The 144179-nt window shown below is 39.1% G+C and overlaps 3 protein-coding genes across 7 annotated transcripts; 2 read left to right on the top strand and 1 right to left on the bottom strand.

Moving 5' to 3' along the window:
• The first annotated feature begins 6023 nt into the window (after positions 1-6023).
• Positions 6024-30265, top strand: PRKAA1 (protein kinase AMP-activated catalytic subunit alpha 1). Of its 4 annotated transcripts, none has more exons than XM_050913042.1 (9): positions 6024-6168; positions 12874-13015; positions 16060-16153; positions 17884-18028; positions 19759-19846; positions 20704-20928; positions 24337-24823; positions 25202-25328; positions 27708-30265. In XM_050913042.1, exons 1-9 carry the CDS (start codon positions 6039-6041, stop codon positions 27950-27952), a joined length of 1683 nt encoding a protein of 560 aa, XP_050768999.1. In that variant the 5' UTR covers positions 6024-6038; the 3' UTR covers positions 27953-30265. The 4 variants fall into 4 exon arrangements, with proteins under 4 accessions (XP_050768999.1, XP_050769002.1, XP_050769000.1 ...); XM_050913043.1 differs by lacking the exon at positions 6024-6168 and adding an exon at positions 6475-6497; XM_050913045.1 differs by lacking the exons at positions 24337-24823; positions 25202-25328; positions 27708-30265 and having other exon boundaries at positions 6039-6168; positions 20846-20898.
• Positions 30266-32055: 1790 nt separating this feature from the next.
• TTC33 (tetratricopeptide repeat domain 33) lies at positions 32056-79814 on the top strand. 2 transcript variants are annotated; one of them, XM_050913558.1, is made up of 5 exons: positions 32056-32085; positions 32805-33033; positions 59115-59196; positions 69616-69747; positions 79091-79814. In XM_050913558.1, exons 2-5 carry the CDS (start codon positions 32813-32815, stop codon positions 79439-79441), a joined length of 786 nt encoding a protein of 261 aa, XP_050769515.1. In that variant the 5' UTR covers positions 32056-32085; positions 32805-32812; the 3' UTR covers positions 79442-79814. The 2 variants fall into 2 exon arrangements, with proteins under 2 accessions (XP_050769515.1, XP_050769516.1); XM_050913559.1 differs by lacking the exon at positions 32056-32085 and adding an exon at positions 32479-32517.
• A 7297-nt stretch (positions 79815-87111) lies between these two features.
• On the bottom strand, positions 87112-96723 carry PTGER4 (prostaglandin E receptor 4). The gene is made up of 2 exons (XM_050913470.1): positions 95848-96723; positions 87112-87705 (listed from the first exon to the last, which is right to left on the bottom strand). The coding sequence occupies exons 1-2, from the start codon at positions 96676-96678 to the stop codon at positions 87112-87114; spliced, it is 1425 nt and encodes a 474-aa protein (XP_050769427.1). The 5' UTR covers positions 96679-96723.
• Positions 96724-144179: the final 47456 nt, after the last annotated feature.

The following is a 144179-nucleotide window of genomic DNA, read 5'->3' on the forward strand; positions in this document are numbered from 1 at the left end:
TCCTGTTACTGGGCAGTACTGAAAAGAGCCTGGCTTCCTCTTCTTTACACCCTCCCTTCAAGTATTTATATACATTGATAAAGTTTCCCTTGAGACTTTTCTCCAGGCTAAACAGTTGCAGCACTCTCAGCCTCTTCTCATATGAGAGATACTCCAGTCCCTTAAGCGTGTTAGTGTTGCTTTGCTGGACTGTCTCCAATAGCTCCATATCAAGCTTGTACTGGGGATTTTGGATTATTTTATTTTGGATTAAAACATTTGCTCTGGGATGATGCTTTTATGAAAAATCAGCACAATCCAGCACTTTTTCCTTTAATGGTTTCTCTGATGAGCCCATCCAGAGAAACAATAGATTCCTGAATGGGAACAGGGGCAGAGGCAAGTTCAGGACTGTTTCTTACTTTCAGTCATCTGTGGGTCTGAATACTGTTGACAAGATGTGTCAATGGTTAATGCACATTCCTTTGCTAAGATGGTAGTCTTCGTTTGCTTGCCGTGTTTTCCCATAGCCACCGGAGCCCAGAGTGAGTGGAACTCGACAAAAATGTTTATGAAGTCAGAAAAATGAGGCACTAATATCAATATCCAGAGTAGCTGGATGACAGCATCCTTCTGGAAAGGAAAAGTGCCAACTGTAAGAGCTCTAGAGAAATCCAGAGCTTAAGGGAAGTGTTCAGTCACCATCCAGTCCCAGGAAGCTGGATATAGTCACCTTGGCCGCTGGGAGAAATAGGTCAGGCTGAGATAAATCTCTCTACCCATTTCATGATCTGAAAGGAAGGACTTGATGGACCTAACTGAACTTGCAACTAGGTGAAATCAACCATGTTAAGGCTTGTGTAGTGTATAGTAAAGGTAACGTAAAATGAAAATCAGATTCTTTATGCCTTGATGTACAAGATTTTTAGAGACAAAGATCTAACATTAGGCTGAACAATTTTTATCATTGGGCTTCAAAAACTTGCGTAATTTTACAGTTGTTAGCACCCACTAATGTTGGTGTTGTGATTTGTCTGCTTTATCTAGAAAAGCCAATTAGGCGACACAAACATGAATCAAGATATTTAATTAAAGTGCTTGTTTAGGTATTCAAATAGGAAAACCTCAGTCAAACATTTAAATGATGTTAAAGACAATGAGCCAAATTATTTCTTGTCATTCTCTTGTACTTGGTGACAAATCTGGACTTGTTTTGAGTCAAGTAGTACAACAGCGAACTACTCTGTTCTAGCACTTCTCAAGGGAATAGCTGTCAGATATTTAGCTACTTCTTAAAAGTACAAATTCCTTGTTGTTAACAGCTGTTTATTGGTCACCATCACAAGTGCAACATTATTTGGGATTTCTGAAATAGGGCGAGCAACGTGTATCATTCAGTTAAAGCAGTGGAAAAATATAGTTTAAATATGCGTACAAGAATACAGGAAAACAATCGGAAGTACAATACAACTGATGAAAATTGAGAAAGAGAAAATTATTTAAAGTCGTAAACAAAAAATCATTTGAAGTCACAATATCAGGTAAAAAAATCTATTCTTTCCAACTTTCCTTTTTTTGGTAGAAGTTTGTTTAGATATTCTTCAGATATCTTTTTTGCACTTGATTTGGGAGATGAAATAGAAAAATACAAATCAGACACACCCTGTGTCTTGGAGACAGTACCCTTTGCTAAGTACTCTTACAGACGTACTTCAGCTTTACCCTTCTTCTGTACTGGCCTTAACCCAGCCAGCCTACAACAGCCCGTGGGAAAGCAAGAGCAATCACTGGCCAGTTGGTGGGGCCAGATCGAGCCTGAGTATTAGATCACTTTGTTTTGTAAACACAAGCATTTTACAGGAAGATGAAGAGAGAAAAATAAAAGGGGGGGGGGGAAAGCAAAATGCAAACCTAGGTTCCCACCTGACTGTGATAACATACTTTTCCAAAAGATCAATAACGGAAGAAAAAAATGTTAGCGGTGCCAGCTTGTTTGTTGTTTTTACTAACAATAAGCGCTAACATGGGATAAAGCCCATGCACCTTTTGCATGCCTTGTCACATTCGTTACAGACTAGGGCCTATAAAGGTCTGACCTCTCTTTAGAATTCGAAATGTAATTTATCACTGGAGTCCTGTCACCCGCTCAGGTACACTTACAGGAACTATTTTCAGCTATTTTATTGAATAGGAGCATTCTTACTATATATTCCCCATATATCTTAGAAATACTGGTAGACTATTTCAGGCTTTTTGCTGGCTCAGGTAGCTGCAGATGGTCCCAGCTATCACTTGGTTCAAACACATCCTACTGAGCAGTGTTAAACTCTTGGAACTGAACTTTTGTTTTTATTTACATGGTTGGTTTTGTACTTTTGTGACTTCTGCCAACTGTTCCTGGGTTCTCTCTTTTGTGGTTTCTTCTATGGCATGACTGAAGCCTTCTCAGATGTGAATTTACTAACCGACCTTCTACAGAGAACATTTTCAATAAAACAATGCCTGGCCCTGATGCTGATTATTTTTTTGCTGTGGGATATGGGAGGCAGACTGTTGGTGGATAAAATACGCCACAAAGTAAAAAGTTGGAGAGTTTACATTAGCCAATGTCAAATACCTTTTAAGGTTAGCATTTTTAAAGCTAAGGCCTCGTTTTATTTTAGAACTGAAATTCAAGTCATTTAAAAGCCATGTTTGTGGAAGCTAATAACTCTGAACTTGTTCTGTTTTTCCTTAAAAATAACAGATGCCATTTCCATTTAAGCAGAACTGTAGGAAATCACATGGATACAGATGGCTACAAAGTCTGATGCTTGCTCATCTCCCCTCCACGCTCTTTCTGTACCTATGCCGAGGCTGTGGTAGGAACTGATGCATCTGGCAGCAGAAGACAGGAAGTTCTGCTACAGAGAAATCGCCAGATTCGGTACTATCTATTCTTCTCCTCCAATGAGAAAAACAAAAAAAATTGCACAACACCATGATTCGCAAGCCTACTGATGCTGAGCATGAATTGTGATTCAAATTAGAATTTCTGTGGGAATACTTCTCTTTAGATGATGTCCAGAAAGGGCATAATTAACATATCTGAATTCAGAAGTGAGGAATTGAAAAATCTGGCACCTTTACACATTAATGCAGGCTTACTGAGGAACACTAGTACCTGCTTTTCCTGCATTACATACTACCTTCTAACATTAATTTATTACATTTATATTAAAGCTTTATACTGGTCAATTAGTGCAGGCTGAAAGCGTCTCACATTTTCCACTCAAAGATGATTGTCATGAAAATGTTTGAAATTAAAATTCTAAATTACTCAAATAAAAATTATGTATTAGTTTTACTATCCTTATTTTGATTATTACCACTTAAAATGTTATTTTATTTCATTTAACAGGGTAAATATTATAAGTAGTCCCTACATTGCTTACCAGCCTATGTTTTGGCACTGGCTGAACAAATTACTTGGTTTTATCAAATTTAAAAAAAAAAAGGATTCTTTATATTTCCTATGAAATCTTTCAGAATTTTTCTTCCATAGTAATGAACAGATGGGTTTTAATTTTTTACCCCATGTCCTGGTTTCGGCTGGGGTAGAGTTAATTTTCTTCCTAGTAGCTGGTACAGTGCTGTGTTTTGGATTTAGTGTGAGAATACTGTTGATTCTCTACTTAGTTGTTCGCTACTTAGTTGTTGCTAAGTAGCGCTTATCCTAAGTTAACAATTTTCAGTTTCGCATGCTCTGCCAGCAAGCAGGTGTAACGAGAAGCTGGGAGGGAGCATGGCCAGGACAGCTGACCCAAACTAGCCAAAGGGGTATTCCATACCATGGAACATCATGCCCAGTATATAAACGGGGGAGAATTGGCTGGGACGGTCAGATTACCGCTTGGGCATCAGTCAGCGGGGGGTGAGCAACTGCATTGTGCATCACTTGTCTTTTCTTCGGTTTTAGTTCTCTTTTTTTTGTTATATTCCTTTTCATTACAAATGTTATTATTGTTGTAATATCATTATTATTATTAGTTAGTAGCATATTTTATTTTACTTTAGTTATTCAACTGTTCTTATCTCAACCCACGAGTTTTACCTTTTTTTTTTCCCCCTCCTCCCCATCCCACTTGGAGGGGGGAGGGGAGGCGGCTGTGTGGTGCTTAGCTGCTGGCTGGGGTTCAACCATGACACCCCATTAGGGTAGAGGGATGCTTTAAAATATAAAGTTTTTCCATGGACCAGAATTTGTTCTCCAACTTTCTGTTAAATTAATGACTGTAACATAAGTAATACTGAATGCTGTCTGAATTTAGCACCGTTACCAGAAAAAATTGTTTAACTTCCTAATGTCTGCACATTTAAAAATCTTTATATTGTTCCTGCAATATATGTATCTGTTTGCAAACACCTTCAGGGGCTGTGTTTAGGGTAGGCAAGAGAAAGCATTTTAGTTGATATCATTCACTTAGTCTGGAGAACTGGGGAAAGGAGGTGAAGGGATGGGAGCTGCCTGTAAACTTCCTCTTCAGTTGATGATCGCTCCATGCAAAAAGACCCATCCAATTGTCACTCCTTCTCCAGGTTCATCTGTTTCTTTGAAGGCAGGGTTGGAAAGTGATTAAAAAATAATCCAGTTATAGTCAACAATAAAAGAATATGGTGTTTGGTATATAGAAAATACACAATGCATGAATGAAAGGAAGGCTAGTGGCCTAAATGCAATGATGTGAATGAATGAGTTGGCAAGATAAACTGGAGGACAGGTTATCTGGTTAAGGCAGTAGGAGTTAAGAGGGTCCTACTTCTCTTCATATTGCCATAATAGGGTCTGGATTTGGACCAGGGAAGAAGAAGGGAGAAGGGAGAGGAGAACTAACAGATTTAATTTACAAGGTTGATTGGAATACAGAGACTTGACAGGTCTATTTTTTGAGGGTGGCTATGGTTGCTGTATAGGATGCCAATACTCATTTTTTAGTAGAATTGATCTTCTGGCAGCTTACACTCCTGAATTACCATAATGAAGGATTGGACTGGTGTTTGCTTATGTCAGAGCCAGGGAGGGAGGTGGAAGCATGGCTACACCAACTTGCCTCATCTTAAACTGTCACAGACCTTTCTTCACTGCTGAGCACGGGGCGTTTGGAAACACAGTACGTTCCCTGTGCAAACTGGGTTTGCTGGCCATCAGCCGCCTCGGCATCGCTGGCAGAGCCAAGAGTACCAGCGAACAACCGCACGTTGAACGCACCTCAGAACTGCGGTACACAACACGCCGCCTTACTAGCGCCTGCGTGCGGCATTCCTCTGCCGCCCCAGCCAGGGCCGCTGCGGGCTCTCCACAGACAGGCCTCCCAGCACATCGCACAGCACCCCGCGGCTGCGGCAATGCAGACAGCCGCGCGATCTCATTGCAACAGTGCGATTTCTTAATTAAAACTACGTGTGCGTTCCCTGCATCTCCTCACTTTGGCGCCAGGAGGGACAACCCGCGCTGCGGGCAGCGCTTAGCCCCAGCTTCCCGCAGTCCGCGGGCACAGGCCCCGCGGCGATGGCGGTGCCCGCCGGCAACACGGGGGACCTTCAGCTTCCAGGCGGTGCCTCTCCACACCCGCCGGCCGTGCCGCCTCCGACACCGGCGGGCCCAGGCCAAGCCCTCGCACGGCGCCGGCGCTGAGGGGAACCGCCAGCGCCGCTGAGGAGCGAGCGCTGCGCCCGCCTTCCCCCAGCGGTCCCGAAACCCGGGTGAATCTCCTCCGCTCCTCGGGTGGGTGTGTGTAAAAACGGGGCCCGCTCCCGGCCCCGGGCTCCGCTCCGCAGCCTCTGGAGGCTGCTTCTCCCATCCCGCCGCCCCGTCCCGCCCCGCCGGCAGGAGCCGCACCCCCGCGGCGCCGCTGGGCCGCCCCGGCCCTCCCCCCCCCCCGAGCCGCAATGGTTTGTCCTCGGGGAGGGCGGGAAGGCGGTAAGCGCGGAGTTCGCTTCCGGGTTTCGGTGCGGGCGGGCGCCGTGTGCTTGCTCCTCCCCCGCTGGCGGCCCGGCCCGGCCCGGCGCGGGCGGGCACTATGCGCAGACTCGGCCCGTGGCTCAAGATGGCGGCGGCAGATAAACAGAAGCACGAGCACGGGCGGGTGAAGATCGGGCACTACATCCTAGGCGACACGCTCGGCGTCGGCACCTTCGGCAAAGTCAAGGGTGAGCGGCGGGCAGCGGGGCCGCCGCCTGCCCCGCGGAGCGGCACGGCCCAGCCGGGCTGCGGGGAGAGGGGGCAGCGCGCCGGGCGGGCGTGTCGGGCTGAGCAGCGGGGTCTCTCCTGCCGCTGCCGCCTGCTGTCACCTCACGGCGGCCGGTCCGCTGCGGCTGGGCGGCCGCCGAGGCCTGGCCGGAGGCGTGAGGGGGGGGGGGGGCCGGGCGGCCGCCGCCCCAGCCCGGGCTTGGCCCCGCTCCGCCTGCTGAGCTTCGCCGGGGGCGACGCCGGGAAACCTGAGCTGCTGGGCGCTGCCCGGCCGTTCCCGCCGGGCCGGGTGAGTCACCGGGCTGCGGCGGCGCTGGCAGCGCGGTCCGACGGGGGCGGAGGGAGAGGGGCCGGGGGCGAGCGACTGCAGGCCGGCCGGGGCAGCCGCCGTTAGCGGGAGCCTCGGCCCCAGGCGCGGTGGCTGCGGGGTGGGGGCCGCCGGCCGAGCGTGGTGGTGTGGGGACGGCGCTGGGTGCGCTGCGAACGCCTGCCGGGGAGAGGAGTTGTATGCGCTGACTTGCCGGGGGTGGGACTTGGAGTCCCGCAGCGGGAGGTAATGGCTGGGGGAGAAACAGCTTTCTCCTCTGTGTTTACGGAAGTAATTACTGGAAGCTAATGATGCTGCATTTATTTAAAATAGCACCGGATATGTAGTGAAAGTAAGGAGCCTTAATTCTTGAGCTGTCTGTACATTGTGTTTTGCTGCACACGTACTAACACTTGATGTCCTTACAAGGAAGGCGAGATTTCTCTCTACAAAGAGAGAAATAAACATAAAAAGATGAGTCTGGGGTTGTTGGATTAACTGGCAACACAGCTGACACACAGATATGGAAAGACTTTATGCTAAATCTAGTTGACCAGTGGTTATCACAGTTTTTTTCGACTCAGACTTTAAAAACTTTTCCCAGTAGGGGTGCAGATACCATGCTGCAAATTTGAAGCCTAGTAGAAATAAAATAGAAATTAAATTTTCCCTTGATGCCATCCACCACAGGTGGAAAAACCGTGTGTTAGCTTACACTGTTCCTGCTGTATTGTTTGCAAGAATCGTTCAAACATTGGGGTATGCAAATTGAAAATATCCTTTCACAAATGAGTTAGACTAGACTCAGGTTGTATTCTTCATAAGGTTTTTCGTGGTTAACCTAATGGATTGGTCATGTTTATAACCAGTAAAAAAACAGAGCTTATCCTCTTATATCTCACGTGCTAGCTGACTTTTAACATGATACCGTTTTTCAGTGTAGATGTTCCTATTGCATGTTCTCTGCCCAAGCTGTTTCAACTGTTGGCATGTTTTGAAGAAATCACTGATGTATAGAAAATAAGAGTATGTTTGTCTCTGAGAATATCTAGGAAAGCAGCGGAAATTATTTTGACAGTAGAGCCCTTTGAGTCCCCTTTTTTCAAGGCAGGCTTATAAAGTGACACCCCCAGCCTCTTGGGAACAGTGACCCCCAACTGGCAGCCAGAGTACCATTCCTTTCCTTGGGAACTTAGCACCTCCTTACATGGAGAGGAAATGAGATAAGGCAGAAGACAGACATCAGATTCTCTTTCGTCCTGGAGGGACTATTGGAGATTGAGGGGAGGAGTCAAAGATGTGTTGTTTTTTTTTTTTTCCAGTGCACTGCACAAAACTGAAGTTGGCGTACACATAAATGTTTTAATATGCTATTAAATTTCAGAGAGCGCTATTGCATTACTGCTGCTGTTCTCATGTGTATTGGCAAAAACATGTCTGAAGTTGAAACCTTGAAAGATGGTCAATTTGTGGAGCTACTGCTATAATTTTAATATATTATTGAACGTCACTCATTAATATTTCATGAAATACAGTTAGCTTGAAACACTTGGAAAAAAAAAAAAACAAGAGTTGCTGGTTTTATTATTGCTCTATTTCTAAAATACCCCTCTGTCTGCCTTATTTGATTGATGTTAGGTGTTCTTTTAGGCTGATTTGTAACTATTGATTATGTAAAGAGTATACACATACATGTATGAATATATTTTTTTGTTAAGAATGGAGGAGAAATCACCTTGTGGTGAAAGGCAGCATCATTCTGCATACTGAATACCTTCCTTAAGTAGCTTGGGAATTTATTTGGGATCTGGAAGCAAGTATTAGTGTTCATGGACTAATGCGCTGTTTCCATATACAAATTGTTTTAAGTTTTTTTTTTCTTGTTCCTAGATGATGTACTGTGTTAGTTTTGTCTTGCTTAAGCTGTACTTAATAAAGGACATACTTTATCTGATGCACTGGTTTTCCTCCTAAGCACACACTTTCTTCATTTAATACCAGATCTGTGACTGTTTTCCTGTAGCCCTCATCATTTTTGTTCTCTGGTGACTCTGATATGGTTTTATCAATTGACAATATAAGTGAAAAACTGTAACAAATGTGTTCATTTTTTTAAATTCAATTAGGGTTTTCCTTGAGCTCACATGATGTAGGGGGTGAGGCATATGGCCTCTTGAAAGTGGATCTTTAATTTTAACAGTGGTGGCAGCTTGAAGAGATTGAACTGGAAAACCAGTGCTTTACTTAGTAATTGTTAAATGTCTCCTGCTGTCAACGTAGCTGTCGGATGAATTCACCCTGCTGCTTACCCTTTTACCCTCACAGATAACTGTTACTGTTGTGATGTTTTTCCAGTTTAACTGTTCATCTGGCTGTACTAGCCTGAATTAACTACTGACTGACTCTATTCACTTGACTGTGCCTCAGATGGACAGTCATGGAGAAGACAGCTGTTTCTAGCCAATATCTAGGCAAAGCTAAAATGCCACAGAAGTGAAAAGCTGTGGGGTAGAAGAGAGTACTGAACCTAAATCGATTATGTGAGACACGTTCTTGTTTAAACTTTACCAGGATTCAGTGTGAAACATCTATCCCTATTTTCGTCGATTTTTTAAATGTTTTTTAAAAAAAACCAAACAAACCCAGTGCTGCGGTTTCCTGCTGAAACCAAATGCAAACTTTTATTTCCAGATATTTTTGGAAATAAAGTTAGCTTTCATAAAAGGAAGAGTAGTCAGGCTTCCAGTGATTTGTACTGAGAAAATGAGAGATACTACTTAAGGTTGTAAATATGCAATAGTTGTTCCAGTCTATAGAACTAGGTTAAAAACCCTGGTCTGTATAGACTGCAAAACTGATCAAGGCAATGATAAGAGACCTGGAAATGGACAGTGAAGATCAGTTTGCTATCTAATGTTGCGCAGCAGTATGCCTTTGAGCAGCATTAACTCATGGGGGTTTTTATGTTAGTGAAAACATTTGTTTAGCTCATGCTTTTAAAGACTGCTTTCCTCTGAGCCTCAGGTTGGCTTTTTGTCCTATGGCAGAAATGTTTCATTAAATACAACATATGCTGCTTCAGCTTTTTTTCTACAAACTTCATGACTAGTACCTGTATTTCATGAGTGTTTTATTTACTCTGGATGGCCTTGTAATCAGTTTTCCAATTGAAGACCTGCTGAACTGAGTTTAGAGACTGTTGCTCCTGCACTTCAACAGTTAAAAGAAGTCACTACTGCTTTGAGACTGTCACTGTCTTGGAAATCTTGGTGCTATGCATAGCCATAGTGAAGCTTGAAGAGAATAAAGAAATATAGGGAAATATTAGGTCTGTAAAGTGAACTTCTTTTTGCAGTGATTCTTTTGAAGGACTGATAGGTCGTTGAGGATTAGGGTGACTAACATAAATATATTTTGACTACTTCTGATTTGTGAGCCTTCCCTTTTATAGGTAAAACTTCTGGCAAGAGGGAATACAAAGTAGCTTTCAGAAAGATAACACTGGCTGCTTACTTTTCTACGTGACGTTATCATCTGAGGTCTTGCTTTCAGTTGTGTCTTTATGCCAAATTCAAAAGTAGTCAGCAGTCTGTTACCAGTTAGTGTCTGCTGTTTTACTGATAACAGATACCTTGAACCATATGCAAGAAAACAGTTTTATTTCATGAAGTAGATGGTTATTGGAAGCTTGTATCTTAAAAAGCTAGATTTGTTATAATATTAAACTGAATTAAAAAAGGGAGGCAAAAAGTACTGAAGAAAATAGCAATTCAATTTGAAATGTCTTAAGCAAGTGAACAGGCTTTTTGGGAACTTCTTGCACCTGCACAAAACCACAGTATGTTTTCATTACAATAATTTATTCAAAGTTGGCAAACAGAGTTGAAGAAGCAGAAAATCTTGTTTTCTCCCAGTCAATGACTAGAATTAAGACTTGAGGCACACAGTCTTGAAGGCTGTGACAGCTAGAATTGGTTTCAGTCAGTTGCAAATGTTACTGTTTAATTACTTTGAATGAAAAAGTGTTTTGAAAAACTCTTTTCTTATGTGCCTTGCATGTTGAACATAGATTGTTGTAGCTAATAAATTACTAATGTTTTTCTGAGTTCCAGTGAAATTCCAGTTTTTGTCTAAGGTAGACTGACAAATCAGAAATGAAACAAATTGGCTGATAAATGAGACTTTATAACACAATGCATGTCAGAACTGAATATTTATATACTAAGCTGTAGAATTGCTCAAATATATATGCTACTTACTAAGTTAAACACCTTCTTAAATGTACTTTGTAAAGCAAAGGAGGATGCAAATTCATGTGTCTAGCTGATTTTTGGGTAGCTTCTAAGAAGCTGTTTCTTACTAACCAAAATTAATGTTAAACTTTAACTTACTGATTAAAGTTTTTTTTTCAAATAATTCTGGCTTCAGTTCACATTATTGATAGTCAAAGACTTTGTAATTCAAATGGAATAGTTGCTTTTCTAATGTTTTATGTTAATGATTTATTACTCCTTAGGTAATACAATTTGTTGGGTTCCTTTAAAACTTCAATCACATTTGAACTGAAGAAAATGAAGGGGATGTGATTGCTTTAATTGTAGATCTGGTTGAAAGCAAATAATTCTCAGAGGTGATGTGATTTTACAGTTCTAGACACTCACCTACCAATGCTTTGTGGTCTGTCTAGAACTTGTGATGGATGTGGGCTTTGTCCTGCATTCCTCAGCAGTGCAAATGTGCCTGTCCAGTGTTTTGGTTATCGTGGCCATTTTTAGGTAATGGCTCCTCTGAATGAGAAGATGTGTGTTTTTCACCTTGCAGTTGGAGCCTTTCTATATTCTCGGGTACAAAAAGCATCTCACCGCCGTGTTGTGATGGTTCAGGGTCTTGGGTAATCCACTACTTAGTTACTTCCCTACAGGAATTTAGACAAACTGCTTTATTTTACACAGTGGCTATCTCTTTTGTTGTAAGAGTAATCACTCAGATGCTTATTTTCTCTGTGTCTCTGCTAAGAATTTCTTCTCACTTGCATTGTTTTTTAGCTCAATATAGAGGCAAAAGGCAGCAGGAAAGTCTTGTGTTGGGAATGAGGTTTACAGATTGATAGATGCGTGCTAATTCTATCCAAATTATCTGTTGAATGCAGAAAGATTTTTGTGAATCACTGGTGTTCATCACAGCTTCCCATGGATATATTTAAATAAAGCTTGAAGCCTGGGGCTTAGTTAAATCCTCAAGTGAGGAGAGGCACCCAGATGAGTGAGTAATGTGTTCAGCACAGGTCTGTTAGCAACATCCATTCAAGTGGACAAGGATGAACTATGTAGGTGTCCCTGGAATCTGGCTTCTCTTCAAAAGGTAGGAATCAGGGTGGCGAATGAAGGTGACGTAGTTATAATCACGGCATGCAGAAACCAATGCAGTTAGCAAAGCCTTCTAGTAGAAGAGATACTTACCTTCCATGGCTTATCTGTGATCCAGTGCTGGGTTTAAGAAAAATATTCTTCGCAACTTTGTTGCTGCTACTTCCAATAGCATCTGCAAAACTAAGAACTTTAAGAGGGGTAACTGTCTAGGAAATATTTTACACTTCTGAGTTCCTCTGTTGAAAGAAAAATTAAACTTTTCTAGAAGTAGGAAAGAAGCTGAGGAACGTATGAGGTTGCATGTTTGCGTTGCTTCTCATAGTTACTATTGGATTTTATTTTTTGCATTTCCTGTAGCTTTTGCCACTTATTTTATATGATAAAGCTCTGGTGTTTACTGCACAGACTGTGGAGCTTATATAGGGTCAGACTGCTCCAAGAACAGAAAAATAATTATTTTTCAAGTAAACTGATCAGATACTCTTAGTGGTAATTCGGAGCAATTGCTGAAACGGGCTTCTTGAGGGAAGGACAGCAGTGATTTCTTTAATAAGAGCGATCCTTGCAGATAAAGTAGAAAAGCTGCAGGAAAACATGTCTGAGTGGGTTACCAAGTGAGCCAGAAGCTTGGAGTGACTTTCACAGGGAGAGAAAATGGTCTCCTACATTAGCAAGGATGCCAGTGTTTTGGGATATGCTTTGTTTGTTTGCAGTAGTGCAAAAATGTAGTCATGCTGCAAGACTTCTGAGGGTTAGGTTTAAGGTTTTTCTTACATTTCCCATTCATCTTCTAATGATAGAATTGTGGGAGAAATTGGAATAGGGCAGAAGTGACGTGCCATCTGGTTTTCAGCCTCCCCAAAGATAATGGGGATGTGTGGAATGCTAACATCTTAACTTGTATTTCTTGGCTACAGTTGAAGTGGGCAAATTAATGTATTTACAGAGCAATTGAAAACCCTGACTAAATACTTCCTTGTTCCTTGCAGTTGGCAAACATGAGTTAACTGGGCATAAAGTTGCAGTGAAGATCCTGAATCGACAGAAGATTCGCAGCCTTGATGTTGTAGGAAAAATCCGCAGGGAGATTCAGAACCTCAAACTCTTCAGGCATCCTCATATAATTAAGCTGTAAGTTTTGCTTGCTATAATCAAACATATTTAAGCAGTAATCTCTTTTTGCTCCCACTGATCTGAAACATGTTTAAAGGGCAATACTACGAGCAGTATCTTGTCAGGAAAGTAACCAGCTTCCAAGTATGTGACTGTTTTCAGTGTCCTCTGTAATGTGTTTTGACAAAACTGATCATCTCTGCAGGCCGGAGAGCTTCCATTAGATCTTTGCTTACAAATTCTTTGGACAGGTATATAAAAGGTAATGGCATGACAGATACTTCTAGCAGCGTCTGTCTCTGGTTTTAGCTGCTACTTCAGTTTTCTTCTAGTTATATTTGATCTTTTTTATGGTTAGAAAATGAATTATTAAGAACAAGATTGTAAAGGACACTTCTATAATAAGTTTATTGTGTTTTCTTACTCAAAATACATTTTTAGTGATGTGCTAGTCAGTGATCTATAGTTTTCCAATGTAGATGGTGCTCTGCAAGATTTTTCTGAATTAAGGATGTTCAGTTTGTTAAATGTGATTGATATTTCAGAATTCTTCAATATAGCTGCTACCACTTGTCTAAATGTGGTATTTACAGTGTGCCTGTTTACATCTGTTAGTTGATCGATAGTTCATCAGTGGAGTTCAGAGTACAATGAAATATGTCCCAGAGTAGACCCCTCATGTCTGGTTTGAGGAAATAAATTATAAATGCCATTGATTTTTTTTTTTTTACTTTCATTTCCTGTGAAGTTAACCTGCACCTCCAGAGTGTGGGTGACTTTCACTGTCTTAATCATGGTGTTTGTGTTAGGTTTTTTTTATTGGCAGACTCTTGTCTTAAGACCCTGCTGCCACTGACAGATGCCATCCCTGTACACTCCCTTTAATTTGGCAACAGCTCTTACACTGAAGCTAAATTAGGTTGTGAAGATCAACTCACTAACTTCTTCAGTGGGTTAGTTTTCAGAAGACTATTGAGATGATTTGGCTGCAAAATTGCCCGTGCTGCCAGTTGGAGTTCACGAGTCCAAAGGACATACCTGTAGCTAAAACAAAATAGAAAGTGTCAGTGTACCAACTGAGATATGGGGGTGGAACAGGAATGTGTACTTGTGGTGTTGCTAAACTGTTAAGTCAGCTTAACAGGTTTCAGGTGACAGTTTCTTTCTCAGGGAATTATGGGGAGAATTTTTTCTCCTGCATGTGGAGAGAAGGCATAAGATGTAGGAGATGATGAAAAAATTGATGGATCCTCAACTTTTCGGTTGGTCACCCTGCATGTCTACAGCAGAAGGATTATTAGCCTATGTGTAAATAGCATTTGAGATATAATTGATACTGTTGTGCAGGTAGACTTGCTGGTAACTTAGGATCATGCTGCTTGTGCTATTAGGAACTGGATTGGGGAACTGCTAGATAGCAGCTTAAGATATTTGGGATAAAGGTAAACAGTTTTCTTAGCTTAATATTACAAATTAGACAATGTCTAATTTGGAACATTGCTGTGCTTTATGAAAAATTTCATAAATGACTTCAGCAGTATATACAATTGCAAGCCTGTTGCAATAAGATTTTCTTTCTATACCATGCTTTAACTAAAAACATTTGGAGCATCTCCTGTTGTGTTTTTTGACCTCTAGCAATAGAATGCATCTTGTTTTCCTACATAAAATTGCCTCTTTTTGCATTCTGGTCATCTATACTGTGTGGTTTGATAACCTTATTTATATTATAGGTGTGTAACTATCCCACAACCTCCTTTTCCATAACCAGAAAAATGAGCTGACTATAGAGAAGCACGGCTGTAACTCCTGGATTAAAAGGATTAAAATACTATTTCTGTAGTATTGTCTTAGCCGTGGCTTCAGAATGTTGTTGATATTTAAGTACATGAGGTACTTTCAACCAAGGTATTAGAAAACCAGTAAAGGTAAAGCGTCTTGGACTAGATTTTAGGGAAGACTAACTTTGAAGATCTCATGTTGATAACTGCCTCAGAAGCATATTGAGGTTATTGAAATGTTACACTATAATACTAAGCTGTTAAAATAGATACACACACATGTATGTGCACACACATTTACCTGGATAGCCTGAACTTATTGCTATCTATGTAGTTCAAGAATAACTCGTCTCAGTAAGCTGAAGCACGCCTGTTTTCCCCTTTGTCTTGGAATCAGCATTTTTGAAGAACGTTGCAGTTCTGTAATGTATGTGTGAATTCATTTATTTATTACAGTTTGGATATTTGCATGCTTAAGTGTAGTACCTTGAAACATTCATTTTCATCCAATTGCTGCCTCCTGTCTTCTCAATATAATATCTGAATTTTGGCCGAAGTGTTATCAGTGTTCATTTTCTTGTTCTATTAAAAATCAATCACTTCAGACTGCTGTAGGGAAAAAAATTAAACAACTTTTAGGTAAGGATATGTAGAACAAAATCAAATTCTCTTAAATGGGGAGTTTGGCCATGAACTAGTTATTTAAAAACTTCCAATTTTTTTTTTGAAACTTAATTGAAGTAGAATGATAAAAATATAATAACCAGAGTGTCGATACTCTTAAATACTAATGGCAAATTTAGGTCTCTTTGTAAAAGATAATATTCATGATTATTAAGAGCAATTTTTTTCTAGTCTTGAAACATACTTTTTATTTATGGCAAGTCAGGTTTTTTGCATGTTAAGGTTGAAAGCATGTATTTTTGAGACACTAGCAAAGTTCTTTTGAATTCCTTCCTCACTGCACCAAGCTGTCTGCAAGGCAGCACTGTAAATAGTTTCATAGAAATCATTTGGACTAAGCTTAGTCCTGTGAAACTACAAAGACTGTTATTCCTGGTGGGGAATACAAATTTCCTGCTTGTCTTGGCAATGATGGCATCACATAGTGAAAGGAGAGGAAATAGCCTCTGAAAAATACTGTCATTTCAGTAGCTGTAAATTGGCTGATAAATATTTTAAAGTATGCTTTTATCTGACTCTGCACAACTTTGGTTTTAACTAAATGTAACTAGCATCTTTTACTGAATGTGTAGACTAACAGATACCTTCTCTTACCAGGTACCAGGTCATCAGTACACCAACTGACATTTTCATGGTGATGGAATATGTTTCAGGAGGAGAACTGTTTGATTATATCTGTAAAAATGGAAGGGTAAGAAGTAGACCAACTCTACAAAACAATGACTTGCATTCTGTTATTGCTTTTGCAACATTCCTGTGTCACCCGACACTGAGGGGAAAGACAGGTTCTTTTGGGGGATCCTTGGCAGAATGATATAATTAAAGCTTTATTTTCTTAACAGGGTATTATGATTAGTGTAGCATAGAATTTATGATTAGAGTGGCAGAGGATTTCTATGAGCAGAATCAATGTAGTACAATTTATAAGTAGCGTAATACAGAGTTTGTAATACAACTTAGGATTTCTAATCACCTAGACCCTCTGCAGGTTGGGTCAAATCTTAATACACAGTTTGCTGTATCAATATAACAATCACAGTCTAGACTCGAAAATCATATGAAAGAATACGAGTCAGTCCTTGGAGGAAGCAGAGGACAGTCGAGGTGTCCCTGGCCACCAGGACTGTCCAGCAGTAGTTCTGGTCCAGGTTCCCCACTTAGGACTTGTATCTGATTTTACGGACAGTGCTCTGGGTGCTGTTACACTTCCCTGTTCTGTTAGGGGGTCATCACCACCGCTTCGCTGGCTGGGTGCCTGGGACCCTCAAGGCTGGTAAGGAAAGGCACAATCAGCCTGGCACCCCGGAATCTTGAGGCCAATAGGGAGGAGAAGAAGAAATCTGTTTGGTTTGTCTACTTGGTTCACAGGACCTTCCGGGCCTGATAATGAGGGAAAGGACATGAATATGTGACTCACTCGGTCACAGAATGGCTGCTTGCCTCATAAAATGGCATTAGTTATGCTAACCACATTACCAGGGGCCGGGAGCAGGGGGTACCAGTCACACTCTGTTAAGTGAAGGTTTGTTTTTATATATTCAGCATTAATTTTGCTGTTAGCAATTAAAATATACTTTATGACTACATCTTGTTCTGAAAGTAAAAATGGTTATGTGTTAACACGTTTCAGATCTTTATGTATGACTTTGTCATAGCAATTTTCCTCTCTACTGATACAGATATGTTAATTTACAATTACTGGGTACACACTGGGTGGATATGTATCCAGCTGGAGTAGCTGAAAACTATTTCTTCAGTATATTGGAATATTCCAATATTTCCATTATTGGAAAGCTACCATTGTGCCCTTATTACCCTCTTCTACTAGTAGAACAGTTTCTGTGAAAGCGCTGAAGTCACTTTTGACAAAGCATCTAGATAGCCAGGATACTTTTAGTTAGTTGTTAGAGCAAACTTTGACATGGATTAGGGCTTGTTCTTAGGAAATGCCCAGCTAAGTCTGTTGTTTGGGGCTAGCTGCTAATAGCATAAAATAGCATCTAACCTTTATCACTTCTGTGCTGCGTGTCAGCAGCTTTTGTCAACTTAAATCTTACGCTGTGCTTAAATGTCAAATTTCATTGATATTCCAATTAGACAAAGCTAACGTTTGGGTGCTAATGTTTCTAGTTACTGATTATGTAACATCTGCCTAACCAATTTCAAAAGCGTGATTGAGAAATTTCAGTTACTTTCTGAGTCAGCGGGTATGTTTTTGTTTTAGTCATTTTAAAGCTGTGGTACAAACGAAATTATGTAAGCTATGAAGCTTTTTGCTACAAGTTCTGATAATCTGCTGTATAAAGTATCGGAACTATAAATGATAACTTTAGGTCATGGCAAAACTTCCTTTAATTCATATAAATGAAAAACAAGTTATCTTCCACTGTCTCAATTGTTTAAAACCTTTGTCTGTCTTAGCTTGATGAGAAGGAAAGTAGACGTCTGTTCCAGCAAATTCTTTCTGGTGTGGATTACTGTCACAGGCATATGGTAGTACATAGAGATCTGAAGCCTGAAAATGTGCTGCTTGATGCACACATGAATGCCAAGATAGCTGACTTTGGTAAGCATTGCTTTTTTGTATCTGATCGCATTCCTGGTATTATTTAGATCCTGTTAATTACTATGGGAAATATTTAAGCTTTCTTTTCAGGTATTTTCTGTGACTGTGTGAAATTGTGAACTGATTTGTTTGGTTTTGCTTAACAATATTTTCTCTGAAATGCTAAATAGACTTAGTTCCTGATCTTTCCACTTCAAAATTCACTCCTATTGTGTGTTTCACCATCTGTAAAACGTAGATGCTTAGCTCTCTTGGAAGTACAGTGCAAGGGCAGTTCATCATGTTTAAGAACCACATTGCTATAGTAAAATACATTAGTCCTCCTATTAAACTAATCTAAATTCACTTTAAAAACTCTAAAGATGTGATTGAAAAAATGTAATTAAAGCATAAAAAGTAAAATAAGAACAGTTAATCTTGGAAATTCCTGTACTTTTTGCTATATACCTGCCTAATTAATCAGAAAGCATAATTGTTTACACTAGCTGTTTGTGACAGCTGCTGAGAAGACTGGCAGCTAGTTCTTGGAACTATCTGACTCAGGAAACCTCACCATAGAAGCATAGTAAGGTATCCATACTGCTATATCATCATGATACATCCCTTGTAGACATAGTGGATAATACCTGCCCTTGTAAAGCACTTTGAGGTCTCTGATGAAAGGTGCTAGGTAATGCTGAGTATTCTAAGTATATTTTAAAAGTTTGGTGTTCAAGTATGCGGGCAGTAGGAATCGTATTGATTTCTTGCATGTAGAAAATGCTTTGGGTGAAATGGCTTACGTGGTGAAGAAATGAAGTACAGTAACTTATAAAAATACCTACCTGTAACTTAAGTATCAGCAAAGCTGTAGCACTCAGTTAATCATGACTAGTGTTTTAAACAAGAGCTTAATAAAAGCTTTTGTGTATTAGAATATGAAAGCTAGCCAAGCTGAACTCTTTCATCCCCCCATGCTCCCACCCCCATCCCCGTAAAAGGGCATAATTCCTTCTAGGAGACTGAGTTCTCTGGCTTATGGTAGTCTTGATAAGGAAGCCTCCACTGAGGAAACTAGAAGATACTTTCCACAGCTATTCTAGAAGTGGTAGTTCTTTACTGATACTAGGCTATGCTGAGGGCTGGTGAGTGAAGATGGCCTAGTTCTAAAGTACACTTTAATTACTAACAGAATATCTAAAATCAGACTACTGAACTGCAGTGATTCAGGGGCAAGCTGAGCCGTGTAGGTGTCTAAATTGTGGTGAAGTCATGTGCACTCCTCAGTTCCCTTATTCTATATAACCTCTTACAGAATTTTAGGCAATTCTGTGGTAGGATCTTCCACTTTGGCATTTAGAAGCAAATGTGGTTTTTAAGACTTTCTTGTTAATGACCAAAATCCTATCTTGCTATGCTGCTCCATCTCCCTTAGAGAAACTTTGTTCCTTATCATGCATGTGTCATCCAAATTAGACTGGTTTTTGTCTTGGAATGAATATGTTCTCAGATATTTCTAGGTTGTGTGCAATAATGGATTGATGTTACTCAAATTTCTGGTAAACTAAATGGAGGATTATGTGGCATGCTCATATAGAGATTTCAGTAATTCCAAACAACGTTACTTCTTTACTGAGATAAACTTATTAATTTTCTAATTTGAATTACTAGTGATTTGTTCTAGGTGGTATATGCAGTGTGAAATAATTTTGCTCTCTGAATTTTTAGAAGTTACTCTTATACACTTTCAGGTCTATCAAATATGATGTCAGATGGAGAATTTTTAAGAACAAGCTGTGGTTCCCCTAACTATGCCGCACCAGAAGTAATTTCAGGAAGGTAGTTTCTTTTATATTGGATACACATGTGCATGTACTTCATTTTGCTGCTTGATTCTAAAGGCTACAAAACTAGTTCAGTTGACAGGCTTGATGCTGAGAAACCGTGGGCTGAACTTCTAATTGTCTTGATAATTTTTCATGAGTATTTAAGGCTTCTATGAACTAGCTTTGAATACCTCCTGTAAGGTGGAGGTGATGTCTAATGCCCCACATCCAGTGTGTACAGTGTGCCTGGATTGGTTTAAAAATCTCACTTAAAGCTCAGATTTTGGAAGTAGAGGTATGGGTAGAATTACAGGCAAAGTCTGCTGTGAAGTTGAGTAGCAGTGAAATACCTGCTGCAGAGTAGATACTCAGTCTGAAGGTAACTTCCCCTTTTTTGGACTCAATGATTGTCAAATCTGCTGCTTTCAGCTACCCACCCTAATATTGCCTCACAGAATACGTGACAAGTTCTGCTGTAGGGACTTGTCTTAAACTTTTCAGCCTCCCAGATTTGGGGGATAGATGACTTTACACAGATTCCACTAAAACAGTGATAACAATGTATAACACGGGCTTTCTTAGTAGTAGGTGCAAGTTTCTTTCAGTTTGCCATTGTCTTAAATTGCATTTGTGGATTATTGCTATACAATAAAGAGGAAAACTACATAGCTGTGCCCTGTTATATATTTGAAGGGGAAGAACACTAAAGTTCAAGGGAGGCATGGTATAGACCTGAAATGGTGTAGTACTTGCAGATTAGTTGTCCCAAGTTCATACACTTTTAATTACTGTGATACAATGTAAGAAAGTACAGAAAAAAAATATTTAAATGTATTAAACACAAATCACTAATAGTTAACTTTTTCCCAGATTATATGCAGGTCCAGAAGTAGATATTTGGAGCAGTGGGGTTATTCTCTATGCTTTGTTATGTGGAACGCTTCCATTTGATGATGATCACGTGCCAACCCTTTTTAAGAAGATATGTGATGGTATCTTTTATACTCCTCAGTACCTGAATCCATCTGTAATTAGTCTTTTGAAGCACATGCTGCAAGTGGATCCAATGAAGAGAGCAACCATCAGAGACATTAGGTAAAACACTAACTGATGTCTGATCACAGGATGCTGGAATGATAATCTCAGTGCAAATACACAGAACAAAGAAATCATTCATACAGCTTGTCCGTGTTTTATAGACTGAGATGAAAAATTCAGCTTCTGATGGTGTGGCTTTAGCTCTGATGGTTCTGATCTCTGGTTGCCGATGAAGTATCTGTTGGACGTCACAGTAAAACAAATTATATACATTACATATAGAAATTCTGGGAAAGTCTGGGTTTAAGACTATATAGCGAAGCTGTTTAGCTGCAGAATGGTTTGCAAAAACTGCAGTGTATTGACTTCTCCAGGCAAAAAAAGTCTTTGCTGTTGAGAACCACTATTCTGTATTATAAATGTCTGAGAGGAAGTTATGGCTCTTTAATCTGATAACTACCACTTTTATTCATATTCCTTCAGATTCTGAAAAATTATCTGTTAAGACTGTAGTGCTTAATGATGTTTTGCCTGGGAGATTTATTTTTAAAACACTGGCCTTGAGCTTAATCTGCTATTTGGGCTCTGTACTGAAGCTGTTACTGTACTTTGGGTACAGTCTCATGGAGACAATTAACAATTAAACTTCTTCGCCTGAGAGGTTTTTTTGTGGAGGAAATACAGAATGGCACCTTCACCACCTTCTTCTGCTATGTTTTTTCCCTTGTTACAGTAACTCTTCAGTATCTTGAATATCCTTGGGTAATCAAAATACTTCTACTGGTATTTCTCAGGAGTATTGTTTCGGCTTTTTCTAAGGTTAACAAGCTGTTTAGGAATATCAACCAGGCCCCGCGGCAGTGTGGTTATGGGTGGCAAGGCATGTAGGAGAATGGGCAGGTATCTAGAAAGCTTGTCACCTCTAATGGTCGGGGACTTCACTCCCGAACAAGTGCAGGATCCTGATGAAGTGATAGAATGTTTGAAAAAAAAGATGCCCTGGCTATTCCAAAGAGGCACAACCTATCGCACTGTGCTGGGGCCTGGCCTGTACCTACCCAACACTGCTCAGCACCCTCAAGGAGAAGAGAGGGTCTCTGGATCTGAAAATGTACCAACAGACACTGTGGCTAAGCCAGAGACCCAGCCTTCAACTGTATCAGTTGCTCCTATAATTAAAAGAAACAATCGAAGCGGAAATTAACTCGTTTACTAAGGGATGAAGAAGCTTCTCTTAAGAGGAAGCAGGAGAGAGAATCAGAAGAGGCAGCCTGTTTTGCAGCAGAGCAGTCACAAGAATAGAAGGAGGAAGGGACTGAAATCATAAATGAGACAGAAACCACCCGATCCCTAAGTGATCCGCAAGATATGCGAAAAGATTTCAGCCATCAACTAGGCGAGCAAATTCTCAGCTGGTTACTCCAATGCTGCGATATTGGGGCCAATAGTCAGGAATTGGAGGCTAAGGAAGCCTGGCAGGTGGTATCCCTTGCTAGGGATAAGGCCATTGACAAAGGGATTGTAAAATGGGCAGGAGTCCTCAGTCTTTGGAGGCAACTCCTGTCAAGTGTGAAGGACAGGTATCCCTTCAAGGAAGATCTTGCAAATTCCCTAAGCAAATGGACCAACATTGAGGGAGGTATCCAGTATCTGAGGGAATTAGCTGTGGTGGAGGTGATCTATAGCAACTGGATGACAACCAGGTATCCAAAGACCTGGATGAAATCTGGTCCGTGCGGTCCCTGTGGCAAAAGTTTGTACAAACTGCACTGACATATGCCAGCACCCTGGTGATAATGAGTTGGACAGACATGGAGGTGCCAACTGTGGATGGATTGGTGTGCTTGTTTTGGCTGGGATAGAGTTAATTTTCTTCACAGTAGCTAGTATGGGGCTGTGTTTTGGATTTGTGCTGGAAAGTGTGTTGATAATTCAGGGATGTTTTAGTTACTGCTGAGCAGTGCGTACACAGAGTCAAGGCCTTTTCTGCTGCTCATGCCACCCCACCAGCGAGGAGGCTGGGGGTGCACAAGAATTTGGGAGGGGACACAGCCGGGACAGCTGACCCCAACTGACCAAAGGGATATTCCATACCATATGACATCATGCTCAGCATATAAAGCTGAGGGAAGAAGGAGGAAGGGCGGGATGTTCGGAGTTATGGTGTTTTGTCTTCCCAAGTAAGCGTTATGTGTGATGGAGCCCTGCTTTCCTGGAGATGGCTGAACACCTGCCTGCCGATGGGAAGTAGTGATTGAATTCCTTGTTTTGCTTTGCTTGCATGCGTGGCTTTTGCTTTACCTATTAAACTGTCTTTATCTCAACCCATGAGTTTTCTCACTTTTACCCTCCCAATTCCCTCCCCCATTCCACCAGGGAGGAGTAAGTGAGCATCTGTGTGGTCCTTAGTTGCTGGCTGGGGTTAAATCATGACAATTGGCCAGCCAACTCTGAGAATTTGAAGAGAGTTTTGCTTTTTCCATATGGGCCTGCCTCTCAGCTGTGGAGAAACTCACAAGTTTCTTTCTCACTTTACCCTTTCTTTCTCACTTTTACCCTTCTGATTCTCCTCGCCTTTCCACAAGGGGGGAGTGAGCAAGCAGCTGTGTGGTGCTTAGTTGCCAGCCGGCATTAAACCATGACATCTATATTACTGCTCTTAAATCTGTAGCAAGTCTTTATGCTATAGGCTAGAACACTTTCAAAAGTAGTGTCATGCCATACCCTCTGGCTAGTTAAGAAGCTTATTCTAGGCACACAAAACAATCTTATTTTTTCTGTATGATTGGGCAATGTAAGTATTTGGTTCCTTCTGTATCTTTCCTTTTCCCTCTTGTGAATACCAGCCCATGGGTACAGTAGTAAAGAGGTACAGACTGACCCTTTCATATCTGCCCTCAACCCTTTTAAGGCTTGAAGAAACAGCTGTGGGTGTTCTGAATGGAAAAATGATAGGCGGCTTGTTTGGGCTGGGGAGCATGTGACTTCAATGTTCAAAAATCCGTGTCCAAACATCTACTAAAAAATTATTCATGATCAACACTTCTTAATTTTGTCATGTATTGTTATGTGTGTACTTGGGGAGGGACAGCTCAAGTGGACAGTATAAGAATTTCAGTTGAAAATATCTCAAAACTAACATAGTGGTAGTAAAAAATATACCATTTATATAAAAAGTTGGTTGAGTTACACAAAGATATCTTTGGAGCTCAGGTAGTTGAAAAACCTACAGGATAGAGGATTTTTTTCAGTCTCCTGCAAAATGTCTAGCAAAATCTTGTGAAGGCAGTGATTACTTTCCTTTATGTAACATTTTATTGTCTGTGCTGCACAGAAGGGGACTTGGACTGACAACTGTGATTCTTATTGTACAGACTAAAAATAATTTTATTTTTTAAAGAATTTGATATTAAAAAGGTTTGCTTTACATACATATACTCAGACTTTTTTTATTTTTAAATCTAGGGAACATGAATGGTTTAAGCAGGACCTGCCGAAATACTTGTTTCCTGAAGACCCTTCATATAGCTCTACCATGATTGATGATGAAGCCTTAAAAGAAGTGTGTGAGAAGTTTGAATGCACTGAAGAGGAAGTGCTAAGTTGTCTATACAGCCGAAATCATCAGGACCCTTTAGCAGTTGCTTACCACCTTATTATAGATAATAGAAGAATAATGAATGAGGCCAAAGACTTCTACTTGGCTACAAGCCCACCAGATTCTTTTCTTGATGATCACCATCTGTCTCGCCCTCATCCTGAAAGAGTGCCATTTTTAGTAGCTGAAGCACCACGTCCTCGCCATACTCTTGATGAGCTGAATCCACAGAAGTCAAAACACCAAGGTGTAAGAAGAGCTAAGTGGCACTTGGGAATACGGAGTCAGAGTCGACCAAATGATATAATGGCTGAAGTTTGTCGAGCAATTAAACAACTGGATTATGAATGGAAGGTAAAAGAATAAAGGATCTTTACAGCAGACAACAGTAAATTTTTGTTTGAGCTGTGTAGTTACTAGTCTAGAGGTCTGAAACTGTTCTCCTGTGCTGGAAAATAATCACATGTGGCTGTGCTGACTGCTTGTGCTTGCTCTGCAGGAAGGGTTTTGGGGGAGGCTATTCATGCTGATAGGAAGAAGAGTCTTGCTAACATGTCTAACTTTTCTATTGGGGCTGTAGGAATGTTTTTCTGTTGGCTAAAAAAAAAAAAAACACAACTCCAACAGGTAAGCCTGAAATAACTTGATAATACCAGTGAGTTGAAATGACAAAACAATATGCAGTGCTTTTCAAGCAGTTCTGGTAACTACGTCAAATCTCTTTTGTACTAGGTTGTAAATCCATACTATCTACGTGTTCGAAGGAAGAATCCAGTAACAAGTGCATATTCCAAAATGAGTCTGCAGTTGTATCAGGTGGATAGCAGGACATACTTACTGGACTTCCGTAGCATTGATGGTATGTGAAGACTTACATAAGTTAATGGAGTTGTACGGGAAATCATTCTAAATGCAAACATGTCTTACTTCACTTCGAAACAAGTAAATTAAGTGTTGCCCTTTATTAGTTTAAGCCAATCTAGATCTGTATTAGTGTGTCTTTATTCCTTCCTGGTCTGGTGTTCCTGTGATCAGATGATTAGCTGCTTCATCCCTTAAATAGTAGCTTTTTAGCTGCATCAACTCCTGAACTGCTCCATTTTGTGTTTGCACCAGCACTAATACCACTAGGGCAAAAGGGGACAGGGCTGTGAGGGGTGAGATTTGAATCAACCTAAATTGCCTTTGGAGCCTCACCCCCAAATTAAAACATTAATTTAGATCTGAAGTAAGCATGTGAACAACACTTCCTAGTGAAGATAAAGCTTGGCATCTAGGTGTTTAAATTTGACTTGGACTGTACATTGCTGTACTGGATCTGGCTGAGATGGAGTTCATTTCCTTCATAGCATCTATATGGTGCTGTGTTTTGGATCTGTGACTAAAACAGTGTTGATAACACACCAGTGTTCTGGCTGTTGCTGAGCAGTACTTGCATAGCATTTAGTCTTTCTTTTTCCCCACTCTGTCGCACCCAATGAGTCGGCCAGGGATGAGCAAGAAGTTGGGAGGGGATGCAACCTGGAGAGCTGAGCCAGATTGACTAAAAGGGTATTCCATGCCATATAATATTATGCTTAGCAAAGAAACTGAGGGGATGGGGGTTTGGGGAAGGTAGCCTTGAGACTGGCTGGGCATCACTCTGCTTTGGAGAGGTGGTGAGTGGTTGCCTTTTGCATCATCTTTTTTTTTTTTTCCTTTTTTCTTTCTTCCTCTTACTAAACTATGTTTATTTCTACCCATGAGTTTTCTCACTTTTGCCCCTCCAATTTTTTTCCCCATTGCGCTGAGGTATTAGCTGCCAGGCAGAGTCAACCCACCAATGCTAGTAGTAGATAAAATTTGAGATAGTTGTATGCTTGCAGTAACTGAAGTCTTGAAAGCAGTTGGTCTAACCTGCAGAAAGATATATTTTGTAGAGTGACAGTAACACAGCATACAAATCCTGATTGGATACCTTCCTGAATGAATGGAGGAGCTAATAGAGACTGGCCACAATGCTTGTTTATGGGCATAGTAGACTAAAGCAGAATTACCTGCAGCCAATGGTATAGATGACATGCCTAGGAAAACATGTGGCATGGAAAAAGGATTTACTGGAGTGTGGCTGGATTACAGTATAGGGTGGCTAAGGCCATGTCTCGTGACAGTTTAATCTGGTCTGATGGGGCAGTGCAGTTCTTGCCTCATTCCTTCTGACAATACAGGTGCTTGCTTAGATCCAGTGGTACTTGATAGAGGGGACTAATCACTTTCCTGTACTGACCTACTGCAGTATAGGACAAATGCCATCCCTGTTGGAGGGGAGATGACTGCTTAGGGCCGTGCAGCTGGGGGAGGGCAGCTGGCTGCAGTCCTGGCTTCAACTCTTGAGGAAATACAACCCAAGGGCATGGATTTGCCATCTCTCTTCCAGCAGTGAAGCTGACTTGACTTTCCTTTCTCTCTACCACAGTTAACTGTTCTCAGTTCCTCTTACCAACTATAGTTTAAAGTAGCTTTTATGTGAAAAGACAGTCTCTCCTGTGTTCACTAATTTCTCCTGGAAATAACTTTTCTGGTGCCAGGTGAGAGTCAAACTAATGTTCAGTATTTAAAGTAAGAATAGAGGTACTTCAGCAGAATATTAATTCTAAGACGAAAGTATTTTCTCCTCATACTGAAGGTCAACTTAAGCTGCTGCAGCCCAAATGTACAACATACTATGGGGAAAAACTTCCGAAAGTGAAGGATAAATTAATGTAGATGCTAGCAATTAGTGTATCAACGAATTATATTTTGCTGTTATTTGTACTTTTATTATAAATAACCAAATATAAAGAAAACAAAAATAGAATAAAGTAGATGCTAGCAAAAAGCATTTACAAAATGTTTGAACTGTTATTGGACTTAACCTTATGATGCTATCCTGTTTTTGTTTTAAGTAACCTAAATTGAACTATTAGCCACTGAAATTAGTTAATGAAAAATATGGTGAGTGCTGGTCTAAACTAGATGTAAACAGTTCTGGAGCACTGTTCAGAGTACAGGAATAATTTGCATAAGGACACTTGCTTCTGTGTTTTATATGTATAAGTTTTTATTTTGTATCAAATATACAGTTTGCAAAAGCTGTTTATGTATTAATCAAGACTTTAAAGAACAAGATTTAGAAGTGTGAGGAGGGGAAGATGTTTGCTGTTCCTATAACTGATTTGATACTGATACCTAGTTTTCCTCCTCTCCCCTTGCCCCCCAGATGAAATTACTGAAGCAAAGTCTGGGACTGCAACTCCACAGAGATCAGGTTCTGTGAGCAACTACAGATCCTGTCAAAAAGATTCAGATGCTGATGCGCAAGGAAAATCTGCAGACACATCCCTTACCTCATCAGTGAGCTCTTCGCTTGACTCTTCTACAGCTGACTTAACTCCAAGACCAGGGAGTCATACAATAGAATTCTTTGAGATGTGTGCAAATCTTATTAAAATACTTGCACAATAATTTTGAAGATGGGCTTATTTCTTTTATAGCAATAAGCATGCCTAAATCATAGTCAGATGCTTCCAATTATAATCAAGTTAAAATAACTAAGGCGCTGAAAAAGCTAGCCACAGAATGCAATTTGCACGGGGATTGAAATGATTATGGGCAGTTAATGTATATTATTTTGAAGCTGGAGTGAATTCTGATTGTCCGCTGTCCAATAGCGTAATACAGGTACAGGAAATCACATGCCCTTGGGACAGTGTTCATAACATAGTACATTGAGTCCACGTTAGGCTGCATATAACATTTAAGTTAAATGGACCTTCTTGTTTTTTCCACTGGTAATACATACATCTGATGCACTGAAAGTAAATGTACACTTACTAGTTCAGTGACCTAAGTATGACTTGCTGGTCACCATCTACAGTTGTGCCTCAGTTGGTCAGAACTATCAACATCTTCTAACAGTAATGTGTTAAAACTGCTGTGTTTCTTCCCCCTTATTTGACAGTAAATGATAAAGAGTAGGTTAATGTGTTACAATGTACTGCTTCTAACAACTGATAAATTTGATTAAATGCGTGCAAATCCAGCCAGTTGGAAATGCATGTAGGTGCTCTGTAATGCACTAAAGGTGCAATTCTGTGGGCTGTGAGTAGAACAATTGAGTCCACAACAATGGTGAGAGACTTAATGCTGAGAAGACTCGGCACTCCATGGGCTAAAACAAAATGTTGTTCGTAAAGAACTGTCAGCAAGCTCCTGATCTGTGCATATACTTTAGTGTGGTAGCAGCACAGCAGCTCCCCACTGCTACTGCAGGCTGAGAGTCCTTTTCCTTAGAAACATGTGCATGTAGTTAAGAGCACAGCTTAAGGGCTGTTGTGTGCTATTCCAGAATCTGAAATTGACAGTTTTTTAAAATACATGTTAATACTTTGATACAGCTGTTTCTCACGTTAACAGCATATACTATATAGAATTCACTTTGCAGTTGAAATTACGTGTATAGCTTAGGTTTTCCCAGGCCACCTTTATAGCAAACTTTGCTATTTAAATTAATTGTGAAATTAAATAGTCCAGCTTTTCAGTTGGACATTGAAAACGGATCATGACAAGTTGAGTGCTAATATTCAAAAAGTTTTCAATAGTAGATTGCAATTACCAATAACATAAATCCTTCTGCATTATGGTTTTTGCAATGTTTCGGGAAGAAAATTGAACCTTATGTGTTAAAGTCACAGCTAGTACTTGCACAAAAACATTTAGTTTCTTTTAAATTAGATATAATTAGCCACAGTTCCATTTTCATCTAGCACTAATAGACAGTAAACTATATGTCATAAAACGTGTAGTTTTGCATTCAAGAATTAATGTTCTCTTAAAAATAAACTTCATGACCTACTCAGTCTCAAAGGTTGCTCTCCCAGGGAGAGACTGGAAATCAAGGCATTACTATGAACAGTGAAACCTGGACTCTTAAAATGGATGGGGATTCTTGCCAATGACTGAGATTTCATCCACGGAAAACTGCTAGCTACAGATATAAGAACAGTTTAATCCAGGCCAGCTGGCTTCAGTCTAGAAATTCATCTGTTATGAACATGCACAGTATCTGAAGAAACCTAAAGCTGCTTTAAGCCCCGGAACTGCTGTAACTACGTTCTGAACTGGGCAATTGTGTGGTCTGTCTGGTATGTAGGTACAAGTTACAACTTCAGTTCTTTATCCTCAAGTGTCACACATGGTCCCTGTAATGCAAAGTTGTATTACTGTATCTCAAAGGGGAAGATCTTCCTTAGATAAAGCTTTGGGTTTTAACTCCTGAGATTGAGATGTCAACACGAGGGACCAGCTGCAAATCCTACTTCTAAGTCCTGTTTTTAGTCTTGTAAGAATTGGTTCTGATGTACTAAATAAGTCCGTGTGTTCATTTTTGTTACCCTTTTATTTTGAAATTGTTAAATATTGCACTTGTACAAATATAACAAACGCACAGGTTTTTTAATTGTAGTAATTCCTCATCTGGAATTGGTTTGGGATCACTCTTGCATATGTTAAACTAAATATTTATAAATGGTATCTGCTCCTTGTAATGCTGACCACAAATGCAAGGTGTCAAGGTGCAAATAGCTTTTAATTTTTATATACTTTTTTGGCCCCTCTTGTGCATTAAGACAGCCATGGTTTTTCCTTTGTCTTGGTATCTGGAGGTTAAAGTAAGTTTCTGGCAGAAGTGTACTGAATGTGTAGTTTTAAATAAAGTAAATTTTATTGGTATGATAAATCAGTTTTGATGGCCAAAAGTTTTCTGATTGAACTGAGATTTTTATAGGGGGTGGGGGAGGGAGAAAGGGGGACTGACAACCTCATTGAACCCGGAACAGTTGTCTGTGACTTTCCTATGCTTTGTAGATCTTGCTGTTGAAACCGCTTTCTTCACATGTTCCTACTGATCTTGCAGACCTTTTTTTAGCATCGCACTGCTATCTGCCAATAGGCTGTGAAACAACACTTCACTAAGAAAGCTGCCAGGGTTGTAAGGAGGCAGCTTATGCAAATACACAAATTGGTCAAGTATGTTACTCTGTATTCCCAAGGTTACTCCCTTGGGAGTTGGAGTACACTGAATTACCTTGCCTTTGTATTGTCATTTTTTCAAAAACATGGATGAACCTGATTGTCCATGTGCAATGTAACTCACTGGGTAATGGATAAAAATTCATCTTGGTGGTGCAATATTTAAAAAAAAGTTCATGTTTGTCTTGATATGAGTGTTTAATACAAACTTCGAAATAAATTTTATTTTACCAGTTGATTACCATTGTAAGATATGAAGTCCTGTTCTTTAACAAAGATGTGCCTACTTCCTATCTTAATTTCTTTTGACAAAGCTGAATGGCAAAAATGCTTGTTTATAACTGTATAACTTTTTAAACTTTCAAAACTTAAAACTAAGTAAACATGAAATACTGAACCATCTTGTTTGAAGCTGTGTGCATGTTGTCTTCTAGTGTTATGTATGTTATAAATTAACAGACAAAGACTGTTACACTTGTTTTAAAAACAACAGCAATTAGGATTTTAGAGTAAGCAGCAACATGACAACAAATTACTGCAGCATTCCCAGCTGGGCAGGCTAGGCCACCAGCTGTGCGAGCCTGGCCCCTGACTGACCCTTTTCCCCTAGATCCTGTAAACCCTCTTCCTGCAAAAGGGAATTTCAGATGGAAGGAACACTGAATGCTCACTGTAGAAGTCCCCTTCTGGCCTGTCCTGCGGTCACTCACCTTATCTCACGTCTTCCACTCTGCTGTTTTCACGCAGTGTGGATGGTTCTTTTGTCTTGGTATTTGCCCCTGTAACGAGGGAGCAATTTTAAACCCTGTAGCCTTAGATTTTTCCTCCTTTTAGGGAAAAAACCCTCCTTTTCAGCCTTGGCCATTTTTCCTCGTAGTATTTCCCAGCCGGAGCCGCCTTCCCGTGGGGGGGGGGGTGTGACTGCTCTCACAGGGATCACTCCGTACGGTCGAGCCGTGGGTGACACAGGGGTGCCGTTCCCGCCTGCCTTCGCCTGTCCCTCTGTGGTACCCGAGCATCACTAGCAGGTGTAACCGCGGAGCTGCGTACGGCCACCCCTGCGCACTCCCACAAGCAGTGCTGCTGCCCTTAACTACGCGACGCGCTTAGCGCTGATGGTACGAAAATCCTCAAAGCCGCACCACCCGTCCTGCACCTCCCGCCGGGCAGCAGCGAACAGGGCAGCCGGGCTCGCTCCCAGGACGCTCCGCTGCGGTGCCCGGACGCCTCCCGGTCGGCTCATGAAAGCCGGATTTCGCCGGCACGTACGCAGCCCCCGCCGCCCTCCCGGCCCCCCCCGAGCCGAGGCCGCCAGGGCGGGAGCCGTTCCCGGGGGGAACCACAGCTCCCGGCGTGCCCAGCGGCGCCCCGCAGTACAGCTCCCGGCATGCCCCGCGCGGCCGGCGGCCCTGGTCGTGCCTGGCGCCGCGAGAGGCGACGGCCGCTGCCGGTGCCCTTCCTTCCCTCCCCGCTGCTGCCGCCCCGCCCTTCCGCTTCCTGTCGGCTGGGGGGTCAAGGGTCGCGCGGGACTTACAGCCGGAAGAGACGCGCTCGGAGGAGAGCGGCAGGTAACGGGCTCCTACCGCAGGCCCCTGCCCGGGGCTCGAACCATGGGGGAAGTGCGGGACGGTGCCGGGGCCTCCTCCGTGGGGAGGTCTGGGGCCGGGCGGAGCCGACGCAGGACGCGGTCTCCCTCAGCCCTGCTGGCTGCTCGGCTCCTGCCACCTCCCCGTCCGTTGTGTTGGGCCTCGCTCCCGGCCGGGGTGAGCGGCGGGCCGTGCCCCGCCGGAGACGCCCGTCCCGGGGCTGCCTCGTTGGCTGAGAAGCGGCCGTGCCGGGAAGCTTCCCCGCAGGCAACCGGGCCGAAGGCATTTAGGGCTGTGCAGCGGGAGGACCGCATCGCCGGGGCAGCTCGTAGCGGTCCGGGGTAGTGGCCGTGCCTGTGATGCGTCGCTCACCTTGGACTGAGTCGTTTCCTTTTTCCTTTTGTCTGGTTTCTGGTGTGTTGGCTTCAACGTTTTAAGGCTTTCTGGTGCGTCAGGGCTCTGGCCTCCCCCCCCCCCCCCCCCCTTTCCTTTTTTTCCTGCTAGAAAACATCTTCCAGCTGGGCTCAAAGCTATAGTTGCCTGACTAACATCTCTGGTGAAGCCGATGGGCAGAATTTGTGTGGGGGAGTGGCAGTCTGTTGCATATTATTGTTTTGGAATCGAGATGAGTGAGGTGTATTTTTTCTTCTACGTACTTGAAAGCTAAATTACCTAACTACTGAAAATACATTTTTCTCTAGTTCTCCAAATGGCTTCTTTTGGGTGGAAGAGAAAGATTGGTGAGAAAGTTTCAAAAGCTACTTCTCAGCAATTTGAAGCAGAAGCTGCGGATGACAAGGATCTGGCTAATGATGATGATGCTAACTGGGTGCATGCAACTAAAAGAAGAAAGGAAGTTCTCTTAGAAGACTGTGTAAAGAAAAGTAAGGAGCTGAAGGATGAAGGTGCAAATTTGGCTGAAAATAGGAGGTACTAATGTTATCTTACTCTTTTTCATTGACTGAATAAGTGCTAAATGATATTTTAATCCCTTCTCTAAACACTAGGTAATTTGCTAGTAGCTGCATTCACATTTTTCATATTTGAAAAACTGATCATTTCATTCTGCCTTTAGTGTCTGGTACTAAATAAGTTGTTTCCTTTGGTGGTGGTGGTGTTGGCAGCTCTGAAATGATGTCTGTATTCCATCTCATTTTTGTGTGTTCACATAACAAAAAAACGATAGAAGGAGGGAGATCAGAAACTGATCGGATCTGAAAGTTGAAAGGGTAAATAAAGTACAATGAGATAAGCCACGCTGTAAGTAATACTTTAGCTACCCTACTAGCTTTATCCTCTCTTGTAAATGTGTCTTTTTCTCTTATTAAGAGTAAGCTTATTTGCACGTGTACAGTACCTGGGCAAATACTGCAAAGCAGCTAATGCATTGTTAATCTATCTAATGCTTTTGGAAAGTCAGGTTCAGGTAGCTGCTCTGAACATCTTCTGATAGCAGTACTGAGTCTTGAGACTTTGGTGATTTTGGAAGGATATTGCAAAGATGGTTCCATTGTCCTGTTATGCTTCAAGCAGAAAGTACCTCTGGAGTAGGGCAGGGTTAGAAGAGGGAAAGAGGGACTGTAAGTTATGTATTAACTACATAATTTGGCTAGATTTTCTCTGGAGGGGGAAGAAACAGTTCCAAGAATAGTCCCCTTAAAATCTTCAGAATGCTTGACATCTAAATGTGTATCCTGACTTTACTTGTATAAGCATCTCCACTTTATTCATTGTCACAGATCAGAGATAACAGTATTTTCCTGGTAGAAACAATTCCATAATAAGTCAGTATGTGCTCCTGTGCTGTTAAACTTTTTGGGTTAAGAAATGTCATCCTAAAAAAGGGTTCCCTGGGCAATATAGAGGAGAGAACAACTTAGAAGTTTAAAGCAGGCAAGTTTATATATGATAATAAACACACTGTGTGTGTGGTCTGGTCTGATTTAAAAAATAATATATAAATACAAAATGTCTTTGAGAGAAAGCTTATTTTCAAATATTTAAATACAGTTTCCTCTTTTTGCTGTTTGCTCGAATGGTGACACTGTTCAGGGGGACAGGGATTCACTTCTGTACATCCTTTTGTGTTCCTGAGTTCCGTAATTCCTGAATAAAATTTTGAAGCCGTTTAAAGTTGACTTTAAACTTAAACCAAATTAAGCTAAATCAGTTTTAAGCATGCTGCCATTGTATTAATCAATACCTTTAATGCAGTAGCTGCATAAGTCGGTTACATTAATATTAATAGCTGAAAACACAGAATACACAAATTAAGAGTCTCTTAACATCTTTGTTTTTAACACTGGAAATAAATAATACAGTGGTGTATAGAAAGGTAGGTCTATTCTGTCCTTTTCGGGATATAGAGATTGTGTTTTTAAGCTTGAGAAAACAGAAATATTTCTAAATGTTTTCATTCTATATCTGGTAGTCACTAATAGTGAACTGTACTTACATATATTAAACACAGGTTGATTTTTATTTCTGTCTTATCTTCTGTTCAACCTTTGCCTTCCTTGTATTTTGCTTTGAACGTTGTAGATCTTTTCTCTGTGGATTTTGGTGTTCTTTTTTGATTATTTGTTTTTGTGTATTACGAAAATGCAATAAATCTCTCGAACAGCAGCAAATAACCTGTTGTATATGTAGTTTAGGGCAGGGAGATACAGACTGCTACGTATTTATTTTGAGCAGCAGGTGATTTTAATATATTAAGTTGGCCTTAGAGATTGAATTTTCCTTTATCTGTCAGTTAGAAAACAGTACAGAAGCTTAACCCATCCATAAGTAGCAACATGTGAATTTAGTGAGAACTATATCTCATCAGAAGTGCTTATAAGAGCAGCTGAGAAACACTGAATGGCTTATAACAGGTATGAGAAACAAGTAACACGAAATTAAAATGCAGCTTTTGGGAGGCTTATCACACTCTTTCATGTTAACACTTGTATCTGAGGCTTAACAGAAGTTTTAACTTGAAATTGTAGTTTCCATCAGTTACTCTAGCATACTCTGTACAGTTTGGGCGATGGTAGTGTGGTGCTGTCAGGGTATGTAACTTTCAGGCAGATCTTTCTCTTAAAAAAAAAAAAAAAAAAAAAAAAGATTTCATGTAGGTTAGAGGCTAAAGTCACAGTGGGAGGCTTTTATTACTTAAACAGGTGGAATAGTTGACATACCATTACAGGGAACTTGAGGAAGCAGACTGAAAGGAATGTTTATTCTCTCTGGTGGAAAGTGGTTGCTGTAATTGTGTTTCAGACTTACATGGTCTATTTCTTGAATATACATTTGTACAACATAAGCAGACTCATGTAAATAATTAAATACTTAATGTAGATTGTTTCCTGAACTACCAAAGCATAATAACAGTTAAAGAAAGATTTGAGTTGGATTGTGTAGCATTTAGGTAAAAGGGTGGTATCTCTTCCACTGAAGAAACTCAGAAGAAAAGCAAAGACTGAGCACTAGGGCGTAACTAAGGTGGTATCTTAGTTGGTGTAACCTGTGGAGTGGAGAGAAGAAGGGGATCCTGAAAGAAAACAGACCTGGGAAGAAGCAAGAGGCTAAATAAAGGAAAGAATGGAAAGTAATAAATTCAACTTCACGTCTTATGGACAAGAGACTCCAAGGTAAAGTGCATGGCAAAATTAATATGATGAAAGGTGAATTTTATAAGCAGATCTACTATTACTTAGCTAGAATAGTGATTACCACCGTTATGCTTCATTAGTCCATTAGCTTATTTTTCTGGTAAGGGAAGACAGTGATGGTGTTACACCTCAACCATGGTTTTGTTAGTCTCTGTGTACGCAATAAGTCTGTTTCTGTGGATGACTGAGATCTGATCGACTTGTGCTTGTAAAGTGAGTCTCAGTGCTTCTTGGGGAGAAGAAATAATGAGTGGGCTTCCTGGGGGTCTGAATTTGTACAGCCTGCTTTCTTTGCCCATTGGCAAACTCAGGAATGGCATGCATGAATTGTTTTGGAGGTGGCAGCCCTCTACGGGTTTTCAGCTTTTGTGGGAGCTGCTTGAGGAGTATTTGTACCTGCTGTAAGGTGCATACATGAACCTGTTAAGCCGAGACTGAGACACACACAGAAGAAAAATGGTGCTAAAGAGAACAGTTTCTGATCCATATTTTAGTCTTTTTGTGGGAAGGGAAGAAAGATGGAGAGACTACCAGAAACAGGTGTTGAACGAGGTTGATGATTATCCCAGTGGGTCTGTTATTGTGGAAGGACATGGTTTAGGAAATTCTGACCCAGAAACTTGATCAATAGGCAGTTCTGAAGATGACTTGTGAATAAGCGATCATGCCGTCGGAACAGAAAGAAAAGGCAGATATGTAGAGGAAGTGTCACATTTGTGTGCCCTTTTGATGTGTGGGAAGGAACAATTAAACAAACATGTACAAACATACACACAGTCTTTTGGGAAACAGAATATTGTCTGTTGGTGGAAAGAATGGAGACTATTCCAGAGGAGAAATTGGTTTTGCTTATGTGAAACTTTTGTAATGCTGGTGGATTATCCAGCTTGAGATGCCAGTACGGATGTGCCTACATACACTGGCATTAACAAAAAAAAACCCAAAACAAAAAAACAACCACCATAATCCAGGTTAGGTTCTTTGTGTTCATAGTCCTACACTGTTTTAAATCCAGCATAATCCAAAAGGATAAAAGTTCATGTGCTCAGCCTCAGTATTTTGAACACAGGAGTTTGCAATTACAGTGTATTTTGACTCGTGGGTAGGTAGTCTTTGGCTGTGGACACAAGCTTAAGAACGGATTTAGACGAGATTAAACAGTGAAGTATAATGTCCACAAACATATGGCGTGTAGAGGGCTAACACCAAGGAGAAGAAAAACTTCTGTCAGACTAGTATCTTCGGTATAATTGAGTTGCATATTCATATAGATTGCTTTGCAGTCCCCTTGTGCTGTTTTCAAACTATGAACATTTTTGTAGCTAGTCCAGTAGGTGGAGATAGAGTTCTTCTCAATGTACTCTGAAGATGTGCAAAAAATGGTCATCTAAATACTTCATTTTCTTTTGCAAATAGACACTATTGTGTTTAAATTTTTATTGGTTTGCATTTAGTTTTTCGATTTTGCGAAATAAAAGTTAATACTGCTCTCGCTTCTGATGATATTTATTTATTATTCCATATTGCACTAAAAAAATCTCTATCTCTAAAGCTGGTACTGGTTTGGGAAGATCATGTTTACAACTGGAACACTCCTATGTTTTGGCTGAGCTTATAGAGATTCATCTATGTTAAAATAAATAGTTGTGTCACTTTGTCACTTGGTGTCACTTTGTCACTTGGTGTCACTTTGTCACTTGGTGTCACTTTGTCACTTGGTGTCACTTTGTCACTTGGTGGGTATAATTAGACTGATTAATAAGGTTTTACTCTTTCCTTTAGCTTTTGCAGCAGCAGATTAAATAAGGACAAGTCAAAGTGCTATGAGCAGACCAGATGATAGGTCAATTTTCATGAAACTGTTTACTTTTCTAGAGGAATTAATCTTTGAGAATTACTTAATTTAATTTTCTATTTTTAACAAATTTGAACTTCTGTGGAGTGCCACTTATTCCACATTTTAGCAGTAGAGACTTTTTTCCCCTGATGCTAACATGCCAGCATCACTTCAACGTGTAGTTTGAGATTCCGTAGCTATATAAGCTGTAATTGAGTTTGTCTTTCTCAGTAGACATTATAAGGTGTCAGTGTCAGATGATGAGGCACACTCCTTTAAAAAGTGTCTTTAGTGTAGGGGTAAGTTAAGTGTTACCAAAAAAATAATATATTTAGCAGATGGAGCAGAAGAGTAATACCTATTTAAATAAAGTTGAAAAGCCTTTCTGTCATGTTCTTATAGCATTTGTATTTGTCCTATTTACTCGTGTCTTTCAGGTTTAGATTATGATAAGCACTTGATTACTAATGAGTTACGAAAGCGCTAAAGTAATAAAATTGCTTTCAGATTATCTTGATAATTCATTTTGATGCAACTAACATGGCAAAGGACAAAGATCATTGTGTCGAAATTACCTTTCAATTTGCAGTCAATAAAACTGATGTTACTTACATAATATAGTGTTAGTGAAGAGTTTTCCCAGAAGATCCAACAGCTATCTTTCGCAGAAACATTTCAGCACTTTAATAGGCTGAGTTACATTATGGAGTAGCCTAGGAGAAGTGGGGTATGTTAGAGAGAAGAGGGGTCCAGGACAGCTAGTTGCATTTTTTCAAGTAATGTCCTCCAAGCTCAAGAATGGCTCATTGCGATGAGGAGGAAATCAAGAAAAGGTGATAGGAGTCCTGCATGGATGTACAGGGAGGTCCTGACAAAATTCAAACATAAACTGGAAATGTAAAAGAGGTGGGAGCAGGGTCTTGTGACCCAGGGAGACCACAGACACCCTGTCTGATTATGCAGGGACGGGATTAGGAAAGCCAAAGCCCACCTGGAGTTGGATCTGGTGAGGGATGTGAAGAGCAACAGGAAGAGCTTCTACAGGTGTATTGGCAGCAAAAGGAAGACTGGCAAAAATGTGGGTCCTCTGCTGAATGGGGTAGAGAATCTAGTGACAAAGGATGCAGAACAGGCCGAGGTACTCAATGTCGTCTTTGCCTCAGTCTTTACTGGTAAGACTTGCCTTCAGGAACCCCAGGCCCATGAGACCAGAGGGAAGGTCTGGAGCAAGGAAGATTTACCCTTGGTGGAGGAGGATCAGACTATGAAATGTTTAGACAAACCTGACATATGCAAGTTCATGAGACCTGATGGGGTGCCTCTGAGTGCCGAGGGAGCTGGTTGATGTCATTGCAAAGACCCTTCAACTGCATTTGAAAGGTCATGACAACTGGGGGTGGTTCCTGAGGGCTGCTAGAAACCAAGTGTCACTTCTTATCTTCATGAAGAGTAAGAAGGAGGATTCAGGGACTTATAGGCCCATCAACGTCCAATCTGTCCCTGGGAATGTGATGGAGCAAATAATTCTGGAAACAATTTTGAAACATGGGAAGTACAAGAAGGTTATTAGGAGTAGATGGCATTGATTAGCATTGATTAGCAAAGGGGAAATCATACTTGGCCAACCTGTAGATGACAGATTGACCGGAGAATGGTGTGGACTTTCCATCTTTGTTGATACTCAGCGCCTGACTGGACAATAGCCTGAGCAACCAGCTTTAGCTGACCCTGCTTTGAGCAGGGTGTTTGGACTAGATGATCTCCAGAGGTTCGTTCCAATCTTGGCCATTCTGTAATTATATCCCATTAAAACTACAGGCGCATTTAGAATACGGAAGGTAGTTCCTCAGACTTGAATTTGACTGTACAGGTCATTGGTGTGGAACCTTTCTCGGTGGGTGGGAAACTTCTTTCTGTTTCTTTAATTTATTTTTCATTTTGTTTTACTAGTCCATATATCTTTGGTGGAATGCTTTGGGTACGGAGAGAGATGCAAAAAAATGGGCAGTCTTTGCTCCGCCTTCTTACCATCTCTGCTGGCTGACCTCATTTACAGCAAAGATGTATTTTAGAAGTTAGAAAATTAAAAGGAATGATTCAGTAGATAATCTGGGAGTCTACAAATTTAGCTTTTATTTCTGGCACTTAGAATAAAGTCTAAAATTCTGTTAGGCTGCTGGTATATTGCATTGGGAATGTCGACTCTTCCATAAGTGATCTGAAAGCCTTACAGTTGGGTTTTGTAATTAAGTGTAGGGGAAATCACTGGAAAATGCTTACGATGGAACTAGGAGAATGTACTAAGTACTCACTCCTACTGTTCCTTGTAGGCTGAAAGTAACTGTTCGATATCAGTCTTGGATGTAATTTGCATGCCAGGTATAATTAGCTGTTCCATATAGTGCTTACCTGTTTCAGAGAGAATGACCAATGCCAGTGCTCTCCAAATAAAATGAAAAATTTTAATCTCAGTAATTATTAGCTTTGATTAGGTTGAGTGTTTTCTAAGGTCAATCATGCAAAAATGCAGAGAAAATAGGTAGGCTTATCACTGTAAGTAAAATGATATAGTATGAATAGGGGCTTGATTACAATGGTCATGACTTCTAGTCGAAATACCTGATCACTTTTTAATGTTTTTCAGTGTTTAGCATTACTGTCTATTGTGTGTATATTTATAAATTTCCTTGCTGTTAGCTTCCTCGAGAATGCCTTACACATGATACACTCACTGAAATGAGACTAAGGGTGTGTAAACTGTAACTCATGAGTGCAAAACACATGAGCTGAAACAGAAAAGACTCTGAACAAGTATGGACTTCTTACCTCCATTTTTTGAGAAGAGCACATGTTGCAGCTTCTCTCTTATGAGTCAGAACATACGGTTTGTTTTGCAGGCCTCATAACCTTTCTACAGAATAAAAAAAAAAAGTGCAGAGAGTGTTTTACACCCTCCCGTAAACAGCCGTGTGAAGTAACACGTTAATTTTGTCTTTAAGTTAATTTTTATTGCTAGCTTTATTGTTTTTCCTCACTTATTGATAGAGTTGTTGCTTCCTGGTGATATATCTAGTTGTCTCCTCTCATTGAGGAGGAAGTTCTTTGCAAAATGTTTGTTGTAAGTAGTTCCTTTTGTTTAAATTGCAGTTTACCTTTAATTTAGCTATTTTCCTTTTGTTCTGGCAAACATTATTTTCCAACAACTGGTTGTAACTTGGCAAAGCAGGAGTTCAGTTTTGAAATTGTTACTAATTTAGTGCAGATTTTTCTGAGAGTGTGTGCAAGGAGAACTGTAGATTATTTCAACTGTACACAGAGTTTGAATAACGTTGAGAGTATCTTTTTGTTGGAATTATTGTTACTTGAGGATATTGAATTGTGACATTGTAGTATTCACCTGTATTTGAATGTGTGCATATTTATGTAGGTATGTATTTGTAAATAGAAACAGAAGGAATATTCATGGAACAACTGTAGACTGTGGAAGCATTTATATATATACATATATTTATATTTTCCTTAAGTAGAAAACATAATTTAATTGATGCCTATATATCATCCTGTATAACTTAAGGCACTTACTGGAGTCAGCCAAGGTACGAATCTATATTTGTTCAAGGTCTCTTCACAATGTAAGGAGAAAGAGGTATCTACTTAATTCAGCTCACTTAAGAGCTTAAATTGCAATTTGGAGGTTCCTGTTGCTCACGGTTAACTCTATAGATACATTATACATGTACCAGGACCGTTTTGTGGTGCTTTTGCCTTCCTGAACAGGGTGGCTGTGGACAAACTGGGGGAGTGTTGGCTGGCCACAGCCATGCCAAGGACGACTCTGTAAGACTGGGAGTAATACTGCTCAAGTGCCAGTGTCCAGGAACATTCCCTGGCACTGTGCGTGTGGTAGTGCAGATGCAGCCTGCGAGGCTACAGGGTGACTGAAGTCTTCGTGTAAGTGCTTGAGGTTAGGTACCTAAACTCAGGTGGGATGAATCAGGCCTTACTGCTAATAACTATTTGAAGATGAAGGATAATTAGTGTGTTATCTGTCTTTGGATTTAAGTTTAGAGGGTCTATTCCTTCTGTGCATGAAATACAATTTACAGAACTTTATAGGTGAAAAGCTGTTGTATTCACTGGGCATGTGCTATGTAGTGTTTTTTTCATGGTTCAACCCCAGCCAGCAACTAAGCACCATGCAGCCGCTTCCCACTCCCAGTGGGGTGGGGAGGAGGAAAGGGAAAAAAAGTAAAACTCATAGGTTGAGATAAAAACAGTTTAATAACTAAAGTAAAATAAAATACACTACTAACTAAGAATAATAATAATTGTAATGAAAGGGAATACAACAAAAAAAGAAATAACACCCAAGAAAAGACAAGTGATGCACAATGCAGTTGCTCACCACCCGCTGACCGATGCCCCAGCAGCGATCTGCCCCTCCTGGCCAACTCCCCCCCGTTTATATACTGAGCATGACATTCCATGGTATGGAATACCCCTTTGGCTAGTTCGGGTCAGCTGCCCTGGCTGTGCTCCCTCCCAGCTTCTTGCACACCTGCTTGCTGGCAGAGCATGGGAAACTGAAAAATCCTTGGCTTAGGATAAGCGCTACTTAGCAACAACTACAACATCAGTGTGTTATCAACATTATTGTCACACTAAATTCAAACCACAGCACTGTACCAGCTACTAAGAAGAAAATTAACTCTATCCCAGCCGAAACCAGGACAGTTTTTTTAAATGAACTCTTCGAAAATGTGTCTATTTACTTAAAAAAACCCTTATTTAAATATGTAGCGTGTGTTACTGGAATTGAAGAAGCATGAAAAAAAATTGGTTCTTAAGTAAAAGTTTCATCAATATATATTAATTTTTATGTATATATTACTATCTCTATATAGAGGAGTCATGCCTGACAATTACTTTCTTCTGTCCTTCTAATACATGTGAAGTTACTGGAAAATAATGAATACTTGCCTCTGATTTTTACATTTCATTAAAAAAAATTTGGATATTCTTCTCAGTAATCAGGGCAGGAATTGGTAGTTTCTGAATTTTTACATTGCTAGCTGCTTCTGTTGCTTCTGTTTAATTCCTAGCACTTTTTCCAGACAGCTTTTGTTTATGACCAAATAGAGTATTTGCGTCTAATCCCAGAATAACTCTGTAGTACTACTTAAGGACCTATAAGGAACTACATAACATAATGGACTGTAAATAAATAATATAAAAGTATAAATATCATTACTTTATTATTTTTATTTTTTTTGCTTATGACAATATTTTACATTTAATTTTTATCACTCTAGCATAGCTGTGCTTGAAAAATTAAAAAATATGTGAAACCACAGGTGATGGTGTATTTCTAGCCTTGTAAATTATACACAAGTGGAGTTAATTGCTCTTTTTACCTTTTGCCTTATTCTTTTGACAGTCTGTGATTTTCTTTGAATCTGATGTGTTTATGCCATACAGCCTTTCAGATATTTTCCCTCAGCAACAATTAACAACCTTTTGCTGCATATGAGGGTTGAGTGTATACAGCAGAGTGCACCTCGTGCATTTTCATTTCCTCTAAGTGTTGTGTTGAGAAGTGCTCCACTGCGCGTTTCTCTCACAGTTGGCTTGTTTGTTTTCAGAGTTGATCTCTGAAACTGTCTTCATTCCTTTTCTCTTGCTGCATATTACTGTTATAAACTGGCTGGGACAGGGACTGTCTTTTAAAATAGTAGACACGGTGGCAGCAAACCAGCACTATTGCCATCCTGCAGAAACCAATTTCTGCTAGCAGGTCTGCACTGGTAGATGGCGGCTAGAGATTCATGTAAATACTTTAATGCAAAAGTCTATCTAGCAAGTTAAAGAACATGTTTCTGACTTGAGCTAAGAGATTTTGCCCATAACTTCGGTTACACATTCTAATAATGCAGCTTTTAAATGTAGAGAATTCTATTATTTATATACATAGTATAATACAACTTAGCAAAATCTAGTAATTTGCATTAATAATCTAAGCAGTTTTTACAGAGAAATACAACCTGGGGCCTTTTCCACATCCTTTGCTTGACAGACACTGGCAAGAGTTGCTCCACTGAAGTACTGCTGTCACAGTGTCCAGGATTCCCTATATTAATGACATTATGTATTGCAACGTGGATTCTGTAAAATGGGATCGTATTTAATTTTTTTAAAGTTACAGTTTTGTGGTTTTGTTTATTGTCCAGATCTATTGTTAAATACACCTAGTTGCTTTTACTTGAATAATAAACCCTTTGTATTTAGAAATAATTTTTCATATATCATTTCTCTTCATAGGGGAAGCTGCAGGGGAAAAAAATAAAGCGGCTTCCTAATTTAATACCTTTGTCCAGTTGCTCTTAAACAAAGCCTAGTTATCGTTGCTGACAAAGATAATAGTCCCTACCACCTCCTTTGTTTTAACTGTCTTTATGGTTCATGGAATTTAATTTTGAAACAGTAATTCAGTATCCCTTGCATGATCCTCGTTGAACAGGATGTGTACCTGTTGCTCATATCTTCTAAAATTAAAATGTACTAAATATAAGGGATCATAATTGCCCATCAGCATTTGTTCCTTGAGTTTTCTAAAGAAGTAGGATACAGCAATGTGTTTTGTTACAAAGATCTTGGTTTCTATATGTACGTCGACGTGTTTTCTAGTTCCCTAAGTGGTGCCCTCCATATCTTATGGCATATCATGAAAGTATCCTTAAAGTGGAAAGGATGCTTGGCCGTAAAGGCTCAGAATAAAAACTCTTTAGGAACAACGTCTTGTTCAGTCAGGTCTTTTGAAGGGTTAGGTCAAATAGCGGGTGGGGAAAATCAAGAGCAGTACATTCTCTTTTTTCTTCTTGGAAATACTTGTTATAGCACTGCTAATTGTTTAAGAGTTGTCTTCACAATATAATGTACTACCACAAGAAAAATGACTTGTAAGTGTCTTGTACACTAACATGTGGTCATCAAATAAAAATTTAATTTATCATGGATCTTTACTTTCTCTACTGCTCTTTGTCCCGTTCATTTATTTACATGGGAGTTAACTATTTAGTAATTTTGTAGACAATTGTTAAATTATATCAGGGCTGAGTTAATTGAAAGCAAGGGCTGGTATACATGCTACCTAGCTTTGGTTGTTTACAAGTCAAGTATCTAGTCAAAGGTTGCAGCTCCATCACTAGTTAAGACGATTTCAGTCGGGGTCAATGTGACCCAACTCTCCTGCCCTCTCATTTCCACCCCTTTGTAATGGTCCCATTTTTTTTGTTTTACCCTGGGGGAAGCCAACTCAGAGTACCGTTTTGTCCCTGGACTGGAGAAGAAGCCTAGCTGGAAAATAGCCTCTTTCTGGTTGCTGGCTCTGATCTGGTTCACAAATGCTTTTGCCAGAATAGGCAGGAAAATGGGTATTAGAATAAGTGGCCAAACAACAAGGGAAGTGGAGACAAGTTCTTTCATTTATTTGGTATTGTTGTCTAGTTGTTGCCTGTGTGTTATTGTTACTGTATTGCACTTATAATTTGAAATGGATGTCTGTGAATGTATTTTCACTTGCGGGCCAGGCATTTCAGTTTTTACACTATTTAAATGTTCCTCTCCTTCAGAATGACTCTAATTCTTCTCTCACTTTATCACTGGACCGTGAACAAATTACTCTTACTTAGCTCCTAAGGGGCTGTGCTAATGTGTTACATGCAGAGCAGTTATTTCCTCTAATTTTAGCAGTACATAACTGAAGTACACTTTTTTATGGGAGATAGGTCCAGAGAGGGTCATAAAATGACAAAATTGTTAACATATATTGCCAAGTACTTTGGTAAACTGCATGACATATATGAAATAGGTGATAGACATTGTACATTTTTCTTACTACAGTCATTTGGGTGACCAGTGCATCCATCCCAATCTCAAGAGAAGAATCACAGTATTTATAGTATCATGCTCGATCTTCTAATACGGTGTTTAAATACCGTAAGTCAAAGGTTTCAGACAAAGAACCATACCTTTCTACCTCTGGATGGTGCCAGGTACACTAATACCATATAGTGACAGAGGTAATGCATCCCTCTCCTCTTTCTTACTTTCTGAAAAACAATCATAGACATTTTTGTTTTCATGAAGAACTGAAGTTTGCTATTTTGAAGCCACTTCAAACTGGTAATTTTTACAGGCTGCCATTCTTAGTGTGTATTGGACATGTTTTCATGCTAGTGTCTGGAGTTTTACTGGCTCTAGCAACTAAATGGCAAATCTTAAAAAACATTGTTTTGTCTTTGACCTGTCGCTGGTAATAGAAATCTAGCATAGTAGACTGTGGCTTAAGCTTTTTGTCTTCTGCAAAAATTAAGAAATGACAGTTAAGACAAAATGCCGTTCTTAGTTGTAGATCTTTTTTTTTAAACTAGGCTCTTTGGATAAGAGATGTTGGCGATGAATAATGGCTTGTATTCAGCTGGCTCCACAATCCTATTTTACTGTTAAAAATGGAAGACACCTGTTAAATATGTTAGATAGCATAAACTTACTGAAAGGAGTTCTGCAGCCTAGACTTCTCTGTAGGAAGTTGTATTTGTCTGGAAGCTTTAATACAAGCTGTCCTTTTCCTGGCAGTTGGCTCTTGTGATGATGATAAATTCACCCTCAGTGGATTTGGATGTTGACATAGATGTTTTTAATTGTCTTTAATCTCGTCTGTCAGTGAAACTCTTCTGTTTGTCAGAAGGTTAACTTTCCCTGGTATTGCTCACACAAACTTGTTTTCCTGGATATATTATTTGAAGTATTGCATGTTCTAAAATAGAATTGTAGTTCAGTGAAGTATTCCAACTTTCAGTCTTCAAAGAGCATTTCTGATCTGAATTTGATTAATATTTATTGAGACTTCAAAAAGGACTTAAATAGGGGCTTAATAAAGAAAAGGTTTGTATAAAGCATTCTGGGGGGTAGGATCATATGTTGAGATTGAAGTAAAAATTTTCCAATACAGAAAATAAATTTTGTTTTAGTCAGCCCTTGCTAGACCATCCTTCTCTCACTGCCAAGTTGAAAAATCTGTTTGTAGAGCTCTCAGTATGCAGGTGGTAGGAAGCTATTTGCTAAAAATGCCATTTTTTTATAATGCATTCAGTTTCATGACTATCACATTTGTCTTGTTTAGTGAAGTAAGGACTGTGAACTTTTCCAACATCCAAACATATACTTGAGATGTTAAAGTTTACCTATCATGTGAGGACATCACAATATAGTGGTGTCATTGTTGCCTAAATAAAGCTCTCTTCTTTGTGTTCGTGCAGCCAAATGGAGAATTACATTGGGGAGCTGCTTGGTGTTTTAAAACAAACTAGTGTTTGGACAGGTCATAACCTGGATTAGACTATTGACTTGGTTTAAGATGCAAAAGCTTTTATACTGGTGCAAAGCAGGGGCAAGAAAGACTGAAGTGAGGAGAGTGCAGAACGACTTTTGAGGACTCACTTAGAATGACTCTACAACTTTATATTAAGACATCTGTATTTGCCTTTCAAAAATGTGGCAGAATTCCAGTACTTCTGTATTGTGGGTGGAATTGAATGAACGAGGTTTCAGAAATTATTTATTTTAGTAGCTGATTTCTTTTGTGGGATTCAGAGTGAGAAAGGAATTCCAAGCAATACTGGAAAAAATTTTAGAAGTGTTGTTGACACACACCATGAAAGAAATGAATACTAAAATTAGAATCATAAATATTAAAATGTCCTAATTAATTTACAGAATGAATAGCTGTCATAAAACATAAGGAAGTTTTATGTAAATTACTAGTACAAACAATAATTACACAGAGCATTGTGTAAGTATGGGAGAAATCTTTAACCTGGCTTTTTTTTTCTGGGTAATTTATGGGTTTTGAATGTATTTTAACTGATTGTGAGGGTGTCCAAGTTATTTAGTTTTGGTCATCATGTTCTGATAATAAATTGACATTGAGAGAGAGAAATTTTAAATATTGAGCAAAACTGGAAAAAACCCACCGAGGTGAGTATATTTCTCATTCTAAAGAAAATTCGTTGACGCTCTTAGAGTTTGTAGATGGTAGCTTTCATTAAATCCAGGAGAAGGATTTGTAGAGACATAAGGCTTTTGCAAGTCAGACCTAATTATCTAATCAGTCAGATCAACCTAATGTTTGAAGAGAGAAGGTAGTAAGGAATATACGTTCAAGGGCATATTTTTATAGTTAATTGAGACATGGATCCTTTGTCCAGACGCAACACTGAAGCTATGAAGCTTTGATTGCTTCCCCTTTTTTTTTTCCTCCAGAAGAAGGGATCTTCCAGTTCACAGATGCATTTACAGCTGTGTGCATTATTGCAACAAACTAGTGTCTGTTGTCCTGTTTACTTTTCTGAAAGTGCATTGTAAATCTATGGGGTAGCTTAATGGAAAGGGAGTCCTTCCAGAACTCCAAATATTCTTTGTAAATGTTCCCTGTTAGGTAGAGCATAGGATTTGGGTCATAAAATAAGAGGAAGAATTACTTTTAGAAGTTAGGAATCAGAAGCATAGGATAGTGTGGACTAAATGGCTTAAGTATTCCTGTCCAGTAATTAGTGGAGATAAACACATCTGAAATATTAATCTTCAGTTGGTTCTTTAATGTTTTATTTTGTATCTCATGCTGTGCTATGGGAAAAATTGAAGGAGATAGTTCAAACAGTTCTTGCTGTTACTCTCTTTCGATAGGCACTATTATGTGTATGCAAAATCACACTGCCAACAAAAATCATCAGTCTGAATTTGTTCATTCTTTTAAGGTTGCTTATCAGTAGAAACATAACAGCATTGTGACTAACTAGTTCTGTCATGGAAATTGGAGCACAAACTTGCCTCATCTGTCCCTTTACAGAACATTTTTGCGTAGTGACGCTGAGGCTTACCACTCCTTGTCTCTGCAGTGCTGGGAGTGAGAGTTCCCACTCTTCTTGCCACTTTTATGTGTATGATTTGCGTGTTAGTCATCTTGGGATTTAAAGTGTCTGATACATTCCTTTAGTTCTGGATGGTGACATCCAGTCTTTATACAATCTGTGTATGTGTATATGATGTCCTTGTAGGTAGATTGTGCTGTTTATTACACATCTGTATTTCACTTATTTCAGGAGACTTGATGGTTTTTCCTGACTAGAATTTGTGTTGGTATATTGTAGTAATACTTTCTAATCGATTCAGCTGTGTGTGTGGGTGTATAGGGTACCTGCCCACTTAACTTATTGGTACTTTCATGAAAAATAAATCAAAATTGCCCTTTAAGTCTCAAAATGCTGTAGAGAATTACATGTTTCTGCTGTCTTTATCTCTTTCTCTCTGTTTTTGTATGTCACTTCTGTCATTATTACTCTGTGATGTTGACATCGGCAAACATTGTAAAGAGGCCAGAAGTAATAGAGGGAAAGAAAATGAAGGGGAATTACATTATTTAGTACAGATAACAAGAGCATGTCAACTAGATGAAATGGAGCTGGGAGCTGCTCAGAATAAAATGTGAGCAGACTATTGCTTTTTGTGTATCATCTCTCCCAAAATGTTTTGCCCTGTTAATACCTGACCCTTGAGCATCATATTTTGGCAATAAGGCATTTTGAGAAAGATAGAGAAGTACTGGTATCTAAATCCCAGAAACTCTTTTTTGGTGCTTTTTTTGGTGCTGTTGACAGCTTTTGACTTCTTGCCCTAGTTTCTATCACTGATTTCTGAGAACCAGTAGGATCATAACATGAGGTAAGAGACAGAGCTGTCAGCCATCTGTGGACAAATAATTAAAAGTTTAAAAAGATTAAATGCCTACTCAACTAAGAAGAAAACAGATGATACCCATCGTTCTAGCTCTACTACTATGTTTCTAAAGGCTATCTGAACAAATAATTCTCAAGACTGGAATACAACCTCAGAATTCCTTCAAATGCAGCATAACAGTTTTTCTTGTACATTTTTCTTCCTGCTTCTTTAAGAGGAGCTACTGTTGCAACTATTTTGAGGAACTACAGCTTTGTATTTAAAACTTCATTTCAGCAATAAAAATAGATGTGAATACTTAAAGTATTATAACTATTGCAATATCTGATACTTGATTTATATTAATTTACAGCTTTGGTTTAGGATACTAAAACAGTGACTTGATTTTACTGAAACTATACAATTCCTTCTCTTTTGAAGCTGGTAAGGTTATGATGATCTGTTCTTATTGCTTAAATAATGAAATGGCAGGTTGAGGAGTAATAAAACTTGTATTCCTGTTCTTGATTTGGATTTCCATGTGTAAACCTCAGTTCTGCTCCTATTTGTCACTTTATTTTGGCTTCCTACAGAACTCTTGCCCATAAAATGACAGTCAATACCCAGTTTTAATTATGTTATGTTGAATTACAAGGCTGGGATTTAACGAAGTACTCCACGTGTTTATAGATGGTTGCAAAGCAGTGTCTAGACCCTGTAGAGGGTTCCTTAGGTGTTTTCTTTTTTACCAGTTGTTGTCTTATCTGACACTAATGTTGAACATGAAAGCATTTGAAAATGGAAATTTTTTTTAGTTGTATGTATATACATATTTGTTCTTTTTAATGCTCTTAAATAAACACAGTAGTTGTATGACATACTAAATGTTCTCTTGTGTGAGAATATTTCTCAGTGGTGTGGAAGGTCTTGACAATTTCTGTTCTTAAGCAATCTAATATGACGTACAGTATATGTGAATATAACCATTATTTCCTCTGTATCAACAACTCTTGTTGTTAGCACTGCCTTTTTAAATAGAACAATGATTGTTCTACTGTGTGTTTAAGACAAACAGGCTTGTTATATAACTTGCAACTATAGATACTGGAGAAATACAGGTAAAAGGTTTGCCTATCTGTAAAGAAGTTCTCAAATACTGCACACTGTCTGGTAAATTAAGATCTTTCACGGTGTATTTTTACACACCTCTTTATGTTCTGTTTTGTAATTACTTCCCAGTGTTGTGTTAATAGAATACAGGTAGAAATAGCTTATTTCTTTTGACTCCTCCTTAAGGTCAAACATTTATCCATACTGTAGTTTTTAACTTTTACGTGGTAAAAATCTGAATATTTCTCACTGCAGTCTATCTGTCAATATTTCTACAGTTAATCAGGTATGCAGTCAGAGACAGTAGGGTCTTGTGGTTTTCATGACAAAACTAAACCAGCAAAACCACCACTTAATTGAAGGAAGCATAATAAATTCTTCCAATTATGTTCCTCCACTCTGAATAATATCCTGGTATCTAAGTTAACAGCTTGTAGAGAGAACTTGTGCTATTAACCGTTCTCACTTAAAAATTACACTACAAAGTTCTCAGTACTACCACAAATAATTAAAATTAGCCTGAACTTGTCAAATAAAATTACAGTTATTTTGATTCTTTTGAGCATTTTTGTAGTATCATTTGCAAAGATAAGGATGTCTTTGTGATTAGCAGTGTATTTCTTTGAGCTTCTGACAGTCTTCATGATGTAATCTTATTGGGGGTAAGTAAATTCCTCTGTGTTATATCATGTAAGTTTTATATCAAATCCATATTTTCATGGAAAAAATATGACGTAGCAGTGCCAGGTCCAGGGAGATTCTGCAGCAAGGCCAGAAACAACTGCGGAGCACCCAGTTTCTAGAATTTTGCATGTGATTGGCATGTTTAAGGTTTTGTTTAGTACTATGCAACTTGTTTGGGTTTTTCCTGAATGTAAAGATTTTTTTAAAAGAAAAATATGTGCTTTGGTCTTGCTTCAACCAGTGCTTGTCAATCAGCTGTATAATTCTGTATTAGTCAGAGCTGAAGTAATTATTTCACATTTGAAGAATAAACACAAGCATATGCACATACACACTTTCCAAAGCCCTCCTTGAGGACAAAGCCCTGAAATTGCACACACTGATAGCGCCTGTACAAGGTACAGGAACAAAAGTGGTCTTCAGTTAGCAGCAAGAGAATTGATTAGCAGCCAGATGTGTTGCGTTTGTGTTGCAAATTTTCTTGTCTCCTTACAGATAAGTGCAGTATCTGAATGTGGTGGACCATGACTCAGTGATTCAGCAGATTGTAAAGAAGGGTATAAAATAAGTCAAAGGCAGCAGGGCCTTCAGCTCACAATTCAATATAAAATTTATTTGTGAAAGACATCTTATGGCAAACTGTCAAGTGTATGCACTGTTCACTCCCCATCATTATCTAGTACTCTGTTGCATTAACTCCTCTGTCATTTGTCGTTAAAATTATTTACTGCAGTATATTCCATTCCTGTGTCTTAATAAAATAGTTGTGAAGTAGTAGTGAGTGATTTTTTTTTTATGACATTACTTTTTCGTATTGTATGTGAGGAAATTAAATGTTATTCCCATGTGAGAGAGGATGTCTCTGTCAGAGACAGTACCAGAATCCTGATTTTGTGGCTTTCACTTCAGGGTATTAGTTACGAGATCATCTTTCTCCAATATTAGATTTCATACCTTTTCTTTGACAAAGGTAGTTTCAAAACTGTATTTGCCTAATAGATGCAATGATAAAAAGTGTCCATATTTACATGTGTGGCTGAAATAAAAGTTAGGAGAATGGTGAGTGGAACTTACGTTAAAAATGATCTTGTAGTTTAGCGTGATGATAGGTAGTAATTGCTTTTGGCATGTGATGAAATGGTATTTCCCATATGTTCTTGTGTGGAAGTTCTTAAGTGAGATAAGTCTGTCTAAAATATTTGTGGAGCCATTTAATTTTGTAGTATATTCACCTGATTTACTTGTAACAGAACTTTGTATTTGCTGCGTAGGAAAAGATTCAGCTGTATAAATCAGTCTTCTTTTCACTATATGCACTGCTAGTGTCCAGGTGTCAACGACCTGATATTGAGGGGTCTAATAGGTGCAAGAATAGTAACTCTGATGAATACTTATGCTTTGCAATGTTGGGCATTAGCTGTGTGCATACTGTTTTACCCCATGGTCAATTCAGTATAGTTTACCTACTCAAAGGGCAGTTACAGCAAGTTTGTGTTTCTCTCTCCTTTACTGTGGGGCAAGAACATGTATATGGTCAGATGCCATTGAAGAATAGTCATGCACCTCTTTACCTGTGGTGATTAGTGTGGCCATACCTAAATCAGCCTGTTAAATTAAAATGTTTTATTGGAAGTTTTAGTAGATAGTAAAGCAGTCAGTTTTAACTTTCTCTCTGCATAATCAGAAGTTACGTATGACACTTTACCATAAAATAGCTATGCTTTTGAGCTGCCTTAATGATGATTCATCAATAGTGTCAGAAATGTCTGCAATGAAAAAAAAAAAAGTTGTAGAGTTGCTACGACTTCAAAAGAACATTTACTATTGTACTTCATGTGTTTAAAGACGTACCAATCTTGTGAAGGTTACCAGTGAGGTTAAATGTGCTGTATGGCACTAACTATGGACAAGAATTTTCTGTGTGCGCTCAATCAAACAATTTCCTTTACCTGTTCCTGCACACTGTTCTTCACTACATGCTTCTGTAAAGTGCCATACACCTCCCTCTCCACCTCCAGCAGAGGAAGTATTTTACTGCAAAAACCTAGCTGGGTTAGAGGACTCTGAAGTTGTTAAACACAAAAAAGCCATGATACGTTCATCCTCCTTTATTCCTTCTAGTTTTCTCCTTCATCTGTTCTTTGAGTCTTTTCTCCCACAGTCCAGCCCTGCATCATCTCCCAGCTTAAAAAGGGAAGTCTGTTCCCGTAATCAACTTCTGTTTTGCCTTTCATTTCTGTTTCATTTTTATGTACGCTGTATAATTACTGATTAGTGTTCTTTTCCTCTAGCTTCCACCAAAGTTTGAATTTGACCCTATGCTAGATTAAAATTGTTCTAGCTAGTGTTTCTGGTGGCCACAGACCATTCATGTTCATCCTCTATGATATGACATGAGTATTTGACAATTAGCCATATTATTTTTAAAATGTTGGTTTTTAACCGTGTTTTTCCTCATCCTCCTGTAACATCTGATTGTAGGAGTGTCCCTCCAAGACTCTTTAAGAATTCCCAGGAGTTATGGTTGTGTCATACCTTCTCCTAACACTGTACTCCTGTGCTCTGCCTCTCTCCTGCAGGCCTGTCTCATTTTGTCTGAATTTGATACCATCTCATCTCTTCAGTATATCTTCAGATATTTTCAGTGTCACTCTGAGCATGCCCTGTCTCAATCTGTTCCTTAAGCATCAACTGTGGCAAGCCTGTCAGAGTAAAGCTACAGTACTCTAGATCCTGCGTGATCTGCAGTGATGGTTTTTAGCATTATTTATATATGTATATGTATGATTCAAAAACTGATCTCTGTTTAACTTGAACAGAGTTTGGTGGTTTTTGTTACCCAGAAGCCTCGAATTAAATATTTTTTTAATGGAAATATGCATTTGTTTTAATGATTTTGTTTAAGAGTTCAAGAGATCCTGTTTTCCCAGAAGTGGTGTTGAAAAAGTGAAGTGTAAGCATGAGATGTTTGTTTCAAAAGTTTAGCAAGCTGTAGTAAAACGTGCCAAGTCTGTATAGCTCCCAGATGGTTAGTAGCACATCTGAAGAGAGCAGTTCTAGTACTTTAGGGGAGCTATGGGATTTCATATGCTGTTAAATAAAAATTGGCGAGATCCATCAAGTCTTCTACACTGAAGTCATCGCAGATGTACCCAGTTCTCAATAATTTATTCCTTTTTATGGCATTGCAGTAAAGAAGAGAAAATGGTAATTAAGTTCTGGTTATAATTGTATAATCTTTTGTAGCGAGGTGTACTATTCTACCAAAATCACTGTGGGTGGATAAAATTAAGTATAGTGTATCTCTATACTCACATAAATAGTAATTCAATACTTCAAAATATGATAGTCTTTTCTTAAAAATGCTTTATATTACTGGAGTTTAGATGCTTAGTTACAATGTATATACAGATTAGGGTTTTACTTTTGCTGGAAATACTAATTTGATATTCTGTAAAACCAAGATATGCCCATTATAATATTCTGTGATTACTGCTACATTAGATAAGTTTTTATAGTAATCCCAGAGATCTAAAAATTACTGGGTCTGTTTGTTGTAAGATTATATTTTGCTTAAAGTTTGTTTTCATTTAGCCAACAGATAATCATATTTCATCTTAAGTCATGTATCCCTGAGGTTGCTGATGTCTTAGTATCATATAATTGTAAGGAACACTAGGAGATTTTCTACTCCAACTGCTGCTCAAAGCAAGGTCAACTCGAGCAAGTTGCTCAGGATGTTGTCCAGTTGGGTTTTGGATATCTCCAATGATGGGGATATGTTTAAACAGAATTTCCTGTGCTTCAGTTTGTGCCTGTAGCTTCTTGTCCTGTCACTGGGCACCACTGAGAAGAGTCTACTTCCATCTTCTTCACTCACTGCCCCCCTTCCAAATCAGGTATTTTTAAACTTTGATAAGATCCCCCTTGAGCCTCCCCTTGTCCAGGCTTCGTAGTCCCGTCTCTCTCAGCCTCTCCTTATACGACAGATGCTCCAAGCCCTTAGTCATCTTTGTGGTCCATTGCTGGACTCATTCCAGTATGTCCATGTCTCTGTCATACTGGGCAGCCCAGAACTGGACCCAGCACTCCAGAGCTAAGGTAGATCACCTCTCTGCTGGTGATGCTAAGGCAGCCCAGGATGCTGTTGGGCTTCTTTGCCTCAGGGGCACGTTGTTGGCTCGTACTCAACTTCTTGTGCCCCAGGACCTGCAGGTCTTTTATCTACAAAGCTGCTTTCCAGTCAGTAGGCCCCCAGCCAACTGGTGCTTGGAATTAATCCCCACTTTAATGAGTATCAGAGGTTTCTGAAGGTTGATAGCATCACCAGTGGATGGATCTGTGATTTTTGAGTCTTATTCTTGTTTCTGAGATGTTATTTTTGATACAAGTTACCTTAATTTTTGAAGTGCTAGGTTTCATATCCCTTTTTCTGAAGTGAGATAAGATTCAAATGCATGTTACTGTGCATCAGCTGTGCCATAGCATGTGTTCCGAACATGTGTGCTCTCTTTCCATATCAGGCATATGGGAAGAAGTTCAGGTAGACCTCAGTGGAACAGCATTAAGCTAAAATTTGTTACTTCACTTTTGCCAGCCATGACATGGCAGTTTTTGCAGCTCAGCTGATGCATACAAGCTTGTTACCTGCTAGGCACTCAACTATATGTGAGCTTATTTACTTGCTAAGAAAAGAAATGGGAATAGCAAATGGAATGCTCATTAAATTTGTGTTAATTAAACCCAAAGCAGATGTCATATTTATACTGAAGTTTTCCTTTTCAAAACTAGTTCTCCCTCCCTATAATGGTAAAGGTCCCGTACAGTTCAGCTCAAAAAAGATACTGAGAGACAGTAAAATTATATATTTTTTAATTATTTATTTTATGACACTACCCCTGTGTTAGCTCACTTGTCATTTCAGCCAAGGCTTATGGTTTTCATAAAACATTTACTGGAACATTGACTTTACAACTGTATCTTATATCCTCAGGCAACTTTTTCAGTAAGGCATTTGATATTTAATACAGTATATAATCTTTTCCTTCAAAAGAATGAGGTAGAAAATTCTTTGATTAATGGACTATCTTTATAGAAAGGAATTTTATCCTAAATTTGCATTACTACAACAAGCAACATAGCTCAGTTTCTCTTAGTAAGAACAGTGTCCTTAGTTTTTTCCTGGAACAGCAATGGAAACATCTTTTTTCCTGAGTATTTAAAAGAATAGCACAGTCATGTTTTATCAGACTTTCTTCTTAAGGAAATCTTTGCACTGAAAAGATCAATATTGCACAGCCATATGGCTATCTCCACACTGTAAACTGGTAGTCAGCAGTCAGTCTTTTTGAGCAGGTGTACCTGCAGACAAATCTTCCTTCTCCAGCCCTCTTCTATTGTGTTTTGAGTCCTGGGAAGCGATTCCAGCATTCTGTCGTCACTTCTCTTGGATCACGCTTTCTGAGGCTCACAGGCAGAGTTGAGTAACTTACTGTTCATACACAGAACACACGTAGCACAGCATTTCTGTGAATGGACACCCTCTTTTCCCTTGCCTGTCTTTATTCTGTTTGCAGACTGTTGACAAATTGGCAGCAAAAGCCAACAGGATTTGGGGGAATATTTGCTTATATTTGGCACTCACTTCAGAGGTAGCATGTTCTTGCTATGAGTTTTTATCCCATTCAGGTTGACACTTGGAGCAATGACATCCCCTCTGTGGAATTAAAATGAAGATTCCTGAAATGTAACTTTTATCTTATATCTTTCTATTTGCAGAATGCCAGTGTTGTTCCTTTCTTTCCGGTTACCGATGTCGTTACTGTATTTGCCATTTTCCAAAGTCGTTTTTGTCATGGTTTAACCCCAGCCAGCAACTAAGCAGCACACAGCTGCTTCCCTCTCTCCCCTCACAGTGGGGTGGGGAGGAGGAAAGAAAAAAAAAAAAAAGTAAAACTCATAGGTTGAGATAAAAACAGTTTAATAACTAAAGTAAAAATAAAATACACTACTAACTAAGAATAATAATAATTGTAATGAAAAGGAATACAACAAAAAAAGAAATAACACCCAAGAAAAGACAAGTGATGCACAATGCAATTGCTCACCACCTGCTGACCGATGCCCCAGCAGCGATCCGCCCCTCCCAGCCAACCCCTCCCTGTTTATATACTGGGCATGACATTCCATGGTATGGAATACCCCTTTGGCTAGTTCGGGTCAGCTGCCCCGGCTGTGCTCCCTCCCAGCTTCTTGCACACCTGCTTGCTGGCAGAGCACGGGAAACTGAAAAGTCCTTGGCTTAGGATAAGTGCTACTTAGCAACAACTAAAACATCAGTGTGTTATCAACATTATTCTCACACTAAATCCAAAACACAGCACTGTACCAGCTACTAAGAAGAGAGTTAACTCTGTCCCAGCCGAAACCAGGACAGTTTTTTTTCTAAACTTTTTTGCTACACTCACAATATTGCGCCTTGCTGCATGGCCAGGACACCACCTAACTGAGCTGAGGACTTCCCTTACTCATGTAGGTTTTATTGTGCTATGTCTGTGCCAGGTCTTGAACAAAACTACAGTCTTCTACTCAAAAAGTAGTTCTTGCTAACTAAATGACAGCTTAAGGCTTCTACTGACATACGTAGAAAATGTGGTGATGTTTCCTTTAGTGTGAACACCTGCCCATGACTGAGATGACAAATGCACAGCTGGTGGCTAAACTTTGAGGAAATGTGAAAATTTATTGAAACATCCTTTGCTTAGTACTCAAATTAAACATCATACTTATCAGTGTTGTTTACAAATTAATAATACCTGAATCCTAATGAGAGTTTGACTTCAGTTGCATTGTTTTTCCAATCTATTTTTCTCTTCCCAGTTGGTTCAGAACTTTCTGAAGTCTTTATGTGACTGCTCTGGAGAACCTGGAGGCATAATACAAGCCAGAGGACTGAAAAATGGAGAAAGGAAAGGGAGGGAAGAATGGGGAGTAGGGGAAGATAAAAACTGTTTTCATATGAAGTGCATGTGAAAATTACTTTAGTTTTACCTATACTATATTAAAATTGTAGCATGTGTATCTATCAGGAGTAACTTTTTGTATCTTTGCAGTGAAATTAATGTAAGCATAGGGGTTCCTACACAGTTCCATAACAAAGGTGGATTTTGAAACAGATTTAGAGAGGGTGGCACCCCCCAGACTTGTTAATCTGAGGCTATCTTTAGGGCTGAAAGACTGCACCCCTGTAACTGTGTCTTATTATGCTGTTACAGTTCTTCAGTATGGTTCAAAACCCTAGTATGCATTTGTCCAAGTTTTAATTCTTTGTTCAAGACAAAGACCTACTTTTTATTGGTTTTGGTCAACTCTTCTGTTTTGTTCTGTTTTCTAGGGAAGGGCAACATATTATGAAGCTACTGTATACCTTCCCAAAGTTGAGTGATTTCAGTATAGCTGTTTATTTTCAACTTCCTTCTTATATTTATATATCAAAATTACTCAGATGTCTTTAGTATCTTACAGTACAGAAATGCAGGAGGGCAACTCCTGTATTTCAGCCTTTTTAGACTGAAAAGAAATTTTAAATTATGACTGTAGCAAGGCATGTTGTGTTCAGATTATATTTCTTTATGCCTGACTAAGGATAATTTTGACAATGAGGGGAATTGGACTCAGTTCAAGATTTCTAGTGTTAAGTCCCTGCTTTGCCATAGGTTTCCTATGTTGACTTGTAAATTCACTTGAGGCCAGTTGTACAGTAGTACTTAGCACCCATTTGGTCAGAAGAACAAATAGCCAGTTCCTGAAAACAGTTCAGCATGTCTTAGAGGGAAGTGGTTAGAAATTATTAATACTAATGAGATGCCATGGCACTTTAGGACAATGTCAGGATATAAATAGAAATATCTAATATCTTTAGCTATAGTGAGACTGTAATGTTGTTTTAACTACAGGTACCGAGAAGCTATTCACAAGTGGGATGAAGCACTTCAATTAACTCCAGAGGATGCTACGCTGTATGAGATGAAATCGCAGGTAAAGCATGACAATTCTTTATCAGTTTAGAAATTAAAAAAGAAAACATTATGCTTGTGAACAGATACTGTGCAACATTGTGTAGTTGTTGTGCGCATAAACTACAGCACAATTTAGGTTTTTCATTTTTCCCAACACAACAGGGTATCTTTTAAAGGGAATTAAAATAATCCTGTTATCGCAACCAATCACAATAAACAACGTCTTTGTTAGGACATGAATTAGGATGTTAGAATGTGGAAAAAGCAACTGGAATATTTAAAAATTGTATTGGGAGGAGCAAGGAGAGCCTTACTGTGATAGATTAGCAAATTTGACCATTAAAAATTTGCCTGCTCTTTCTAAAGACTTGGCTTAATACCGTCAACATTAAACAGCAATACTGTATGCAAAAGATATGCTCCAGTCTGTTTTCATATTAAGTATTACATAGATAAATCGGTCTTGGAAAAGAGCATTAAACAGAGTATACTTATGATGTCAATTCATCTGAGCCTTTATTTTAAAGCTGTTTTGAGGAAAAAGGCTTACAGCCATCAATGCCTCACTGAAGTTATGAGATCAATGTGTCTTTGTGTGGCTTAGATGGCAAAAATGTTTTTTGTTTGGATTGGGAAGCTTTTGTCTCCATCTGTATGCAAAGGTACAAAAATACGTGGTTTTTTTTCTGTATTAAATAAAAATACTGTTCTGCAGAAATGATTTTAATTTGGATTGAGGATGAGAACAAGAAATGCGTGGCTTCTTTCAACCAGCTGGACAGATTAGAATGGGAAAAATTATTTTTAGGAAGGTAGCTACTCAAAATATGGCTGAAAAATACGTTGTTTAAAGTTATGAGAAAGGAAAAGAGAAAGTAACATCATGGTACTTCAGTGAATGTGTTATGTAACTTTCAGGAAGCTTGCTATATGGTTTAGTTTTAAAATCTTTGTTGTTAACTGTAGTTTTTTTCTTGTATGAAAAAACAAAACAACACACTCCCCCTCCAAAAAAAAAAAACAAAACCCCAGCCAAAACCCAAAGCCAAAAAAACCCCCAACAAAATCCAAGAAGCAAAGCTGGCTATTTTCCAAGGTGTGGTGACTGCTCTTTTTTTTCCTGAATGCTATCACATCATCTCCTCACAGTCATGTTGTCTGTGAAGTGAAGAAAGTTTGATTCTGTGAAAGAATTAATTGAATAATCATAAACTCATTTCAATACAGTAATGCTGAAGGAGGCTTTCATTTTATAAAGCTGCAGAAGGTTTAGATCTTACTTGATTTTACATTTGGTTTGAGAAATACTTTATGGCTTTAAAGGTTTTTCTTCCTGAATTATTTTGGGAGAAGTGTATTGTTGGATTGCTTTGTCAACATACCATATATATAAAAGGGATCCAGATAGACTGTGTTAGGAAAAACTCGGGGAGGGGTGTGTATGAAGGGTTGATTTTTGACTTGGTTTGTTAATTTGAATGGTGTTGGTAGTAAGATGTAGTAATTGTTTTTACTTTAAATTGCTTAATTTTTCTAGTGCAATTCTCTCATTCTATATCCTACATGATGCTGAAAAGTGGGCATTTGTTCTCCCCACTTTCTCACCAGGCTAGATTTGTAGTCAATTATTTCTTCCTAACTTCTAAAACAGGAGGCGTATATCTTTTTTTGGGGGGGGGGGGGGGAGGGGGGAATTGCTTCATGCATGTTCAAGCCTTGTGGAAATTCTGCAGTGGTACTTTCTCTTAACTTGGGCACGCTTAGCATCAAATCTAAACGTTATTTAGATAGCATATTAGTATTTACAGATCTCCGATATGATTTAGGTGCTTGACTCCTACATACTTCTAGAGTTCTATGGTAACAAAACATCTTAAACCTGTAAACCTCCATTGAATATTTACTTTTATTTGGATGCCTTTACATCTTTGCTAGCTTAAATGAAAGATCTGTCTAGCCTAATATCCTGACAACTTCCAACAGCGGATGACTGGGAAGGAGTCATACAAATGGTACAAGCATGTAGCAGTACTTCCCCCGTGATGCTTTTCCCAGCCTTCAGCAAGCTTTGGCCCTGGGACTTCTCGGTGTTTAGAAGTGCTTGAAAGATTTTTCTTCAATAAATTTTTCTCATTGCTTTCTGCTCTCATGTAAACTTTTAGCACCTGCAGAGCTATGTGCCAAGGAGTTCCAAATCTTAATTATGCACTATTGGAAGAGACAGAATAATATAATTCTAGTTTAATTAGCAGCTTTCCAGGTTGCTGTAAAGGTTGACTTATGTAGCTGTTCATTTGTACGTTTAATTTTTAACTCCACTAGTAAAGAAATTCTGTTCGGATGTGAAAATGGTATCGGTCCTATAATTTTTTTTTTTACTATAGTTTAAAGATTTAACTCTGTTTTAAATAAAACAGACCACCTAGTAGGATTTCTTCTGGGTTGGAAAGAAATGGTTCATGTGCTCTGAAGCTGGCTCTGTAACACAGGGTGTTTTTGAAGTAGCCTGTATTTTGCAATTAGAATTCTTTTTTTTTACTTAAAGTCAAGAGAAAGCTGTTGAAAAGGACAGTTATGCTCAGTGGGACAAATTAGTGAATAGCTCTCTTGTAACAGTTCTTTATTATGGTCTTATGTGAATGCAGGAATTAAGCTAGCTCTCCAGAAGTACTCTATTTAATTGAAATTACATTAAAAGAAAATATTTTCACAGTGGAAATAACAGGAGAACAGGGAATTATGTTAGCTTACCAGGATCCGAACTATGATGCAGTGACTTATCCAAACGGATGCTTACTACAACATCCTTCAATCAGTGCTCCAGCTGCAATACCTAATACTGAGGGGTGGTGGCTTACTTGGCACCCCAGGCCGTGTATTTCAGCTAAATGGCAAAGGTGAGTTGGAGGAATAAGGCACACAGCTTTCCTGCTGACTAGGAGGAGCTGAGAAACCAGCTGTGTGACTCTGATTCATCTTGTAAAATATCTTTGCTTGTCTAATGAAGCAATTGGAGAGTAATCAAAGCTGAAAGAATAAAGGAACCCAGGCTTCTCCTTCCACCATGTCTTTGCTTCCTTTCCTGAAGAGGAGAGCAGTGCTGGGCAATTGCACTGTTTCTCTTTGGTTTCACTTTCTGATATTGCATAACACTTCTGTTACACTGTGAATGAGAACACAAGAAAAGTTTATGTACAAAATATGCATGTATAAAATTATTTCTTGAATCTTTTTAACAAAACCTCTAATCTTTAAATTGGTAACATCTCTTTAGTACACACAATTATTACAGATTTTTTTTTGCAGTATGACTTATGCTTACTGGAAGCTGATTAGTAGAATGCGTAATTTGATACCTTTCTACTTCTAAAGGCACTAATGTGAGCTGTAAAAATCCATTTTTGCCAAAATAGGAATACGTAATTCATTCCAAAAATATTGTGGTTAATATTTAAATGATACTGTCTTAGAGCTGACTATGTTATTCCAATCCAGCATACCAGCACAAATACTGCAGCTATTATTGTGTAGGTAAATGAAAAAGTTTTGGTAGCTCCAGATTTGGAAGAACTGTGCACCAGCTTCAGCAAGGGCTTGACCAGCATTGGGCCTATGAAAATCTGCCTGTCTTGGTATGTGAGTCACATACTGGAGGAGGTGATTCATGTTAAGAATGACTTTGTGCGATATTGAAAGATTCTTTATGGTCTATACTAATTTTCTTTCAGTGAGGAGAAGTCTCCTCAGGAAATAATTTCTTTTGAGAATTAACATTGGATGGCGTGTTTTGCACGGGCTTGAATATCTGTATATCCTGTTATATTTATTAAGATAATCTCATGTTGGATTATATAGCAGCTTCCCAGTTCATTAGGATTTCCTTTCTCAGCAGCAAACTTAATATTTTAAATACCCTGTTTAATATGCAGCTCAGATAAATACGCTAATGACACAGTAGGAATCTGTAAATATTTATAGTAAGTTCTTAAAGATCTGTATTTTAATGAATGTAAGACAAATGTCTTTCAGTATTTCTGAAGAGCAGAAATAGTGTTTAAAGTTCCCAGTTGTCAATGACACTTGCAGTGTGTTTCCAGAAAAACATATGGGAATTGTGGAATTGCTCAACTGCTTCAAAAACCCATTAAAGTTGATGAGATTTTTTTCCCATTGCTCTCAGCTACTCTTTGATCCATTTAAAAACGGATTATTATGGTGTGTGGAGAAGTTAGGGGTGCACTTAAACTCTTCTTTGCATGCAAGATCTTTCAGTGTATATACTTGATATTCTGTTACCAGCCTAAACTGCTCCCCTGTTGCAAGAACAGTAAGTGGCAAGTAAATGTTTATACAAGCAGTTCTTTTCTATATTTTTGTTGGGGGGAAAAAAATCTTTAAAACCCCAACAACAGCAGCCTAGTGTTGATTCTAGTATTAGACAAGTAGTATTGTAAGTATATTCAAAGGAGTGTATGAAGACTACCAATATTAATGCAGTCACTAAGACTGCTTGAAATTCATTGTGGGCTAAGTTTCTTAAACATTGACCTGATGATTTTATTGCTGCTTTGAATTACAAAGATGGAGGAACAGGCTTTGAGAAATTCTTTGAATTTGGGTCTGAACATTTGTATGCTGGACCACGTGGGACTCTTTCTTGGGTGAAGAGAGATGTCAAAGGACTTATGACATTATGTTATATGTAACAAACTCTCTTGGGAATCAGGCACTCTGCTATTCTGCACCACTCCTGAGCATTTACCTGGTTCATGTTGCTCGTCCAGTGATACTTCCACCTCAGATCTCAGATAATGTTGTCAAACACACTGTGCAACTGTGACAGGATTCCTGAAGTACAATACAATTGTTTATTTACTTGTTTCTATAAATATGGATACAAATGTAAACAGTCAGGTTTATCTCCATTTCATAAGCTTTTTGGATGTTTGTCATCAGCTGACTGAGGATCTAGTTTCTGTATAACCATGCATCCTCAATTTGCATTCATTGAACAGGACTGGGATTTCAGATGTATGTCTGTCTCTTTTTTTTAAATAGGCTAAACCCATGATACTCACATTCAAATCATTCCATTTCCCCTCTTCTAAAGGTTTTCTTAGTCTTGAACTCAGTGAAGAAATAGTATCAACTTCCACCCGTCCCTCTTCCTGCTTAAGAAATGATAAGGTTCCTAAGACATGATCAGACTCACAATCCCAAGTTTAGGTTATAGCAAATCAGCTAGTAATTGCTGATTATTTTTAATTTTTTTTTTAAACTGGGATGTAGCGAGAAGAGTTTACTGTCAAAACATTGATGTAGACTCCAGAAAGCTCCGTAGCAAAAAGCATTGCTGTGTGGTGCAACGGTAATTGCTTTGCAGCATAGATAAATGTAAACTGCTTATGGGTAGGAAGAATTGTACTCATCAGTGTTTTGAAATGGGTTTCTGGATGGAAAAAGGAATTGGGTCAGTTTCACTGGACTTGGAATGTATCTATATATAGTGATTCAGCTTCAAGCCAGTGAGCTCATCTAAACCCAGGAGTTACTCAGATTCATAACACTTCCAAAATACTGTGGGTAGGACAGGATGGGTCATTCTGCTGCCTGGATTTTTAATACTTGGTCGGTCTCCTGATGACAGTTGCTGTGTTTAATTGTTTTGCCACTGAATTCTTCTAATCTCTCAGGTATTTTTTTTTAAAGCTAGACCTATTAAACTAAGTCATTGTAGTTACATGGATGTTCTTTGTTTTAATGCATGTGATAATGGTAAGTCTATGTTGGAATAAAGTAAGTTATGAAAATCCACCTGCTGAACATCTTTATAAGACATTTCCCTCTAGTCACTTTTAATATATATGTGCACGAGAGTCTTGAGATGTTTTTTCTGCTTTGTAAGATTTTTTTTTCTAGTTGATTACTTTTAAGATGTTTTCTAATGAAGTGTTATCACTATAATTGGAAAATAAATCAAATATGCAGTGAAATTACTTAACTGTGAAACTTGAGTGCCATCCTGCTAATGAAGTTTGCAAAAGAAAATTCATCTGAGAAATGAATTTGAGAGCAACAGGAAAGGAATAGAATCTTAGCATATCAGCTCTTAAAAGGGTGTTCATGAACAAACACGCACATCCTCATCTTTACCTTAGGTGATTCTGGCAAAATAGCCCTTTTCTGTCATAGCTTGCTTCAAAATACATTAAAGACCTATTCTGCTGGTAGGATTGTCTCTTTTATGAAGGTTTCCCCAGCATAATTTTGGTAAGTAAAAGCTTAATATCTTCATACTCTCAAATGACAAGGTGATATTTGTGCATTTTTCTGAATGCATGGCCATCTAAAGACTCGATGCTAAAACATTAAGGGGTTTAAATGGAGTTTTCAGGGATACATAGTTCCTCTGTGAAGCATCATGCTATTTGTCTGGTCGTTGAAAAATACCTAATGCAACTGAGTTAGTTTCTCTAAAAAGTAAACATCTGTTTAAAAAAGAAATGTTACATCTGAGTACTCTACTTTATAATAAAGGGTTGTGACCTTTTTAGAATAATGCTTGCTTGTTCCTGTTTTTACTAGTAATCTGAATGTTTTGCAGGAAGTAACTAGCAGAGGGTGACAATTATCTCTGCTGTCAAAAAAACCCCACCAAAACCACATTGAAATCGGTGTAAATGTAACTTGAATCAAAAGAGATTGCACAGTTACTGATCAAGTAATGTAATTATATGCAGGTCTGGAATGATGCTGATGGCGGCTTGCAGTTTAGAGTCAACTGTACTGAAGTAGTCCATAAAGGATTAAAAGAGAGTCAAGAATTTGTTGTATTAAGTGCAATAGAGCTTCCAACAAGAAACGCTCCCCACACAGAGAAGTTCACTGTACTCTTTTGAAAGGAATTCAGCCAAATCAAAGAACATGCTTATTTTGGAGGGAGCCCTTGGGGGTGTGTTCTATTTATTCTATTTTCTGCAGAATAACTATTTCAAAACAGTTACTGAAGTTAAATGTCTAAGTGTAAACAAACTTATAAAGAAAATAAATGACTGTGACAATCAGATAAAATTGAGCAAAGGTAAGAGTAGCAGCAAGCTTTCTGCTCAAATTGGGTTTGGGACTGCTACTGGCTTCCACATTCATGTTTCAGTCACACATCTGAATGAAAAGATAATAGTTTTCTGATCAGCTGAAGTATTTCAAGCATATGGGCTGAAATGAAAGAAGACCTGGGGGCATCTTTGTAAGAAGCAGAAAAATAGACCATTATGCTAATGCCATGTTGGAGCAAATAAAATAAGAGTAACTTATTCAAAAAGAGGTAAAAGGAAACAAATAATATAGATTCTTAAAACGAGAGGAGAAAATCAAGTGGTATGTCGTAGAAAGCGGGAGCAAGACTTTGAACGAGACATTCATTGAGTGTCTAATTTTTTATTAAGTCAAGTGGACTTTGGTCCATTATGGTGTGATATGTAGGGATCAAGGAAGCCAACAATAAAGAGAACCTAATCAAGACAATGAAATGAGTTTTGCAGATAGCAAAATAACCTTGCTCTTATACAAGGCATAAATGTAGACTAAATTTATGTGAAGGAAGAGAAAATTAAAAATGATATGGTAATGATAACACTACAGATAAAAGAAAGTAAGGATTTGGGAAGGAGGCAAGGAGTTTAGTTCTATGTATGTTTAAACTAGCGATTAGTTATGCAAGAAGGTCTGAAATGCAATGAAAGTAGTATTTCAGAGTAGCTGCATCCTTGAAAATAAGCCTCACATCCTGTATTGTCATGCAGAACTCAAGATTGCTATATTATATTATTCAAGTATGTATTAATACTGAAGTATATGTTGTGCATGAAATACTATCTATGGAATTAGAAGTATGATTGTGAGTTTTTGTTAGACTGATATGTTAGGCTAGTTCAGGATGAGAAATCTGTGTTTCGACAAAGGCCACCAGTGTAATTCCCGTGCTCTACTACTTGGCTTCTCCCTTTCTGGACACACCCTGTCTAGGGGGCACATGCGTAAGGGGTGACAATAACTGTTTAGGTACTTCCCGTATTAGTGAAATCGAGAGCACACAGGACTGTGTGTTATCGGGGGACGGTGTATATACACATAGATTTGGTGTTTGACGTGGCTACGTGTTGAGCATGTGATGGGCATGTTGTAAGACAGAGGGGGGCTACAGCACATGTGGTTCCTGCCTGGCTTTGTCTTGGCCATGTGGCCTGCCCCAGTAAAAGGTAGAGTAACCCAGGACAAGGCTGCACACATTCAGGTCTGCCATCGTATGTTCATTTTGATGATCTCTTCACCTGAAAACAAAAGTGGAGGAAAATAGTGTTCATTAATAAGTTTATTCTTTTATAATGACTGACAAGTATAGCTGAGTCATTTTATTAATAACTTAAAAAAACACTTGTGCTGGACAAAATGCATACACATTCAGATTTGTATTTGTTTGAATGTACCTTGAGAAACTGATGCCGTAGTTACTAGGAGCACAGTAATTACCACCATGATCTGGAAGAGCGTTTTTAAAGCAGCTGTCTAATTTAGTACACACAACAGTCATAAATAGATGAAAGTGGAATAATTGTCTTTTATTAGTGAGGTCACAATTCAGCAAACAAAGCAGTAAAATTCATGAAAAACTACAAAAGATTCCTAAATACTTATGTAGATGTTATGGAATTGTGTTGCAGTGGAAAGTACTGGTAGGAAATACTGAATACTCAGAATGCATAAAAATGTTCAAGTGAGTGTATGCTTGGATTTGTTTTCTCTTATGAGAATAAACACATTAAGAGATTAATGTAAAAGCTAGCTGATAGATGCAGAATCACTTAATCTTGGTAGGATATACACCTATCCACCAGTAACAGTTTGATTCAATTCACAGATCTGGTGTAGATAAGAGAAACTGCAGACAAAAATGCAGTTGAACTGAAAGTTTTGGAAAAATACATAGTATTCATTACAAACTTTGCTTATAAAGCACAATCATTGAGAACTGTTGAGGAAAAAAGGGAAAATGACATGACATACAGCTGTGGGTGGTTTTTTAAAGATTTTTAGGTACTTCTAAATTCCAGTGTACAGCCTATTAAATGGAATTAAAGAGAAGCCATAGGACTAGTCTTTAGAAAAATTTAGTCTTACTAAAACAGCAGGAGTGTGGATCCAAAGGGTTTATCAGAAGCTATGCTTCCTGTGTTTCTTGGGTAGAGGATTACTTTCTGTAGTAAAACTTTTTTTTTTACTGTACTCACCCCAGTTCTGTGCAAGTACTTTATGTTAATTAAAGTAAATACTCAAGATCATTGCATTTGAATCCTCCTCTACTCCGCACTCATATTTGTCTATTTAGTATATTATAGAACATTAAGGTTAAATAAATGCTTTTTGCACTTCAGCAGTAGTCCTAATATGTTCTAATATTATTCATCATACTTGTGGGTCAGTTGGGATGAAAGTGGTTGGCCACACATGAGTCTTACTCTTGTGGTTGACATTCTCATCATACTGTAGGAATGCAGTTGTCATTTGTTTCTTATACTGGTATCTATCACCATAGCATGTGGGCGTCTGCAATCATGATCTCAGAGTGATGCAGGTCTTCAGGTAATGTGCCAATCTCATGGTGGTCTTGGAAAAATAAGGCAAGCTTTGAGCCATGTTATGTATCGTTAACTATGATTTATAGGTTTAGTTATGGGGATTCAATGCAAGGAGTAGAATAGTAAGGTAACAGACTGACACTAACCTGTACTGCTGAGTAAAAGAGATTTCCACATTTGGAAACCACTTTTTTCTTTTTCTTTTTTTTTTTTTTTAATGTAGGTGACTTCATGTCTAAGTTAGGCTTTGCTATTGCAGAATGCTTACTCTCCAAATACGACAGTCATTGTTAAGGGCTGTTTCCATGCAGAATTAGAGGGATTGTTTCTATAATTATATCATGTGCACTGCAACTGTATTTGGTAGATTCCAGTCTTCTATTAAAAAGAAAAAATACAACCCAGGAGTTTTTCAGCAATACTTGCTTATTTATTGTGTTTAATTCTCAATGTGTTTTTCCTTCAGTGTATTCTGTTATGCTTTTACAGAGTGTGGGGTTTGTAGGGAGGAAGGGAGAGGGAGTGACACCTTCAGAAGCAATTAATCTACTTCTAGTAGAGTTGCTTAAATAGTTCAGATGAATCATCCTCTAGCATGCCTGTTTCTCTCTGTGGGCTATGGAATGAGTCTGGGTGACTAGCTGAGATTGGACAACTAACTTTTATACCAGGAAAATCTAGGTAAGATGAACCTGTCCTTAGTTATTGAAACAATGATGGTTGCCTGGGTAATCCCAGAAAACTTAAATCTGTTTTCAATTTTGCTTATTCTTACTCCTCTTATTTTTCTTTTTCTGTGATAGGTCCTGATGTCTTTACATGAAATGTTCCCAGCGGTACATGCAGCAGAAATGGCTGTCCAGAGAAACCCGCGTTCCTGGGATGCCTGGCAGACTTTGGGACGTGCCCAGCTTGGGTTAGGAGAGATAGCACTGGTAGGAAAACAAACAACATTAATATGCTAAACTTGTAAACCATGTCCTCTGAATTGTGTGTGAGAGAATGAAAGTACAGAAATATCAAGGTAGCTGAATACCCTTATGTAATCTGAAAGTAGGCAAGGAAAAAGGTAGTGGTTATTTATCTCCAGTATTCCCTCTACTTTGTTGTTTTTCACAAATGCTTTCTGTGTGGTTTTGTTGCTGGGCTTGTGGAAGATCTGCCTAGCTCAAAGCCTTTTGTGTTAGATACTGTATTTACGTGGTGTCTTTATGCAATAGAATAATTATGTTGACGTAACTGCACATACTACCTTGTGGGTACTGTACTGCTACAGCACAGCTCACTATAGTTTAAAGATGAAGGTATTGTGAAGTCCCAGTTGATACTGAGGCTCAGTTTTATACATGCCTGCTAATAAAATTCTAGTATCTTGTTTTCCCTGTCTCCTCCTCTCCTGCTTCAGGTGCAGCAAATCATGTGTGCTCATTCATGCTTTCCTCTGGCTCCTTGACCCCAAATGGTGGCTGAAGTTGCTTCTTTTCTTAGTAAGACAGCAAAAAGGCTGGGATGCTCTGCAGTAGCTGAAGTGCATCTTTTCTCTAGCTGCAGCTGTATGTCATGCTGCTGTCTTGGCTACATGTTGTGATGCAAAGAGAGACTCTTCCCCCATGTCAGATCACCCTCTGTCTATAGGCTATACACCTGTAAATAATGTAATATATATAGTGTAATAGTTTTCTGCTAGTTAGTGTGGAAACATAGTGAGTGAATTTTTTAATTCAGACACGTTCACAAAAGCCTATTAGAAAAATTAATTCACTGTGAGCTGTCAGATAAAAAAAGATACTGGTTTTATTTTATTTCTGATAGAAGTAGCTGTGTGCTGGTTTGATACAAATAATTTTGTCGTTAATTTAGAGTGTTTTTGCAAAGTTACAGTGTTCGTACCAAAAATTTTCAAGAATAAAAAAATAATTACAACTTTTTTGAGGGAGGCTAACAGATCATGCAAAACCAGTTTCTGTTAAAATGTAGTAAGGAGCAGTATTAAAAAAAAAAACCCAACCACAAAACAAACCCAAACAATGAGAATTACATAAGACAAAAGCTGTGTGTTACAGATGTGTAGTGTGTTACCTTATGTTGTTGCAGCATCATAATATGAAATATTTAATATAATTCCATGCATATCTGCATCACATAACTGGTGACATTCCATGGCTTTTGTGGTGTAGAAGGTAAGAGTAGATGGTCTGTCCTGTCTGGATCTACAATCTATAAATCTTTTTTTTTTTTTCCTTTTAAGTGTCTGAAATTGTTGCTGTAAATTATGTCTGAGATTTTTAAATGCATTAATCTCATGAAATTCAAAGTTTTATTTCCTGCAGGGAAACCAGGTAACTGATGCTGCTTATTCTATAAAAAAATGCTACAGTTACGGTAATGTGAATTATAGATATTGATACCCCCATACTAGTTAACCACCAGGTCTGCTCACCAGATCCTATAAGCTTTGTCTACATTGGCAAGTCACATCACACCAACAGGAGTGGATATCTTGAGTTAATAGTGCTGGGAACCCAGTGTTCACATTATATGCATTTTGTGTTACTTCAGAGTAGCACTTCAGGTGCTCTATTGGAGTGCATTGCCGAGCTTAATCAGAAAGGAATCTAGCTTATGTAGTCTGAGACTATTCCATGATGCAAACCAAAGCATTTTAAGTGAGACCAATCAGAGATTTGCATTAAAGCACATTATTCATCTGAAACAAAACACTACTATAGGTGCTCCTGTAATTGTTATATTGACTTTACTGTCTGTGAAGAGAGGGAGGAGGAGTTTTCACCCGGTAGTTTGCCCTCTTAATGTTTTTGTCTGTCTCTGAGTAGGGAGCCCAGGGGTGGGTAAGCTCCTGTTGGTGTGTCCAGTGCTTTAATATTGGGTGTTTCAACTTTTTTGTCTTTCTGTCTTTAAGGCATATTGAACTGCCTTCTGATGAATGTGTTCTCACGTACAGAGAAGAACTTGGAGTTATTCTAAAATGCAGATAATGTTCATTATTTATTTTTGAACCGAGCAATTTTTAAGGAATCTTAAAAGGTTAAGACTGGAGGAGTCTTAAATGGTTAAATGATTTCATAATTATTGAACCTGTGGAGGCTTCTTGACGAGGTGATCTGAGTCATAATTATCCTTTTCCCGTTAGCCTTTCATTGCCATAATTTTCTAATTTTTCACTGCATTATATTTTTTAAAAAGAAAAGTTAATAAAGCATAAATGTCAGGGCTTTTTAGTAATGTTTGAGATTTGGGTATTACTACCCTTCTCAAGAGCAGCTTCTTCTGTTTCTTTGTTTCATATCTCCCCCACCAATGTCTGTCTTCACTACCCACATCCTGCCAAATGGTCTATTGTAAATATTTTTATTACTTCACAATGAATGATGGACTTTCAGGAAAAAACAGTTTACTGTATTTTAATTTCAAGTTTCTCAGGTCTAAAATACAGCTTCCAAAGAAACCTAATTTATGTTATGAGCTGCATAATATATTCATGTTTTTCAAACAAAGATTGATTTGTTTTGGTTTGGTTTTGTCAAACTTATGACAGAAAGAGTGAGATAAATTAGCCCTTTTTTATTTAGCTTTTACAAAAGCTGTTTGCTCTTTTCTGAATTTACTAAATAGGGTAATTCAACAGTAATACTTAAATGTGAGCAGGCAGAACTTTATTTCTGTAAAGGCAGAAATTCCTTAAATTCTACAAATCAATTTGTGAGAGCACTCCCAAGTAAACTTTGCAATGTGAATGTAGAAACTCTAGAAATGTAGCCAGGCTTGCAATATTTCTCTCATTTAATTGTAAATGTTTGTTTTTACAAATGATATTTACTGTATTGGTGATGACAACTTAGGCAGTAACAATTCTACACTGATATCTTCATTAGAACAGTTATTCTCATGAGACAGAGTGAGCCACACACTTTCATTAAACAAGCAAACAAAAAAACCCAAAACAAAAGCAGCATTTAAAAAAAAAAAAAAAAGAGCAACTGAAAGTGGCTGAGTCTCCCACTTTGGAGAAGTTCATAAGCCATCTGCACATGGTCATGGGCAGCCAGCCTCAGGTGGCCCTGCTTGAGCAGGGGGTTGGCCCAGATGACCTCAGAAGGTCCCAGCAACCCCAGCCATTCTGTTCTGTGATATAAGCTTATGTCGTTGTGGGCTGGGGCCTCTGTGTCAAATCTGGAGTACTGAAGATACAAAGTTAACTGGGCAGATGTGTAAATATGAACCAATTGTGCATGCTTTTTGTTTGATGTTTTGAAGGATGTGGTTTGCTGTACTGTTACTAAGTAGTTAGGGGTTTAGCAGTCTTCAAGTGTGATACTACGTTTTGTAAAAGAAGTCAAACCTTGACAATATGAATCCTCAGATCAGCCCTTTTATTTCTCTTGAAAAAAATAGGTTTAGCTCTTTTACATAATGATGGGAGTTACGTACTAGCAAAGAGAGGAATTACTGCATTTTATTGTAATCCAGCTAATTAACATAACTAATTCTGAATTTGAGAGAATTTTTCAAAATGTTACTGATGTAAGGGTGTAGAAACATACAGATTTTGGTAATCAAAAGGAAACTGATGGTTGGCTTTCCATTGAAAAGCTATCAAGTCTGTGCTTCAGATTGTGTTCCTTCAACTTGAGGGGATAAATAACTCAGATTTTATTTTTATAGATTTATATGAGATTAAAATATTGAATTATACTGCTGTGATAGTCTTGCTTCTAAGCACCAAAAATGTGTGGATTATTTTATAGTGATGGAATATTTAACTTAATATAGTTGATACTTATTCTTCTTACGTGCATAAATGAAAAGAAAAAGAGGCAATGCAATTTTAAAAATTGCTATTTGTTTTATAATTTTGGCCTAGAATTTCTTGTTATTCCATTTACAATTTGTGTTACACTTATATGGTGCTGCTTTCCCTATCAGGATTTGATAAAAGACATTTCTTTTGAAAATAAAACATGTGACAGGGCATATTTCTGTCCTACCGGCTCCATCTTGAACTACACTCCAGCCACCTACACATTGTAGTGCATGGTATTTGGGAAGTATTAAGTTAGAGAGAAAATAAAATGCTTTGTCAGTTAAAGTGGGGTTCTGTTAAATTATTTTCAACAGCTTTAAACAGTCCTACCCAGTTATAGGTAATACCAGGTAATACCCAGTAATACTAGCTTTCCCAGAGGTCCTGTGTTAGTCCTGCAGTCTCCAGCTACTATAGTGTAATCCTTTTTTTAAGCACTGTGGGAAGTCATAAACATATTTTGATAACCCACCTAATGATTTTTTTAATGCATGAAAATATCTTCTACTCAGAGGTGATTTTTATTTTCAGTCAAGAAAACAGAAGGGCAAGCAAGTCTCCAAAAGTTTAAATGCCCATTGTGCTACATTTCTGGCAGGGATACTCAGTTCTTGCGAGTGTTCCCCACTGACTTAGCTGGTGCCTCCTGTTAGTTACTCTTGTCAGATGCTCAGAACATTTGAGGCTTTAACCATGATGATGAAGTCCATCTTCTCAACATTTAGACCTTGTAACTAGAAGTGTTAGCTGAAACAGATGCAGAGTATATGACAAACTGGGATTGGGGAGAAAGTTGTTTTACCATTATTTTAAAATTCGTTGTAATTTTAGCAGTATAATTTGGTAATAGGTAAATGTTTTCCATCCTCCTGGATTTTCCTGATTTACAAATTAAGAGTACTCGTATCACTTCAGGCTTTATTTTCTTGGGCTAAATATGTTGATTTCTAGGATGGGATAGATTGTTGTTGTTGTTCCCTCGATCATCCTGGATTATGTCCATGCATGTAGTAGAGCATAGAGATCTCTATAGTAGAGGCAGCCTGAAGCAGTGACTTCTGCAGAGCATGCTGCAGTGTCTTGCAGGGATGCTCACTGAGGTGTAAAGGCAGACAGGCACTACGTGTTGTGAAGAAAGAGGGCTGGGAAGAAGTGAGTTGGTGGAAAGGGAGATCTGGGAAATGGGAGTACATCACTGAAGCAGAAGAAAGTACAAGAGGAAGATAGAAACATCCTCAAAAGAAGAGGAAGAAGGAAGCTGTGGAAGTGAGTAAGAGGCACCTTGAAGAGAAACTTGAAGTGGATACAGTGGCTGACGGGAAATTTTCTAGTCTGTACACAGGTGTGTGCCTCGGGCCAAAGAAACTGAGGAGATCGGTTTTTGTCAGTTGCCGCAGGCCATTACATTCCTGTTCTCATACCTCCAGGCTCAGGCATATGTCCTCTGGCCTCTTGTGCCAGCCATCTGGCACTGCACCCCAAGGAGGACATGTGCTGAGTCACCCCTGGGGGTGATGCATCTTCATTCGCGTTGCATAAATTCTCTGCAGTGGAGAACCTCCAGCATAGGAGAATTAAGCTAGCATCATCTCACAGATGTCTACCCAATGGGAACAAAGACTTTTATGGGTTTATAACTTGACCAAATTCCAATAGGTATAAGGCAAAAATAGTCTTTCATATCTGGAAAATTGCCTACTATATTTCAAGTCTTCTCTCCAAAACATGAGAGCACCAGAACCTTTGAATAAAATGGTTTTGTAAATGTAAGAACCACAAAATATTAGGTGTTCACCTCATTTTTGAAGACAGAAGAAGTATTTTTGCTGAAAGGAAATTTCCAGAGAGAAAATTTTTATTGAAAAGAAGAAATAATCTGAACAGAAAAGTTGCATAGAAAAAAATAGAGAAGGCATTTACCATTCAGATTATATCATATAAATATTAAACTAGAGTGAAAATATCTGGAAGAGTTGGATTTTTTTTTTGTTTAAAGAAGAGAAATGTAATGAGGAGTCTTTAAATATACTAAAATTTCATGAGTGACTCAGTAAAGGTTTCTGTAAAAATTAGTTATGTTCACAGTGAGTAGTACAAGAAATAAGACTTAAATTCCAGTAAAATATTATCATAGGATCATAGAATGGTTTGGGTTGGAAGGGACCTGTAAAGGTAATCTAGTCCAACCCCCCTGCAATGAGCAGAGACATCTTCAACTAGATCAGGTTGCTCAAAGCCTTGTCCAACCTGACCTTGGATGTTTCCAGGGATGGGGCATCTACCACCTCTCTGGGCAACCTGTTCCAGTGTTTCACCACCCTCATCGTAAAAAAAAGTCTTCCTTATATCTAGTCTGAATCTACCCTCCACTGGTTTAAAACCGTTACCCCCTGTCCTATTGCTACAGGCCCTGCTAAAAAGTCTGTGCCCATCTTTCTTATAAGCCCCCTTTAAGTATTGAAAGGCCGCAATAAGGTCTCCCCGGAGCCTTCTCCAGGCTGAACAACCCCAACTCTCTCAGCCTGTCCTCACAGGAGACGTGTTCCATCCCTCTGATCATTTTGGTGGCCCTTCTCTGGACCCGCTCCAACAGGTCCGTGTCTTTCTTGTACTGGGGACTCCAGAGCTGGAGGCAGTACTCCAGGTGGGGTCTCATGAGAGTGGACTAGAGGGGCAGAATCACCTCCCTCGACCTGCTGGCCGCGCTTCTTTGGATGCAGCCCAGGAGACGGTTGGCTTTCTGGGCTGTGAGCGCACATTGCCGGCTCGTGTCCAGCTTTTCACCCACCAGTCCCCCCAAGTATTATGTTGGATGCTGTAAAAAAAAAAAAAATCCATATTTAAGGATCATTAAACACGGAAAAAGATTACTTACAGATGTATACATATCTTCACTGAGGGACATCCTTTAAAATAGGTCAGATAGTGTCTGTCAGATGTAACATAAAGGCCTAATACAAACCTTGGGAGCTGATGTGAACCGCATAACCTCTTAAAATGCTCCCTTACCTTTTTAGGGGTCAGTGTCTAGTGAAAATTACTAGGCCCATGTGTTATAAAAACATGTTATAAAAAGTGTGGTCTGATCAAAACTGCCCTTTACATTTAAAGACTCTGCAAACCAGCAGGAGAGGTTCTGGTCATTGGACAAATGAAAGATTGTTTGCTAGAGGATACCCTATAGTGAGACAAAATGTAAAATATTTTAAAAATACAAATTCTTCAAATATTGTAATTCAGCAAGCGAGAACATCTCGCAGTAGATTTTATCGTACTCTTCCCTACAGAAGCAAAAGCAGATGTGTGACTACGTACTGATTTAAAATCCCATAGTCCTTGCATGCAGGGTCTCTAAGACCACAGCTGCCCTTTAAAATGAGCCTAGAAATACCAAGTTTATCTAGTGCCACCATGTTTTCCCAAAATGTCAGACAGGCAGTTGGAAAAGGAGATTTACATCTCCATCAGGGGGAGAATTAAAAGTAGCACTGTTACTTTCTTTTCTTCTGTCTTAATAGAAATTAATGGCTGTGGAAGCAGTTACAGTGGCAACATGAAATTTTATGTGGATGACAATTCTGTATTTTTCAGTATTACATTGCTGCTTTAAAATGAATCCCTCTGATCTTTTGCAGCACTTAAAATTATTTTATTATTTTATTATTTTATTATTTATAAAAATGTCACTCAATCTTTTTTCTAATAGATTTACAAAGGTGATTGTTTTATGCTGTATTGTATGAATCATCAAGGCAGCTTCTAAGCTTATCAAATGTTACCTTATATTTGATTGCTGTGTTTAATGTTGTTTATTGTGCCTAAACATAACTATATAGACAGGTTTTAATAAGGGGGCCTCTGTCATGGAAAGCTTAAAAGCAGATGTTGTTTGTTTATATTTTGTTTCCAACAGAAATATAAAAAAAGAGCATTTAGAGTTTATGTGTAACTCATCTACCCCTGGAAATGAAAAGCTACCAAAGTTGAATAAAATGATGCTCTTTTGCAAGAATTAAACTGCACTCATCCTTCTGTTTAAAGTTTAGCATGCTCCTACACTTCAGAGCTGGCTATGGACCAATAGTAAAGTTTTGGGTTTTTTTTTTCCTGGAACTGAAAGGCTGCCTATTACAACAGCAGTAATACTGATAGCATTTCTTAAATCTGATTTGTATCTCTTGTCTGCTGAGTTCATGTCATATGGAGTTCATATATTAATCTGTGCCAGCAGAAGGATGAATTGGCAGTTTCTGTCAATGCAGATGAAAAGTTGGGATTTTTCAAATTAATTTGCATGCTTGAAGTATTTATAAATTACAACAGAATATGGAATTTGATGGTTGTTCATACGTCTTTAAAGTCTTTATATGCAAGTTGCTAGAACTCTTCCCAAATATACTCCAAATCTGTATCATCACTGTTTCCCCACCCTACAGGAAGGCTTCTGTACATCGTCACACAAGAGTTTGGTCACTTAAGTGGCCATTTCCATAACTGACCAGTCATAAATGTGAAATACACACATGCCTGTGTGTACATACACATAAGTCTGAGTATGTAACATCAGTCTTGATCTTTTCACTGTTACTATAAGTATAAATACAATACAGTTGTAATTCTTGGTCAAGCATTTTTCCAGTATTGGAGCAATCTCTTCTTATTGCTGAATGTCACATCTACTGAATTAGGTCGTCACATTTTTTTAATATTTAACAAATTCTGTGTTGAGTGTTTGTATTTGTGAGACTTTTCCCAATTGAGCTGAAAGACAGGAGGAACAGTATCAACTATACTTACTTGTATTAATATTACATGGTTTTTAAGATTATAGGAGTTCTTTCTTAGAGCAACTCTCCAAGTTGGGAGTTTATTTGTCTACTTTTGCCTGTTTAGGTAAGTGTGTTTGCAACCACAAATCTGTTACAGATACTGCTTATCACGGGGCTAGGATTACTGTAGTATTAGGTCTGTATGTGAAATGACTACATGCTAACTTAAAAGCAGCAATATTAGTGATACTTCAAATCCCAGTCATCCCTTTTCTGTATTTCTTTAAACCATATCTGTCTGCTTTTGCCTTCCCATATGTCGGATGATCGGAGAAAAGTGGGATAGAAAATGATCAAAACAAAAGTTATTTTTGCTTTTACCTTATTAATTACAATATTATTTTTGACATGTGAACTCTTATTTCTGCCCTTGTTGCCAGGTACCTGATTTGTTCATGCGTTCTTGGTACTTTCAGACATTTGTATGCACTGTTGTTTGGGGGTAATGCTGCTATTGAGCTTACAGCTGAGGGAGGATTGTTCCACTAAAGACGGACTGGAGTAAAATAATTTTTGTCTTTGCTTGAATGATGTATGTAATTTTTTGTTTTCTTTTGTTAATTTCTATGATGAAATGTGTGGGCTTTAAAGTGTCCGATCCTTGTTTCTTCCCTATTCTGTTTATAGGCAATCCGAAGTTTCCAGGTATCCTTACACATCTTTCCAATGAACCCTGAAGTATGGAAAGAGGACCTTTCCTGGGCAAGAAAACTACATGAACAGCAGAAAGCAACAAAGACTGAGGCAGTGCAAGCGCTGGCAAAAGAAAAAGAGCTTGCACAAGAATCAATCCCAGACTATGACTTTGAAAGTGATGAAATTGTGGCAGTCTGTGCTGCCATCGCAGAGAAGGAGAAAGCTCTTTCAGCAGCTAAAACGGTAGTGATTGTGTCTGCTTCAGGCACAGTAGAGACTGTTACTGAGAAGGAGGATTGTCCTACAACTCCTGATGAAACCCTTTTCATCAGAGCCCGATAGGGCAGCTTTATGGGTTGTCATACTGTTTTAAGAACTAGTGTTATTTATTGTATTGGGCTTCCTTTGTTTTTGTTTTTTTAAGCAGTGGGAGAGCCTACAAAAGTTAAAAATTTGAAGTTATTTTTCTTTTGTAAATTGAAAAAGCAATGACCTGAGTTGTTGTCCCATCCGTATTTTTGGAGAAGAAAGCCAAGAATTAATTCTAAAAATCTTATGAACAAATGTAACGTTAAAATGCTTAACTACATTCTAACAACTGCTTTCAACTTTATGTATTTCATAATTTTACAAGTTAATGTCTACATTTTCCCAGTAATTAAATAAGCTTTTATTTAAACTCTAAAAGAAAAAGGGATTTTTTAAAAATCTATTTCAGTCCTTATTCATTAACATTATTTTTCTTTGAGTTACAGTGTGAACTGTTCTCTGTTATCAGAAGTCTTTATTTTCATTAAGATTACTTTTTCTATGAGGGAATTTCCTAAGAAGCAGAGATGGATTATTATTTTGCTTGTGCGTGTGTGATAGATCTGGCATCTGATTTATAGTCAAATGAAATCAGTAGAAACCTTTATGTTGCTTTCATAGGTGAATGGGTTAAACAGTTTCTGATTAGATAAAGGAAATGCTATACCAAACAAGCCCCTGAATGCTTAGTTATTACTAAAAGTTTCACCAGAAGAAAGAATATTCAGCTGAGACTGAAACTGGCCTTTCCTTATCTTGAGTGCTGTGCTACAGACATCACCAAAAGTAAAATGGTGGGAGTTGGAAATAGGTATGTCTGACGTGTATTACGTTTAGCCTTTTCTTTCCTAGTGAGACTAATCTGATAAAGGGAATCAGTTTGTTTTTCCTAATTCTTATGACCTGACATTTAAAGTATGCTCTTAGTGAACCAGTTTTTCAGGACAGCATTGCCTGATTCTCCCTTTTTATCCTTTTTGGATTTTGGATGCTGTCGTGGGTAGTCACGTTGTGTGAACTTAGAGGCATAACGTAGGAGATTTGTTTGTTCATCTTTCTTTAGGGGAAGGTGGCCGTTGGTTCCTCACACGAGCAGTTCAGAGAAACAAAGTCAGGCTGTTTCTTTGATGTGCTCTGTGCTGAGACTGCTCTCTTTTCATTGTCTTGGAGACATGGTAGAGATGGGCACCTCCTAACTGGACTGGAAAAAATGGTCAACTGAGGAATTCCTGGAGAATTCAGGATTAGGAACACGTCATTTCTACTTGATAACATTTTGCATGATAAAAACATTTGAATAATAGTTTCGTAGACAAGTGAAACTTTTTAAAATCAGTCATCTTTGCATTATTCATATCTGATTTCTATTTTCAAAATAACACATTTAAAAAGGAAATAATGTTGCTTGAGAAGCTTAGTGATTTTTGCAATAGAAAGTGTATTGTAGAAAAATTATTTCTCAGATCATACTTTCAGTTGAATATCTTTAAGAGGACACAGTCCTTGCAGAAATTAATTATCCCTTTCAAAAACTTAATTGCCATGTTGTACTTACTAAGTTTTCATTAATTTTTGCAAGATTCTCCTGCATATATTTTTGTATATATGTGAATTTTTAGATCTGTGCTTGCATGTGCACACACAAAAAATTTACACTTTTTAACATCTTGTGAGTATTCAAAATAATTATAATTACAGCTACTAAAATGTATTAAGGAATGTAAGACATCACCATGCTACATTTTTATTTGTTCATTCAGTTCAGAAATAGGTCTTAAATGCCTACTGAACAGACGTTTGATTAAGATATGGTTTGATAGACGGTTTAAATTGTCCCAGTTGAAGAATTTCTTAATCTTATTTTTCCTAGCATATAATACAATCTGTTCAGCCATAGGAAGAGTTAGTGTGAGAAGGATTTGGACAGATTTCTTCAAAGAGACATTCTCTGGCTAGAAAAGGAAATGTGCGAGAAGCTGTAAGGTATGTTTTCATTTGGAAGGAGCTTGGCTATAATCCAACACATCTTTTCTTCCTTTGCGCTTTATACTTGCATCAGTGTTATGTATTTACTTATACAGGAAGGACTGCCTCCCTCCTTTCAGAGGTCCGTGTTATCACAGAATCTGTTTCCACTGAAATGATTCACAAAATTCCTATTGACTTCAGCACTGCTGGGCCAAACTATTGGAGGGCTGTGCTACACCATCAGGCAGAACGTCCATGCTGGGTTCAAGACGTGGTTGTTTCCATCCCCTGTACTAAATGTGTTTTCCTTCTGATTAGATTAGGTCATGAATTCTAGGTATTGTCAGGACCATAATGTTTGTAGAGCACTGTAGAGCAGGTAAGTTCTCGTGACAGTGTCATTCTCAAACTGGGAAGAAGTTCAAAAATTGATGATTTCAACATTGTTTTTTGTACAGCATGCCATTGTTTTGCATGTATGGCATTTTTTGGATTTGTTTGAATAAAATACTGACTTCTCTGCTGCTTAGTGATGCCTGTTTATTCTTTTGGTTAGAACAAGAATAAGTGTTACCATTGACCATTTTAGAATGTTACTCATCAGTTGGCTGCTTCTGTCTGCTGAACATGTTCATGTGTTATAGTAAAAAAAAAAAAAAGACATCTAAGGAAAAATGTTTAATAAAAGGTAGTGCTCAGTGCTTTTAAACCTCTCAGGGGTATCCACATGAGAGGGACCCAAAGGAGAAAGCCTTTATTACCAAAAATAGGATACCTGTGGAGCGCACTCCCACTTTGCCATCAGGAGTTTATTTTTATTGTTCCTCATCATCACTAGTAGCAGTGGCTGCAGTAGCTTCCATGTGTTTGCCTTCCATATGAATCATATATTAAAACGCTGAAGTGTTACAATGTCATTAAAGAGGAAATCTCAACAACAGTAGGTTAGGTGGATTACTTTTGCTTAATTTAAAATCTACGATTAAACATTTAAATATAATTTTTTTCCTTTGAATCCCTTTATATCCAGTGGAAAGAAATACACAGCCTCAGAGGGCCATTCACATGCCTTGTGTTAGATAAGTATCTTAGAATGAGTTGAGTCAGCCTCCCAGGGTGCCTAATTATTTCCATTGACTACAAAGGAAGCTGAAGGTGACTGACTGGCAGTTAACTTCAAATGCTGAAACAGGGCAGATGAATTCCACTCTTATAGACGGAGATAAGTATCTTCAAAAAACTTAAACATAGATTATACTGACAGAGAATAAATCCTTTCTGACAATACTAGAGGGTAAAAAAAGTATGGATCAGATAACACAACAGTGACTTTAATTTGATAATACCATAAGAGATTGGATTTTAAAAGTCGTTATGGAGGGGAAAAAAGCAAATGTTAACAGTTTCCTCTGCTCTTCCTGTTCCTGAAAGTTATCTGAATATCTGTTGGTGTTGGGGATCAAGATTAGAGAGGTAGCATTGGAAACTTACCTGGCCATACAAGGTAAGTGGCCCCCAGATCCTAAAGCCAAGGGGAAGGAGGTAAAAACCAGTGTTGAGGGCAGGTGCTCTCTTAATTTATGTTGAGGTCACACAATAGCTATAAAACTATAATAAGCGTAGTTAGGACTGGGGCACAGGAAAGCAGAAGCATATGGGCTTGGTTTACTGGCAGGTTGGAGACACCATGTGTTAATTGTAGGTCGGTATCATGTTAACATCATGTTCTCGAATGGATTGGAGTCCTTGGCCTGTGGTATCTGCAGAGGGGGCTGGTCCAGAACTGGGAGGAGCTCATGAGCATGGGTGATTGCTGGATCCTGCCAGATCCAGGTTGGTTGGTTTTGAGGGCTCATTTTCTAAGAGCCACAACTCTAGGAACTCTAAGGGTTGTAGAGGGTAATCTTTCACGGGGAAAGATTAGAGGTGGGGAATGAGTTGACTATTTGGGTTCAGAAAGCAGGTGATTTAGCCTTCAGTTGGTTTCCAGATCTGGTAAAGCTGGCAGGTCTAGAACAAGGCCTAAGAGTGGAAAGGTCTGGTGCTATTTAGTAGCTCTAATAGTAAATCTGCCTTAAGTAGAATAGATTTGCAGTTGTGTCTAGGAGCAGAACTAAATACTTTGTAGAAAGCTTCTTGGTTAGGATGATGGCTGGTGCCATTTGAAGATACTGGATTACATTGATTTTGTTAGTGCTTTGGCATTGTGCCTATAGTACCACTTTGGTTTAGGCAGCACTTGTGTTGCAGACAGCAGAGATGTATAAGCTGGATTTAAAACAGGATCCTACAGCCCACCCTTATAATCCCAGCCCTCTGTCAGTACATCCTACATCCTAAACCTGGGCCCAATTGTAATGCTAACTTACATTATTGATCAGAGATTCAAATTAACCTACAAATTTTCATAGAAACCACTGTGTTCTACAGATACTGGCTGTCATCCTGCCTGTGGTGGATAGATCCTCCAAGCCCGGCCACAGGACAGGGGCTTAAATTGAGTTAGGGCTGTGGTTTGGAACGTGGTATGGGGGTGGGAGGTCTTAGCAGTACCTCTGGATGGAAAGGGTTCTGTGAAGCGGTGGTCTGGGATGTGTGGGCAGGACAGACTGCTGGAAGTGAAGGAGTGGGACTGCCAGTCACAGGACTAGCAGGATGGAGTCAGGGAGATACAATTTTGGTATGAGAAATTTTTGGATGGCAAATCACTGCATTTTCTGTGAACACAGAGGACTGGGGAAGGTGGATGCAGATGGGGAAGACAGGTTGTTTCGGGGCTATATGGATCTCTGGGGACCAGGAGTGGAAGGGAGCTATTATGTGTGAGAAGGGAAGCCCTTTTGAACGTATGGAAATTACTCATAATACCTAGCAGGAAAAAAACCTTTTAACTTCCATGGGACAAATTAATCTCTACAAACTTGTAGCTTTATTTTACGAGACTTGTTATGCTGAGGGAGACTGAGGAAGATAATTCAGTAATGTATTTGTGGTCAGCATGGAGGAGGGTGCCAAAGCTGAGCGGGATTCTCAGGCAGGTGAGGGAGACATGATAGTCTGTCACCCTAAAAAAAGGCACACTTGCCCAGTCTATTTAGCCAGGCTACTTCTGAACGCCCATCTGTTTGCAACTAGGCGGTAGAGGTGCTCCCATTTTGTCTTTGTGCACTGCCATTGAGTTGTGGCAGGCAATTCCAGTATTGCTCAGGAGACTTTGTAATCTGTGGGCTGGTTGGGAATCCTTGAGTTCATTACTGAGGGATTTAGTGTTGATGATGTGTGCTGTGAGTCCAGTCCACTACTGACACACCAGCAATGCTGTGGGCAGGAGGAACACCTCAGGCTTATCATACATGTTTGCTGAGGGAAGCTAGGAGGTCAGCTAAATAAGATGGTCTATTCTTGCTTAAAGCTCTTCCAGACCATATGTATTTCTCATCAGTAATGACGAGAAATAATAAAATAATATTAATAAAATAATAAATAAAAACCCAATTAAAAATAATAAGCCCTTGCTTATTTAAATACTTATTATACGCTGTTGATATTTAATTCTGTCATTGCGTACAGTACTAATAACATTGGTGTGCTGCTTCGGGCCAGCTGCAAAGGTGTGGTCCAGTGTTGGTACAGGTGGTGTATCTGCAGGTGGCAGTCCCACCTTCCTGCTCTGCCAGGTACTATTTCCTGTCTTGGGAAGTACGATGAGTGTATTCTATTTGTTGGTCACTAGTAAGCAGCAGACCATAGTTAAGTGGTTTAATTGCAAAGAATTCAGGCAGATCTTTATCTGTAGCTGCAATAGGAACTTGAGTAATACTGTTCTCCAGATTAACTGATGGAATAGTGGCTTCTGCTGCAAATATTTGTGTAGAGATTTAACTTCACTTTCTACATGTATCAAGGCAAATAAGCTCAACTGCTCTCCTGTTAAATGAAAATGTCTTTGATTTTTGTTTGTTTGCATAAAGAATTTTCATGGCTCTGTGTCGGTGCTCTTGGGGACGTTTTTGAAGATGGCTGCCTCTTGCTGATGGTGATCATGCTGTGGTGTTTTGGAAACTTACAGGACAAAGTATGTTTTGACAGTAACTGAGTGCAAAGCATTCCAAGATGGGAGGCTTGTTAGGTGAGGAGTTGGCACTGAATGGCAGACTCATATAAACATCTGAGATCAAGCAGAACATTTCCATTTAATTGTGATCTCCAAAATTACTTTGGTCAGTACAACTGCTTAAACATATCAACATAAGGCTCAAGATTTTCATTACAATAAAGCATTCACATGAAAACACTTTAAGCAGCATAACATGCTTAGTATTTGACAAAACATCCTCCAAATATCTGTACAGAATTATTTTGATAAACAGTGTCTCTGGAACAAGATCTAACCCTTACAATATAAAACACAAAACTCCTTTTTGTCAGTGGTTAACAGCTGGTTTTGATGATGTGTTTGCCATTAAAACTCTAGGAACAAATGATTTTCAAGGGGCTCAACACCAGGATATGGTTCTATATAACCTATATTTTTAAATGAAGATTCTGCTTCCATGGTTTTGTACATTTATTTGATGGCGTATCAGAGTACACAGTGATAAAATTCTATTTACTATTTAAAGTAAAATGATAAATGTTATGAAAAAATACCTTTATTACATCAGTGATGCTTTAACTAAAGTGAATATTGAGACTATTAACCAGGGGTTGAAAGTTTTAGGCCCTGATATTGAAAGCACTTCTATATGTCCTTAACTTTACATGTAAGGAGTCTCCCTGGCAGCAGAGGGACTACTCTGATGGGCGATGTTAAGTGTGTGCCTAAGTGTGTGCAGACTGTGGGCCAAAGTACTCGGAGAGGCGTGGTTGTGTTATACAGAGAAACATTCTCAGCACATAAATAAAATCTGGCTTTTTAGTATGTACATATACTGAAAAGGAATACTCTTAACTGAAAGGATGTGTTTTCTTTTTCTCTCTTAATAGCGCATATATTCCCATTTCACTCAGAAAGTGCTTATGTATTCTCAGCTAGCGAATTACCTCATCAGCTGTGAATCTAGCATGGACAACAAATCTAAACCAAGAATGTCTTATCAGCAGGAAATACTGGGGGAAGAGAAGGCTGGCAATCGTTTCTAGATACCTTGTATTAATAAAAAACCTTCTCATAGAGAAGAATAGACTTTTAAATATTTTCAATCCTGATATATATACAATGGTAAAAATTCACATTTTCATGCTTTAGTGAGACACTTTAAAATCCTGCCCCAGGCAGCTCTCAGAGTAGCTGTGTCCAGTTCCTAGCAGCTGCCTCACGTTCAGCTCTATTACCAGAAGCTTAAACTCTTAATAGCTGAGCAACCATGGGGAGAGAAAACACAGTTCTACCAGATTTGGAAAGGGAAAGAAAGAAAAAAGGAAGTGATGGGTCTTTCTGTTTCCAGAGGCCCAGTAGCTCTCCTATGTCCTAGAACAAGACAAGGCAGTTCATGTTTCCAGTCCCATTAGACCTGCCTTGTACCATTTCTGATGGCAGGGCCCAAGTGCAGTGTCTGTTCCACACAGTCCTCAGTAGTCTAAAAGAAATGTACCCATCACATGGCAAGAGAAAAATAGCCCTTTGGAGCACAGCTGAACCCCTCTCCCCTCGAATAGGCAGAACACCTATCTATTGCACCAGTTTTTCCCATGTACCAGGAAGTATCCCCAGGGTCGATGCCTTTCACGGCTATCTATATGCACTTTTCTGATAAATTCAATGTCTCTGTAGGGAAGGTGACCTGGAGAGGGCTGCTCTTGGATGTAGAGCTGGCCCTGCCACCAGACCTGATTTCATTCACCAGGAAGACGTTCTCGGAGTCCTGTCCCTGTGAAGAGTCTGAAGTCTCCGAGCTCCGCAGTGTCCTTACTGACGTGGTGTCAGACTGAGCCAAGCTGGCACTGGGGCCTGGAAGCACCACGCGACCCCCGACGCTGCTTTCGCTTAACTCCGGAGGATAGAGCAGCGTTTGCGAGGTGCTGCTGATCTCCCTCAGCTCACGGGAGATGAAGGAGGGTGACTGACTTGACATGGCAGAGGAGGTCCTGCGGCCATCCACGCAGTTGAAATTGCCCCCCGAGTGCTGCCTCCGAGCCCCTCCAATGCGGCAGAAGAGGCATTTGATCTTCTCGATGGCTTTGCTGAGCACAGTCTTGCGGAGGAGGATGTAGACCCATGGGTCCAAAATGGGGTTCACCGAGGCAATGCGGATGGCTTGCAGGTCAGGGTTTTGCCTCACATCCCTCACTGATTCTGGCTGGTACAGCTGGTTCACGAAGACACGGACCTACCCAAGGAGATGGAGGAAGAAAAAGACACAATTATACAATTACATCAGGAAATCAAAGTTTGCATTTCAAAGCAGAGATCTAGATTTGCTACTGCAAGCTACAACAAGAAAAGAGGCTGGCAAAGCCAGGCATCTCAGGTTGGCAGCCATGAGTTTATTTTTGGAAGGAGAAAAAAAATCAGAGAGATGAATCTGCTGTAAATTGGCCTTGTTACAGGTAGGAAAGAAATGGCTCTTTCTCTCTCCTTCCCCTCATAATTAATCCTTGAACCTCAAACTTTTGGCTGATGTTTTTAAAAATTCCTTTTTCCTGATAGAACTCGGGAGCAAAGATGTAGACCTGTATCCTGCTTCCCTGGTATACCTCGAGTCTTATGCTACCTGCAAACAGATATCTGACTGAGGAGACCTGGACTATCAGGACAAGCATAAAAATACTGATGAAGTGGTCAAGAATTTAAGATGCTGAAGCTGCTGCATAAAGTGACTATTTAATTAGCAATTTTAGTTTATCATGCACAAAATTTAAGACTAAAGGATCCTGCCTGTTACGCAGAAATGTCGTCTTCACCTTCTTCCTTTGAATCCAAGAAAAAAACCAGTAACCTAGTCCCTCTCCTGGCTTAGGGGCCACTTTTGTAAATGCTACTGTAAGGCACAGTCCAATTCTTTGATATCAATTGTTATCTTTCCAGTGTCACTAAGGAGGATGGCATCATATGAGTTTGTTGTGTTGATCAGTCTCAAATAGCTGTTCTCCATTTGAGCAAGACCTACGCAATGTCCAATTATAGGAAGGCCTAGGAAAGCCACTGAAAAGAATTGATAATAGAAGATGCTATTTTCTTCAGATTCCTTAAGGTAAGTCAGAATAAATCCCTTAATTATCTTCTTATCTGATACAGTAAAAATCCAGTAGCAAAATTATGACGTTTTTAAAATCTCATCCTTGACTCCTGAAATGAATCAAGTCTTGCCTAGCTAGCAGGTTACAGACAAGGAGGCAGACAAGCATTTAAATAAATGAGCGAAACTAGAACAGCCCTCTTAAGTCATTTTTATTAGAAGTTCTGCATGTGAAGCTGTCCAAGTCTGGTGAAAAATTTCACAATTCTGTTTGGAGAATTTTTCCTGCAGCAGGGCAATGTGGTGGCATTTGACTTGTCAGAATTCAGAGACTGAGTGTGCTCCAAAGCTATCAACGGAGTATGTGTAAAATAATGCGGAGTCCCTCTTTGGAAGTCCTGTGCATATAGTCTCTCTCAAACCGACTGTCAAATCGATGATTGCCTGTATTTTCTTTCTCAGTACTTTTCTCTAGGTTTATGGGTAACAAAACCTGCCCACGGAATTCAAAATGTGGGAAAATCTTGAATTTATACAGCAATGATCCGAGTTTTAATCTCAGTTACTTTCCTAATGATTTCTAACACTGCAGATGTCTCTTTGACAACTAATTTGTTGACCTCATTTTTCTGTTAAGCCAAACATGCAATTCAAGTACTTCAAAGAGTATTCCTATGCCTATTGAACTGATTTTTATGGTTTTTTTTCTTTTATTAAGCATGACTTGCTTTAAATTTTTCCGTAATTTATTTCATATTAGCCTCCTGTCCGATGCCCATCACTACATGATGCCACCTACCACCGGCTGAGAGAAGACCTGCCCCTCCCGGGGCCAGAATTTTCAAATACCTACCGTTTGGCTGGTATCCACTGATGATTCCTTAAAACCGCCCTTCGTTAGAATCTCTTGCCACTTGCTAAGGGCGGGGGGGGGGGGAGGCCGCAGGGAAGGCAGCCCCTCGTCCGAGCCGAGGCCCCCTTCCCCGGGCGGGCCGCTAGGTGGCACGGGTGTCCGTCCCGCCGCCGCAGCCGCCCGCCCCAGCGGCCCCGGCTGCCCGCGGCCCCGCCACCTGCCCCGCGCCGCGGCGGGGCGGCCGCCGCCTCCCGGAGGAGGCTGGCGAACGGAAACGGGCAACGGCTGGTTAGCTTTGCAGGTGGGGAGCGGGTTTGTGACTGAAATTTTTATCAGCTTGCGGAAGTCAAGGTGCTACGAGCGACGCCGGCGCTGAACCCGAAGCGCCGCAGTCGGGATTCCTTGAGCCTGGAAGGCTGAAAAACAAGTTGATGCGACGACGTCTGGCATCGGCTAAAATCTGTTCTTGAAATACCTACTTGACCATTTGCGTGAGATTTTCCCCCCCCCCCCCCTCCAAAATGATAAAAGGTCAAACGTAGGAATACAGAAATGTCAAATTTCCCCAGGGGATTTAACCTGTGCCGTAACAACGTTTCTTTCCAAATGCTCCTTTTCTTTTTCTGTACTGAGACTTCCTTATGCAGGGGAATACACCCTGAAAGTGTGTAAATGCTGGTCTATCTATTTGAACAGTTGACCATTGGACAGGTACTACCCTGAGAGCCAGGAGTTCAAAGGACAGTGTTGAGGGAGTGGAGGCCTTCTAGCAGCTCATACAACTAAATGCTGTCATTACCGGGAAGATTAGAGGTGTGACAGGGAGGGGTATTTGCTGATAAATTCATCCAGATCACAGAACCAGAAGGCACACTTTGAAGATAGCTGAAGAAATATACAGTTCAACTTCGGAGACCTGACTTTTTTTTTTTTTTTTTTTTTAAACTTGGAGCTATAGTTACACATCAGTGATTTAATAGTGGGATTGTTCTTTCGATAAGCAGCACATGAAATTGAGGTACCTATTTCACCTTTCTCTGTCTACCTGGCAGACTTTATGGAAAGACAAAAACATCTTTAAGTGCTGACTCTGTGGCCAAAAAGGACAATCACTAATCGCACAGTGCAGCTTCCTTTATGTGATCTTTGTATGCTTTATTTCCTTTTGATAGATAGGCAGCACATATAGGTGGAAGATTCATAACACGGACCTATTTAGTGAGAACTTTGGACTGTACAAAACTGTTTCTACTTCCCAGAAAGGTCTCATGTCTTTTATTGGAAGCCCCCCCAGAATGTCAAATGCATTTATCAGTTCAGACCTATTGCTGGGATTACATCTTAATCACAATAAGGTAAACATTAATCTGTGTTGGAATTTCAGTTTTATCATTTCTTTACATACTGGTGAGACAGCATTTACTAATGTATCATGTACAAGAACAGCAAGAGATGTATCCTGTTTTGGCTACAAGTCTTCTGCTGCAGGAGGTAGCATGATAAAGGATATTGCCTTGCATCTTCTAAGTAAGTGCCAAGTAAGTGGAATCCACTACCAATCTGATGCTTGAATTTGTGCAATTTGAAATCCTAATTAAAGAAAGAAGCAAACTAGAATAATTCAAATCTCAAAAGAATGAGTTTTGTATGTTAGCTTTGTAGCTGTAGAATTCAGGCAGCATATCTTAAAAGTACTAGCAGTTTATTTGCAATGGTGTTAAGAAGCACATAGCTCCAAGGTGTGTTGAGTTTATGCTCAAGTGATAGGTATGTGCAGGATCAGAGTCCTGTGTGCTGTTTGCTGCTTTTCCTTTTTACTAACTACAGATGCAAATCATGATTTCTAATCCTATGAAGTACTATAAAGTCACTTGTATAGTTACAGTCACACTGGTAATTGTCTTCATAGCTTCTACCTGCCCTCAAAATCTCCCCACATACTGATAGGATAAATTTAAAAACCATACAGTAGTAAGCAGGAACAAGTTTTTCAGCTCTACAGGCCAATAACCTTTGCCCTTCAAGGGCTTGGTGTCTGCTTGGTGTCTACTCCATTGCTCAAAAATCATGTCTGCCACCTTGCTGTTGGCTGCGGACAGTCCCTGATATTTAAAGAAAAAAGTCGAAACCAACCAAGCCAAAAGAAAATCCAAACTTTTAGATCAATTAAACATTAAGTTAGAAACTCCTGATTATTTCATGCAGTCAACCAGATGTACACCCTGAAACATTATATTTTATTTTCCACTTCACCGTAATTTAACAACAACGTTCAGTGGTCAGGATCAGAAAAAGATCACGTACTTAAAAATCTGAAAGAGTATCTGACAGACTGCTAGAGTGAATTACAGACTTTAAGTACTGTGTGCCTATTTACTCTTGAAAGAGTTTGTTTTGTTTTTTTTTTAAAGGCCGGATAATATAATTTCTACTCTATTCTTGACAAAATCCCTCCTAATATAACTTTTCCCCTACTTCTAACTCTATCCAATTCTTTTTTCTAAAAACTCACATTTTAAAAGATGAGATAACCAGCGTGGAGTGCAGACAAGAGTCAGAACACAATTTATGTATCTTCCTTATTTTATTTTTAGATTATTGTCAGATTCTTCTTCATTCTTTCACATCACTTTCTGCACATTGAGAACACATCGGGTTATATCAAAAGTTTCCTTTCACTAATGTTTCTCGTTCAACTTTTCTTTGCTTGATAAATTTGATCAGCCTTCAGTTCTGTCAAGTTCGTTCAGCGTTTTGCACAATCCCCCGTAATTTTGTTAGAGCACTTGTTGTCTGTCCTGGTTTCGGCTGGGACAGAGTTGACTCTCTTCTTAGTAGCTGGTACAGTGCTGTGTTCTGGATTTAGTGTGAGAATACTGTTGATAACACTCTGATGTTTTAGTTGTTGCTAAGTAGCGCTTGTCTTAAGCCAAGGACTCTTCATTTTCCCATGCTCTGCCAGCAAGCAGGTGTGCAAGAAGCTGGGAGGGAGCAGAGCCGGGGCAGCTGACCTGAACTAGCCAAAGGGGTATTCCATACCATAGAATGTCACGCCCAGTATATAAACAGGGAGGGGGGTTGGCTGGGAGGGGCGGATCGCGGCTCGAGCATCGGTCAGCGGGTGGTGAGCAATTGCATTGTGCATCACTTGTCTTTTCTTGGCTTTTATTTCTTTTTTTTGTTGTATTCATTTTCATTACAATTATTGTTATTATAGTATTATTATTATTAGTTAGTAGTGTGTTTTATTTTACTTTATTAAACTGTTCTTATCTCTAACCATGAGTTTTACTTTTTTTTTTCCCCCTCCTCCCCACCCCACTGGGAGGGGGGAGGGGGAAGTGGCTGTGTGGTGCTTAGTTGCTGGCTGGGGTTAAACCACGACATTGTCACTGTAAAATTTTGCTGATTTTGTGAATAAATCATTAAGACACTAAACAACCCTACTTGTAAACTGAGTGCTGGAACATCTCATTATTAAAACTGCTGTTCTCTATGACTCAGCTTGCTGTTCTTTAACCACTTTTTAAATCAAAACAAGCCTTTGCTTATTATTTCAGGGCTATTTAATATTTTAAGACTTGAAATTTTTTTGTCAAACCCTAATAAATGTAGCCTGCTGGATTGCCCCTGTCTGCTATTTTATTATGTTGTGAAAGTGTTCATGCTAAAATGTTAGAGGTTTATGTCTCTCTTTCAGAAGTTGCTTTGCTTTGACTTAAGTGATGGTTTATTCAGCTGAAATCATCAGTAGGAAGTCAGCTCATCAGAAAACCTCAGTCACAAAGCACCCTCTGAGCCTGCTTTGTGCATCTGAATCATGCCGCCACTACCACCTTACCACTTGCATGTTCTGCATGACTGCCAGGCTGTCCTGTTATAGATGAGCCTCTCGCTCAGTGAGGGCTCCCTGAGACTCCTCTGAGTCATGAAAATGTACCTCTACATTAGTGATTTACCTATCTCTGCTAGTGGTTCTTTCTAGGGATTTATAGCATAAAGGTGTCACTTCTCTGAGTTTATGTCTGAATTCTTAACTTCAATCTATATGCAACCAGAGGGCTTAATACAGCAGCATACACTGCAGTACATCACGGCACAAAGAAGCATATATGGCTATAGCTTATTCCCGCAGGGGGAGGCAAATGACTTATAAAAGCTACTTAACAATGAAGAAATTTAACCACACTGGATGCTGTGATGATGTGTATATATGCGGTTGTTTGGTTTTTTTTAAAAGAACGCTTCCTTTTTTTCTTAGTCATCCATCTAAGTGAAATGACAGTCTCTTACCTCATATTAGATATAGAAAAGATGTGCTGCTTTAGCAGGGAAAAGCTAACTTACGTGAACACTCCCAAGGCAACACTGTGCCTTTGTAAGCAGTGAAATCAAGGTCAGAGAGAGCTACACAACTTCATTAGCTGCACCTTCGCATACCTTCTGCTATATACAAGTTTTTCACTAGCTACTGTTTAAATAATAAACCGTTTGCCCCACCCAGGTTCATTAATTTTAACTGTCAACAATCCAGTTCCCTTTCTGGTAACTCCTCCCTCTTGATCTTCCCCTTTTTTTGTTTTTTAATATTCTGTAAAAGACTGCCTAGCTCCAAATGGATATAAACAACTTCATTTTGCATTTTACGGTCAGACTTCTCAGCCTCCTTCTAGCTGCTCCTCCACAGAACAAGGTTTGGCTTTTCTCTGAAACTGCTGAAGTCCATCAGCTGATACCCTGTATCACGTTACGACACTGTATTTAATTCCCAGAACCCATTCCCTGCATTTACCAGCATCTCTTGAAAACGCAATATTGTTCTTTTGTGAAGTAGCTGTTACAACACTAGATTAATCAAATTAAGTACTGTCAACCTACGGTACTGTCGGGGTTTTGGCCACTCCATGACCTGATGCCTCCCGGTGCAGCAAGTCAGCTTACTCCTGCAGTTTCTGGAGCTGGACTGCCGGGCAGGTTGTGCGTGGTTCCTCCATCTAACACACGTGCACCTCCCAGAGACACCCTGCGTGCAGCCCAGACAGCACCTCCTGACTTCCCTCAGATGTCAAGCAATGAACAGACGGCACCGTGCTCGGTCATGCCACAGCACAACGCAAAGTGACAACGCCGAAGGACAGGAGACAGCCTTCGGTGACAGCCAGGGCGCTGGTGCTCCAGCACAGCCACACTTCACTGGCTCCTGTTTATGTTAGTAATGTGGCAAAACTGGCCCGACCCTTGCGATTACAGCTCCTCTGAAGCTGGGGGACGGACTCGCTGACCTCTCGAGTCCTGTTCACATGTGCTTCTCTAAACTTCCTTACTGTGGTATACAGTATTTGTTTCACACCACCAGCTGGCCACCTGTGTTTCACACACATTGTAGCCCCTCTACGACAGAGGGATCACCCTACCGACAATAAACACCCTTAAAACAATCTTTCTGTAACACTTTCTGTCTGACAACCACTGCTTGGCTCCCTACACTGTGTTTTGGAAGGTGGTGAATAAGGCAAGCCAGCTATTTGTTTAATGTTTCTGAGCCAGAGGAGGAGAGAAGTTCGCCAAGCTTTATTATGCTGGGTGGCAAGCAAGAACTGAGTGTCCAGCTGGTGGGGGTTTTTTTTGTCTTCCTCAGAGATAAGGTGGAGGAATAGAAATAAGTGGATCCTGCATGTTTAATTCAATGACAATAATTGTATCAGCCATTTCAGAAAATTAGCAAATGGTTAGTGGTAATGTTGACATTTCGGTATGATCTCTAGGTTTATGTGGGCCAGATTCCTCCAACTCTCATTTAACTGAGAATTACACTGGCAGGTGGTTCCACAGAGTTTACTCCTCCCACAGTGGGGAGCTGCTGGAGGGATGTCTGTGTGGGATCTACCTCAGAGATGGTGGGTGAATCCCTCAAGAGGGGTAAGCTCGGCTCAGGTTTTGGGTGTGAAGCACTCTGTGTGTTGCTGGTGCCAAGTGAACAGAGCTCTGTCCTCCTTCCGCACATCAAGGACCTCTGTACCCTTCAGCAACAGCGTGCACATTTTTAAAACGCAATAAACATCCAGAAATGCAGGCCAGACCCAAACTTCACTCATCACAAATTAATTTTGGAAGTGAACTTTAAAGTGCCTTTAGCTCTCAGTAAGATTTTTGCTGTGTGGATTCCAGTTGAACAGTGGAAAAATTATTAAGAATTTTTGGCGCTGTATTTTAACCAATCAAAGGAGCCCAGGACTCGGGATAAGCGTGTTTCTTTTCTTGTAAATATAAATCAACACAACTTTCTCTCACCATGCATGTACACTAACAGCCTTGAAGTTATTACAACAGTTTGCAGCACCAGCTAAATAGGAGTCTGTCCTACAAGCACAGACTAGGAGGAGAAAAGACTCAGCGGTGCGGGTGATGGACAAGAAGAAGGGTTGCACAATGTTACTCACCACCAGAGGAATGGAGCAGATGACCACGACCAGGGAAGTGGCAATGAGCAGAATAACCATCTGGATCTCTGCTCCGGCCATCCGACGGAAGCTCCGGCGTCTGCGAAAGTCAGATAAACGGCTGGAGGTGGTGTCTGTCCCCAAGGACGTGCGTCGCATGAACTGGCGGTGCATGCGGATGAGAGCCACGCATACGAGGATGTTGCAGATCACGGTGACCATGATTAGGAAGGAGCTGAAGCCGGCGTACATGTAGGAATATGCCGCGTGGGTGGCCTCCTTTGCTCGCCAGTCTATGAAACACCAAGTGTAAGGGTACTGCAAGGTAGATTTGCCGAGCCCCATGCTGGGGAGGGCGCAGAACAGCACGTTGGAAGCGTAGATGGCAAAGAGCGTGAGCCCTGCCAGCTTCTTGTCTACATAATGGTTGTAGAAATATGCATGGTTGATGGCCAGGTACCTCTCTATAGACATAGCACAGATAATGCTGAGGCCAGAGAGTCCGAAGAAGAGGAGGATGAAGGAGCTGTACTCACAAAGCGCCGCTCCTCCTGGCCAACGATTCTGCAGGTAAGTGGCAATAGTGACCGGACTCACCAGGCAGGTCCCCAAGAGATCAGTGACTGCCAGCCCGCAGACCAGTGTGTAGAAGGTGGTCTCCTTCTGCTCCTTCCTGGACTTGCAGAGCACCACGATGGCTATGAGGTTGCCCACCACGCCGAAGATGAACATGACGGTGGGGATGGTGGGGGGCTTCCCGCCCTCGGCCCCGCTGGCAGTCCCGTTGGTGGAGCCGTTCGCAGGTGGCATGATGGTGGGGTCGAAGGACATGATGCCCACTCTGCTGCTGGGGAGTCGAGCGAAGGCAAGAGCGGGTCCGAAAAGGAAAGGCAGAGTAATGGAGGGGAGGGGGTAGTCTAGCGTGAAAATAAAAATTCAAACAAGGGACAAGGGGGGAAAAAAGAAAAAAAAAAAAAAGTCGTGTGTTTTAGTTAGAAAAAGAAAAAAAAAGTCCTAAAAAGGAGCCGAAGCAGGGTGCCGTCCGGCAGCGACCGACTGCAGCCGGGAGAGCCGAGGCTGCCTCTTCCTGCCGCTGCTCTCCCCGCGCAGACCGCAGCGCTCCTCCGCCCAGCCCCGGAGGGGGATCGGGGCGGCCCGAGCGCGGAGCCGAGCCGAGCCGAGCGGTGCCGACCGGAGCCGCCTCACCGCCTCTCGCACCGACGCCGGGGAGGGCTCAGCGCGGCGCTGGGGCGGCCCTGGGCGGGCGGGCGGCGGCTCCAGGTGCCTCCGGGGGCGGCGCGGGAAGGTGCCGGAGCGCGGTGGCCGCCGCTCATACCCCTGCCGCCGGCCGGCGCGGCGGTGCGTTGCGGGGCGCGGGCGCCGTCTAACTCCCCGCGGCGCTCCCGCCGAGTTTCGCCGCGGAGGGCGGAGGCGGCGAGGGCAGCTCCCGCCGCTCCTCCCCGCCCTCTCGCCCCATTGGCCGCGCCGGCGAGGGCAGGTTGCGCGGGGCCGGGCGCGGGCACCTCCGCCCGGGGCTGCCTGCGGGGCGGGGGGCGCCGGCGGAGGGGGCGGGCGGCCGTTGGTGGTGGCGGCGGGGGGGAGGCGGTGGTGGAGTGCGTGTGCGTGTGAGGGGACGGCGGGCACCGGCCGGGCCGGGGCACCTGCCCGCGCGGCGCCCGCTTGGCCGCCTCCTCGCCCGCGGCCGACAGGCCCCGTGTGCCCCCTCGGCCCGTCCCTCGGTTGTAATGGACGGGAGCGAGGGCTCCTCGCACCTTCCCTCACGGGCAGCGCTGCTGGACGGGCGCCCTGAGGGAGCCGCGTTTACCGAGGAGCTGGCTTGGTGCGGGTCAGGTCTGCCGTGTTCCGGCGCGGAGCCCTGGAAGCGGGCCCGGGCCTCGCCGGACGAGGCCTCGTGCAGGGGGTCAGCTCGTGTCACCTCCGCGTCCCGGGGAAGGAAGGCGCTTGCACCCCGGAGCCTTGCACCGGCTGCTGATTCACGAGTGGCAGCTGGGAGAGACTGTGGCCGGGCTGTTTATCACGAAGACTGCCGAAGAGAAGATCTCCTGATGTGCTGCCTGTATCTGGCCTCTGTTAGTGAGGTTACTAAACACAGGAAGGGTGTGTGTACATTCGAGGGAAGTGTTTATATGTTTGTTTCAAGAACTTGTTTTGTCTTGACCGTGAGAGGATCGCGTATGAATTGGAAATAGTGTTTCGCTTGCCGGCAAAACCTCACGATTATAGTTCGGTCTTCAGCTGGGCTGATGGAGGGACAGCAGTTGCTTTTATGTGATGCCTCTGTGGCGGCTTTCACCCAAGCAGTGGTGATGGTGGAGGCCCTCGTCCAGAAATGTCCACAAAAACCTACTGCCGCAGCAGGTACACGCATGGGTGTTTCTGCTGAAGGGGAAAGTACTAGTCACCCGTGCTAATGCTGTTGGGTTAGGGATGAAGCTTCATACCGTCGTACTGGATCGGGCACCTAGATCCAGCTGGTCTGACCCGCTTTCTTGTACATTAGGTGACATCAGTTGCTACAAAGGACACAGAACCTGTGCCCCGAAGCATGACATTCATCTCTTTACAAGAACCTCTTCTCTGACATAAAAGCAAAATGTATTCTAAAAGTCTGAGCTTTTTTCAGTCTTACTATCCTGCCCCCTCTCTTTTTTTAAGCCCGTGAAAGTGATACCTGTGGACTGACTAGCATTTGCAGTCAGTCACAATAATACCATGACATACTGACAGCAAAAGTACTGGCAGAACAAAATATATGAGAGGGAACAAGTGTGTACTGTGGGAAAGAGAACGAAAAGTTTCAATGCTGTATGAACAGACATGAAGAAAAAAGAGATTTTTTATTTGATCAGCTTTTTAGTGGTGTTCTCTAACTGCTTTGAAAACTAAAATTCAGTTTTAGAAAAAGTAGTTGGTTTTGAAATAATGCGTATAGAGATAAAGAAATGACAGTGGTGGCCATCTGGTCTGCTTGGAGAAAATAAACAGAACTACTTTTTTGTGTTTTGCTAGTATTGACAGCTCTTTTACAAAATTGGAAAATCATTCCATCACAAGCACTAAGCTGCACGTGGGAGTAGAGGTCGCTCAGTTAGGTTTGCCTAATTGTCAGAAGCAAATTACAAGTACTTCAAAATACTTTCAAAAGAAAGCACAGCACAAAGGTTGTTTTTTCTTATCTTTTAAACAGTTTTCTGGCTGTTCCAGGAAAGCTGGCCCAGGTACAGAGGAAGCTCTGAATTCAGGCCGTGTAATTGCACATGCTTTCTCAATAGTCCTTCTTTCCTGCACTGGAGACTTTGGTGCTCTGGTATTAGAGGCCATAATGTGGGATTAAGTTAACACAGGTGCAGCAGTCATTACTAGTAGGGGAAAAGAATTACCTTGCTCCCGTGAAGTGGTACAAAGGTTTTTCATGACTAAGGGCAGAGGAAGTAATTTGTGTTTCTTTGTTGCTGCATTTTTTTCACTTTTTTTCTCATCCACAGATCCAGTCTTATGAGGTATTTTGACCGTCTCATAACAGACTCTGTGTCTTCAGAAGCCTCAGTCTATAGTAGAGGGTGCTCAGGTCCTTCTGTGGGTACGTATACGTGTGTGTATGTGAAGGTGTCAATGCTATTTTTCATTCTGTAAGGTCTGTTTTATAATGGAAACATCTAAAGAACTAATTAAAAATGTAGGGAAGCCAGGAAAATCAATGAAGAAACAACAGAAGTATAGTTTTGAGTGCAAGGATAGTTAAGATCAGTTTTGTGAAGTAGTGTTAGTTCTTCAATTAGAGAATACGATAGAAATCAGTCACAGAATTGTGAGACCGATTGCATGTGAGCTTACTGTATCTACCAATTGTGTAAAACTTTTAGAGTTATTAGAAAAATTCAGTAACTTCTGGGAGTTTCCCTTTGAACTAACGGTACTGATATCTAGAACTCCTCGTCAAGATGAAAAGCATAATCACACAAAAGACTTAGTCTTCAGAGCAAAGAAGAGACTTAAAGTGGAACTGAAAAACTGAAGAAATTCCGCTTGCAACATGAGTAGTCATGCTGTCATAGCAGCAATGTCATAGTTGTAGCATTGAATAACCACCAAAGAACTTCTGTTTGTGCGGAAGCCGCTTAGGTGAGAAGTCAAAGTATCACGAAGAAAAAACCCCCAGTTCATTTAAAAAATACTAGATTAGAAAACATGGACACTGAAAATGATTAGGATAAACTTTTATTTGCCTCAGAGTAAACTACTTCTGATTTTAATGATGTTGCAATTTTTAGAAGATTAATACTGAAATACGTGAGTCAACTACTGTAGCTTGATTAGTTGAGCTGTGTAACAGTGATCATATTTCTAGCTTGGTGAAAGATTTAAATTAAAATACTTGACTTTTTTTTTTTCTTCTTCTGTGGTGTGGTAAGAGGCTCATATTTATTCAGCCTGTCTCAGCTGCCACGTGATATGCCTTATAAAGCTCCTTTAGCCAGCTGATGGTTCCAAAACCTTACCTGTGTTGCTCAGGGGCAGCTGGAATATAGACAAACTACAGAAAGGTCTCCCTGGTGTATGTAACTGTGATTTTAACACCAAAATGCCTGTGTAGGCATGTGAATTTATGGGTATTTTCTGGAGGTGCTTCTATGAGCTCCACTTCCAGAGGAGCTATGTGTTCAGCGGGCAGTAAAAGTGGATATACAGCCAATTTTGGAAACTTTGGACTACTCTTAACATGCTGCAGGTCTGAAAAACATGTTGCATGTTAAACTCCCATTAAATATCTGAAGTTCAGTAACATTCTTGACTTACTCAACAGTTTGTCAGCTTTTCTCCTTTGGTGGGAAATTTGGCTATGGGAAAACTTTCTTGTTGCTTTTTTGCTTAATTTTTGTTCAGCTGTCATGCTTTTGACACATAAAGTTTTTCAGGAAAAAAACAACCATTAGACTAAACTCTGTCTGTATGCCAAAATAAAATCATTATTAATAGACAATGGAAATAGACTGAACCACATGTTACGTAATAGTCTTTCTTTAATTAATCATTAGAAAGGAAAAAACATATAAGGAGTAAGTTGAACAAATGTTTAAAAGAAAGTGGGGAATTCTGTAATGTAATTTGAATAGAAATAGCATTGTAAGTAGATAAAAAATGTTATATTTTAAAGCGTATAATATTTTCCTGCCTGCATATTTTTATATAAAATCATCACAGATAGTAACAGTATTAAATTTATTTTAGGAGTTCTGGTTATTACTAGTATGACTAGTAATATTACTAGTAGTTCTGGCACATTTCCGTTGTACCTGATAAGACATCTTGATGAATGGGGGATTTCCCTGGGCGGGGGAATTCTCTGGGGAGTGAGAGCAGTCCCTCCCACCCCCCTTCTTGCTGCATGACTGTCTAGGAGAGAGCTGCAAACTGCCACTGCCAGGGGATCTGATGGTGCGCTGGCATGTAAGGCACCTCTGCACTCCAGTAGGACAATATCATGCCAAAAAACACAGCTCTATAATTTACTCCACAGTCATGTGTTCCATATTAGTCAATCATGCTACTGAAGTTTGGGGTTTTTTTCCTGTTTAAACCGTGCTGTTAATCTTTATAGTACACTGAATGACTTTTTCCTCTGTAATAACGTTTGTCACTGCAGCAGTACGTAGTTCTATTTTAGCAGTTATGAAGTCTGCATTAACAGTTAAAGTGCTCGTAAGTTATTTTTTTCAATCCATTTCTTTGGAGCAGTATAGATTAAGTCAGTTTCTTCCTCGACTGTTGCTTACATTGTTTTTTCTGATTTTTTTTTAAGTTTGGTGGTTCTTACTTGCCTTTCAGAGGCTATGCCAGAGCATAAAAGGGAAGTTCATAGAAAAGGACTAATAATTAGCTGTCAACATATTTTCTTATTTTAGAGCCCTTAAAATAATTGTGGCTATTTAAGGTCTCACCTGATGAATTACAAGTAGACAGCTAAGTCAGACCCTATGCAGAAAATAATGTTATGAATTAAGTTCCTCTTGGGCACAAACCATGGCACCATCACTGAAGTAAACTAATATCTTTTTAGAACACATGCTGGATTGGTTTTACGGGGAACTTTAGAATATACTTCGTAAATATTAGCAATTGGAAATTTTTGTATTGTTTTAGCTTTCTGCAGTTGGCTGTGTGTGGTGGTTCGTTTTGTTGTGACGAGGTAAGGTAATCGACAGCACTGGTGGAAGTGGAAACAACCCAGCGTTACACAGGAAGTAGTTATCTGGCAAGTCCTGTTCGAGCCTAGCTGTTCTGCAGATTTTCCGTGAGAGATCTGAAGACTGAAGACTCTTTCCAAGGATCCTGACTGTAATTCTGTGATGGTATCTGTGTGCTGGAAATTTCAACAAAGTGGCAGGCTTGCTTCTGTTTCTTTTTTTTCTTGAGGTGTGATAACGGGACCTGTGAGTGTGTTGAACAGCCATATTCTGTAGCTTTGAAGAAAGAACAGAAGCTGTGCATTTCTGTTGGAAAGTTGAAACTTTTATCAAGTGTTAAAAGCTGTGTACCAAAGGCACCTGTGATGAAATCAGTGGACCTGTGATTTTTGCAGCCAGATTAACAGTCATGGAAGTGGCTTAACTCATGATATGGTTTTGTAGCATTCCTTTCTTTGTTGTCATACTTGGCTTTGTTTTTTTTTCAACACCTCCTTGTAAAATAAACTGAAGTTTCTCTGGAAAATATACTACCGCTGTACGAATTGTGTTCTCTGTTTCTATCCTGCTGAAGCACTCCAAGATGATTGTCAGTAATTTTGAGGTGAAGTTTGTTTTCTTCTGTGAAGGTACCTGGACCATCTTTGGAAAGAGGGCAGAATCCTTTATAGTATATGCTGAGACTGTATGCTACCTCTGCAGCATGAAGGCTGGCTTGGGCATGTGATTTGAGGCTAGATGTGAGTTACGATCAGCTGAAAGTTTAATAGAAGTTTCTTGTACCATCCTGCCCACTGTGGGGCTGGGCTTGAAAGCGTTTCCAGCTGTCAGGATGGATTAATAATTAGTAGTGCAATGCAATGGCTCTTTCATTGCCTGGTGGAAGAATTCTCCTAATAAAACCTGAGGCTGGGCTCTTTGGGAAAGATTTTTCCTTTTTATAAATGCTTGCCATTGCAATTATTCAGAAAGTTTTTGTACACTATGTAGCTACTGTATATAATCAAATCTTGCATGGGGTGAATTATATCACATTAAGCTTTGAATTCTGAAAGATTCCAGGACCAAGAAAAATAATACAAACCAACAAGCTACTGGATACTATCTGTAAATCAGCAGCTTGGTTCTTAGAACAAGCTACTTAAGCTCACTGAAAAAGGGCTAATTTTGTGGGAATGATTCATGTATTAGGTGAGTCAGTTATCTTTCACTAAGAGGACACTGGCTGCAAAATCATTGGAATAAACCTCAGCTTTAGTAGGCCTGCAGCAAATGACAAGCGATATTTGCAGCTGAATGCTTTTAAGAAGGTCTGCAAGAAGTTTTTAAGGAAATGTTTTCTTGCCTGTAAATTCTCTGTTATTCCAGCAGAGGGTAGTTTATCCTCTAGGAAGCTAGGTGTGTTGAAGGAATGATCAGGAAAGGTAACTTAATGATTCCCATTTCCTTTTATTTGAGATAGGGCAATAAAAATTAACTTCAACAGACTGACCTCATCAGATTAACAAATGCTGAGACATACTGTTAGGCTACGGTATGTTCTTACGCTGGAACTGGAAAAGGCAGCCAGATTCAACAGTAGTCCCATTTCTGTCCTGCTACCAATCGCTTTGTTTGCCCTTTAAGAATTACTGCAGTTTGCTTATGCTGAGAACAGTTGCATTGTCAGCCTAATGCTTAAAAGCTACTTGACTTTCATTTGTCAGCTAGTAAAGTAGATAAAACATGAAACGTTTTTTATGCCGAATGCATAGAATCACTCTAGTTGAAGAGTATAGAGCTTGTTTATAGTTGCTTAAAAGCTCTTTGAGATCTGGACTGATGCAATTGTGCCTGGTTTTAGCTCTTTACTCTAGGGCAAGGGCATCTTAGCTGTGGTAGTGAGAGAGACATCACTTAAAGCCTGGTACAAGGTTGGGAGTTGTTCTGCTAGGGGTGGTATCTGTCACCCTTTTTTCTGCCACTATACCCACTGGTACAGCAGCTGATGTTAAGGAGAATATATGTTTGTGGATTGTCATGATAGTACCTGCCTCCATCTGCTCTCTGCTATACTGATAGTACGTGGTGACTAGGGGAATACTCTTTCTGAGTTCTCCTCTCTCTCTTCCTTCTCTGATATTTTATTCTAAATCAGTCGTCGGGGAGCAGTCCTGCTGGTAAGCTTCTGTGGCTGTGGCTGTCAGTCCTGAAGTGCAGCAGAAGCTCTTCTGATGTGAGAGCATAAGGGAGCGCAGTGACCACCGAATCTTTGAAAGGATAACAGAAGGGATGTGTGGATCTGCAGCTATTCTGTTGCCATGGTTGACTGAACCACTATTACTCAGAATTCATTTCCATTCAAAGCAGCATTTCAGCTCCTCATGGATATTAGCCTTTTTACCTGATTTCTAGAAAGAGTAGTTTGGTCCACTGATCGTGGAAAGAAAAGGCAGCGTGTGCTCTGAGAGCCCCGTGAGGAAGACTAAGTATGGGTCTGTACTTTAGGCTGACTTGGGCCTCTGTGGATCTTGCAGCTGGCATGTGAAATTTTCAACACAGCCATTGATAAACCGCCTAACTGAATAGTAAATAACATAACAGCAGCTAATATTTATAATTTTATTCATTTTAGTCAGAAGCCTAATATAATCAGTACTACGCTGCATATTTTGAACATCTGTATCATTGGCTCTGGGGAAAAAAAAAAAAGCAGTACTCCTTTAAGAAACCCGTGAATATGATTAGTGTCAATCAAGTCCATGGAAATGCTTCCATGGCTAGTTTGATCTTGGCGTTACTATCACTCGGAGTTTTTCCTGTGGTGTATGGGACTTTTTTTTTTTTTTTTTTAATATATGTCTGAGTCAGGTAGGCCTGTAAGTCAAATCTAGCTGTATCCCTCTGTGTTATAGCCTTTTCCCCCTATTCTGGTTTTGAATGTGCTTTCAGAAATGACACATTATTGTTTTCTATTTATTGGAAGAAAACCCAGACTACATCAGGGATTAATAATGTATCTAAATTCTTTATTTTGGAGCAATACAGGTATAACCAATTACCTTGATTCCATTTTTAAACCCATATTCTACATGATCAAAGGAATACAGAAAAGCTTTTAGATGGTTCAGTAGATTTATGTCATGCTCTCCACCGATTATACAAGAAACCTAGGCAATTAATGTCTTGAGGCAGGCACTTTGGTTAGGTATCTTACTAACGTGGGATGATTCCAGGCCTGAGTACCGATCCAAGATCGCTGTTGTCTAAACACCAGACAGACAAAAGAAGGTGGAGGAACCCGGGACAGCTTTTCCAAAGTCACACAAAGGGTTAGTGCCAGAACTGTTAGCCCGTCCCTTGCCATCTCAGTTGACTCTGTTGCCTTCTGAAGTGGAAATAGCTTTGTCTGGAGGAGACAGACCCATTTATAGTTGATTTAATGTATTTAGTTTGAACTTTATACTGTTTCACTGGTAAGCAGTTTGCAAAGGTTAATGTCTGGTTAATTGAGACTGTAAGCTTGCCACAGATGGAGAATGTATGTGTTAGCAATTAATATTCTTTAAATAGGCGTAAGTAAACTTTGAACCATTGCATTCTATAATAAACAGTTCACCATCTATTAAAAGTATGTATTAGCTTAGTAATATTTTTGAGCAGTTTATAAGTGAATCTTCATACGTATGTCTGGTATTTAGATATCCTATCCATTACTGTAGCATCTGGCTGTGGTAGAGTAGCAGACTGGAACAAAAATGGACTCCATTTTCTTTAGAAATGTAGATAGATAATAGTTTTAAATAATATGCAACTTGAATTCCTGATGCTGTTTTCTTCACCAGCTGGAAAGCCTCTCACTGTCGGAAAGGCATTCAGTGTGTTTGACATTAAGGGTGGGGGAATGTTTGTGTAATTATAAATGTTAGACTTCCAAACACGCCTTTTGATTGCAACAGCCTGAACTTCCACGTGTCAACAGGAATCGTAACTTTTCACAAGATAAACCTTGGTTTATGTACCTTGGCATTGTTGCTGCTCTTTTCTATAGAATTTCAGTATGTATATTGCTAAACTGTAGCTGAATTTTACGTGTGTGCACGTTTCAGATGAGACATATAGATAATGTAAATATTCTTGACTAAACATTCAGTTGCTACAGCTACTGTATGCAGCTGTAACAGTTTTGGTATTGTGATGAAAGCTCAAATCGCACCGAGTATGAGTAATTACCTGTGATCATACAGGCTTGTGATATCTTGTGCAGTGCTGCTGAGCCTAGTATTAATTTTAGAAAGGTTGTTGGTTGCTGAGGTCTAAACATTTTCAAGGAACTCTGCATGATTCTTTCCTAGTTATGTAGCATGAAATCACTTACGTGCCCTACAGTGTCTCTACAATGCTTCACAGGTGGGTTTTTTCTTGTTGTGGTGGTGGTTTTTTGTTTGGTTTCAGTTGGAAGAATTATTTAAGAACTTGAGGATGGATTTAGGAAGTGGAGTGGCTGCAGTCCTTATCTAATCTGACGAGCAAGAAAGAAAGAAGATTGAAGCTGCCTCCATGTCATGTGAAAGATTGCACTTTAGGACTGTTTGTTTTAGTACAGTAAATGAAGTGCCTGTGTGCTTCCCATCCTTTCTTAGATAAACTGACTTTCACGTGCTTGACGTGTTATCTAATCCTGGAAATGACTGGGCAGTTCTCAGAAAAATGATAGCTCAGGATGTATTAAGTTTTGTACCAAGTATTTCTGTACTATGGGAGACTCCTTGAGACATGCTGACAAGAAAAAAAAGGAAAACGATACAAAGGAACAGTGTTTCTTGTTGGATGATAATGGCCTATGGAAAGCTCAAAGATTTATGCCATCTCATTTGTAATTTCTTCCTGCATGTATATCTGTAATATGTTTATTGCAGTAATGCTTCAACCACACTTACCTGAACAGGTGCAAGTATAGCAGTGTTGTGGGACACCCTCTCTGACATCTCAGATCTGGGAGGAATGTGTGTGATGTATCACTCAGTTCATGGACATGTATGCCAGGTGGAAAGCATTCCTGCATAATGTCCTGATGCATATTAATTAGACAGGTGAGATACGCATGTGATGTAAATCAGATAGTTTCTTGGAAATGTACTGATTCATATCACAACTGAGAATCTAACCCAGTATCCCTAATCAGGGGAAATTACAATCTGTGTTACAAATAATCTAAAATAATTTTATATTTGTTCACGGAGAGAGATACACATAGAATGTTTTATTTTAATGATTAATGGTTAATCTTGTTAATTTTATTGGTGTGATGAGAGAAGGGTTGTTATCTGTAAGGCTGTGGAAAGATGGTAGCTTTCAAGAAGACAGCTGGTGTGGTGTACAAATTGTGGGAGGTTTGGTGATAAGACTGGAAATGATGGAAGAGAGGAACACAACGGGAGCATGTGGAGAAGTAGAGTTGGAGAAGACTTGTTTTGTAGGTCCACTTCTTTTCCTCTGAGCTTCACTGTTTGTATATCCAAAATGTTTTCTTCACTCCATTTCCTCGTGACTTTCTGTTGAATTACAGTAAGTGCTCTCAGTCTGGGCTGCTCGCTTTTAAACTCTTGCCTAGTGTCCACCCAGAATTGTGCTGCCACGCAAGTCACCAACATATTTCCCCACTCTGGCAGTGACACCTTGCTTCTTGATCTCTTCTCCAGCTCACTGGGCACCACACTCATTAAGAAAAGCACAAGTTGCTGCAGCTTTGAGCTTTGCAGTACCTAGGTGCTCGGTGTTAGTGAATTAACATCATTAAGTTCAGCTGCTTAGGCAGCCCCTATGAAAAGGAGAGTTATATGGCAAATCCCAACAAGCTGAATGGAGAGCTGCTGGGGAGACATCTTGAAAAGAGCTTCAGATGGGGGAGTGCCTTAAGCAGTGTCATTGTCTAGGACTGGGATACCATAGTCTCCTTCAACGCAGGATCCCTTTCCTGAAATTAGCCATATAGCCTTTTTTGTTCAAAACCTCTTACTGTTCTGTTCCTTGCCTGCCACTCCCAACGCGTGCTATGCACTACCTCAGCAGTTAAAAGGCAGCAGGCTTGCGTTTGGTTCCTTCCTCTGCCTGAGGGAGCTCTAATCAGTGTCTCCTATCTTCCAGGAAAGTATCCTGGCTATAAAATACTCTGAGGTGGGATGGTTGCAGTGTCTCCTTTTGAAGGTGTTTTGCTTTGCGTGGAATAATTAAATATTAATTGGGAGTGCAAAAGAAGATCAGCTTACGGATTAGCTCACACATCTGGGAGTAGAGAGACATGGGTTTTAAGCCCTAGCTCCAGAGAATGCTTGTCATTAGTCTTGCTGTCTGTCTTCAGCCTGGTTTTCTGAGGATGTCCTTGATTAGGGTGTCACAGCTGAGGGAAGCAGAGGAATGTGGAACTATCCGTAGATATGAACAGAAGTGAAACTGATTAAAATTAAGATGGTACTGGAGATGTCAGCTATCTTGAGCAATAGCAGCTGAGCGTGCTGATATTCAGGGTTAAGTAGCAGTGATGATGCTGAGTATCTAATTTTGGAACTTAAGCACCAAATCAAGCATCTAAAGCCTGCCTATAGTATACTTACACATATCTAACCGTGCATGTCAGTGCTTAAAATGTAAGGTATTTTTAAAGTCCTGTGTAATCTCTTGTGCTGCTATCACTACTTTGATTGTTGTTGTATGCGTCTCTCCAGCCTCCTATTTGTGTCTCCTATTTTCATGGCTTCCCATTTCCATATATGTTGCCACTTAGTCTTGCAAGAATCTCTCAGTTCCTTTTTGCTAGATTCCATGTCTAAAATTGCTCCTTCAAATACACTATGTCTTGTATCTGTTCAAAGCTGATTATCTTACCAATAGTTTCTGTAGGTTGTTTTTAGCTTTCATCACTTCCTCACTGGAGTGCTTTCTGATATCATATTAACCAACTTGACTAGTGTATGACAATGATAGTATGAATGTTCTTTCTGCTCACTTTTTGTTTCCTACAGGAACTAATCAATCTATTTTTTCTGAATTATCCTAGTTTTTGCTGATTATTTTACTAGATAGTCATTGGTAGTCACCTTTTGAGAGATTAATGGCTCATCCAGTATCTTATACAAATGTATAAAGATTTAAATAGTAGAAATGATCTGTACTAGTCACATTTTTATCAGTGATCTGAACTCTTCCAATGTTTGGGAACTATGCAGATTATAGGACTTTGTTCTATTTCTTTAATAATAATTATGACTATCAAGAAAATAATACTTTTTTTTTCAGTTTTACTACTGGTTCAGAAGGAACTGTGATGATAACTGAATTGTATTTTCAAGCTGTAATCTGATATGATTTTAGTTGTAATGTACTAAGCATATAGTAATGACTTCAATCTTAAACATTGTGGTGGGTGTTAAAGTTAGCACTTTACTGCAAACCACATTTTTTAGCAGAATCCAGAAATAGTCAAGAAGGTTAAACTGGTTATGGTAGTTTGCCTTCACTGTCACAAGGCTTTGCTAATAAATAGTGTGCTTTCTCAGTAGCTGAGAAAACCCCACATAAACCCAGAAATTTCTGTAATTAAATATGTGACTTCTGTAAATGTCTCTTATCTAGAAATTGTTAATACAAAAGCTGATGTTGTAGACATCAATTTTTGGAGTAGTTCCTATTAAGGAAGCTTAAATGCCAGAGGCATCTGTAGTGAACAGTATTTTGAAAAAGTGTGTCTGTTATTGTAGGACCTTACTGGCAGGTCTAAGCATTGTGTTTTGTCTGGGAATAAGAAGAGAATGTGTTAGAGCAATACCTAATCTTTTATAAACTATAAAACCCAGTCTCAAGTCCATTATAATAGTAACCAGAAACCAGTTTAGATGTCTGAAATATCACAGTGTGGCAGATTAATGGGTATTTTAGCGATATGGGGAACTGCAATATCTATTTTAGTAGACCAGCATGAACTTTTCAAAATACTAGTTGTTTTATCTGAAGTACACACAGATATTAATATCAGTCCATTTTAAAGAAAATGGATCATCATGACATTCAAGACTGCCAGTAGAGGTAGTTTTGACTATATACTTTCCCACTGACTTAAGAGCGCAATGCATTTTCATTCAGCCCCAACATACATTATCTAGCCCTTTTATCTGCGCAGAGACAGAGTAAGAAGCACTTACTCTTTTAATACTTTTGTTAAATGTTTGCAGTGTTATTTCTTTTTTTTCTCTGTGCTGCATTAAGCCAACAATAGTAAGTGTAAAGTATGGTTTTCATTCAGACTGATGTACTCAGTTACTGTACTCAAGATGTTTATCATTGCAATGATTTCTGATACCATAATTCAAAACTGGATTAACTGCTTCTACATTTTTTCACTCTCCAGCTCCCAGATTATTTAGTATTAATGAGAAAATCTGATTCCCTTTCTGAACTTACCGATACAACGTAAAGTGGTGCTGGTCTTAGGGAAAAAAGTATGCAGTTGTGCTTGGAATTGCGAGTTACTAACTTCTCTCTGATTTCCCCCTAACAGGGAAGAGGTCAGAGAGTTTTTGATAGCCTGCCAAGAAAGTTGCATCATATATGTTTTAAAATGACAAATAAAATTTATTAATTGTGACCTGTTTCTATGAAATTGTAGTGATGCACCTAAGTCAAAACAGATTGAAATCATGCTGTGCTGTGTCTGGCTGGTGTTTTCAGGATATTTACGTTATCAGAATATTTACTAACTGGTTGAATTGAAGGTATATTGAAAATGTCATCAGCCGTTGTCATGATGAGATGCACAGATAGGCTAAAAGTTCCATTATTTCTTTGTCAGTTATTCCTTCACTGACAAGCTGTATGTTAGGGATTTGAATTTTTTCTTTTTAAATCTTAAAACTTTTTGTGTGTTCTTCATTTCATTCTTCACTTTTGTTTTTTTCCAAGCAGTCTCAAATTCAATTTGAACTCAGAGAGACATGAACAGTGAGTAAACCTAATGTAAAGTAATATTGGATAACAACTAGTATAAAGTAATATTGGATAACAGCTAGAAGCTCTGACTCAGAGTTTCTTGTTTCATTTTAAAGATTGACTTCTTTTTTCACCCTTTTTCTTATGTTGGGTGTGTGTTTTTATAATCCCTGAAACTGTCACTTTGGGTTATTCCTGGAAATAATGTTGACGCAATTTGTATAGGGAACAGGGGATTTAAAACTAATCCGGATCATGTCTCCTGTCTTCAGATCACCAGCCTTAATGCCATTTCTGAACTCCAGTGGGGCATGTGGTTTTGAGGAAGATTGCAGAGGGGCATAAAAGAAGAAATGCATCCTAAATTTATGCTTCATTTCCTCCATGCACTTGAATTCAGCCTCCAGAAGTTTGTTTAGCAGAATGCTTAGTAGAGGCAACAGAACTCTTGAGCGCTAATGAGGTACAGAAAGATAAATACACTTCATAATAAATTCATGTTACTATCCACTCAGAACAAATTTTAAGGAGGCAAATGAAAATTAAATATTTATAAATAAAATGAACTGAATTGCAAAACAAATTTCAGTCTTTAAGAGGAAGGGGAAGCCTTCTGAAAGCTAAAATGGCTGTTACAGTAACTGGAAGGCTCAAATATTGCACAAGAGATTTAGACTGACAGCAGATGAACGGTTTAGGGAAATGAACAACTGAGCAGCTCTATTTCCAGTAGACGTAATAGACTCAGCAGATTACTTGTGGAGATTATATCCTCAGGATTGGAGGGCTATTAAGGTGTGTAATTTTTTGCCAGTTTTAAGGCTTAATGAACTATGTTTAAAAAGCACACTGAAAGATGCTGCTGCTAGTTTTTAAGAAGGGAGCTCAGACCTTAGTAGAATTTGTCTTCTCAGTAGGAGTATATACCCTTACCCTTGCTCTTTGCTTTTCAATTTGCTCCTGCTCTTTGATCTTCAACTTGTTCCTGAGCCTTTGCCATGATGGCTGGATGCTTTCTTTTTGCCAAAAATAACTTGCAGTTTAAGAAGTTTAACAAAGAACTTACTTGATGTCCTGCTGAAATCTGCATTTCAGAAACTCTTGTCTGGTTGATCTACACTGATAACTTAAGCCTTTCAGCTTTAGATTATTGAAAGGCAGACTTTGTCTTCATAGAGCTTAGATCGCAAAAAACTGACCAATATGGAAATTTTCACCCAAATAGTGACTCTGTGCAGATCTTTACAGATCTATACTTGTTGATCTATACTGTAGGGATCGATAGCAATGATAATCTACTATTTGGCTCAGGATGACAGACTGAAGAAGTATCTGAGAGGAAATTCATTGCTTCTTTTCAGTATGGCCTTTCAATGATGCAATGAAAGAGAGAGACACATTTTGAAATATCTCCTCTGTTAGGTAGCCTCAGTTTTGCTTTCCAAGAATGTTTCCCTGGTAAGTCCAGCATTTCCCCCTTTCTCTCTTGAGTCAGAGGACTACCCATGTCACCATTTCCTTGGTAATTGTAAGGTCCTCCCACAAGTTTCTCTGTCCTTTTGCTTCTGAGTAATGCCTTCTCTCTTGCTCTTTTTTTTTTTTTTTTTTTTGTGTGTGTGTGTGTCAATGTTTCTTCATTTGTCAGAGGCTTCTGTGAACACTGACTCCTCTTTGGTTTGCTCATGTCTCTGGTATCCCTGATGGTCTGGATCTCCCTTCTCCTGGACACTGTAAACTAGGAAAAATACCTAGTGCTTTTTGTTTGTTTTTCCATTTCCAGGTTTGCAATACAGATCTGCTCCTATTGCCACACTACTTGGTAATGTAAACATTTTCTATGTATACGTTGCTTATGGTAGCTTTTGTTTGAAAAACAGTACTGCTGTGGTTTTTTACAAAGTTAAACCTTCCTGAATGAGACTTGAACAGATGAAAAAGATGGATTGCTAAGATTTTTTTTTGTGCCATCAGTTAATTTCTGACATTAAAATCGTGAGACAGGTACTCCCAACAGAACCAGAGAACATACAGTTCTATACACTCAGTAATCATACTTCTTGGATAAAGTATTTCTTTTAAAATCCAGTATAGTTAGCAGATTAGGTAGACCTCTTGTCTGTAATCGGGGCAATGGACAACATCCTGGAACAGAAGTGAAAGGAAACAAATTGACTAAGGTGGGATTGTCATTTTAATTGCATAATATTGAACGTTTGTCAGCAGGAGAGACAAAAAGAAGAGGGAGATCAGAGGCTCATGGGTGTTACCATGTAAGCGTGCCGACTATTTCAGAGGCTATATTCTTTTGAGCATGTGAATTGGGGCTAATTCAAGTGGAAAGAGCACAGCTATCTAAAACAGCAATACTGAGACCCAGGAATAAAAATAGGTTTCAGGTATATGTTTTAAGAAATAATACCAATACCTTGTATGTTTGCTGGCAGCTAGAGACTTCTTGTGCTGGAGAATGGACAGTGAGGGTAGAGGGCAGGGGCTGAAGTCTGCCTGTAAAGGGTTTCAGGAACCTTGTGCCGGCGTCAGACTTGATGCACTGTGGTCTCATGGTCATCTAGTATGCTTGAAGGCCTAAATTTTGTACTTTGTCCTCTGGCAAAGCTACCTGTATGTCCTTGGCATTAGCAGGGCCTTATATAGCATGTTTTCTGTATTTTCTCAGCCATCGTCATACTGATTTACTCAAGTAGACTGTAGTTTTATGGTTCTTGGGGATTTCTTGATCTTTGCCTCTCTTCAAAGAGCGAGGAGAAGAGGGAGCATATTGTGAGTCTGTTTGGTAGCAGCAGGAGTTAGCGTGGCGCAAGCCCAGGAAGACACACTCTGTAAGCTCTAGGACACAGAAATTTAGTCTTTGTGTTGCTAGACTGGCTGGTGGGAATAGGTTTCAAAATGTGAGATATGTGCTGGAGAGGCATGAAAATAGCTCAGAATGCAGCTATAAACATGTGAACAATGGGTCTTGCAGCAGTGAGGCACATACCAGTTCATCGGATACATTCATCTAAGGAACTGTATCCTGTGTAGAACATGGTTTGCACCAAGGCACACTGACCATTTGTAGGAAATCTGGAAAGTCTGATGCTGTCTTCTCAAGCTTTATAAACAGCCTGGGAAGTCTTACAAAAATCATAAGTGATACAGAAATGATGGAAATTGAAAATTCTAAAATGAAGTTTTATTTTATGTATGTTTATGTATCCTCAGTCTTAAAAAAGCAAAGTCTACTCTTTCACCTGAAATATGACAAATTTAGTCTGTTTACAAAGAAGATTTTTTTTTTTTTCTGGGGAAACTGTGTTATTAGGTAGCATTAAGTAGAAGAAGCCATGCTTCAATTTTTTTTAAATGGAAGAGTTTAACTTTTAAGAAGTCTTACATTACCTGGAGTATCAAATCTCAAAAGATGTAGCATAGGAATTGCAAAAATGTGTGTACCAGGTTATTTTCAGTACTTTCTGATGTATAATATTTTGTTTGTTCCAAAGGTATGGAGTTATTTGCTAAAAATAATCCATGGAGATTGTCTCATTGTGCTTAGAAACCTGCAGGATCAGCTTTCAGGGTTTTCAAATTTATGAACTAATAATACAAATAATTAAAGTTCTAAGAAAAAGAAAAAATCATGGAACAACTCAGCAGGGATTTAGAAATTCTATATGGTCATCATTAAGTGCTTTTTTCTGCAGCTCTCAGGTTCCACAACTATCAATTCTGCAGAAGCAATCCAAAGTCTTCTTAAATTATTACCCAGACGCTTTCTAAGGTGGAACTCAGTTGCGCATGAAGAAGTGAATGATTTTAGTTTCTGAATTTTTAAAGATAGACCTAGCTGGCTGCACTAATGCAATAAAGGCAAGGACAAAAGCATCTTACATTTAGAGGCTCGCTTTGTTGTTTGCATCTTCACTGGAAAGAAGTTTTGCACAAAAAATTGAATGGTATGTAAGAAAAAAGCTTGCTCTGCAAGCACTGTGGGAGAAATCTCATAACCGTGCTCTATAGACTGTAGGGAAATTAGAGACATTTGAGGAGGTTTCATATGATTTCGCTAGTCTTATAGTGTTGTCTAGGTTTCTTCTGTAATGAAGGGGCAGTCTGGAACTGCCTCCTATTTTAAGCTATGGTTTTATCACCATTTTAAATGAAACTGGGTGCAGGCTGCTTTTCTCTACATACAGATTTTTTTCTGTAGGTGTTTTTTGACTCATATTGGTTTTTATGTTTCTGAAAGATTGTTGTCTGGAGTGGAGAGCTTTCACCTGAATTTGGAGGTTAATTTTCATCTTAATATGTTTCCTGATCTCCTTGAATATGAACATACAAAGGCCTGTAGGAATGTGCAGCAGAGGGAGGACGGGGTTGTTCCTTTCAGGAGCAACCTGAGTTTAAGAGTATTTTAGGTGCCATATAGACCTCCCCTGAGAGCATGTTGAATTGTCCTTTGAGAGTGCCTGTCTGTGTCCTCTGACCGGAGAAGGAGTCTTGATAACTTACTGAAGCAATATGCTTTATTCTTAAATGGTAAAATCAAGTGTGATCAATCCTGCTCCCAAATTCTGTGTTTTAATGCATGGTATTATGTAAGAGAAGACTTGTGGTAGGATATGGGCAGATACCTGTAAGAAAACAGCATTAATTTAAAGATCAATTTCCATGACATTTTCTAAACTTGCTGTTGTTATATGAGGCACAAGATGTTAAAAAAAACTGTATAGAAAAAATGTTTTTATTCTCTGTTTGGTTTGGGGAGGTTTCTTGTTTTATATTTAGAGTTCTTTGTGAAGGGTCAGTTGCGATGTTTCTGTTTTATAGTCAGTTATACAGTAATTCTGCCAGTCTCTCTTGGCTGAAAAATACTATTCACAATACAAAACAGTCATAAGGAATATAGTCAGACTTGAGTGAAATAAGAATCTGCTTTTACTGTCCCATCTACTGATGAATATCACTTGTTGCTTGCAACTTTATTCTATAAACTAACCCTACTGATTTCACTTAGTTGCAACAATAGACTCAATTGAATCAACTGAAAGCATTATATTTATGGAAATCAGTTTAATTAGTTTCCTTGTTTATCTTATGTAATTTGATTTATCTTTTAAAAAATCATGTCGCACAAACAAAATTATGATTTTATTGTAATTTAGGTTTCCTTCCAATAAAACTGTGGAGAATGGGTTTGATTCAGCAAACTGCTACCTATGTGAATAACACCATGAAATGAACAGCTGGAAAATTTGTGTCAAACTTCATAGTGAGCTCATAGTCTGTGTCTTTAAAGTATTAATGTTGAATCCAGTGCCTTCAGTATTACTGTCTTTGGGTTTAATGGGGAAAACAGTACACTAAGTTAGTTCAGGTATCTGTAGCTCCTGTTTCTCCTTTAGTCTCTTTGTGTTTCTTATTGTTGTTTCCCTGCTGAATTTGGTTTAATTTCCCAGCTGGGTATTTTTTCTTTTAACTTTTCCCTAGCAGCTTTCAGAAATCTGCAAGATAATGTAAAGAAAATAGAAGGTAAAGTTGTGAGTTTGTTTTCTACAATGTGTTTTTCCAAGAAGAGTTTGCAAACATTAATCTTTTTTTCAATGGAAAAAATACTTTCTTGATCATCGTAGGAAGGTGACAGTACATCAATCACTGTGAATAAAACAGCATTATACAATATTCTTTTACAAGAAAATCTGGCTTTTTTATACTGTAAGCACTATAAAGATATTACTCATTAATCAGTGTCTAGGACTGAGTTTCAGCTTTAACTTGCAAGCGTATTCCAAGGAACAGAAAGGGAATAGACTGGGGAACTTTTAATATGAACATGTCTTCCGGCCGGATGTTTTTTTACCATGGAGGTAAACTTTCTGTGTGTGCTTTGACTCTTGTTTTCAACTGCTCATTCTGGAGAAACAAAATAAAGGGAAAAAGAGGCATAAAGAAGCATGCTTTTGACCTGAAGACAGCTACTATAGAGCTTCCAGTTTTCACCATACTAAAGAACAAAGAGACTTCATTGAAGCACTGGGTAATAAAATGAAATAATGGAAAATGAGTCTGTGAGGTTAAAATAATTGTAGTGGTACAATATTGTGAGGACTATGCCAAGGCACAAAAGGACAATTTGTTCTTAGTTTTTGTTTCCAGTGTCCTCTGTTATTAAACACCTCTCACCAAAACATTATCTCAGTATCAAAAGACAACATTCTTAATGTCTGCCTTGCATGTGGTAGTGCTGATTCAAATATTTCTTTTCCAAACTCTTCACAAACTTATACTGGCCCTGCAAAAATCACACATTCAGCAACTTATCTACAAGAGCTGAATTCTTGTTCATCTTTTTCAACATCAGCTGGTGTAAATTCTTTGGGCCAATTTACCATTGCCATTTAGGCTGAATTGCTTCATGCATGTGAAGTGGCATTGGTTCAAATGGGACTAAAATGTGTGTGACTGTTCTGTGGAAGAAAAAAGGAATTTTCTTAGCTGTTTCTTTGATAGCAGAAAATGTCTGCTTTATTGAATGCCATTTAAGAAGGTAAGTTCATTAAATCCCAGAGCGTATTACCGTTCTGTGCCTTATGACATTTGTATATGTGGTCATTGAAAAGTAAGATAGTTGTTCCAGCAACTGATATTTTCATCTCAAGATGCAAAAACATTTATAGTTAAGGGGATGTTTTCTGGCTGCATTACGTCTATGAAGCTACCACTACCTTTTCAAAGTCTTAGTTTTTGAAACTTTTATCTTCTTGCTTATCTGTGATATGTTAGCAGGCATTGTCTGTGTTATCTTTCTATTTCTGATGATAGGTAAAAATTCCTTTACAAAAAATTGTTTGAAAGCCTGGTTTTACTGAAGTCAGCAGCAGCTACAGCTGTTAACTGTAGTGGGACCAAGATTTTGACATCAGCATCCTCTTGGAAGAGGATTCCCACGTAGAACAAAACCATCTTAAAATTCTTCTTGAGAATAAATTTTACTAGGGATCAGCACAAAGGCTTAAGTGGAACATAAAGAAAACAGTTTAGTCTGGCTCTGGACCAGAGATATATTTCATCCTTTTTAAGCTGTATGGCAACATTCTTGATACATACTTCTTTTGTTTATAAACCATTCTAGCACATGATAAATATGGAAAATGGTTCACAGAAGAAACTATTTTTGTTGTTGTTTTAGAAATAACCTATTGACATTCACCTCTAGCTTAAATTATATGATCCATTTCCTTGATTGCCTTTGATGGGCTCAGTTATGATTAGGGTATTGGTCATTGATCTCCTATACTGGGTAAATGCCATTTGTGGCTGGTAATACTATTAGCGATCTCAGAGGTACAAAAATGTGCGAGTCATTGAACATGTTTATATCTAGGAGGGCTGATTTTTTATTTTTATTTTTTTTTTCATTTTTAATGTGCTATTTTGGGACAAAGTAGCAATACTAGATTATTGTTTCACTTGACAGCTGTGTTCCTTTAATTTTTTCTCTTTTAATGGCTTGGACCGAGGATGAGTGTCCCCATACTAAAAGAGTTAGAAGAATGCAATTAAGAAGGAGTTAGTTTAACTTAAGTAATATGAATGTATTTTGATGGTCCCACTCATTTGGACAACTGCTTTTTATTAGCATTCTTTCTTTGATGTTTAATTTTGGAGAACTACTATGGAAAGAAGATTGCCAAATAAAGCCTGTACAAGCATCAGGTATACAAACTTTGCACTTGACTCAGACAAGTTTGCTGTTTGTTCCATTCTCCTTTTATAGCAAATGTTTCTTGTGAACAGAACAAATGACAGTCTGCATTTGTAGGCTTTGATTCAATAAACACAGCTGTTGTTTGCATCCTTTAAGTCACTTGAGTTGCTTATTATCTTGAAGTTAGCACATATGGGTTCTGCTAGGTTGAAGCCCTGGAAATTTATCTGAATTTCCCCTCCATCCCTTCCCCACCTTCATTTATACAGTGAAGCATTAGATCACACAATTTCTATAATTCTACATTTTAGAAAGTGTACTATAGCCTTGGATCTTCCCTCTGGTCCCCACACCCTCAGCAAGAAGTCTTTGCATCAGTCTTCCTGCAAATGTAGTTGAATTTGTTCAGGCACTGAGGGAAATGTGATCATGGAAATGGAAAACAATGTATAGAGGCACCAGACCACTTAATTCATAGAATAAGATTTTTTTTCATCCTTAGAAGCTGGAAAGAACAAAATAACATCAGAAGGTTTTTTGCCTTTTTTTTTTTTTTTGATTAATGACTGGTAGAAAGGTGGACTAAGAATTTTTTATGTCCGTACAAATCTACGTTATGATGTAAGAAGAAAATGCGCTCCTGCTTAAAAATGTGCCTAACACCTATGGATTGTTAAAGAAAGATTTTTCACCCAGAAGGTGGATTGCTTTTGAATATCAGCACTTAACTTAATGTTCCCAAAATAGCAGAATCTCACACAGGAAATTAATTAAAAATATCTCTTACAATATGAAGATGTGTGGAGTCATCTTGGAGTGGGTAGATTTCCTGTGGCCTTTTACATACTAACTGCAATAAAATAAGCACTTTTGTTTTCTGTTTATGAAATTACAGCTCATGCAATTGTATTTCTGTGAGTAAGATTTATGGTTAAATGTAATAAAAAGTGCAGACCAAACTAAGTCATAGCATTCCCTATAGTGAAGAGTACCATAAAGTGTGGATAGTACTATTGTCATCAATGGGACTGTTCAGTCTCAGGAAGTGTTGTGCAGATGGGCTTTGCAATAGTCAGATGGGTTGGCATTTGTTCAAAGGGAGTATTTTAACATTAATTTCTTGCAAAATTAAACTGTCCCACGCTAAGGGTTATATTATGTAAGTTAAATTTTTTTCTGTGCAGCTTGATGTTGTGCTCATCTGTTCAAGTCAGGAATTCTGTGTATGTATCGGCAATTTTGTCAGAGTTCATTCAGTAGCTGTATGTTCACCCAGAGCCTTTACGTGCATAACACAATATTCAGCCTCAAAACTGAAACAGGTTTCTGCATGATCTTTCTCCCTTTTTTCTGGGTGAGCTCAGACCTACTTTCTTGTGTAATGGATCAAAGTGATCTGTTGTTGCATTGGAATATCAATATTAATCAGTCACCAACATGAATCCATACAATCTGTGTTTGGAAGAGCAAACTGTACAGTCCCTCTGGAATGGAATATTATAATTTTCGTATAGTTTTGGAACTGATCTGTTCAAATCCTTTAGGTTGCCAATGTTGTGACATATGAATTAACAGTACTTGCTATTTTCTTTTCAAGAAAGCAGTGGGATGTCACTTGTAATCCAGGGTCAAATGTTGTTACAATAGAAGTTGATGGTAAGGTTTGCATTGATGTTCATGGAGCAGGATTAGGCCCTGAACCATTAGAATGTGGTTGTCATTGCACTGAGCAAATCTTCCACCTGTGGTGTCAGTTTTGAACTTGTGCCACACAGACCTCCAGTAACTGAGTTGGCTGATGTTGCTTATGCCTCACCTTGTTCACTTTACAGAGGACTCACTCATACAAAGCTAGAGGGAGGACTGGAACTAGAAATGAGATGTTCTCCCAGGCAGGAGCTCTGCCTCTTAAACACCTACCCAGCTGTTTTGAATCTGATAGTAATCTGGGTGGTTGAATATTTTCCAGCCTTTGCTATTCCAAAATAATACAAAAAATCGAGGACAGTGACATGGTGGGGTGAAACAAATGGTATGTATTAAAATATGTAATAACTATACATATCTGAAGTAGGGGAATATAAACACTTGCCGAATCCTGAACGAGTAAATATTGTTCCTGCTAACTTTTATGGCAAATTTCCTGTTGATTCATTAGGGCCCGGAATTTACCTTGAAACAGAAGTTGAGGTTGAGGTGGAGAGAGAGGTTAATTGGCAGTAGCTGTACTTGTCAGCAGTGAAAGCGTATATGGATTTTCTAATGCACACTATTATCTGGAATATATGGTATGCTGTGGTAGCACACTGTGTGCCGTATGCCTCACCCTTTCATGTTACTCCCCCTCATTTTAATGACTCGTTCTGTATATTAAGTGTGGAAACTATTCCAACAGTGAGACTGGCATATTCTTTACACAGCTGAATTGACACGTCTGAAGCTGCCTCTGGCTACTGCTTATAGACTGCCTTGCCTTTCTTTCATGGAGAATATTTTTTGCCTAATTTTAGTCATGCAAATCCTGCAGTACGATGTTGTCATAAGTCCTTGCGCAGTAGAAGGCGGCAGTCTGCCTCCTTGTCCATATATGGCTTTTATGTTGTTGCCATGTACCAGCTCATACATCACCTGAATATCACATGCATTTCAGTTGGTGTGAACTAAGTGCGTCAGAGGGGAAGAAAAGTTTTCTGCAAGAGAGAAAAATATCTATCCATTTGGGATTTCTGTAATGACAGTAATGAAAAATAATAACAATTAATTGTATTTTATTTGATGTTCCCTCTGTTGTAAATAAAAAATACCACCAAAATTAAACCCCCCCCCCACAGCTCATATCCTGGTAATCAGGGGCAAGGGTCCAGGAGCTGCTTTGTGCTAGCAAGTAGTACAAGGGCATCTGCCCAGCACTAGAACTGGGTCTTCTCTGCTGCTGCATCGCCAGAACAGCCACCACTGTGCCCTGGCCCAGGCCAGCTGTCCCTCTCCCAGGCAATTCCTGGGCAGGACTTGGGAGTTGGCACTGCCCAACATCCATTTCTAGGTTGTGCCTTCTCTGTTTTGCAGTCTAGGGCGCTTTAGAGAGACCCAATCAGTTCATTGCCAGTTGGCCTCACTGTTAGAAAATAGTCCTGGCCACATTTACTTTGCCTATATACACATATATATGCATGTATAAACAAACAAATGAACACACGTATATACAGCCAAGGAATCTTAGTTCTATCAAGGGGAAATTGCAATGCTGCATACACAATTAGCAATTTATTTTGAATATCGGTGGGATCTAAAAATGTAACTCCTGTTAGTGTCCCTGAAAGTTGTGCCTAAAACTCTTTTATTCCCTCAGATGCGCACTTTGAAATGTAAGTTAGTTTTCTAAGTGCCTTTGTGGAGCCTCAAACTACAGTCACTCTTAGAGTAACTCTCTGGACTGAGTTCCTGTTTTCCCACCTGTTTATAACATGTTAACTCAGTTTTAAAGCTTGTAAGTGTGCCTTTTCTGAGGTCTGTGCTAGCATACCTTTGCTGTTATGCAGATTTACTCTATTTTAAACAAAGCGTAATTTATTATGTTTTCACCTTTAAATAGGTAAGTTAGTGCTGTGAGAGGCCTAGAATGAGGTTCCTTACCTAAGCTTGACCTCTGCCCGTTGCCTGTTCACATCTCTGCTTTAATAAAGCTACTTTTTTCCCCTGTTTATCTAGATCTTATAGTTGTGTTCAGGGCATCCTTGTTCCTTCCATGGTCAGCAACTTTAGTTTAGCATTCCTGTCATTCTTAAATTCAGCTTTGATTAATGGATTTTGATAATGTCTTACAAACTGCTTTTCACTGTTTCTTTCCAGTGGTAGTGTGCCATTTCCTAACAGCTTCTGTCTTAGCTGTCTCCATTGCTGATGTACGATGCATGTCACTCCTTAGTCTCTCACAGACACAGGGAAGGGACCAGAGTAAGATCAGCTTTGTGGTTGGTTTAGTTCAGCAAGCTGCAGTCAACTCTGGCCATTGCCAGGTAGCTGAGGAAGTACAAGAAATTGCTTGTAAAACAGAGGGTAATCTGCCTCCTGGGTTTGGCTTACTCCTTATCCCTAATTGGTTTACTGTTCCATCCAAATTTTGTTAGCACTGTGTAGTTCTTTAATTTATTTTTCTTTAATTGCTTCATAACATATAGAAAGAAAATGACTGAGTATAAATACTTGGCTTTATTCACGTTTATGCTTTATACAGATTAATTGTGTGTTAGATGTGAAGTATCTCCTTTTTTGTTTTTAAATTTGTAGTATTTTCATGTCAATTAATGACCTTGTCCTTGTGTTGTGAGGCAGGGAGAAGGAAAACCTTTATTTGCTTTCTCCATACTTCATCATAGTGCACATTTGTCATTGACGATCTGTTTCTCTCAGAAGCTAAGTAATTTTTTTTCATCCTTTCTGATTATTGTATATGAGGTTTCCAGCCCTTTGATCATTTGCATTGCTTTTCTCTGAATCCTGCCTAGTTCTGCAGTATCCTTTTTGAGACTGGGTAATCAGAAGCACATACAGCATTCCAGATGAGACTCCACCACTGATTTATATCATGGCATTACAATACTTTCTGTATTATTCACCATCCTATTTCTTATCCTTCAAAACATCATGTCTGCTTTTTTACCACAGCTCAGCATTGAGCTGAGGTCTTTAATGAGTTTTCTACAGTGATACCAGACTATTTTCCCAAGTTCGCACAGTTAATTTAGGATGATGAAAGTGTGCTCTTCCTTTTTTCTTCTGTCCAATGTGGGTTATTTTGTATGTACTAACATCGAGTTTCATTTGCCATTTTGGCTATTACTTTGGTTTCTCTTGTAAACTTCTCACAGTCCTGTCTGGACTTGACCACCCTAAATAACTTTGAAGCACCTGCAGTTTTTTCTTGCTTACTACTCAGCCTTTGTTCCAGGTTTGTTTCAGTTATACTTAAAAAGAAACAAACAGCTTGATCTTATAATGATCAACTTACTTTTTCAGTAAAGAAAATTGACCACTTATTGCTGCTCCTTTATTTTTGTGTCTTAGACAATTTTGATTTATGACAATACTTTGCAGCTCACATATTTAATATACCGTTTCTTTGCTGACATTTTGAAAGGGACTTTGTTGAAGTCTGATTTTTTTTTTTTTTTTTATTAACGTACCAACCAGTTCATGTGTTCTGCGCTCTGTTGATTTGTAACACATGAACTGGCTTCTCAGACTGTTGCTGAATAAATCTACGTCTCTAATTGTCACCCCTTTCTCATATTTTTCAATGGTGAAAAGAGGTCTTGAGTTCTTGCGGTTTACTAGCAGAGTAAGTGAGTCATAGGAGACAGGGCAAAGCATGGTTAATAACGTGTCATTCGCATTGTTTAACCTATTTTTAAAGACCTCTCATGATGCCTCTCAAGCCATTTGTCTCAGACCTTAACCTGTCCTTACTGTTACAAAGTTTTCCTGAACACTTGAAGGCTTTCCTGTTACTTAAACCTAATCACTGCTCCAGAAACTTAAAATAATGGCTCCTTTGCCTGTCCATCAAAGACATGGAGGACAGAGTATTCCCTCTTTTTTGCATTATCAGAGTATCTGTAGTTTGTTTTTAGATTTCACCCTCACTCTTTTCTTCCTTAGGGTAAACATTCTCAATCTTTTTTCACAAATCATGCTATCTAGGTTTCTAATTATTATTGTTCCATGCTGTACCATTTCCAGTTCATACACAACTTCTGTAAAATGCAGTTCCACAGGCTGGACACAGCTGACACTTTTCCAATACTGAGTAGAGCCAAAAGAGAGATTCACATAAAGCTAATCTCAGGAAGGCAGTTGCAAGCATCAGAAAGCAAAACCACTGTGAGTGACAAAGAGCAGGAAAGCCCCAAATCTGCTGTTTGATCCACTGACATTTCCAGTATTGATGTTCCCGGATACCTGTCATCAGCTGACATCTTTGAAACTCAGTTTGTCTCCTCGGACTTTGCTGATCAGGAATGAAAAGTGTGCTTGCTGTGTAGAGGTGGCATGAATAGCCTCAGCAAGTTTGGCTTTGTTTACTTTTATTTTGCATTTTATATTATGATTTTGTTAAACATCCCAGCTGCTGTTTTCGTTGTAGAAGTATTACTGCAGTATCATTCTACACAGTGTTAAAGAGTCTGTGAGAAGCCTTTGCTAACTATGTCATTTTTTTAGCAGCTTTCAAGGATGAGATTATGAAAAAGTAAGAGTCTCTTTTTATTTTCTCAGTGGGAAGATTCTTCTTTCTTTGGGAGGCGATGAGGGTAGAGAAGAAAAATCTTGGGCCCATAACTTCACTTGTGTAAATTATCTGCTTAAACTTTTTTCAGCTTTTTCATACATAACTAAACTACAGTTATTGACACACCTGCTATATTTTTGTATAGTAATGCAGGAAATATGTGAAAAATATAGCAATTACTTTACAGATCCCACGTAATTAAGTTTGCCTTTGAAGAGAATTGGACAAATTGTGGTACAGAAAGCTGTTTTTATGTGGTACGGATCAGAAGGAAGGGGATTAGATTGTGATGTATTTATGGCTTTCTAATTTTAAATAAATGTCAGAATTTGCAGGAGCCTTGGAAATTCACTGTATTTATTTGAATCAAACAAGCTAGAGCAGTGCTATAATTCAAGTGGGCAGTCTGCAACTATGAATACTATGCTGTCTGTGGAGTACATTGTGTTTTGACAAAGGAGGAATGGCACAGCAAAGAGGCAGAGTTTGTAGAGTAGTGTCAGAGGAGCGGAGCCCACAGAAGGAAGTTAAATGAGTGAAGCAAAGAAAGAATGCTACTGTGATCCTGAATAACGGGCCACTGTGTGCATTATTTAGCTGTCCAAAGGTGTTCTGAGTTCTGCAGATGAATACCAGTCCTTACCCAGCCAAAACTGTCAGTTGGCCCACACAGTAAGGACGAAATTAAAAGAATGAGACTTTGCTGAACTTTCTGTTTCTCCTACAGCTCTTAATTTTTTAGATTTTTGAAACAAGGTAAATAGAACTGAACAGTGTCTTGCAGGTGAGAGTGCAGTGCTGCTTTCTGCAAGGATTTTATAAAGTTTCGTTGAACATCCTTGCTTTTTGTTTGCCTTTTGGGACATTATTACACAGTGACCAACATTCTCAACTAAATGATCATCGGTGAATGGCAGTTAGCCAAGAACCAAAAAATGTTCAGATGAGGCCATCTTTGCTTTGAATGGCAGTCCTGAATTTTGTTGCTCCCCATTTGCCTAGCTTTGTAAAGATCCTCTGATACTTCTCACAGCACTTAATCTTGATTATGTGCAACACTGTTGTGTCATCTGCAGATTTTGCTATTGCATTGCTCGTTACTTTTCTTGAATGAGTCATTTTAGTTTGGAAGATTGGATGTCCCACCTTCAACTTACTAATGTATTGTTCTTTTCTATGTGCTTTTCTTTCAGATTCTGTCTGTACCATGCGAGTGTTTTGTCAGCTACTCAGCCTGTATGAAAGCTTCTTCTGATGACTTGTATAAAGTTTTTCTTAAGCGTTTACGTACAGAATTAGTATTTTGCTGCCATTCAGATCTTGACAAGGATTTTAGGATTGTCAGAGGTTAATTAACGTAGGCTCTAAAGTTTCACCAATTGTTTTTCAGGCTTTCTTGTGGGGAGGGGGAGGAGGAAGTATCTGTGTTGAAGTCTTAGGTATGACAGCAATTCACACCAACATGCCCAACCTGAATTAAGTAGTTCTGATGCTGATAACTACATAACTGTGGTAGTGTGGAGCTGAGCATGCGATGCAATGTATGTCTGGAAAACTAGATAAACCTCAAATGACCAGCCAGCACGATGCAGCTCCCTACCCCAGTTAGTGTTCTATTTCCAAGCCAGCTAGTTTCTGTACATAAGCTGTAATCAGTTTTTTAAACGCGGTCTAAATACCATGAAGTGTTTCGATAACATCATCAGAGGATTTCCATTAGGACTATGTGATCAAAATTTTTTTTTTTTTTTTTTAACTATGTAGTTATTTTTGGGAAGTCTGTACTGTGGTTCTGCCATCTGTTCCATGGGCTTGTGGACTATGCATAAACTTGGCTAGGTAGCTACTGATTTCCTGCATTTCAACTGTGACTGACATGCACATATCTCTGCTCACACTGCTTGGATATGACAAGTCTAAGAACCGTATTACACCCGAAGTATTCCTATTATAGCATGGATAATATAGGTCCTTTGCACATGCTACACAGTACATATTGGTTCATGATATGCTGTTTATAAGTCCATTTGTATTAACATTTACCATCTGTTTTGCTTCTTGCGTAGTCAGGTGATGTGGCTGTCCGAGAACCAGTGAATTATTTTACCTGGCAGCTTCATCGTCGTTGGTTTTCTGTGCATAAGTCTCCGCTCCCTTTTCTAAACGTATCCTGCTAGTCTTGTTAACTGTAGAATTGATTTTTATCATGTATCAGCTCCTACTAAATATGCATAGATGCCTTTTCAAAGATAAAATTCTCCCACTTTTCAGCAGTCTGAACATCTGTGAATTTTGGCTGTCTATATTTATTTCTCACCCTTAGGACAATGTTTTCTGAAAGGGGACATTAATGCCTAAGGAACATACTTATACAACACAGCTTAGCAGGTACGCAGGTGATTACTATAATTAAGAAAGGAGGGTCCAGTGCATAAGGCACAAGTAAACACATTCGGAAGTAACTGCTCAGCACTGGATTTAATTTTGTGACCATGTCCCAACCGCTAGTATTTTGCATAGCTCTGAGATTTCAGTGGCTCTGTGCCAGCTTACAGTTGCTGAAGACATGACCCAAGGTATTCAACACTTATTTTTCAGGAGATGATTCTGACTTATGAAGTCTGTTCGTCTCCCTCTTTTTTCCTTTCCTACAACTAGCTCTCAGCAACTAGCCTTGTCAGACTGTGGTCTCAAAACTCATCCCTGTGTACTGAGAGCTCTCTGTAATTACGGCACAAGACAGTGCTGGGCAAAGGTACTTTAAGCTGCATCTAAGGACATTAGCTAGGATGTCATTAGTGTAGCAATGCCCATGATTACCAGCTTGGTATGAATTAGAATGTTGCCTTGAAGAGCGCCGTGCTAGTGCAGTACACTGCTTCCAGTACTGGAGTTAGCTCATGTGGAGGTATTTAATTTCTCTCTGCATGGCACTGCTTTGTCTGTATAAATACACTTTTTGTACCTCTCTGCTAACCTTGCTTTTAATCCCTGGCTCAGTCTGTGCTGTCCAAACTTTATTACTATCTGTTTCTCTGCCTCTCCTGGGAAAGATCGTCCTTTCAAATCCTGCAGATATGCTGTCATATGTAACAGCTCTTTTATTCTGTTTGGGCAAAATCCATTCAGCTGCTAGTATTTTTTAACCGACGTATTCCAAGGTAGATCTTGCTGCAAATGCTTAAGATGAGGATGCTATAAAGTTCAGATGTAAGGTGCAGGAGCAAACTCAAATACAAAATCCATGTCATTACAAAAGTACTCAGAGATAACAAATATCCATTCAAAAAATTGTATGTTTGAGCAATTACTGTTTCAGCTCCATGCCTTTTGCCATGATGTGTTCCATGATGATGCCAAATGAAAATACCCTTGCTTTTTTAGGTTTTTGATGAGCACAGCTCACAGAACATCAGTTCAACTCTTGGGCCTATTCCTTTTCTATTGCACTATTATGCTCATGTGTCATCAGTCTGGGTGGATGCTTTTTCTTTTGTTTTATTCTCACTAAGCCAGATGTCCATATTTGTGAGACTAATTTGGAAATGTGGGGCAGAATTTCTCTCTTAAACAAATGCGGCCATCTGTTCAGGAAGTGGAATGACAAGGTCTGGGGCTAAGGATAAGCCAGCAGTTCAGAAAAAATAGTTTGTTCTCAGGCAAGAAGATTAATCCTTCTTCCTTAGGGAAAAAAATCCCGATCTGCTCATTGATATCTGTGCTGACATCTGTTGTGATGCTAGACTACGGGTCATAAGATGGTGACCAATAAATCCAGGTAACAGATAATTCAGATTATGTACTAATAACTACAGCAGTAACTGGGGACAATGTGGAAATAGGGTAGAGAATATATCTGAAGGTGGACTTGCCAAACTGGGAGAAGCAGCCCTTGTGAATGCTGTTCAGGTTTATGAAGGACCAGAAAGGGCAATTTCCGAAATACTGCAGTAATGCTACAATCTTCTGCATGTAGAAGTGGCACCAGTGGTGAATGCAGAAGGGCATGAATGAGAGGGGTTTGTTGAACATTATTGACATGTGCATGACCTTACGGTTTTTAAGACACTAAGCCCTTCAAGACGGCTACGGTATAGTAGTTTTACAGAGTGGCAAAGGGGATCGTAGTCCCATTTTTTGGCCCATGAGTCATCTTATTTTTACTTACATTACCACCAGGTCCATATCTCCTCCTTGTTCCTGAGACATAAGCTAGACATATTGCTAGTATAAGCTGCATATTCAGTAGTAATATATGCTTCTGTAAAACTGATTTAAAATAAATGGGAGAAAAATGGCTGGAGCTTGCTGTCACATGCTTTATGTAAACAGTCTTTCTCCCAGAATGCTGATAGGCTTCTGGTATATCCATTAGCTCTTCCTGAGCTCTACAGTGATTTTCTTCTGCATGGCAAATAACAAAAAGCCTACAGAGGAATTTAACTTCTCAGCTCATTCCTTAAGTAGGCATCACTCATATTTAAATACATACATAATGAGTATCTATTTGGATTCTGTAGTTAGGTTTTATCTTGCCAGTGTCATTCCTGTTTGGTTCTAGCTGTACTGAAACAAGGAAGACCTGTGAGCTGATGCCATTTAAGTGGGTCAAGCCTTGTGTACAGTTTAGCTACGTAAGTAGGTCTGGTTTCCTGTAGATTTAATTGAAGAAAGTATAAGTATTTTGAACACATGCCAAAAATATGAGATGAAGTTGCATCATTAAATTAATGAAAAGATTAAAAGACGAATAATGAGGTATAAAGCTCATGAGTACGTACACCCACATAGCTCCAGCATCCACCTACATTAGAGTGTGTAGGAGGCCTCACAGATATGTTCATTCTCTTTATCTGAATCAGATGGTTGTTTTCCATACTGAAAGCAAACTGAGATCTGAAGAGAGTGTAGATGGCCGAAGTCTAAAGAAGTAGAGTGGATCTCCTTTTATATCTACCAACTTTAACATGAATTTAATTCAAATTATTTCAGTAGCTCTGCTTCTACCTAGGAGACGAATGTAAGCCTTTAAAATTTTTACAATGGTGTGAAGTCCTACTTGAGCCAACCAATGAGGGTAACTGGTTCGAACAGCAGTTGGAAATAACAGATTTCTGGATAAACCATAAAAATAAATAAATTTGGAATCATAAGTCTTACAGGTTTTTAACCTCCTGATGTTGTATCGCACAATAGTGTGAACTTATTGTTGTTTCCCTCACCTTCATTTCTCTCAATTTTTTAAAGACTCACTGCTTCTGTCATATTTAAAACTGGGCTGTATTTAGTTTGAGAAGGAAATGCAACTTCTGTGCTTGTAGTGTGCTAGTTAGGGCTATGAGTGCTCTAAAATTAATGTCATAATATTAGTTGTCCATAGAGATAAGCATAGAAAAATGTTCTAAATTTTTTATTAAAATACGATGCATTGGTCCATTCATATACTCTCATTTACTGGGAGTAAAAACTAGTATTACCATTTTTTCCACAAAGAACTACTTACATAGAAGAACTGGTTTTCTCCTAGCGAGCAGGGTTGCTCCTGTGTCTTACTGTGACATTTATAATACTGCATATTGGAAGGGCTCGTCATTCAGGCTAAGCCCACTTGTTAAAAAAGTGGAAGATTGAATACATACATAAACTTTATTCTGTTTCTGCAAACATGTATTGCTGGAGTACAACTTGCACTGAGTGTTGATTACCAAGGCCAGTATAATAGGACGTGGATTCCTGAGTTAAGTATGAGAGATTTCCAGTTTTGCATTAGGAAGCACGTGGGCCAGGTTGTCTGCTGTTGTGAAATGCTACTGAAATCAAAGGGTTTAGCAGCCTACAGACATTGATTCCCACAGATGATCAGTACAGGAGCTCTTTGTTTAGGCATCTCTTTTCCCAGAGGTTTATACTACCATTATTGCTGGTTTAGGATAAATTCTGGACAAGCAGGATCATTCAAAATCAGATCATTATTTAGGACTGATGACGAATTAGGCAAGCAAGTTAATTTATTTTTGGCAAATACATAGTCTCATTTTTAAGAATGCAGTTTGGTGGTGTTCCGGTGAAGTCAGCAGAAGACCTCCCTCTGACTTTAAGAAAGGAAATGTTCCATCTTTATGAAATGCATTTTATGTAAAATCCTTGAAAAGTCAAAGTAAAAGAGAGCCATCTGGGTTTTTCTTTGGAGTATTTGAGAACAGGCCAGTGTCAAAATATAACTGGAACATGCATTTGTTAACAGCTCCAGCAATCGAGATACTTCCTGTAGCATAAATTCATGGCTATCCCAGTTTTTGTCATCAGAATTTGCAGAGGTATTAACCTGACAGTAAAGTCTTACGGTGGTGTTTGTGAATGCTGCTTCTTCGGTGGGAGGAAGATCAGAAGGAAGTATTTCCACTAATAGTGCCAAATGGTATTTAACTAGGTAAGAAAAGGTGTAGAGTTTTAAAAATCATCTTTGTGACTTTTTAAAATGTTTTGTGTTAGTATTTTTGGTCAGAAATTTTTGTGGTGAGCCACAACAGGCCATTGTATTTATGGCTGCTCTTATATTAACGTGTTACAATATGCAGTGCCTAGGTAGTGTTACTGCAGAAACGTAACTGGCTGAGGGAATACTTTGTTCATCTGCATGTGTGATGAACTTACTGTATATTTGCTGGTGGATCAGGCTTTAACAGTGATTAGAGCTCAGTCTTATTAGTCGTACTTGCTTATTAACCTATGGAAGGTAGGGAGGACTGCAATGGAATGTATAGTAAAGCGAAACACAAATCTGGAGGAAACGGGATACATCGATTCCACGGCTCAAGGGACTACTAGTGCATTCATATTTCAGTGTTTGCAAGCTTCTTAATTTCTACTGCAGTCTTTTAGTTGGACAGGACTGATTTTTTGCTAACAGACAGTTTTTACTATAGTTCTTAAAATTACCAGAAAAATAATTGTAAGAACTGTTACCTAATCAGGAACTGTTGTGTTTTTGTGGTTTTTTGTTTTGTTTTGTTTTTTTAAATGAACAACTAGTTCTGTTGGTTTTTGCTGCTGCTGCAAACACTCTGCTTCAACTGCAATTAAAATTTGTTTCTCACATACAGTGTGACTTCATAACAGATTTTACCACAAATCTCAGTATATATTCTGCTGCTTAGCAATTTATGTGCATAACAAGGTCAGTCCATTTAGTCAAAATGAGAGTAATGATACACTTACTAACTTGGAGCTGCGAGGAGTTGGTATTGTCTTAATCAACTGGTTTGTATGATTTATTCTTTAAAAGGTGATATAAGCATTCTAAACTTAAAGAAGATAAAAAATAATATCAGCTGAAATAATATCAGCTCCTGTAATGAGGCAGCTCTTTTTTCCCAACAGTGGATATTGATAAGAAAATCACTGTTTTGAAACTTTTAAGCATATTAATCTAGTGTTTGTGAAGAACTGTTCTAAATCTTTTTGACAGAGCTCTGAAAAACGTACTACGTAATTTTTCTGCTCATGACATTAACAAATAGTGCACTGGATATATCCAGGTGCTAGTTTATAATGATAGAAGAAACGGTGCATCTGGAGGCTGAAAAATTTAAGGTGAATTTCTGTTGATGATCTGTACGGCCACAGGGTATAAGTGGTATCTAGAGGGAGGTGTAATTTAATATTTGTTAAGCAAATGCACAGGTAAATACCTTGCTTTAACCAAACAGAGTGTCAATAAACTTGCCTAGTGTGCTGTGAAACAAATAGCACGAATAGAAATGCTCAGAATAAACTTTGTCAGATATTTATTCAACAAAGCTTTTAAAAGATGTGGTGTAGAGATATTTTGAAAACTGTTAAAGAGCACTGTTAAGGGAAGGGTCTTATTTCAATACCTAATTTGCTTAGAGTTTCGGTCTTTAGTTCTTGTGTGAGTCAGTTCAAGCAAACGTCTAAGTGACTACTTGCATGGACTTCACTGGGACTGCTCAGATGCTTTAAGTTATTCCTATGTTAATAAAACAATCTAGATTGAAATCTAAGCCCTAACCTCTAAGCTGTTAGCTGGAGCCTTAGGGCTCTAAGGCTAAGATGAGGCTTAGAAGCTTATGGTTGTTCATGAACATCATTCCATTTGCCTTAATGGGTAATGCACTATAGCCTTGCCACCTGGGCAAAGCTTGCACATTGGCCAAACAGTTAAATACCATAGTTTCTAGATACTTGCGCAGGACTCCATACAGCCTGGAAAAGAGACTCCTTCAGGAATCTCCTGGACATTCAGAACACTTCAATAACTCAGACTTTCCTATCTCATGGCCATAATCTTCACTTGCATTTTAAATTAGAAATAATCTAATACTTCCTCAATTACAGATTGAAAAGAGATCCACTACAGTAGCATATTCTGTAAGTATTAGTAATATCTTATAGCAAGTTTGCCTTTATGCATCCTGTTCTATCTGTGACCCACTCTTTTTGTTTTCTTCATTTATTTCCCTTACTTCCCAGCACATAGTCTGAGGTCCTCATGGAGTTAGACTGTACCCTGCATATCCATGTACCAAGTGTTCCTTATGCAACTGGGTCATCATTTTCCCACTGAAGTTATATTCTGCCAGGCCTCTAGCAATGATGTGTTCAGTGTCCTTTTTCCCAAGAACACTTTTAGGGCTGGGCTTCCACAAGGAGGAAGCTATCTGATAGATATTTGGGGAATAGGTAAAAGTAGGTTAGCTAGAGTGCGAGGCCAAGTAGGATGCCAATTTTCTGCCCTTCAGCCCTTCAAGTATTAGAAAAAGGCAATGTAATTTGAAATAATCTCAATTTTGTATGCTTACCTTCATAAAGGACTTTCCCTTTTGCTGTCTACGAAGTGCTTTGAAAACCTGCATTGACAGGATAGAGTAGATATCAGAGGTAAAAGCCAAGACTGTCAGTCTACACAGACAGCGACAGACAATCCTATACGTATTTGTTTTGATTAACTAAGTACTTACCAGCTTTCTTTCAGTACCTCAAATCAAACGTCATGGAAATGTGGTTGGACCTCTCAAGTTTTCTAGTCAAACTTTGTGCTCCAAGGAAGGCTATCATTAACATTAGGTCAGCCATGGCTTTGTCTGGCCAAGTCTGAAAAACCTGCAGGGATGGAGATTCCACAGCTTCCTTGGTTGCCTGCTCCAGTGCTGCTCTGCTGTCATACATAAAGGGCCTTTATAGAGCACATAAAACTCACAGCTGTAGTTTAACTAGTACCAAGTCCAAAAATATTTCTCAGAATAGAAAACAGGTACTATAAATTCATGAACATTTTAGTCTGGCGTAAGCCAGTGGTGCTCCTTAGGGAAGTCCTATCCTCTGCCAGTTCTCCTGTGTTCATTTTTGCTCAGCAAAAGTTAAAGGTGACTTTTCATCTGGATCAATTCTCTAATCTGTGGTTGTGGTGTTGTGCAAACACTGGTGCTGTAATGAAGCTGAGTAGGTGGCATGCATCTTGAAAGGAGTAGGTAGCAGAAGGACCAGGTTTATTTTGGGAGCAGTACCAAATTATGCCAGTATAAAGGGCTTGTGGAGTACAGTCTGATAAAACAGTGAAAGCATGTGGTACAATGTGGCAGTAGGAAAGCTTGCTGAGAGATGATTAACGCAGTCCCATTATCCATTTCAGTTCTAAATTTTGACAAATTGTTAAGAAACTTTAAATCCCATGAAATAATCTTTGATTTACAACTGGCAATATCAAACTGCCATTTCTTAAATAAGTTGAGTGGGGGTGGAAAACATGCATTTCAAAGGTATAAAAGATTTTGGGTACTGGATGGAAAGGTATTTTATTCCCCTGTTCCAACAGCAGCATGTATTGCAAGTATGGGAAAGTCAAAATAGTAAAACAAAATGCCAGATTTGTCCTGCTTTTTAAAAACAGCAGTGCCACAACAGAAATAATTGATTCTGAAACTTCTTCACAGTTTTTGTGCATCCAATACAACTTTTTGAAAAGACCACATGCAGCTTAGTATGTAGGTCTCTGGAAAATTTTCGTATCCTGTAGGAGAGAATATCTTCCTCTGACCTTGACAAATTGATTTATAAACAAGGAATACAAATTGTAATATGAAAAGCGCCGTTCCGTTATGCATATTCCCTTATAATGGGTAGCTGTGTTCTTATCTTCTGTTCTTGAATTTATTATAATTCCCAGCTTATCTGGATTCAGGAAATAATCTTCAGACTGAAAAAATTGTTGACCGTTTTCTAGGCATCATTTGATGCCTCAGAGAGAAAATGGAGTAAAGTGTTTTAAAGAGCATTTTAAAGAGTGCAAGCATTACAAGCCAAAAACTAGAAGCTTTGGAGATGAGATAATCACTGTTTTCATATTTACTTGTGGTGTAGCAGTCACTGTGCCCTCTGCATTTTGTTCCTGGAAGAAATGACAGCAATATCCCACAATTCATCATGGAGATGTGCATGTGTTTTTCCTCCCTGTGAAGGAACGGAGTCTTTCTTACTGGCTGAGCAGCTGGATCTGTAGTGCTACCCCTGCTGCACTCTTTCTTCTTGTTATTATTCAAGATTATAGACTCCAGTTTCTGTAACTGATTACCTTTAAAGATGTGATCCAACCCTCATTGAAGCCAAGGGAGAAATGTGACTGGTTGAAAGGGGTTTATTGCTGTAAATGAACTACATCTATGCATGTGTTTCCAAGGATAAAGCCTAGTTGAGAGTCCACTTTGACAGTGGCATTCTAAAAGCTTTAATTTAAATTCTTAATCGTGCAACTAAGCGGACTGCATATTTCAGATAAATGTAGAGAACATTTGTCTTGTTAAAACAAGATTATAATCCACCTTAAGATACATACCTTTTAATATTTTGTCCTGGTTTCGGCTGGGTTAGAGTTAATTTTCTTCTTAGTAGCTGGTACGGTGCTGTGTTTTGGATTTAGTGTGAGAATAATGTTGATAACACACTGATGTTTTAGTTGTTGCTAAGTAGCACTTATCCTAAGCCAAGGACTTTTCAGTTTCCCATGCTCTGCCAGCAAGCAGGTGTGCAAGAAGCTGGGAGGGAGCACAGCCGGGGCAGCTGACCTGAACTAGCCAAAGGGGTATTCCATACCATAGAATGTCATGCCCAGTATATAAACCGGGGGTAGTTGGCCAGGAGGGGCGGATTGCTGCTGGGGCATCGGTCAGCGGGTGGTGAGCAATTGCATTGTGCATCACTTGTCTTTTCTTGGGTTTTATTTCTCTCGCTCGTTTTTTTTTTTGTTGTTATATTCCTTTTCATTACTATTATTATTATAATATTATTATTATTATTAGTTAGTATTGTATTTTATTTTACTTCAGTTATTGAACTGCTCTTATCTCAACCCACGAGTTTTACTTCTTTTTTCCTGATCCTCCTCCCCATCCCACTGGGAGGGGGGAGGGGGGAGCGCCTGCATGGTGCTTAGTTGCTGGCTGGGGTTAAGCCAGGACATATTTAAAACAGAGTAACGAACTGAGCATATCCTTCACCCTAAAGTAGTGTAGCTGTGTTAGCACAGTAGACTGTGTTAATCGCTGAGGAAAATAAAATAACATCAGGATACTAGAAGAACTCTTGGTAGTTCCACAGTTAGTTATTTATCATTAGATTGAAAACCTAGTGCTATTCTCCCATGAGTATTTCTAATCAGACTGAAATGCTGCCAAAACAGCTGAGTCGTCTGTATTAGTTCTAGACAGTATTATCTCCAGGAGCTGTGTGAAGCTAGGTATCTCTTCAATTTCACAAGTCCAAACTAGACTTTTCAGAAGCATTATAGTTAGGTTTTTAGTAAAGGGGTATCACTGTGTTTTAAAATTAACTCTTCATTAAGGAACAGGCATGCCTGAAACTTGCACCAGCTTCATTATCTTTATGGAAAGTGTTCTGTCATAGTTTATGAACTCAAGATTTATACTAAAACCAGTATAGCTGGGGAGTTTTCTGACATAGGGATTGCCTCTGTATTAGTAGTTGGTGGAGAATGTCTTTAAATAGGCTCTTGTGAAAATACCGAAATGTAAAAATGTAATCTATATGTAATAACAATGGTACGTAAAGATTAATACATTTTAAAAAACTTAAGTGCTTAAATTTATCTCCCTACTACCTTCTTACATGGGGAATGTCATATACAGATGATGCAGTTGACAAAAGTCCAAATTCAGTCCCAGCACAGGAGATAAACTTGACTTCAGTGAGTAGAACAATTGTCACTGATGAAAGCTTAATGCATTAGCAGCCTTAATGCATAAGCTGGACCTAGGCAGAAAGGGCCATGACCCTTTGAATTTTTTTGTGCTTACAGATAATAAAGGTAAATAGTATATAGTTGCATCTCTTTAACTGCCAGATGCAACAATGGCACTTCACTTACGATAACTTTAAATGAGAACAGAAAGTAGTAGAAAGAAAATCTTTTGCTTTCTTTTTTTCTTGGCTTCATAACTTGAGAGAACTAACTACCTTAGAAGTTTGAACTGGTGGGAGAGCAGCATTGTAAGATGAGAGAAATAGAGAGAGAAAGCCAAGCCACAAATAACTGCAATATTGTGATCCCTTAAGCCCTGCAGTTAAGAAAGGAAAAAAATCTCCTTGCTGAGAATTCGGAGAGAGCAGAGGAAATAAAATGGGTGAACCGCAAGATGGAAAACCGGTTCCAGACTATGATGTTCTAGTGACGCAAGCTGAAAAAGGTGCTGCGGCACAACTGCGCTCTCCTGAGACCCGGCAATAGTCATTTCTATAGGAGAAAAACCACATGAAGACAGTGAGTAAGGGAAATTTTAATGCTAAAGTAGACTGGAAGAGACTGCAAATGCAAACTGTTTTCAGAAAGCAATTCTGTGTCTGAGTGGAAAACAATGAGGCCTTATCCACAACTGAAATGATGATAGAGCATGTACTGAGCGTTCTGCTAAACAGCTGAAAAAGTAAAGGGAAAAGAAGTGTAGGGAAAAGATAAGTAATCCTGTAAAAGGTAAAAAAGCAGAGTGCTTTGGTGAAAGCAGAATGGTAGTAGGGGAAGTGTAAGGAATATATTCACAATGGACATGGGTAAATGGAAGATAGGGGCTGTTTTTCATAATGAAGAATGGATCAAGTCCTGGATCATTTAGCTATAGATCTATCAAAACTGGTGTAAAAACAGAGGTCCCAGATTCTCTGTCAGCCTTTGTGAAGGATTAGCCTGTACTAAGTGATTTGTAATTAATCCAAAGAAGTTAAATTTTTGCTTTTCTTGATCAAGAGACATGCCTTGTTTAAGTTAGACAGTCTGAATCAGAGACACTGATAAGAGATGTGGGAGCCATCTTTTTTCCATTTGTCTTTATAGAAGACATTTTCCATAAATGTTGAATATGATTCTTGAATAGGATTATTGTAGGAGAAGGCTGGATGATAAGTCATCCCTGTCTGTAGATGCTAATAAGGAATTTACCATGTGGTTACTTTGAATGTTTTTTACCATCATAACAGTGAGGGGTGGGGAATTGAAGAATCTCTGGACCAGATTCCCAAGCTGTCAGTTTGTTCTGAGGTTCTGACCTCAAATCCATATAAACAAAGCATTTATTAAAACCTATATGGCTCCCGCGCTTGAAAGGCACTGCTCTGTAACTTCTTTTCTCTCTTTCTGTTCCTTTCTTGATTACCTGAGATTTTCTTTTTGGTTCTGAAGGCTAGGACTCACAACAAAAAGTTAAATTGTTAAATTCTTTGCGCAGAATTACCTCCTTCCCTAAGATGACAAACTTACACAGAACTAGGTATGACTTAATTGAATGTTTTCATACTTCCATCCTGTAATGCTTGAGCATACATACACACACACACATAGTATGAGTGTGTGTGATTTTCCATATTAGGGAAATGAAAAGTCTGTGCATGGCACCAAGGAATACTTCTGTGCTTAATACTTAATATTTGGATAAGTTCTTGGAACCAAGTTAGGATGCACATGAGGAACAAACTGAATCAAAGTGAAACAAAGTGTTAAGAAGACTCAGTTCTAAAATGAGAGATAAATTAATTTGCCACAGTGCTAATGAAATGTAAATTTTAATGCACGTATTTGACATTGATGACATATTGTTCAAAACTAAGTAAAAACTTTCTGTAAAAAGCCTTTAATTCCAGAAACCTTTCTGTGTTTGAACAACAGGCAGGTACTGTTGCCTAAACCAATAGAGAGTTTTTCACTGACAGTTTTCTTTACAAGTGCATGAAGGACATAGTACTTTCAGTTTCAGACTGGTCCTAATGCAGTGATATATTCCAAAATCTTTTACCTTTACAATTCTTCCACGTGAGCAAGCGATTTCCTCTTATCCTCCCAAATAATCTTGGGATGTCATAACAGACTCCAAGTAGGTCTTTCCCTGATTCTGCAATTTTCTATACCCTTCAGCCATTCCCACTGTTACTGCAGTGGGGAGGTAGTGTGCTCTCTGTCCCCAGATCAGGAAACAAACCACAAAGATTGCACACTGGAGACTGGGGATTGGCATCTGAGGATCACTGGCATCTTGGTCTTAAAAAACCCCCTATGATTCCTTCTTGATTGATGCACTAACCTCAAGCAAGATGAACAGAACAACTGCGACCTCTTTTTACATCTGAGTATGGAAATAAAGCAACTATTTCTGTTGTAATCTTCAGATTAAGGGAAGCCTTAGGAAACCATGGCTATATCACCATAGGTCTAAGAGTCAGATTTAGCCCTTTCCTTGGTACCAGACAGACCTAGGTCCAAATCTTGGGCCATGCTTCTGTCAAAGCTACGGAGTTATGTTTACCATCTATGGATAAACCATGTAAATGTCCCTGTATCTCAGCAGAGGAACTCTCCTAAACTTCTTTCTCCCTTTCGGATCAGTTCATAGCCTTTGGCATTTCTCCATGTAATCCCAATCTCTCCATGGAAGATATTGGAGTCTTCTATTGGGAAGCCCACACTTATCAAGAAGAGACAAGCTGATCATGCCAGGTGAAAGAGGATTGCTGGTATCTTACCAAGAGGACTTCACATAGCAATGTATGGTAAACTAATCACAATAATCAAAAGCCATATCACAAGCTGGTGTACATTCCCACATCATTCATGCATTTTTAAAGTAGATAGATACACTGCTTACAGGTTTGATCCTAAAGTTTGATCCTTAGATGATTGGACACACTTGATTCAGCAGTGAGCCTAAGGGCATGCTCAGTTGGAAGACTGAAACTTTAAGTCAACTTGTTTTGTGTGATATCCTAATAAGCGATACTATTAAACCTATTTATGTGTGTAACTGCTTTGCTGGATTTGAGTACTCTAGACTTTCAGGAGTTAAACTTCAAAATGTTTAACTAATGATAGTGAAAACTGAAGTCTAGGTTGCAAGTACAGAAGGATCAAGTCAGTGTATCTCAATAAGCAGGAAGAAAGAGAGGAATTCTTTATAAAGGATTAGTGGGAAGTTTATGTATATCGTTTGTTCCTTGATTGGTTACCAGTTAGATTTCATAGTTAGTAAGTTATTGCTAGCTTTATCAACAGTGGGGTTGTGTTATAAACACCTGTTCTTAGGAATTAGAGTATGTATTAGAGGTTATTGATGTAATGCCAAGTGAAATAAACATTTTCCCTGTAAATTGCATATATTATTTGGTACACAGTTAAAGTGCTTAAAGCTAAACAAAGCTCATCTCACGTTTGTTCAGTATGTGATAAGAAAATGTTTTGTTTTATTCAACTCTTAGTAAACTACTTTAGTTAAATCAATAATTAACACACTATACAAAGAGATAGAATCAATAATCTTTTCATCATCTTAACTCTAATTAAGTTTTTTTTATGTCAATGTTTTTACTCTGACACATTTAATCTTGGTAAAGATAAAAGGAGCCCATTTTTGAACCATTAGTTTGCATTTTTCTCAGCTGAAAATAATGGAAAGGCAAATATTTGGCAGAAATCAATATCAGGGAGAATTATGGGAAGTTTAAAATCACTTGACAGTGTATCTGTTTATCATTCTGTACCCTGGCAGCCAGAGACACTTTAATTACGAGAAGCTCAAAAAGGAGAAGATATTTGCTAGAATAGAATCTTAACTGAGATTCATTCCCATTGTAGCAGAGGGCACAGAGAGTGAGAAAATGTAACCAGTAATTAATTTAAAAACCTAACAGACCAAATAGGCCTACAGAGTAAGTATGAGGAGTAGCTATTAAAACTGTTCTTGGAGGAGTATAGGAAGGAAATCCTTTCATGCCTAGTGCACAAGGAATCCAAATTCTTTGGGGTTTACAAAGGAGGGCAGCCAAAGAGTTTCTGTGGAAAGCAAGCAAGGCCTGTATTAAATAAGTGCTCGCCTATGAGAATAAAACTTGTAGAATTGCATAGAAAGAACAATGTATAATTTTTATCTACACAAAGATGCTGCATGAGTAGAAAAGCACTTAAAAGCAATTTAATTGAATGCAACAGAAAGACTCCTGCTGACCTCTGTATGCTTTGGATTAAATATAACACTCGTGAAGAAAAGTTTCCATTAGATGGTCTTCACTTACTTTTTCACAGCTTTAGATAGCGTGACTCACTATTGGGATAATATAAATAATAATTGGGGAGCAGGGGTTTCTAGCTTGCTTAACCATAAAATTAGTTTAATAAATATTATAGTCAACTAACAAAGTTTCATTTTAATACTTAAGAACCTAAAAAGTATTTAATTATGAGTAGTCATTTGCAATTGTGTTAAATGTTTTAATGACACGTAAAACTTGTCAGCACATGTTAAATAGCAGGCAGTTTATTTTAAATCCTCTAGCCTCATGGCTTTCAGGATGAAGTCACATATACAGATATTGTTGTATTGTAGAGATGGTCTATGTCTTTTGATTGCCATTATTTTCAGTTTTAAAGATCTCTTGCAACAACTCCTGTAGTCAACTCCTATTATATACAACAGCCTGTTGGTATTAAGCAAACATACCCCTTTATGTTATAGAGTGCAGGGGCAATATGAAGATAGGGGGCTCTCATATAAGATGGAATTCAACAAGGTAGAGTAAATGCTGGTGAGGTGAACTGACTGAAAATAGCTTTCTGGTTACATAGTACACTTATTGTTTGAGTCCCAGTCCTATAGATGTTACTTTATGTTACTCCCATAAAATTCCAGACAGAAATGTAAAATTTTCTCTCCATCCATCCAAATATGTACACACATAGCTGTTTATGTAAGTAGTTTTGAAAAATTTCAAAAACATAAATGTGAAATGTTACCAGAGATGCTAACAATGATAATAATTTAAATTCTTCAGTCAGTTCGTGATGTAGTTTGAAAAGAATATCTGGAATTTAAGAAGCTGTTCAATCTCGTACAACTCAGGCAAGCTTCAGGCACTGTACAAGATTTTTATGGCAGTCTTTATTTTGTTAGTAAATGAACTTATTACACATGGTAAGAGAAATTTTAATGAGAAAAGCAAACTCCTCATTCTTCCAGAACTCTATGCTTATCATGCACGCTTCTCTTTCATTCTTACCCTTTCACTACACCTAGAGAAAACTTACTATGATCTTGAAATTTTCTTTCCAGCAGTGAAGTCTCCTCAGAAATGAACCTTGCTACTATGTTATTTAGGCTTGAATTTTGTTTTGCATCATCTCACTTTTTTTCACTATATTGTTGTCAAAAATAAATCAGCTGAGAAGTTCCTTGGCTGTTAATTCCATACGTTTTAACTGTCATCTTCTAGGTTCTTGGTGTCAGTTCACAAGAATTATTCCTCATGAATTATTAAGTAATTCCTTCATAAGTCTGGTTTCTAGTAGTTCAGTTAATGTTTTAAATCACATTATAACTGCAGTTGCTAAAATAGCTTTAAATAGCCATTCTTAAATTGATCCATATTTCCCAGGCCTGTGAGATTAAAGGTTATGCTTTGTATATGCTTATTTCTCAGATCCCTGTAGTAATTCAAAAGAAAGAAAAAGTATTTTTCCTTTCAATATTATAATACTCTATTGTCAGAAACCAGTTTTGAAAGTCAAGTGCTCTCATTTCTATATGCTAGGTACTTGGGCATTGTCTGTCTTTATTTCAGCATGGCAGTCTTGCTGTGTTACAGCCCCACTTACGATGTTTCATTGGCTGAGAATGTAGAACATGTGGTTTTGGCTGGAGTCATTCCTAAACTAGCTGAGACACTGTTGCATAAAGCGCCGGGGGTATTAATCTGCTGTATCATCCACTGACCTCAGTGGCAGGAGTACTGAAGCAGTTCTCCTGTGCAAGTAGTAATGCATGTGTTATGGTTTTGCTTGGCTGGAAAACTCTTTGGGCACATCATGATTTTGTCCTGGCAGAACAAACCATGAAATGTAACAAGAAACTTGGATAACTTCTAGTCTCTCTGTGCGCGTGCTTTTTTTTCCCTAAAGAAATAAATGGAAGACAAGAAGATGCTTTACACATCATTGCAACTGGAGCTGATTCAAAATCCACTGAAGTCAGTTTTAGGACTCTGCTTTACTGACGGGTTAAGCACTAGAACATCCTCAGTGTGAATTGGAATAGCTAATAGTGCTCTAGTTCCTGAGCTTCAGTAGCTACAAGAGGGGACAGAATTTAAATCTGGCTGCCATGCAGTTTTGTACTGCTCATTCCATTTGTCCTCTTCTACCTACTTCATTTTTCCTTCATTTTCCTAACACGGGAAAAGGAGAACTGGAATAAACATTATTAAATACTATTTTTCATATTATTTCTTACAGTGTGTTGTTTCCATCTGCATCTGCTTGCTTTATTTGTCATGTTATTGATTTATGAACTGAAAATTCAATCACAATGTTTTTCAATAACTGTTGAATTCTTTTATAGTCTGCAGTGACACTCTGACTACTTCTGAATGCTGCATAACTCCTTGTCAGTTATCTTGTGGTAAAATAGCATTTAGTAATTCTGCTGTCTGCTTGAGAGATTTAAAGAAACACTTAATCTTGTTTGCTACTTATAAATCATGATGATGTAGACCTTGCACAGGTAATAATAATGAGATAGCTTATTAAGTCATTTATACCTGTCATGGTCTGTCCTATCAGCAAACAAAATTGTAGATAATATGTCTGTATACTGTTTAATGTTTATACTGT

Source organism: Gymnogyps californianus, chromosome Z (genome assembly GCF_018139145.2).
Source record: "Gymnogyps californianus isolate 813 chromosome Z, ASM1813914v2, whole genome shotgun sequence".
NCBI lineage: Eukaryota > Metazoa > Chordata > Aves > Accipitriformes > Cathartidae > Gymnogyps > Gymnogyps californianus.

Coding starts and splice junctions, on each gene's coding strand:
- PRKAA1 (XM_050913042.1), top strand. CDS start 6,039: ATGCGCAGACTCGGCCCGTGGCTCAAGATGGCGGCGGCAGATAAACAG. Junction 19,847..20,703: donor CCAGAAGTAATTTCAGGAAG/GTAGTTTCTTTT, acceptor ACTTTTTCCCAG/ATTATATGCAGGTCCAGAAG. Junction 24,824..25,201: donor AACTGGATTATGAATGGAAG/GTAAAAGAATAA, acceptor CTTTTGTACTAG/GTTGTAAATCCATACTATCT.
- TTC33 (XM_050913558.1), top strand. CDS start 32,813: ATGGCTTCTTTTGGGTGGAAGAGAAAGATTGGTGAGAAAGTTTCAAAA. Junction 33,034..59,114: donor AATTTGGCTGAAAATAGGAG/GTACTAATGTTA, acceptor TTTTAACTACAG/GTACCGAGAAGCTATTCACA. Junction 69,748..79,090: donor GGTTAGGAGAGATAGCACTG/GTAGGAAAACAA, acceptor TTCTGTTTATAG/GCAATCCGAAGTTTCCAGGT.
- PTGER4 (XM_050913470.1), bottom strand. CDS start 96,678: ATGTCCTTCGACCCCACCATCATGCCACCTGCGAACGGCTCCACCAAC. Junction 87,706..95,847: donor TCTGCTCCATTCCTCTGGTG/GTGAGTAACATT, acceptor CTCCTTGGGTAG/GTCCGTGTCTTCGTGAACCA.